Source organism: Pleurodeles waltl, chromosome 5 (genome assembly GCF_031143425.1).
Source record: "Pleurodeles waltl isolate 20211129_DDA chromosome 5, aPleWal1.hap1.20221129, whole genome shotgun sequence".
Classification (NCBI taxonomy): Eukaryota; Metazoa; Chordata; class Amphibia; order Caudata; family Salamandridae; genus Pleurodeles; species Pleurodeles waltl.
In genome coordinates, this window is record NC_090444.1 from 895,800,491 (window position 1) to 895,944,669 (window position 144,179).

Genomic DNA, 144,179 nt, shown 5'->3' on the forward strand with positions numbered 1-144,179 from the left:
CCGGCGGCGCGTACTTTCTTCAGCCTCAGATCGGAGTCTCGCCGATCTTTTCCCCGCACAGTGGTCTGTGAGTGGATTTCTTCCTCTTAGGCTGCCAGCTTCTCCTTTCAGGGTCCCAGGATCTGGATAGGCACCACGGGGCAGAGTAGGAGTCTCTCCAGAGACTCCAGGTGCTGGCAGAGAGAAGTCTTTGCTGTCCCTGAGACTTCAAACAACAGGAGGCAAGCTCTAAATTAAGCCCTTGGAGATTTCTTCTCACGATGAAAGGCACACAAAGTCCAGTCTTTGCCCTCTTACTCTAGCAGAAGCAGCAACTGCAGGATAGCTCCACAAAGCACAGTCACAGGCAGAGCAGCCCTTCTTCCTCAGCTCTTCAGCTCTTCAGCTCTTCTCCAGGCAGAGATTCCTCTTGTTTTCCAGAAGTGTTCTAAAGTCTGTGGTTTTGGGTGCCCTTCTTATACCCAATTTCTCCTTGAAGTAGGCCTACTTCAAAGTAAAGTCTCTTTTGAATGTGAAATCCTGCTTTGCCCAGGCCAGGCCTCAGACACTCACCAGGGGGTTGGAGACTGCATTGTGTGAGGACAGGCACAGCCCTTTTCAGGTGTAAGCGACCACTCCTCCCCTCCCTCCTAGCACAGATGGTTCATCAGGAAATGCAGACTACACTCCAGCTCCCTTTGTGTCACTGTCGAGTGTGAGGTACAACCAGCCCAACTGTCAAACTGACCCAGACAGGGAATCCACAAACAAGCAGAGTCACAGAAATGGTATAAGCAAGAAAATGCCCACTTTCTAAAAGTGGCATTTTCAAACACACAATCTCAAAATCAACTTTACTAAAAGATGTATTTTTAAATTGTGAGTTCAGAGACCCCAAACTCAACATGTCCATCCACTCCCAAAGGGAATCTACACTTTAATCAGATTTCAAGGTAGCCCCCATGTTAACCTATGAGAGGGACAGGCCTTGCAACAGTAAAAAACAAATTTAGAAATATTTCACTGTCAGGCCATATAAAACACATTACTATGGCCCTCATTACAACCCTGGTGGTCGGTGTTAAAGCCGCGGTAAGGCCGGCGGTAAAAAGAAATGGAATCACGACCATGGCGGAAACCACCAACAGAGATAGCCACTTTAACACTCGGTACACACAAACAGCATGGCGGTCACCGCCAACAGACAGACGGAAGACAATGTAACGCCCACACTATTATGAGAGGCCAATCCGCCACCTTTTCCGGGGCGGATTCAATGCGAACAAAAACACGGCGGGAACAGGACTTGGAAGGGGAAACACTCGCCTCGCCACAACCCACGAGGAACCAAGACGCGATGGAGCCAGAACTCCAAATCCTCCCTGCAATAGTTTTCCTGCTCCTCTACCAGGAGCAACAAAGACGGCGGCGACAACCACAGTGAGTATTGTACCTACAACACAGGGGAGGGGAGAGGGAAAAGAGAGTGACACACACACGCAACACCCCCACCCTCACCCACAACAACATACACACAAATACATGCTGCAACAATAGATTTACACCTCCCAACCCCCCCTGGAAGAATGCAATGACAAAAGGAAATGATTGTAACAATTGTAATCAATAAAAATCCATCAGTCAAAACTTTAAATACAGTATAAACAATTATGTACACCAACTATACAAGTCCGGATAGTGCACCATTCAAAGTCTGTGGACCACTGGGCCCAAAATGCATGGGCGAGGCCCACACTTGATACCAGACTGCAAATGGAGAGAACACTGCTGGAGCATCAGATCGAAATGAAACAGGCACCTCAGGGGGAAGGGAAGGTGGGGCACCTCAGCCGGATGAGTGCATGACGCCAGCTCCACGAGGGGGCTCCACGCCCATTGATGTATGCTGGGGAGTGCAAAGCCACAGTCTCTCAAGTCTTTTCAGTGGGTGGTGTGCCCACTGCTTTATCCTGGGGAGTGCAAAGCCACAGTCTCTCAAGTCTCTCCAGTGGATGGCTTGCCCACTGCTTTATCATGGGGAGTGCAAAGGCACAGTCTCTCAAGTCTTTTCAGTGGGTGGTTTGCCCACTGCTTTATCCTGGGGAGTGCAAAGCCACAGTCTCACAAGTCTTTTCAGTGGGTGGGTTGCCCACTGTTTTATCCTGGGGAGTGCATAGCAACAGTCTCTCAAGTCTTTTCAGTGGGTGGTTTGCCCACTGCTTTATCCTGGGGAGTGCAAAGCCACAGTCTCACAAGTCTTTTCAGTGGGTGGGTTGCCCACTGCTTTATCCTGGGGAGTGGAAAGCCACAGTCTCTCAAGTCTTTTAATTGGGTGGTTTGCCCACTGCTCTATCCTGGGGAGTGCAAAGCCACAGTCTCTCAAGTAGATGCCTTTCTCCACTGGTTCTGGAGGGGGCTTTGTGCCCAGAGTGCTTCATCCTGCCAAGGACTGGGGTAGTGGCTGCCTTTCTCCACTGGTTCTAGAGGGGGCCTTGTGCCCAGAGTGCTTCATCCTGCCAAGGACTGAGGTAATGGATGTGACACTCCACTGACGGTGGTACAACATGCAAGCTGGCCAGGCTCCTGGAACTGACCACCAGCCCCATACGACTGACCACTGGGGATGGCAGCCATGTCTGTGGTGGTGCCACTGGCTCAGGATGTCGGCGTACTCTGTAGCATCGGTGATGGCGGAGGGCTCTGTGGCATTGGTGCTGGCGGCGGGCTCGGTGGAAACCGTGCTGGTGGCAGTCTTTGTGGCGGCGGTGCTGGTGGCGGGCTCACTGACTGCGGTGCTGGTGGCGGGCTCACTGACTGCGGTGCTGGCGGCGGTGTCAGTAGCAGCGGTGCTGGTGGCGGGCTCACTGACTGCGGTGCTGGTGAAGGGCTCACTGACTGCGGTGCTGGTGAAGGGCTCAGTGTCTACGGTGCTGGTGAAGGGCTCAGTGTCTGCAGTGCTGGTGAAGGGCTCAGTGTCTGCCGTGCTGGCGGTGGTGTCTGTGACGGCGGTGCAGGTGGCGGTCTTGTCCACCGTGCAGGTTGGCGTCGACGTGGACCTGCCTTTGATTTTTTGGCCCTTCCCCACCATGGATGGTGGCGCAGCTGTCTTGCCACTTTCCACTTTAGTTTTGCCTGAGCCCTTTGTGGCAGTTGTTTTGGCCTTCTCCCTCCGGGATTTGGGCAACTTTTTTTGTTTTGGAGGTGGGGGAATGTCCATGCCCTCGCTCCTTGGGACACTGGCTGCCCTGTTGCTTGGCGCACTCCAAAATCCCGCTATTGCTGGCACCACTGTGCCTGGTGATGTGGTGGCTGAGGTGCTGGGTTGGGACCTGGAAAGGCGGGCCCTAGGGGACGGACGGGGGGGAGGTGTGGGGAAGAGGTCAACATTTGATAGGAAAAGCTTTTTAGACACACTGGGACGGGTAGATGGAGGGGGTTTGGGAGTGGAGGAAGAGGTACTGGATGTAGGAGGTGTACGTTTGCTGAATTTGGGTGAAGGTGCATGGGCTGGAGGCTGCTGTGAGGTGGACGGCTGTTGGGTGGGTGTATGACTACATTTGTGTACTTTGGGAGGAGGGGGCACAGACACGGTGGGAGAGGACACGGGATGTGTGAATGGTAGTGGGGGTGGTGAGTGCACATGAGCGGTGTGTGGTGATGGGCATGCTGGTGATCGACGTTGTGGCTGAAGATGTAGTGCATGCAGGTGTGAGTGGAGATGAGACAGGGACGGAGGAGAGAGAAGTGGAGGAGGGGGACACAGTGGAGGCAGTGGATGTTGGTATGTCTGCATGGGTACGGTACTTGTGTGAGTGCCTGTGGGATGTGTGGTGCTTATGTTTGCCTGTGCCACCATTGTGTGTTGAGGTGTGTGCATGCTGGTATGATGGTGTGCCTGGGATAGGCTGAGGTACAGGGGATTGGGTCTGGGTGGAGGAGGTTGGAGGGGGGAGGCTGGAAACAGGGACAATGGCTGCCATCAGTGCTGAGGCCAGAGCCTGAAATGCTTGCTGTTGGGCTGCCTGGCCAGAATGAATGCCCTCCAGGTATGCATTTGTTTGTTGCAAATGCCTCTCTACACCCTGGATGGCATTCAGAATGGTAGACTGCCCAACAGTGAGGGATCTCAGGAGGTCAATAGCCTCCTCTCTGAGGGCAGCAGGGCTGACTGGGGCAGGGCCTGAGGTGCCTGGGGCGAAGGAGATGCCCACCCTCCTGGGTGAGCGGCCACAGGACACACGCTGAGGGGCTGCTGGGAGGGCGGTGCTGGTAGGGGAGGTGGCGGCTGTACCTGTAGATGCAGTGGGCACAGAGGGGCTCGCCACCGCAAGGGAGCTCCCATCAGAGGAGGAGTTGGTGTCGCAGGTCTCTGCTCCTGTCCCCGGCATGGAGCTCCCCTCACCCTCTGTCCCACTGGTGACTTCAGACTCCGTTGTCTCGCCGTCCAGGGCCATGTGGGATACAGCTCCCTCCTGCTTCGGTGGCATTGCTCCTCCGCCTGATGATGCTAATGCACACAAGAACAGGGAGACCACAAAAAGGGGGGGGCGAAAGAAGAAAGACATTACTCAGTGCATGCAATACCGCTACAGTTGGCGGACACTACAGACACAGCAGCCCTCTGCACTACGCCATGCACTTAGAGTTCCCTAATTAATCACAGGCACATGGGGTACAAGGCCTATGCCCGATTGCTGCACACATGGAAGTCACAGGAGCCTGACTAGGTGTAGATGGCTCTTACCACTGGTAGGGTTGGGGTGCCACATACCCTGCCTCACAAAGGGTCCTTGCCTACAAAGCTCCCCATGTGTCATGACCACACAAACTTGCCAAGTCAAATCAAAGAAGTGCATGAGAAAAGCAAAGAGATATCCTCAGTGGAGACAGCAAAGCCCAAACTGGAAGAAGGTTTGCAGAGTAATCTGGCGCTTATTTCAAAGGAAGAATCAAGAAGAGAAGATCCAAGATGGCCGCTGTGAGTCCTGAAGGTTAGTTACAGTTCTAGTCTTGCAATCGGTTGGTTGCTAGGTTACGAGCTCTCCAGCTGGAAGCCTTGCACTTTAACTGAGGTCTGACAGGAATCAGATGTGTGGAGAGCGAGCGCGCTTCAGAACAGAAACTCCTGTGAGGTAAAATTACATTTGAAGATTATATTACAGAAAACGGATAAATATTGTCAAGGTTTATTTGAAGAGTTTGATAGTAGACCGTTCCCGTGGAAGTCGGCAAGGCTACAGAGTTAATGTATGAATTAACCTTATGTTTACAAGGTTCTTGTTTAAGATATTAAAGTCAAAGAAAAAACGAACTTTAAAAGAGCAAGTATCCACAAATGTCAAGGTTATAAACAAAGGCCAAGTTTAAAGGAGAAACGAACTGTTAACAAATAAGCATTAACAAATTCAATGGTAATAAACCAAAATAGAGTTTAAAAGAGAAACAAACTTAAATAAACAAGCATTTACAACTACAAGTTATCAACAGATGTCGAAGTAAGGAAGGAGAAACTAACTGTAATAAACAAGCATTTACAAATACAAGTTATCAACAAATGTCGAAGTAAGAAAGGAGAAACAAACTTTAATATACAATCATTTACAAATACAAGTATTGACAGAAGTCACAATAAGAGAGGAGAAATTAAATAACATCAGCTGATTTGAAGAACGCATTATCACCAACTATATATATATATATATAGCAACATAAAACCAATCTCTAACAAAGGTTGAGAAGTTCTTCCAGAATCAGTAATAAGCATTTTTTTAAGAAGAGCTATCATTTATAGAGAGAAGCAAGGCTACAGAGAACTCAGGGTGAGTGAAGAAATAATAGAATTAAAGAGAATTAAGTGTTGAGAGTAGAAAGTGAAAAACTGATGTTGTATGTCCCTAGTAATTGCGACTGTGACTCTTGCAGGTGCTGTATCCAATCTTAGATGTGAAGAGGCAGACTGAGTACTGGCGTTCATTATCTCTGTGGCAGTCTCTCTACCATCCCATTCCCCTTTCCCCCTCCGGGGTACTCAGCACGAAGGATTAATATTCGTTGTGAGTAGCTCGGGTCGGGACTGAGGAGTTATCTTCTGCTTCTGAGGAAATCGAATTGAAGTATCCTGACAGATTGAAGTGCCCTCACCCTAATTTTAGGGAAAAAAAACAGATTTCCTCCTGAGCAGAATGGCAGAAGGAATTGATATAAAAGCATTAGCCACCGTTTTGGAAGGGTTACAGAAACAATTAAATAACACCATAGAAGAAACAGTCCAAATAAAACAGCGAATAAATGAGTTAGGGAACACCGCTAAATCAAATGAATCTGTGTTTTCACAAATCCCTAGCCCTTCACAGTCTGCAGGTATATCCACTCAAGTAATTCATGCGGTTTCCCCTATTATTCCTTTGGCTCAACCCGAGCGCTTCGGTGGGGATCCAAATAAGGCGCAGATTTTTCTGACCCAATGCTCATTGCATTTTTTATGTAGACCAGTCATTTTTTCCGAAGACCAGTCCAAAGTGGCATTTATATTGTCTTATCTGACAGGAGATGCGGCCGCATGGTCCATGCCAATAATTTCCAGAAATGATCCTGTTTTATATAATTTCCAAAATTTCAAGGAAGAGTTCTTAAGAATATTTGATTGGCGAACTGCAGCTCAAGCCACTGACAATGAACTACTGGAAATCAGGCAAGGTAATAAAGATCTAGTAGCCTATCTGGCTCATTCCAATAAACTCATTGTAGAGACTGCCTGGCCGGAGTCAAAAAGAGCCGCCATATTTTATCGTGGACTGAGAGATGAATTGAAAGATGCCTTAGCACAAGTTCCAAATAGACCCACCGAAATTTCGGAGTTAATTGATCTTGTGTTACAGATTGACCACCGGTTAACTGAACGAAGAGCAGAAAAGAGAAGAGAGTATCGGCCATTTCCCCTGAGAATTGATCGTGTAAGAAATGATCATACGAGAGCCGGAGAAGGGATAACGATAGAAGAACCAATGCAAATTGGTTCCATCCGAGGTCCTTTATCTAAGGAAGAAAATGAGAAAAGAAGAGTGAATCAACTATGTTTATATTGCGGTGCATCTGGGCATTTTGTTAAAACTGTCCCAAGAAACCCAAAGCTCTTCAGTCGGGAAAAGGCCAGCTTCATCAGTAGAGGGAGTTGCCCTGATGAAAGCAGAACCCAAGACAACTCCTTTAGATCAACGAGTGGCGAATACCTTACAAACCGCAGCGCCACATTTGGTACAAACAGTATCAGTTAAGACCCTTGAGAAGGAAATTCAAGGGATCTCAGTTATGATAGACTCTGGAGCTACGGGCAACTTCTGTGATATCAAATACGCTCGTAAAATGGGTATTCGATTTATCAAGAAATCTACTTTGGAAGTAGTAAGAGCTGTGGATGGAACCAATCTTTCTTCAGGACCCATTTCCCATGAGACCGAACCAATTCAGATGCAAGGTTTTGGTGGACATCAGGAGCAGATAATCTTTAATTTGATAGATGCTCCACAATTTCAACTCATTTTGGTCTGCCCTGGCTTACAGAACATAATCCACAAATTGATTGGAGCAAAAGAACGATCAAGATGAATTCCTCTTACTGCAAAGAGAATTGCTTTCATGATGGAGTGGAAGTGTCCACCAAGTCCCAAGCGGCCTGTTTATCATCACACTCTTCAATGATCTGTGCACTAAAGACAGCAGAAATCCCAAAAGAATATCAGGATTTAGTCGCCGTTTTTGATGAAAAGGAGGCTGAGAAATTGCCACCACATCGACCCTACGACTGCAAAATTGAACTGGGGCCAGGTGCGATATTGCCATGTAGCAGAATATACGCATTGACCGAAGCAGAGAATCAACATTTAAAGGAGTATTTGGATCAATATCTTGCTAATGGTTTTATTCGTCCTTCTGAATCTCCAGTGTCATCCCCACTATTTTTCATACCAAAGAAGGATGGGAGTCTTCGAACTTGCATTGATTATCGAGCCCTCAATCAGGTTACCATCAAGAATCGATACCCACTGCCTTTAGTGTCAGTTTTATTAGATCAAGTAAAGAATGCTAGAATCTACACCAAATTGGACCTGCAAGGAGCATATCATTTAATTCGAGTGGCTTCAGGGGATGAATGGAAAACCGCTTTTCGGACTCGATATGGATTATTTGAACATCAAGTGATGCCTTATGGGTTATGCAATGCTCCCGCTGCCTTCCAGCATTTCGTTAATGATATATTACGAGAATTCCTCGACCGGATTGCCGTGGTTTATATAGATGACATTTTAATCTTTTCCGACAATCTACAGGAGCACATTTCCCATGTTCGATCCATCCTCACAAGGTTGCAAGAAAACCATCTCTATGTAAAATTGGAGAAGTGTGCATTAAATGTGGAACGAGTTGAGTTCTTAGGATTCATTTTGTCACCAGAAGGAGTTAGTATGGATCCTGCCAAGATAAAGACAGTGCAACATTGGCCTTCTCCTTGCAATGTCAAGGAGATCCAGAGTTTCTTGGGGTTCGCTAATTTTTATCGAAGATTCATATCCAATTTTTCTCAAACAGTTACACCCATTACTCGATTGTTGAAGAAAGGAGTGAAGTTTGAGTGGACAAAAGAAGCTGAAAATGCTTTTAATTTTTTGAAGAATTCCTTTGTCTCAGCTCCAATCTTCCTCCACCCCAATCCAGATGAGCCATATTATGTGGAGGCAGATGCTTCAGATGTTGCCATAGGAGGTATCCTTTCCCAGCGTCATAAAGATACAGGTCAATTACATCCAGTGGCCTATTTCTCTCGAAAATTAACACCACCAGAGATAAATTATTCAATTGCGGATTAGGAGCTATTGGCAGTCAAAGAAACTTTTCGTGAGTGGAGGCATTACATTTTGGGAGTTAAGCATAAAGTGACCGTTTACACGGACCACCGAAATTTACAGTTTTTAAAATCAGTTCGAACTCTAACAGCTAGACAACTGCGTTGGTCCCTATATTTTGCAGACTTTGATTTTGTTATCACTTTCAGACCAGGAAAAGTAAATGGGAAGGCAGATGCTCTATCTCGAATTGATACCGGTGCAGTTAAAGAGCCTCCAGAAAAATAATTGATTATTCCACAAGAGAAGTTCATATCTGCCATATTGTATGAAAATTTAACCAAAGAAATTCAAGAAAACTTAACATTCGAAGGAATGCTGAAGTGGTCCAAAGAAGGCCAAGGAAGAGAAATCAAAAAAGGTTTGCCATACTTTAAAGGTGCACTGTATGTTCTGACTGTGGAGCTGCAAGAAAACATTCTTCAGGCTTATCATGACGATCAATTGGCTGGACACAAAGGAATTCAAAAGACTCAAAATCTAATACAACGAGAATTTTGGTGGCCAAAAATGAAAACTCAGATAAGAAAATAAGGGGGTCATTCTGACCCCGGCTGGCGGCGGAAGCCGCCGGCCTGGCTGGGACCGCCAGAATACTGCTGCGCGGTCAAAAGACCGCCGCGGGTATTCTGGGTTTCACGCTGGGCTGGCGGGCGACCGCCAGAAGGCGGCCCGCCAGCCCAGCGGGAAACACCCTTCCATGAGGATGCCGGCTCCGAATGGAGCCGGCGGAGTGGAAGGGGTGCGATGGGCACTGCAGGGGCCCCCAGGGGCCCCACGACACCCCATACCGCCATCCTGTGCCTAGCGGCCAAAACCGCCAGGAACAGGATGGCGGTATGGGTGTCGGAATCCCCATGGCGGCGCAGCAAGCTGCGCCGCCATGGAGGATTCCCCAGGGCAGCGGAAAACCGGCGGTACACCGCCGGTTTTCCATTTCTGACCGCGGCGGTACAATGCCCAAGGGAGCACCGCCAGCCTGTTGGCGATGCTCCCGCGGTCGTTGGCCCTGGCAGATTTTACCGCCAGGGTCAGAATGACCCCCTATGTGTCAACTTGTGACAAATGTCAAAGAGGGAAATCAAATAGAACAGCTTCACAAGGTCTGTTAAGACCTTTGCCCACTGCACCCCATGCCTGGCATACTGTTACTATGGATCTTATAGTGGACCTCCCTAGTAGCCAAGGTTTTAACACTATCCTAGTTTTTGTAGACACTTTCACTAAAATGGCGCATTTCATTCCCTTGAAAGAAATCCCTCGAGCCCCACAGGTTGCACAGTTGTTTACACAACACATAGTACGCGCCCATGGTATCCCAAAAATTCTAGTTTCAGACAGGGGGTCCCAATTTGTTTCTCGCTTTTGGAAGGCCTTTAGTAAAAGATTAGGAATTGATTCTCGTTACTCTACCAGTTACCATCCTGAAACTGATGGGCAAACAGAGAGAGTGAATCAAGAGTTAGAACAGTATTTAAGACTAAATTTATTCGATAAAGAGAAGGAATGGCCCGAGTTGATGTGGGCAGCTGAATTTGCTTACAATAATGCTGCTCATTCCACCACTGGGTTCACCCCCTTTTATCTGAACCATGGTAGACATCCTAATGTAATGTTGGGTAAACAAGATGATTCAGTGCCTGCAGTAGAAGATATGGTGAGGGATTTTCAGACCACGTTAGTTAGGGCTAGAAAAAACATCATTCAAGCAAAAGACTCATATAAGACTCAGGCTGATAGAAAAAGAAGAGAGAGACCCATTTATTCGAAAAGAGACAAAGTTTGGTTATCCACTCGTCATTTACGTCTCAAAGGAAATCGCAAATTTCAGCCACGATTTATAGGCCCATTCAAAGTTGACAAGATGATCAATCCAGTGGCAGTTAAATTGCAGTTGCCAGCTCATCTAAAGATACATCCTGTTTTCCATGTCTCCTTGTTAAAGAACAGTCCTCCAAATTTACGTCAAAACTCCCCTCCAATTCCTATCCAGATTAGCTCTGCAGAAGAGTATGAGGTCAATCAAATCTTAAATTCCAAAATCCGTAATGGCCAGCTTTATTATCTAATTGATTGGAAAGGTTATGGTCCAGAGGAACGATCCTGGGAGCTGCACGAGTATGTACATGCTTCAAGGTTAGTGAGAAACTTTCATAGAACCTACCCAAGCAAACCTAAATTGGAGAACTGTTCCTTGAGGGGGAGTACTGTCATGACCACACAAACTTGCCAAGTCAAATCAAAGAAGTGCATGAGAAAAGCAAAGAGATATCCTCAGTGGAGACAGCAAAGCCCAAACTGGAAGAAGGTTTGCAGAGTAATCTTGCGCTTATTTCAAAGGAAGAATCAAGAAGAGAAGATCCAAGATGGCCACTGTGAGTCCTGAAGATTAGTTACAGTTCTAGTCTTGCAATCGGTTGGTTGCTAGGTTACGAGCTCTCCAGCTGGAAGCCTTGCACTTCAACTGAGGTCTGGCAGGAATCAGCTGTGTGGAGAGAGAGCGCTCTTCAGAACAGAAACTCCTATGAGGTAAAATTACATTTGAAGATTATATTACAGAAAACGGATAAATATTGTCAAGGTTTATTCGAAGAGTTTGATAGTAGACCGTTCCCGTGGAAGTCGGCAAGGCTACAGAGTTAATGTATGAATTAACCTTATGTTTACAAGGTTCTTGTTTAAGATATTAAAGTCAAAGAAAAAACGAACTTTAAAAGAGCAAGTATCTACAAATGTCAAGGTTATAAACAAAGGCCAAGTTTAAAGGAGAAACGAACTGTTAACAAATAAGCATTTACAAATTCAATGGTAATAAACCAAAATAGAGTTTAAAAGAGAAACGAACTTAAATAAACAAGCATTTACAACTACAAGTTATCGACAGATGTCGAAGTAAGGAAGGAGAAACTAACTATAATAAACAAGCATTAACAAATACAAGTTATCAACAAATGTCGAAGTAAGAAAGGAGAAACGAACTTTAATAAACAAGCATTTACAAATACAAGTATTGACAGGAGTCACAATAAGACAGGAGAAATTAAATAACATCAGCTGATTTGAAGAACGCATTATCACCAACTATATATATATATATATATAGCAACATAAAACCAATCTCTAACAAAGGTTGAGAAGTTCTTCCAGAATCAGTAATAAGCATTTTTTTAAGAAGAGCTATCATTTATAGAGAGAAGCAAGGCTACAGAGAACTCAGGGTGAGTGAAGAAATAATAGAATTAAAGAGAATTAAGTGTTGAGAGTAGAAAGTGAAAAACTGATGTTGTATGTCCCTAGTAATTGTGACTGTGACTCTTGCAGGTGCTGTATCCAATCTTAGATGTGAAGAGGCAGACTGAGTACTGGCGTTCATCATCTCTGTGGCAGTCTCTCTACCATCCCATTCCCCTTTCCCCCTCCGGGGTACTCGCACGAAGGATTAATATTCGTTGTGAGTAGCTCGGGTCGGGACTGAGGAGTTATCTTCTGCTTCTGAGGAAATCGAATTGAAGTATCCTGACAGATTGAAGTGCCCATACCCTAATTTTAGGGAAAAAAAACAGATTTCCTCCTGAGCAGAATGGCTGAAGGAATTGATATAAAAGCATTAGCCACCATTTTGGAAGGGTTACAGAAACAATTAAATAACACCATAGAAGAAACAGTCCAAATAAAACAGCGAATAAATGAGTTAGGGAACACCGCTAAATCAAATGAATCTGTGTTTTCACAAATCCCTAGCCCTTCACAGTCTGCAGGTATATCCACTCAAGTAATTCATGCGGTTTCCCCTATTATTCCTTTGGCTCAACCCGAGCGCTTCGGTGGGGATCCAAATAAGGCGCAAATTTTTCTGACCCAATGCTCATTGCATTTTTTATGTAGACCAGTCATTTTTTCCGAAGACCAGTCCAAAGTGGCATTTATATTGTTTTATCTGACAGGAGATGCGGCCGCATGGTCCATGCCAATAATTTCCAGAAATGATCCTGTTTTATATAATTTCCAAAATTTCAAGGAAGAGTTCTTAAGAATATTTGATCGGCGAACTGCAGCTCAAGCCACTGACAATGAACTACTGGAAATCATGCAAGGTAATAAAGATCTAGTAGCCTATCTGGCTCATTTCAATAAACTCATTGTAGAGACTGCCTGGCCGGAGTCAAAAAGAGCCGCCATATTTTATCGTGGACTGAGAGATGAATTGAAAGATGCCTTAGCACAAGTTCCAAATAGACCCACCAAAATTTCGGAGTTAATTGATCTTGTGTTACAGATTGACCACCGGTTAACTGAACGAAGAGCAGAAAAGAGAAGAGAGAATCGACCATTTCCCCTGAGAATTGATTCTGTAAGAAATTATCATACGAGAGCCGGAGAAGGGATAACGATAGAAGAACCAATGCAAATTGGTTCCATCCGAGGTCCTTTATCTAAGGAAGAAAAAGAGAAAAGAAGAGTGAATCAACTATGTTTATATTACGGTGCATCTGGGCATTTTGTTAAAAACTGTCCAAGAAACTCTTCAGTCGGGAAAAGGCCAGCTTCATCAGTAGAGGGAGTTGCCCTGATGAAAGCAGAACCCAAAACAACTCCTTTAGATCAACGAGTGGCGAATACCTTACAAACCGCAGCGCCACATTTGGTACAAACAGTATCAGTTAAGACCCTTGAGAAGGAAATTCAAGGGATCTCAGTTATGATAGACTCTGGAGCTACGGGCAACTTCTGTGATATCAAATACCCTCGTAAAATGGGTATTCAATTTATCAAGAAATCTACTTTGGAAGTAGTAAGAGCTGTGGATGGAACCAATCTTTCTTCAGGGCCCATTTCCCATGAGACCGAACCAATACAGATGCAAGGTTTTGGTGGACATCAGGAGCAGATAATCTTTAATTTGATAGATGCTCCACAATTTCAACTCATTTTGGGTCTGCCCTGGCTTACATAACATAATCCACAAATTGATTGGAGCAAAAGAACGATCAAGATGAGTTCCTCTTACTGCAAAGAGAATTGCTTTCATGATGGAGTGGAAGTGTCCACCAAGTCCCAAGCGGCCTGTTTATCATCACACTCTTCAATGATCTGTGCACTAAAGACAGCAGAAATCCCAAAAGAATATCAGGATTTAGTCGCCATTTTTGATGAAAAGGAGGCTGAGAAATCGCCACCACATCGACCCTACGACTGCAAAATTGAACTGGAGCCAGGTGCGATATTGCCTTGTAGGAGACTATACGCATTGACCGAAGCAGAGAATCAACATTTAAAGGAGTATTTGGATCAATATCTTGCTAATGGTTGTATTCGTCCTTCTGAATCTCCAGTGTCATCCCCACTATTTTTCATACCAAAGAAGGATGGGAGTCTTCAAACTTGCATTGATTATCGAGCCCTCAATCAGGTTACCATCAAGAATCGAAACCCACTTCCTTTAGTGTCAGTTTTATTAGATCAAGTAAAGAATGCTAGAATCTACACCAAATTGGACCTGCGAGGAGCATATCATTTGATTCGAGTGGCTTCAGGGGATGAATGGAAAACCGCTTTTCGGATTCGATATGGATTATTTGAATATCAAGTGATGCCTTATGGGTTATGCAATGCTCCCGCTGCCTTCCAGCATTTCGTTAATGATATATTACGAGAATTCCTCGACCGGATTGCCGTGGTTTATATAGATTACATTTTAATCTTTTCCGACAATCTACAGGAGCACATTTCCCATGTTCGATCCATCCTCACAAAGTTGCAAGAAAACCATCTCTATGTAAAATTGGAGAAGTGTCCATTTCATGTGGAACGAGTTGAGTTCTTAGGATTCATTTTGTCACCAGAAGGAGTTAGTATGGATCCTGCCAAGATAAAGACAGAGCAACATTGGCCTTCTCCTTGCAATGTCAAGGAGATCCAGAGTTTCTTGGGGTTCGCTAATTTTTATCGAAGATTCATATCCAATTTTTCTCAAACAGTTACACCCATTACTCGATTGTTGAAGAAAGGAGTGAAGTTTGAGTGGACAAAAGAAGCTGAAAATGCTTTTAATTTTTTGAAGAATTCCTTCGTCTCAGCTCCAATCTTGCTCCACCCCAATCCAGATGAGCCATATTATGTGGAGGCAGATGCTTCCGATATTGCCATAGGAGGTATCCTTTCCCAGCGTCATAAAGATACAGGTCAATTACATCCAGTGGCCTATTTGTCTCGAAAATTAACACCACCAGAGATAAATTATTCAATTGCGGATAAGGAGCTATTGGCAGTCAAAGAAACTTTTCGTGAGTGGAGGCATTACATTTTGGGAGCTAAGCATAAAGTGACCGTTTAAACGTACCACCGAAATTTACAGTTTTTAAAATCAGCTCGAACTCTAACAGCTAGACAACTGCGTTGGTCCCTATATTTTGCAGACTTTGATTTTGTTATCACTTTCAGACCAGGAAAAGTAAATGGGAAGGCAGATGCTCTATCTCGAATTGATACCGGTGCAGTTAAAGAGCCTCCAGAAAAATAATTGATTATTCCACAAGAGAAGTTCATATCTGCCATATTGTATGAAAATTTAACCAAAGAAATTCAAGAAAACTTAACATTCGAAGGAATGCTGAAGTGGTCCAAAGAAGGCCAAGGAAGAGAAATCAAAAAAGGTTTGCCATACTTTAAAGGTGCACTGTATGTTCCGACTGTGGAGCTGCAAGAAAGAATTCTTCAGGCTTATCATGACGATCAATTGGCTGGACACAAAGGAATTCAAAAGACTCAAAATCTAATACAACGAGAATTTTGGTGGCGAAAAATGAAAACTCAGATAAGACAATATGTGTCAACTTGTGACAAATGTCAAAGAGGGAAATCAAATAGAACAGCTTCACAAGGTCTGTTAAGACCTTTGCCCACTGCACCCCATGCCTGGCATACTGTTACTATGGATCTTATAGTGGACCTCCCTAGTAGCCAAGGTTTTAACACTATCCTAGTTTTTGTAGACACTTTCACTAAAATGGCGCATTTCATTCCTTTGAAAGAAATCCCTCGAGCCCCACAGGTTGCACAGTTGTTTACACAACACATAGTACGCGCCCATGGTATCCCAAAAATTCTAGTTTCAGACAGGGGGTCCCAATTTGTTTCTCGCTTTTGGAAGGCCTTTAGTAAAAGATTAGGAATTGATTCTCGTTACTCTACCAGTTACCATCCTGAAACTGATGGGCAAACAGAGAGAGTGAATCAAGAGTTAGAACAGTATTTAAGACTAAATTTATTCGATAAAGAGAAGGAATGGCCCGAGTTGATGTGGGCAGCTGAATTTGCTTACAATAATGCTGTTCATTCCACCACTGGGTTCACCCCCTTTTATCTGAACCATGGTAGACATCCTAATGTAATGTTGGGTAAAGAAGATGATTCAGTACCTGCAGTAGAAGAGATGGTGAGGGATTTGCAGACCACGTTTGTTAGGGCTAGAAAAAACATCATTCAAGCAAAAGACTCATATAAGACTCAGGCTGATAGAAAAAGAAGAGAGAGACCCATTTATTCGAAAAGAGACAAAGTTTGGTTATCCACTCGTCATTTACGTCTCAAAGGAAATCGCAAATTTCAGCCACGATTTATAGGCCCATTCAAAGTTGACAAGTTGATCAATCCAGTGGCAGTTAAATTGCAGTTGCCAGCTCATCTAAAGATACATCCTGTTTTCCATGTCTCCTTGTTAAAGAACAGTCCTCCAAATTTACGTCAAAACTCCCCTCCAATTCCTATCCAGATTAGCTCTGCAGAAGAGTATGAGGTCAATCAAATCTTAAATTCCAAAATCCGTAATGGCCAGCTTTATTATCTAATTGATTGGAAAGGTTATGGTCCAGAGGAACGATCCTGGGAGCCGCACGAGTATGTACATGCTTCAAGGTTAGTGAGAAACTTTCATAGAACCTACCCAAGCAAACCTAAATTGGAGAACTGTTCCTTGAGGGGGAGTACTGTCATGACCACACAAACTTGCCAAGTCAAATCAAAGAAGTGCATGAGAAAAGCAAAGAGATATCCTCAGTGGAGACAGCAAAGCCCAAACTGGAAGAAGGTTTGCAGAGTAATCTTGCGCTTATTTCAAAGGAAGAATCAAGAAGAGAAGATCCAAGATGGCCACTGTGAGTCCTGAAGATTAGTTACAGTTCTAGTCTTGCAATCGGTTGGTTGCTAGGTTACGAGCTCTCCAGCTGGAAGCCTTGCACTTCAACTGAGGTCTGGCAGGAATCAGCTGTGTGGAGAGAGAGCGCGCTTCAGAACAGAAACTCCTATGAGGTAAAATTACATTTGAAGATTATATTACAGAAAACGGATAAATATTGTCAAGGTTTATTCGAAGAGTTTGATAGTAGACCGTTCCCGTGGAAGTCGGCAAGGCTACAGAGTTAATGTATGAATTAACCTTATGTTTACAAGGTTCTTGTTTAAGATATTAAAGTCAAAGAAAAAACGAACTTTAAAAGAGCAAGTATCTAAAAATGTCAAGGTTGTAAACAAAGGCAAAGTTTAAAGGAGAAACGAACTGTTAACAAATAAGCATTTACAAATTCAATGGTACTAAACCAAAATAGAGTTTAAAAGAGAAACGAACTTAAATAAACAAGCATTTACAACTACAAGTTATCGACAGATGTCGAAGTAAGGAAGGAGAAACTAACTGTAATAAACAAGCATTTACAAATACAAGTTATCAACAAATGTCGAAGTAAGAAAGGAGAAACGAACTTTAATAAACAAGCATTTACAAATACAAGTATTGACAGAAGTCATAATAAGACAGGAGAAATTAAATAACATCAGCTGATTTGAAGAACGCATTATCACCAACTGTATATATAGCAACATAAAACCAATCCCTAACAAAGGTTGAGAAGTTCTTCCAGAATCAGTAATAAGCATTTTTTTAAGAAGAGCTATCATTTATAGAGAGAAGCAAGGCTACAGAGAACTCAGGGTGAGTGAAGAAATAATAGAATTAAAGAGAATTAAGTGCTGAGAGTAGAAAGTGAAAAACTGATGTTGTATGTCCCTAGTAATTGCGACTGTGACTCTTGCAGGTGCTGTATCCAATCTTAGATGTGAAGAGGCAGACTGAGTACTGGCGTTCATCATCTCTGTGGCAGTCTCTCTACCATCCCATTCCCCTTTCCTCCTCCAGGGTACTCAGCACGAAGGATTAATATTCGTTGTGAGTAGCTCGGGTCGGGACTGAGGAGTTATCTTCTGATTCTGAGGAAATCGAATTGAAGTATCCTGACACCCTGGCCAAGGGTTACCCACTGCCCACCTCCCCCACCAAGACACCTCCTAATGCGCGCAGAGTCAGATGGATGTGTCTGTACTCACCCCCTTGGGGCTGCTGTGATGCCCTCAGAAGCCCATCCAACTCCGGATACGCCACCGCCAGGATCCGGAACATCAGGGGGGTCATGGTGCGACGGGCACCCCTCCCACGTTGGGAGGCCATCCCCAGCTGGGCCTCCGCCATCTTCTTGCTCCAGCGGCGAATGTCCTCCCATCTTTTCCGGCAGTGGGTGCTCCGTCTGTGGTGGACCCCCAGAGTCCGGACATCCTTGGCGATGGCATGCCAAATATCCTTCTTTTGGTGGGCGCTGACCTAGAGGAACAGTACAGGGGAAAAGGATGATCTATAACCGTCTGGACCGTCACAGTCAGTAGCCCACATTCCCACCCTTGCCCTGATGCACATACACTCACCGTCCGCTCATGCAGGCCTCAGTCCCCCACCCCCGTATCTTCCATCCACACCGCTCCAAACAGGCATTGCCCATACACCATGCTCACAGTGTACTCACCTGTTTGTCTGGAGGACTGTAGAGTAGCGTGTACTGGGGGAGGACCCCATCCACTAACTTCTCCAACTCCTCCAAAGTGAAGGCAGGGGCCCTTTCCCCAGACACATAAGCCATCGTCGCTTCCAGACACAGGTCACAGCAGCACTTGCAGTGTAGGTCCTCTCCTGTCGAAGGTCGGGTATCAAGTGAGTGAACAGACAGAAAATGGCGGTCATGTCCGCGGCGGAGCGTACCGTCACCGCAGGCGTACATCGTCATTGGCTCCTGGGACCCATAAGGCCAATTTTAACCAATGCAGGATTGCGCCACGGTCTTCGAAAGCCTACCGCGACAGTGTACAACGCCAGCGCAGTTACCTCATATCCCCTTGTCCCACATTACAGGTCAGGCAGCCGCCATTTCAGGTGGCCACATGGCTTTATTTTTAAATGCGTCACACATATCTAGGTCTTGCATACACACAGTGACAGGCACATAGCGGATTGACAAATGTGTGCAATAAATTCTTTTTTTACTACCTCAGTGTTGGCTGACTCTGTGCTCGCTGTTCTCGTCCATAGGGCATGTCCGCTGGGGCAGGTGAGGAGATGAGGCATCCTCCGGTGTACAGACCGCTGGTGGACCTGTCGACAATGGAAGACAGACACATCATTATCACTTACAGACTTGATTGTGCCACAATCCAGGAACTGTATGCTCAGTTGGAGCCAGACCTGATTTCAGCTATCCGCCATCCCACAGGAATCCCCCATCTAGTGCAGGTCCTGTCAGTACTCCATTTCCTGGCAAGTGGGTCTTTTCAAACAACAGTGGCCATTGCATCAGGCATGTCCCAGCCTATGTTCTCAAACGTGTTGTCTAGAGTGTTGTCTGCCCTGCTGAAACACATGCGCAGCTACATCGTTTTCCCTCAGGTGGAGGATTTGCCCACAGTGAAAGGTGACATATGCCCTGGGACATATCCCCAACATCATAGGTGCCATTGATGGGACACATGTGGCCTTGGTACCCCCCCACAGGAGTGAACAGGTGTACAGAAACAGGAAGAGCTACCATTCAATGAATGTGCAGATGGTGTGTTTGGCCGACCAGTACATCTCCCATGTGAACGCCAAGTTTCCAGGCTCAGTGCATGACGCTTACAGTTTGAGGAATAGCAGCATCCCTTATGTGATGGGGCAAATCCAGAGGCACCGTTTGTGGCTAATAGGTGAGGACAAGGACCCCATACCGTGTGAATAGTTGTCTGGGTCTGGGGTTGTCCCTAACGGTTAGTGCGTCCCTCGACATTTGCAGGTGACTCTGGTTACCCCAACCTGTCATGGCTACTGACCCAAGTGAGAAATCCCAGGACAAGGGCAGAGGAACGCTACAATGAGGCACATGGGTGAACTAGGAGAGTGATAGAAAGGACCTTCGGCCTCCTGAAGGCCAGGTTCCGGTGCCTCCATATGACAGGTGGTTCTCTCTACTACTCACCAAAGAAGGTGTGCCAGATCATCATGGCCTGCTGTAAGCTGCACAACCTGGCTTTGCGACGGCAGGTGCCTTTTCTGCAGGAGGATGGTCCAGAAGGAGGTCTTGTGGCAGCTGTGGAGCCTGTGGACCATGAAGAAGAGGAGGCGAAAGAAGAGGATAATGACAACAGAAACAATGTGATCCAGAAATACTTCCAGTGAGACACAGGTAAGAAGACATCACTGCCTCCTACATCTCATACAATTGTTAGACCTGTCATATGTCTGTCACTTTCACCCAGTGTATGGAACCTGACCTGTCACTTTGCCTTTCCATTTCACAGATGTGGGTCCCACTGTGTGACCTCTGCTATGTTACCTCATGGACTAGAGCTGTGTGACATAGGTATGTTGACAATACAATGGACATTGCTATTTTCCTTAGTTAAAGCAAATACACACTTGTGAAAGCACAGACTGAATCCAGATTGTTTTGTGATTCAAGGGTGTTTATTTAAGTTCAAATTAGTGGAGGGGGTTGGAAAATGGTCAGGGGTGATGGTGGAGGAATGTCCATGGCAGAGTCCAGTTATTTGTCTCACAGGTGCATTGTCCAAAGGGGCATAGGAAGGGGAGCTGGGGCAGTTTAAGGATGTACAGGGTGACGAAGTGGGACAGAAGGATGACGTTCAGGGTGGTCTCATTTCTTGGCGGGGGTCTTGGCATTGTTCTCTGTTTTTGTCCTGGATCTCAGGGACCGTTTGCGGGGTGGTTCTCCATCTGCAGGGGGTGGGGTGCTGGTGTCGTGGTCCTGTGGCGGTGCCTCCTGTCCACTAGCGCCGGCGAAGGTGGTGGGCAGTTCATAATCGAGGCTAGTGTCAGGGGCCCCTTGTTGTGCCACAGTGTCCCTCCTAGTGTTCACAAGGTCCTTCAGCACCCCTACAATGGTGACCAGGGTGGTGTTGATGGACTTGAGTTCCTCCCTGATCCCCAAATACTGTTCCTCTTGCAGCCGCTATGGGTCTCCTGAAACTTGGCAAGTACCGTTGCCATCGTCTCCTGCGAATGATGGTACGCTCCCATGATGTTGGAGAGGGCCTCGTGGAGAGTGGGTTCCCTGGGCCTGTCCTCCCCCTGTCGCACAGCAGTCCTCCCAGTTCCCCTGTTTTCCTGTTCCTCTGTTCCCTGAACCGTGTGCCCACTGCCACTGCCCCCAGGTCCCTGATGTTCTTGGGTTGGTGGGTTTGCCTGGGTCCCCTGTAGTGGTGGACACACTGCTGCTTGACGTGTCCTGGGGACAGAGGGATGGGCCTGCTGGGTGGGTGCTGTGCTGGTGTTTCCTGAGGGGGGGCCTCTGGGGAGGCATGTGCCAGTGTGTGGGGAACCGACTGTCCCGAGGTCCCAGATGGGCCGGGCTGGTCATCTAGATCCAGTTAGACAGAGCTGCTGTCATCACTGTGGGCCTCTTCTGTGGGGGGGGGGTGGACATGTCTGGAACCTCCTGTCCGGTGACGTTGGGTAGGGATCCTGCAGGGGTGTAAAGGCATGATTATTGCATCTGTGTGTGCCATTGTGTGCAATGGGTGGGTGACAATGTACCCCAGTGCTTACATTCTTGTCTAGGACCTTGTGTGATATTTGGTTTGGGGATCTGTGTGGGTTTCTGTAGTGGACATGCTTTGGTGATGGGTGTCCATGCTTTGGTGTTGCATGCAGGGCTTAGTGTTGGGATGGGTGGTTTGTGATAGGGGGACATATGTGAGGTGTTGGAGTGATGGGGGTGAGGGTGGGGGTATGTGATAGCATGCAGGTAGGGTGGGCAATGTAATAGTTAAGATTTGACTTACCAGAGTCCATTCCTCCTGCTACTCCTGTGAGGCCCTCAGGATGCAGTATAGCCAAGACCTGCTCCTCCCATGTTGTTAGTTGTGGGGGAGGAGGTGGGAGTCCGCCGCCAGTCCTCTGTACTGCAATCTGGTGTCTTGAGATCACGGAACGCACCTTCCCCCGTAGGTCGTTCCACCTCTTCCTGATGTCATCCCGTGTTCTTGGATGCTGTCCCACTGCGTTGACCTACGATCCTGCACCATAGTTCCATCTTCCTAGCAATGGAGGTGTGCTGCACCTGTGATCTGAATAGCTGTGGCTCTACCCGGAAGATTTCCTCCACCATGACCCTGTGCTCCTCCTCAGAGAACCTGGGGTGTCTTTGCAGTGCCATGGTGTGGTGTGGGTGAAGTGTGAGGTGGTGTGTGTTGTGATGTGTGAGGGGATGTGTTTGTGTGTGTTCTGTGAGGTGCGTGGAAGTTGTGTGAGTGGTGGTGTTGTGTGCCTGTGGATGCTAGTTTGTTGATGGTGGTGTCTCTCTCTGTGCTTCGTTCTCAATTTTTGTCGTTGGGGTTTGTGGGTGATGTGGGTGTGTGTTTTATATTGTATTGAGAGTGTGGGTGTGGTGTGTGTATCAGGTGTGCGTATTTCAATTTGTCAATGTGGTTGTGTTTTGTAAATGTGTGTGTATTTTGAGTGCAGTGGTGTGTACCGCCAATGGAATACCGCGTTTGAAAGACCGCCGCGTGGATTCGTGGGTCGTGATAGTGTGGGCGTATTCCTGTTGGCGTGCCGGTGGAGGTTTTGTTATCGCCAGTTTATCACTGACCTTTGGTGTGGCAGACTTGTGTGGGTGTCTAGATTTTGGCAGATTCCGGCTTGTGGGTCGTAATAGCTGTAGCGGAATTCCGCCGCCGCAGCGGTGTGTTGGCGGTTTTCTGCACGGCGGGAAGCAGCATTTACCGCCAATGTTGTAATGGGCCTATATGTCCTACCTTAACCATACACTGCACCCTGCCCTTGGGGCTACCTAGGGCCTACCTTAGGGGTGTCTGACATGTAAGAAAAGGGAAGGTTTAGACCTGGCAAGTGGGTACACTTGCCAAGTCTAATTTACAGTTAAAACTGCACACACAGACACTGCAATGTCAGGTCTGAGACATGATTACAGAGCTACTCATGTGGGTGTCACAACCAGTGCTGCAGGCCCACTAGTAGCATTTGATTTACAGGTCCTGGGCACCTCTAGTACACTGTACTAGGGACTTACTAATAAATCAAATATGCCAATCATGGATAAGCCAATTACATACACATTTTGTAAAGGAGCACTTGCACTTTAGCACTGTTCAGCAGTGGTAAAGTGCCCAGAGTAACAAAAACAGCAAAATCAGAGTTCAGCACACATCTACAACCTGGGAAACAGAGGCAAAAAGTTAAGGGAGACCACGCCAAGGATGAAAAGTCTAACTGTGCCCCCCCCAGCTGAAAGTGGGGAGCAACTACCCAACCTCAAGGGAGTTCCCATCATTAAGGCAGAAGAACCTAGACAGACCATCAGCACTGGCGTGCTCTGTACCAGGATGGTGTTCCACCGCAAAGTCCATCCCCTGTAGGGAAATGGACCATCTCAACAGTTTTGGATTCTCACTCCTCATCTGCATTAACCATCTGAGGGGCCTGTGGTTGGTCTGAACTCGGAAGTGAGTCCCAAACAAGAACGTTCTTAGCTTCTTCAGTGCCCAGACCACAGCAAACGCTTCACGTTCTAGGGCACTCCACCTACATCACCTGGGTGGTAACCTCATGCTAATGAAGGCTACGGGTTGATCTAGGCTATCTTCATTAAGCTGTGAGAGTACTGCTCCAATACCATGCTCTGAGGCGTCTGTTTGCACAACAAACTCCTTGGAGTAGGCAGGTGCCTTCAGCACAGGTGCTGTGCACATGGCAGCCTTCAGGGCATCAAAAGCGTTCTGGAAAGCCTCTGTCCAGATCACTTTCCTGGGTTGCTTCTTCGAAGTCAACTTAGTTAAGAGGGTAACAATGGTACCATATCCCTTAACAAACCTCCTGTAGGATCCTGTGAGACCTAAAAAGGCTCTCACTTCAGTCTGGGTCTTGGTAGGCTCCAAAGCCAGAATTGTATCAGTTTTTGGCTGGCGGGGTGCCACCTGGCCACTCTCCACCTGGTGTCCTAAGTACACCACAGAACCCTGCCCTATTTGGCACTTGCTCGCCTTAATAGTGAGGCCTGCCTTCTGCAGGGCCTCTAACACTCTCCAGAGGTGTTGCAGGTGTTCCTCCCATGTGGAACTAAACACAACAATGTCATCCAGGTAGGCAGCACTGAACTCATCCAGTCCAGCCAACACCTGGTTGACCAACCTCTGAAAGGTGGCAGGGGCATTCTTCATCCCAAATGGCATCACTTTAAATTGAAAGTGTCCATCTGGGGTAGAGAATGCTGACCTCTCCTTGGCCCCCTCAGTTAAGGCAATCTGCAAGTACTCAGATGTTAAATCAAACATATTGAGGTACTTGGCAGCTCCCAACCGATCAATGAGCTCATCAGCTCGGGGTGTGCATCAGTCTTGCTGATCGCATTGAGTCCCCGGTAGTCCACGCAGAACCTGAGTTCTGGAGTGGCACCAGGTGCAGCAGCCTTTGGGACCAATACCACTGGGCTGGCCCAAGGACTGCTGGAGTGCTCAATAACCCCTAGGGTAAGCATTTTGGATACCTCATCTTTAATGCATGCCCTGACCCTGTCAGTCACCCTGTAAACTTTCTGTTTAATAGGTGTACTGTCCCCAGTGTCCACATCATGTGTGCACAAGTGTGTGACTCCTGGGATCAGGGAAAACAGTGAGGAAAACTGTCCCAACACGTGGCGACAGTCACCTTGCTGCTCCTCAGTCAGGGAGGGGGAGAGGATCACTCCCTCCACTGACCCATCTTTTTCTCCTGCAGACAGGAGGTCAGGAAGAGGCTCACTCTCCTCCTCTATGCCGTCATCTGTTGCGAGGAGCGCTGACAGCTCAGTCCGCTCAAAGTGTGGCTTGAGGCGGTTGTCATGCAGGACCCTTAAAGGGTTCATTGGAGACCGCAAGTCCACCAGGTAGGTGACTTCACTCTTGCACTCCACCACCTCAAATGGCCCAGTCCACTTATCCTGGAGCACCCTAGGCTCCACTGGTGCCATCACCCACACTTTTTGTCCAGGTTGAAACTCGATCAGAGTGGCATTCTGGTCATACCAGTGTTTCATGCCGTCCTGGCTTGATTCCAGGTTCTCCTGAGCGAGACTCCTGAAGCAGGCAGTCTGGTTTCTCACAGCCAGCATGTAACTGAATACATCCTGGGGGGCGGGTTACTAGTAGCTTTCTCCAAAGCTTCCTTAACCAGACTCAAAGGTCCCCTCACAGGGTGGCCATAAATCAGCTCAAAGGGATTAAACCCAAGTCCCTTTTGAGGCACCTCCCTGTAGGGGAATACAAGGCATGGCAAGAGGACGTCCCACTTCAGCCTCAAGGGCTCAGACAGGCCCATGATCATGCCTTTTAAGGTGCAGTTGAATCTCTCAACCAAACCATTACTTTGGAGGTGGTAAGGGGTGGTGAACTTGTAGGTTACCCCACACTCCTTCCACAGAGACTTCATATACATTGTTATGAAGTTGGTACCCCTATCAGATAACACTTCGTTGGGGAACCTCCATCAAAGCACCACCCACCACAGGGGAAGTGATTGATCTCAAAGGAATGGCATCTGGGAACCGGGTGGCATGGTCCACCAAGACCAGGATAAACCTGTTGCCCATGGCTGTCTTGGGATCCAGAGGCCCCACACTGTCAATGCCTACCCTCTCAAAGAGAGTACTGACAACAGGCAAAGGCTGGAGGGGAGCCTTACATTTCCTCCTACTCTTGCCATTTGCCTGGCAAGTCTGACAAGACCTGCAATGTGCATCTGAGTGCCTGCGCATTAGGGGCCAGTAAAAGTGGGTGACAAACCTCTCAAAGGTCTTGTCCTGCCCCAAATGTCCAACTAAAGGCACATCATGAGCCAACCCTAGTAGGAAGGCCCTGAAGCACTGGGGTACCACCAGCACACAGGCTGACCCAGGCTCAGGAACCTTAGGCTCGCTATACAGGAGGTTATCCTCCCAATAAATCAGGTGTGATCCTGCCTCCTTGCCAGACGCCTGTTCTGCAGCCTGCTGCCTCAAACCCTCCAAAGTAGGGCATGTCTTCTGTGCTGCACAGAATGCTTCCCTGGTGGGCCCCCCTTCCTGCTGCCACTGCGACAGCTCAGGGACCTCCCCCAGTTCAGCCACCTGTTCCCCTGTAGGCTCTGGGGCATCACCCTCAGGCTCCACCTCCTCCCAGACCGTGGGAACTTCTGGGGCCAGTTTTGAGCGCCCCCTGCCCTTCCTCTCCTTACCCTGATGGGCTGCCATTGACCGGGTGGATACGCATACCCACCCAAGCAGACCCAACATCTCCAAGTGAGGCCTGTGTTCCTCCTCCTTCCAAGGGGAATCCTCCAGGTCACTGCCTAGCAAACAATCAACAGGCATGGTTGGACTCACAGCTACCTTGAAGGAACCATTCAAAGGGAACCTGCGCCACTCTGCACAGGCACTCTGAGTTGTCCACTGCAACTACTTGGTGAAGTACCTGGGGATCAATCTGCTCTTCAGACACCAGCTGACTCCTCACTGTAGTCACACTGGCTCCTGTGTCTCTCAGAGCCTCCACCCTCTGTCCATTGATGGTCACCCACTGCCTGTACTTCTTAGTGTTTTCAGGCACAAGGGTTTTCTGAACCATCTCACTGTCCCCTACTGAGACAAGGGTCATCCCAGCTGGTTCCCACCCACTTGAAACCAACCCCTCCCCAAGCGCTACACTGGCCAAACCCTAGGACGGCACACCAGTGGGTGCCGGTATACTTTTGGGGCATTTGGGGTCACCCCTCACATGGCCCACCTGGTCACATGCATAACACTTACGTGGGGGACCACCTGGTCACATGCATAGCACTTACGTGGGGGACCACCTGGCACTGGCTTCCCTTTGGAGAACCATGGCTTCTTTTCACTGTGGGGTTGGGAATCCTTACTCTGGGAATCAGTTTGGGGCCCTTTAGAGAACTCCCCCTGTTTACCATTACCCCCCTTTCTTCTGAGAGGGACCCTGCCTACTCTTGGCGTAGTCTCCCCATGCCTCTGGACCCTGATGCTCTCCCAGCGGTCCGCTTCCTGCGCAAGCTTCCTGGGGTCAGTCAGCTTGCTGTCAATCAGGTGCTGGCACAGCTTTGGAAAACAAACTGTACAAGTGCTCCCAAGCTATCAGATTGTAAACCCCTCATACATAGTTACCTTACTTCCCTTCACCCAACCATCCAGTGACCTGCAATAAGAATCAACACATTCCAACCATGTTTGGGATTCCTTCTTCTTAGAGGACCTAAACTTGTCCTTATACTACTCAGGGGTGAGACCATACCTTGTGAATAGGGCATCCTTCCTGATAGTGTAGGTGAGACTCTGAGCATCCCCTAAGGCTGTCAGTGTATCCCTCCCCTCTACCTCAAAGTGCTTCCACAGAGCTGCCCCCCAATGAGCTTCAGGGACCAGATTCATGTGGAGAGCAGACTCATACCCCTTGAACCACAAGGATATGTCATCCTCCCTCTTGTAATCCTTCACAAGGTCTTTAGGAATGTGCACCCTCCTCTCAGGCTGCACTGTAGGACTGCTGCAACCATCTCTACTGGACTGGCTTCTATGATCCATCTCTCTTAAGCTAAGCTCAAGAGCCATCGCTAACTTCCTCTCCTCAATGGCCAGCCTTCTCTGCTCCAATTGGTACTCCCTTTCTGCCTGCCTGTCCTGTAACTCCTCAGGTGTCAGACCCTTAGATGATACACTGCTACCTGCCCTGGAGACCTTCTCCCTGGATATAACAGGCCCACCCACAATACCATTGTGTATGGAACACTCCTCATCTCCCTCATCTTCTGTGTACCCTTCAGTGCTTTTGGCTGTAACCCAGGCCCTCAGTGCCTTTTGGAGCTCCTCCTTCCTGGATGAGCTCTTAATGGGACAGTCAAAACTTTTACAGAACTGCTTCAACTGAGCCTTGGTATAACTCTCCAATTTCTCTAGGTCAAGGTTAGCTCCAACTGATTTATATCCAGCTTGGGACATGATGAAGATTAAAAAACAAGTGCAAAGTTCCAAAGGCAGAAAAACAAGTTCCCAAATGACGTTTCAAAGAAAGTCAATCAAGGGATCAGCGAAAAAATGGAAGTAGAACAAAAACAGCCCCAAAGAGAAAAACAAGAATCACAAGACAAGTAGTATGTGGTCACGTAGTGGTCTGCACTCAAACAGTAGTGTACACTTAATCACTGTATGTCAAGTGCAAATACAAGTCCAAATCCCAACCGCTGATCACCAATGTTAGAAATGGGGTCTTTGGTTGACAGTCAGGTTACCCCCTGTTCAAGCAAGGACCCTCACTCTAGTCAGGGTAAAAGAGAATCACCCTCAGCTGAACCCTGCCTGCCCCTTTGGTAGCTTGGCAGAGCAGCAGGCTTAACTTCAGAGTGCTAGGTGTAAAGTATGTGTACCAACACACACACAGTAACTTAAGGAAAACATCACAAAATGACACAACACAGGTTTAGTAAAATAGAGAATATTTATCTAAACAAAACAAGACCAAGACGACAAAAATCCACAATACACAAGTCAAGTTATCAATTAAAAACCAAAAGAGTCTTTCTGTAGTTTAAAACACACACTAACACTGTTAGAGTGAAAATTTACGTTGGGTGCATCAAAAATAACCCCGCATGGGCGCGTGTGCGTCAAAAAGGGCTTGCGATGAGTCAATTTCACTCACGAGCGAGACCTTGCGTTGTTTCTCCTTTTGTCGGGCGCGTCATTTCTTCTCTCAACTGGAGAGCAATGCATCGATCCGGTCAGCACTCTCGGGTCCGGGCAGGCCTTGCGCGGTTTTTACACGCCCAGCGGTACTTGCGTCGGAAATCCAGCTGCACGATGATCCGAAAACCACGCAGCACGGGTTGCGATCTCCCAGCCTCCGTCAGCGATGCTGCACATAATTTCTCCAGCTCCGTGTGTCGATTCTTCGGTCATGTCTCGGCCAAGCATTGATTTTCAGCTGCGGAGCCGGCGGCGTGTCGTTTCGTCAGCTGCAGATCGGAGTCGCATCGATCTATTCCCCACACGGCGGTCTGTGCGGGGATTTCTTCCTCTTAGGCTGCCAGCTTCTCCTTTCAGGTCCCAGGAACTGGATGGGCACCACATGGCAGAGTAGGAGTCTCTCCAGAGACTCCAGGTGCTGGCAGAGAAAAGTCTTTGCTGACCCTGAGACTTCAAACAACAGGAGGCAAGCTCTAAATCAAGCCCTTGGAGATTTCTTCTCATGATGGAAGGCACACAAAGTCCAGTCTTTACTCTCTTACGCTGGCAGAAACAGCAACTGCAGGATAGCTCCACAAAGCACAGTCACAGGCAGGGCAGCTCTTCTTCCTCAGCTCTTCTCTAGGCAGAGGTTCCTCTTGGTTTCCAGAAGTGTTCGAAAGTCTGTGGTTTTGGGTGCCCTTCTTGTACCAAATTTCTCCTTTGAAGTAGGCCTACTTCAAAGTAAAGTCTCTTTTGAATGTGAAGTCCTACCTAGCCCAGGCCAGGCCCCAGACACTCACCAGGGGATTGGAGACTGCATTGTGTGGGGATAGGCACAGCCCTTTCAGGTGTAAGTGACCACTCCTCCCCTCCCTCCTAGCACAGATGGCTCATCAGGAAATGCAGACTACACCCAGCTCTCTTTGTGTCACTGTCTACTGTGAGGCACACCAACCCAACTGTCAAACTGACCCAGACAGGGAATCCACAAACAGGCAGAGTCACAGAAATTGTATAAGCAAGAAAATGCCCACTTTCTAAAAGTGGCATTTTCAAACACACAATCTCAAAATCAACTTTACTAAAAGTTGTATTTTTAAATTGTGAGTTCAGAGACCCCAAACTCCACATGTCCATCCGCTCCTAAAGGGAATCTACACTTTAATCAGATTTAAAGGTAGCCCCCATGTTAACCTATGAGAGGGACAGGTCTTGCAAAAGGTAAAAAACGAATTTAGCAATATTTCACTGTCAGGACATATAAAACACATTACTATATGTCCTACCTTAACCATATACTGCACCTTGCCCTTGGGGCTACCTAGGGCCTACCTTATGGGTGTCTGACATGTAAGAAAAGGGAAGGTTTAGGCCTGGCAAGCGGGTACACTTGCCAAGTCAAATTTACAGTTAAAACTGCACACAGACACTGCAATGGCAGGTCTGAGACATGATTACAGAGCTACTTATGTGGGTGGCACAACCAGTGCTGCAGGGGCTCTAGTAGCGTTTGATTTACAGGCCCTGGGCACCTCTAGTGCACTGAACTAGGAACTTACTACTAAATCAATTATGCCAATCATGGATAAGCCAATTATATACACATTTTGTAAAGGAGCACTTTCACTTTAGCACTGGTCAGCAGTGGTAAAGTGCCCAGAGTAACAAAATCAGCAAGATCAGAGTCCAGCACACACCAACAACCTGGGAAACAGAGGCAAAAAGTTAAGGGAGACCACGCCAAGGATGAAAAGTCTAACAGGTTTCATGACCCATGACTGGATGCTGTAATCTTGGTCAGCTGCAAAGGAATGTGAGAACATGTGTCAATCGTGCACAATAGTTAATTAGTAGGTACCATGGTCCATATTTGTTGTAGATGTATGGTTGCATTGGTCTCTGGTGATACAGTTTCCGATCATGGGTTGTAGCTTAGGTACATGGTGATTGTAATTGGAATTCTTGTCTGACAGTTCACACGTGCCAAATGTGTGCGGTGGTTTCCATATTTGAGCCAGGGGATCAAATTTACAAGGCCCTAGAACCTCCTTGCACCACATTAGCCTCGTTTTTGTAGAAACTATTGAGTACCAACTAGGCAAATAATCACAGTGCCATGTTTACAAACTGCCACTACCCATGCAGTGCAACACTTAGTGTATCTTAGCAACACATTATGCCATGCAAAGCATCATGTATGCACAGGGTGTGTTCCCCCATTGGGCTAAAGCTAAAATGGTGCAGAGGAATATAAGAGGTTCCAAAGTATAATTTTTATCTGGTATTTTTTACACCTGCACAGAGCAGGCGTAAGTATGGGGCTCAATGAGTATATCTATTATATTTAGGTGATATGTAGATGGTGATGGACCACTCGGGTGGCAATATGTATCAGTGCTGCCTGAGACTTCTACAGCATAGTAAATGTGGGGCAGTGCCAATATGTGAGTTGTTTGACGTTTGAAAGCCCAGTGTAAATCACATAGCAGAGTGATTCCTTGGTAAGTATTATGTGTGTAGGATCTGTGTTTTGTTGTGAACCTGTGGACACATGAGTCCAGCTTTTGTATTCATTGGGGACATTGTTCCACCTGTCAGGTGGTGCCAGGGACTTGTAGATATGGGCTATATGAGGGTGATGTGCATTGCAATCAGTGTAGTGTGACATGTGGCTTCTGTGTTGTGGTCTATACATCTGTGTTTGCCTGTCCATGTATGTTTGATGTTGTGTCTGTATTGTTTGTACTACAAATTTGGTGCGTTTTGTGTGTTATGGTTTGCATGGTATCTTACCTACAAATAGGCCATTGCCATATTGTCCATCCTGGAATTGTTGGTTTATAGTTGAATGTCTGAAGATGTAAGCATCGTGGATGCTTTCTAGATATTTTGCTAGGATGTTTGTGATAATTCCACAGTGGTTCACGATGGCCAGCACATTGATGGAGTGGGTATGTTTGCGGTTCCAGTAGTGGTGTTTGGTTGCTGCGGGTGGGACATGTTGGACATGGGTGTAGTCCACTGCACCCTGCACATGCGGGAAGCCAGCAATCTGGTAGAAACCTTGCTTGGTCTCTTGCTGCAGTTCCTGGGTGTTGGGGAACCAGATGTGGTGGGGCGTGTATCTGATAATGGCATCCAGAACCTTCGTAAGGAAGGCAGAGAGGGAGGGTTGGATGATCCCACCCACTTCTCCCGCAGTCATCTGGAATGAACCTGATGCCAACAAGTGGAGGACAGCCAGGAGTTTTGTCATGGTGGAACTGCTGTGTGACTGCACACTCTTGCTGTGATGTCTGGCGCAATGTGGTGGGGCAGGCATACAATGGACTCCCACCCCAGACAGTAGAGTCTGATCACCTCTTCTTCACTGAGGACCAGGATGCTTGCACACTGGCGAAAGATCCTCTTCCTTCTAAAACACACACCCACATCACCCACAAACCCCTAGGACCACAATTGCGACAGAAGGCCAGGACAAAGACAGAGAACGATGCCAAGACCCCCGCCAAGAAATGAGACCGCCCTGAATGTCATCCTTTTGTCCCACCTTGTCACCCTGTCCAGCCTCAAACTGCCCCAGCTCCACTTCCTATGCCCCTTTGGACAATGCACCTGTGAGACTAATAGACTGGACTCTTCCAGGGAGATTCCTCCACCATCACCCCTCACCATTTTACAACCCCCTCCAATATTGAGCACTTAAATAAACACCCTTAAAGCACAAAACAATCTGGATTCTGTCTGTGATTTCGAAATAGTGTATTAGCAATTACAGTGACAAAATGCTCTTTCAATTGTAATGTCAACATACCTATGTCACACAGCTCTAGTCCATGAGGAAACAAAGCAGATGTCACACAGTGGGACACACATCTGTGAAATCGTAAGGGAAAGTGACAACTCAGTGACCATACACTGGGTGAAAAGAACAGACAGTAGAGAGGTAGTAGTGTTAAAGTACATGTAGTAGGCAGGTTTGTCTTCTTACCTGTGTCTCACTGGAAGTATTGCAGGATCACAGAGTTCCTGTTGTCGATGTCCTCTTCTTCTGCTTCCTAGTCTTTGCTGTCCACAGGCTCCACAGCTGCCACAACACCTCCATCTGGACCATCCTCCTGCAGAAAAGGCACCTGTCATCGCAAAGCTAAGTTGTGAGGCATACAGCAGGCCACGATGACCTGGCACACCTTCTTTGGTGAGTAGAATAGGGAACCACCTGCCATATGGAGGCACCGGAACCTGGCCTTCAGGAGGCCGAAGGTCCGCTCTATAATCCTCCTAGTTCACCCATGTGCCTCATTGTAGCGTCCCTCTGCCCTTGTCCTGGGATTCCTCACTGGGGTCAGTAGCCATGAGAAGTTGGGGTAGCCAGAGACACCTGCAAATGGCGAGGGACAACTGTTAGACACACACTAACCTGTAGGGATATCCCCAGACCCAGACAACTATTCCCACCGATTTGGTTCCAGGTGCTCACCTAATAACCACACACGGTGGCTCTGGAGTTGCCCCATCACATAAGGGATGCTGCTATTCCGCAGGATGTAAGCGTCATGCACTGAGCCAGGGAATTTGGCATTAACATGGGAGATGTACTGGTCTGCCAACACACCATCTGCACATTCATCGAATGGTAACTCTTACGGTTTCTGTACACCTGTTCACTCCTGCGGTGGGGACCCAGGCCAAATGTGTCCCATCAATGGCATGATGATGATGGGGAAATGTCCCGGGCATAGAAGTCACCTTTCACTGTAGGCAAATCCTCCACCTGAGGGAAAACGATGTAGCTCCGCATGTGTCTCAGCAGGGCAGACAACACTCAGGACAACACATTGGAAAACATAGGCTGGACATCCCTGATGCTATGGCCACTGTAGTTTGAAAAGACCCACTTGCAAGGAAATGGAGTACTGACAGCACCTGCACTTGAGGGGGGATTCCTGTGGGATGGCGGATAGCTGACATCAGGTCTGGCTCCAACTGGGCACACAGTTCCAGGATTGTGGCACGATCAAGCCTGTAGGTGATGATTACATGTCTTTCCTCCATTGTCAACAGGTCCACCAGCGGTCTGTACACCGGAGGATGCCGCCATCTCCTCACATGTCCCAGCGGACAGTGCCTATGAAGGACAACAGCGAGCACAGAGTCAACCAACTCAGAGGTAAGTAAAGACAGCTTACTCAGAAAACCATTCATAACCTGAATTTTGGCTGTATGAGTGTTGAGGCAAGGCCTATGTATGTGTGACACAGCTAAAAATAAAGCCATGTGGGCCCCTGAAATGGCGGCTGCCTGACCTGTAAAGTGGGAAAATGGGATGTGAGGTAACTGCGCTGGCGTTGTACACCATCGCGGTAGGCGGTCGAAGACTGTGGCGCAATTCTGCATTGGTTAACATTGGACCCTATGGGTCCCAGGAGCCAATGAAGATGTATGCCGGCGGTGACGGTACACACCGCCGTGGACGTGTCCGCCATTTTCTATCTGTTCAATCACTCCATACCTGATCTTCGACAGGAGAGGACCTACACTGCAAGTGCTGCTGTGACCTCAGTCTGGAAGAGACAATGGCTCGTGCTTCTGGGGAAAGGGCCCCTGCCTTCAGCACGGAGGAGTTGGAGAAACTCGTGGATGGGGTTCTCCCCAGTACACGCTACTCTATGATCCTCCAGACAAACAGGTAAGTACACTGTGAGCCTGCTGTATGGGCAATGACTGTGTGGGATGGATGAAAGATAGTGGGGGGGAGAATGATGCGTGCATGAAACGACGGTGAGTGCATGTGCCACATGGCAAGGATAGGGATGCGGGCCAATGACTGTGACGGTGCAGTTGGTAATAACTTCTCTTTTTCCCCTGTACAATTCATGTAGGTCAGCACCCACCAGAAGAAGGATTTTTGGCGTGCCATCGCCAAGGACGTCCGGACCCTGGGGGTCTATTACAGACGGAGCACCCACTGCCAGAAAAGATGGGAGGACATTTGCCGCTCGAGCAAGAAGACGGCAGAGGCCCAGCTGGGGATGGCCTCCCAACATGGGAGGGGTGCCCGTCGCACCATGACCCCCCTGATTTTCAGGATCCTGGAGGTGGCGTACCCGGAGTTGGATGGGCGCTTGAGGGCATCACAGCAGCAACAAGGGAGTGAGTACACTCTCATTCTGTTGATTCAGCGCGCAGTGGAGGTGTCTGGGTGGGGGAGGTGGGCTGTGGGTTTCCCTAGGCCAGGGCGAGTGTGCTTGTTAAGTCCCCTTTTTCAGGCAGACCCTGTGGCACCCCACCCCACCTGGGTACAGTGCCAACTACACCTAGTCAGGCTCCTGTGACATCCATGTGTGCAGATATCGGCCATAGCCTTGTAGGCCATGTCCCAGGGATTGAATAGTGGATCCCAAGTGCACAGCGTGGTGCAGGGGGCTTCTGTGTCTGTCGTGTCCGCCAACGGTAGCGGTAATGCATGCATTCAACATGTCTTTCTTCTGTCTCCCCCCCCCCTTTTTGTGGTCTCCCTGTACATGTGGGCATTAGCATCATCAGGCGGAGGAGCACTGGCACCGGAGCCGGAGGGAGCTACATCCAACATGGCCCCGGAGTCTGATTTCACCAGTAGGACGGAGGGCAAGGGCAGCTCCACGGCGGGGACAGGAGCTGACACCAGTGATATGGACTCGTCCTCTGATGGGAGCTCCCTTGAGGTGGCGGGCCCATCTGTGCACCCCGCATCTGCAGGTACAACCGCTACCCCCCCCCCCCCTCCAGCACCGCCCTCCCAGCAGCCCCTCAGCCTTTGCCCCGTGCCTGCTCACCCAGGAGGGTGGGCATCTCCTTCGCCTCAGGCACCTCAGCCCCTGCCCAATCACCCCTGCTGCCCTCAGTGAGCAGGCCATTGGCCTCCTCAGGTCCCTCACTGTTGGGCAGTCTACCATTTTGAGTGCCATCCAGGGTGTAGAAAGGCAGTTGCAACATCCAATGCATTCCTGGACGGCATTCATTCTGGTCAGGCATCCCTTCAGCGAGCTTTTCAGACTCTGGCCTCCGCACTGATGGCAGCCATTGTCCCTGTCCCTAGCCTCCGCCCTCCAACTTCCTCCACCCAGACCCAATCCCCTGCACCTCAGCCTACCCCAAGCACACCATCAGACCAGCATGCACACACCTCAACACACAAAGGAGGCTCAGGCAAACATAAACACCACACATCCCACAGGCACCCACGCAAGCATCACACACATGCAGACATAGCAACATCCAATGCCTCCACTGTGTCCCCCTCCTCCTCGTCTCCCTCCTCCCTCCAGTTTTGCCTCCACTCACACCTGCATGCACTACATCTACAGCCACTACTTCCATCACCAGCACACCCACCACCACACCCCGCTCACGTGCACTCACCAACCCCACTACCATTCACACATCCCCTGTGTCCTCTCCCAGTGTGTCTGTGACGCCACCTCCCAAGGTACACAAACGCAGGAACACACCCACCCAACAGCCATCCACCTCACGACAGCCTCCAGCGCATGCACCTTCACCCAAAGTCACCAAACGTACACCTCCTACAACCACAACTTCTTCCTCCACTCCCAAACCCCCTCCAGCTACCCGTCCCAGTGTTCCTAACAAACTCTTCCTGTCCACTCTTGACCTCTTTCCCTCACCTCCCCCACCCCGTCAGTCTCCTAGGGCCTGACTCTCCAGGTCCCAACCTAGCACCTCAGCCACAACATCGGCGGGACCAGTGGTGCCAGTAGTCACCGGATTCTGGAGTGCACCAGGCAGCAGGGCAGCCAGTGTGGCAAGGAGCCACAGCACGGACAGTCCCCCACCTGTCAAGCATCAAAAGTTGGCCAGTGCCCGGCGGGAGAGGGGGAAGACAACAGCCACCAAAGCCGCTCCCAGAGGTACAGGTGGCAGTGTGGAGTCAGCTGCGACACCTTCCAAGGTGGGGAAGGGGCACAATAGATCAGCACGGCGGAGAAGACCGCCATCAGCCCCGCTGCCCAGGAGGCGACCGCCAGCAGCCCTGCTGGCCCAGACAGGACAGCCAACAGCAGCCCCGCTGCCCAGGAGGCGACCGCCAGCAGCCCCGTTGGCCCAGACAGGACCGCCAGCATCAGCCCAGTTGGCCCAGCCAGGACCGCCAGCATCAGCCCGCTGCCCCAGACAGGACCGCCAGCATCAGCCCCGCTGCCCAGGAGGCGACCGCCAGCAGCCCCGTTGGTCCATACAGGACCGCCAGCATGAGCCCTGCTGCCCAGGAGGCGACCGCCAGCAGCCCCGCTGGTCCAGACAGGACCGCCAGCATCAGCCCCGCTGCCCCAGACAGGACCACCAGCATCAGCCCCGCTGCCCAGGAGGCGACCGCCAGCAGCCCCGCTGCCCCAGACAGGACCGCCAGCATCAACCCCGCTGCCCGGAGGCGACCGCCAGCAGCCTCGCTGCCCCAGACAGGACCGCCAGCATCAACCCCGCTGCCCGGAGGCGACCGCCAGCAGCCTCGCTGGCCCAGACAGGACCGCCAGCAGCAGCCCCGCTGCCCAAGAGGCGACCGCCAGCAGCCCCGCTGCCCAAGACAGGACTGCCAGCAGCTGAAGCGCTGCCAATGACACCGCTGCCACAATCACTGCTGCCTAGGACACTGCAGCCACAAGCACCGCTGCCAAGGACACCGCCGCCACAAGCACCGCTGCCAAAGACACCGCCGCCACAAGACACCGCCGCCACAAGCACCGCTGCCCAAGGCAGGACCGCCAGCAGCTGAAGCGCTGCCAAGGATACCGCCGCCACAATCACCGCTGCCAAGGACACCGCCGCCACAAGCACCGCTGCCAAGGACACCGCCGCCACAAGCACCGCTGCCAAAGACACCGCCGCCACAAGCACCGCTGCCCAAGACAGGACCATCAGCAGCTGAAGCGCTACCAAGGACACCGCTGCCAAGGACACCGCCGCCACAAGCACTGCTGCCAAGGACACCGCCGCCACAAGCACCGCTGCCAAAGACACCGCCGCCACAAGCACCGCAGGCCCATGAGCGCCAAAAGCACTGAAGCTACTGAGGCCGCCACGAGCAGGATGAAGCACTCTGGGCACCAAGCCCCCTCCAGAACCAGTGGAGATTTACATCCTCTACCTCTGTCCTTGGCAGGATGAAGCACTCTGGGCACCAAGCCCCCTCCAGAACCAGTGGAGATTTACATCCACTACCTCTGTCCTTGGCAGGATGAAGCACTCTGGGAACAAAGCCCCCTCCAGAACCAGTGGAAAGTTACACCCACTACCTCTGTCCTTGGCAGGATGAAGCACTCTGGGCACAAAGCCCCCTCCAGAACCAGTGGAGATTTACATCCACTACCTCTGTCCAAGCAGGATGAAGCATTCTGGACACCAAGCCACCTCCAGACCCAGTGGAGATTTACATCCACTACCTCTGTCCTTGGCAGGATGAAGCACTCTGGGTACCAAGCCCCCTCCAGAACCAGTGGAGACTGTTATCCACTTGAGGGACTGTGGCTTTGCACTCCCCAGGATTGAACAGTGGGCAACCCACCCACTGTAGAGACTTGAGAGACTGTGGCTTTGCACTCCCCAGGATATAGCAGTGGGCAACCCACCCACTGTAGAGACTTGTGAGACTGTGGCTTTGCACTCCCCAGGATTCAACAGTGGGCAAACCACCCACTGTAGAGACTTGTGAGACTGTGGCTTTGCACTCCCCAGGATTGAACAGTGGGCAAACCACCCACTGTAGAGACTTGTGAAACTGTGGCTTTGCACTCCCCAGGATTGAACAGTGGGCATGGGGCCGCCTCGTGGATTTGGCGTTGTGCACTCAACCGGCTGCGGTGCCCACCCTTTCCCTTCCCCCTGAGGTGCCTGTTTTATTTCTATCTGATGCCCCTGCAGTGTTCTCTCCGTCATGTTCGGGTATCTTGTGTGGGCCTCGCCCATGCAGTGTGGGCCCAGTGGTCCACGGACTTTAAGGGTGGAATACCTTGGACTAATATTCTTGGTGTATATATTTGTAAATAGTGTATGTATATTATTTGACTACTGAATTTTAATATATTACAATCGTTCACCTCATTTCCTTTTGTCTTTGCATTCTTCCTGGGGGGTTGGGGAGTGTAACTGTAATGTATCATGCTGTATTAGTGTGTGTGTTGTCGTGGGTGAGGGTGGGGGTGTTGCGTGTTGCGTGTGTGTGTCACTTTTTTTCCCTCCCCCCTCCCCTGTGTCGTAGGTGCAGTACTCACCGTGGTCTTCGCCGCCGGCATTCGTGCTCCTGGTAGAGGAGCAAGAAGATAAAGGCTGGAAAAGGGTGGAGCTCTGGTTCCATGGCGTCCTGGTTCCTCGTGGGGTGTGCAGAGGTGAGCGTTTTCCCTTCGAAGTCCTGTTTCCGCCGTGTTTTTGTTCGCAGTGAATCCGCCCTGGAAAAGGTGGCGGATTGGTAGGTTGTGATACTGTGGGCAGTACATTGTCTCCTGCCTGTCTGTTGGCGGTGACCGCCGCACTGTTTGTTTGTACCGCCATGGCGGTCGGGGTGTTAAAGTGGCTGTCTTTGTTGGCGGTTTCCGCCAGGGTTGTAATTCCATTTTTTTTCCGCCGGCCTGTTGGCGGTCTTACTGACACTTTAACACCGACCGCCAGGGTTGTAATGACCACTTTAGTGTCATTTTTTGGAGCCAGTACTGCGTGCATCGTTTTTCTGTCGGGTTCTAAATTTTGAGGTAGCAGCTTAGCGTAATTTATTAGGAGAGAACGCCTACCTTGCATATCATTGTTGCTAAGCGACACGAGGTGAGGTGGCGCTCCCAAAAAATGACAGTAAGTCAAAAAATTTGACACTGGACTGTTCTAGCTTCAAAATCTAAATATGCTGTTAAGTTAGTGCCGCTTTGCGTAACAAAAATGGGGCAAACGTGGTGCTAAATTTTCTTAAATCTGGGCCTATTTTCAGCAATTGATTAGATTAGAGCTTAGGTTCCACTGCCAAAGATATTACACTTATTTGCATGTTTGCATAGTTTGCTTATTTGCATGTTTGCTTATTTTGAATTTGAATGACTAATCAATGTCTTGAACCTTGTGTATTGGCTGGTTATTTTTTTTATAAAACTTCATGGTTTGCACTTTAAAACCCTGCCTCATCGGGATTTTCTTGAGTGGATTTTCTTTTGTCTCTGGGTAAATTCAATGATAACTGTAGGGCTGTCGTCTGAAATAGACTTGCACCTAGCCCCGATCCATCAAGCTGCCCTTTTGATGTAAAAATCTCTGCAGTGTGAGCTCCTCCCATATGGGTCCCATTGAATAAACTTCATATGATGGCTATGTTAGGAGAAGTACTTGTAAAAACTATTTTTAATCTTGTATGGGTGAATACTGTGTATGAGACACAAAGTGCTCACTATATTAGGAGTATGATAGGGAAGACTATGACTCAGAGTAATTAAAATAACCAGCAAGTAACGAACGGTCAGATGTATCAATATTAGGAATAGCGATTACCTAATTGCGATTAGCTGTGAATCACAATTAGGAAATCGCCATTCCTAATGTATGAACCTCATAGAGTTTAATTTAGCGATTTCTAGTGGGTTGCAAATCGACCTACCTCACGAATGTTAATGAGGTGGGTTGCAATTTGCAACCCATTAGGAATCAAAACCATCACAGGGATGGTGGCCTGCTGAGGTCATCAGACCACCATGTCTGTGAATGCTTTAAAGAAAGCAGTCCTTTTTTAATGCAACCTGTTTTCCTTAAAGGATGCATTTAAAAAGAAAAGTTTCTTTTTTTTTCTTTTGTTGAAGAAGACGCAGTGGTCCTGTGGACCACTGCCTTCTCTTAAACAAACTTTTTTTCACATTCAGAAATGGAATGGATTACCTAAGGGACCCCTTACCATTTGCAAATTTACTTCTTCTGTAGTCGGTAAATTAATAATGTTTGGGGACCGGAATTTTGGCGCAATACATTAATACATAACATTCTGATTTGGTACTTGGAATACCAAATCAGTTTTTGGTCGCAAAGCAAAATTGTGATTCAGTAACATGCTATAGAATCGCAGTTTGGATTTCGTTCAAACCAGAATGCTTTTCTGCAAATCAGCGCATTTGCGACTGTAAAAAAAGCTTGATACATACCTTCTAGCTTTTTCAGTTGTTGATTGAGGTCTCAAACATCCTGAGGAATTGTGATTTCACTTTTTGTAGAGTCTCAATCACAATATGCAGTAAGTGAGGGTAACTTGTCTCTCTGGACCTGATTCGTTGTCTGTAATGGTCTATTATTTAATACCACTGCTATGCAAAGTGCTTTACATAGAATATTTTTATATACAATTACTGCCCAATAGAAATTAGAACTAGATTAACTGATCTCAGACGGCTGAATCGCTGAATAGACCCTGATGAAAGGCATAGGCGACTGTATATCAGAATTTTATCCGGCGACCTGAATATCACATATAGGGCCAGATGTACGACCATTTCATTTTGCGAGTCTGTAATTGCAGTTTTTCAAGACTCAAAATTAGAGCCTCGCAAAATGAAATGTACTAATGTGTCTCAGACACATTTAGAGATTCCCAATAGGGTTGCAAATGACCAATCCCATCAATATTCAAGAGGTAGGTCCCAATTTACGAACCCATTCGGAATGGCCACACTCACAGGGATGGTGGCCTTCTGGGGACAGCAGTCCACCCTATCTGTGACTGATTTTTTTTTTTTTAAAGCATTTTTTTTAAATGCAGTCCATTTTTCTTAAAGGAAAACAGGATGCATTTCAAACAAAAAAATGAAATGTTTTCTTTTCATTTTTTCAGGTTAGACAGTGGTCCGTGGGACCAATACCTGCTCTGCAAAAATATTTTCGCTTCCATTTACAATTGTGAATGGATTACCACCAACTTGAAGTTGGTGGTAACTTCGATTGTTGTAGGACTGCATTCATGGTCGCACAACAATCTTACATACCACTGCAACTTGCTGTTTGGAAGGGACTTCCTCGGCACGCACCTTCCAAATTTCGACTCGCTGACCTATTTTGCGATTCTGTAAATAGATAACAGAATCGCAAAATAGCATTGGTACATCCCAAAATGCTATTTTCATGTCACAAAAGGCATAATTAAGTAATCTGGCGCATAGATGTAAACAGCTAGCGCTCAGCTCGCTGAGCTATTTTACCGGCAATACAAGCTAGTAAGGAGCCCAGGCTCTGGATGTAACAACAGTGGCTGGGTCAGCCTGTGTCCATGAAGTACAAGGCATATGGGTCGGCAAGGCGTTCTAGGGATGGAACAAGGAGTTTGGGTGTCTAGCAACCCAGCTTAACCAAAATGGCTGCTGGCTAAGTGCTGCTCAGGCCTAACCAGTGTCCAATCTGGGGAGGAATACATCAAAATGATTAAAGCCGCGTTCGCACCCTCTTTGCATTAATGACCGAAGGCACAGAGAAAATAAAAGAGCCTCTGTGGGAAGGAAAGGCAACACACACGGGGCTTTTAGAAAACTCAAATAAAAACCAAAATTGGCCCGACAGCAGTCTGTTAAGAATGTTGAATTAGAGGTGGGGGCGGTTCACAGGCCTCGGCTGTGTGAAATCCTTGACAGATCCATCTAAATCAACGAGGATCCAGGAGGCTACATTTGAATCCCTGCGCTGTGCAGGCGTCACTAACTTGTGTCAATGATGGGAACAGTCTTTCCGTCGACACCTCGTGTTGCTGGGAGGGTGGAGTTTATTAAATCAAGCAATTAGGCCAGGAAGCAAGAGGCGTACTGGCCTGGAAGCGAGTCCCTAAGTGTATTTCATGGTGACATGCGTGTGAAAAGCGCAAGGGGCGACGGGGCAGTGGGCAGCTGACAGGTGGCTACGTGACAAGACCAGGCGGTGGCTGGCAAAGGAAGCGAAGGGCGGCAGTGTGACTACTAACTTAATAGACGCCTATAAAGCAGCTTAGGGTGGAATTGTAGAACACAGCTTTCCCGTCCAAGATCACATTGTGCTCTGTCGGGGCGAGGTGTAGGCACAAAAATGGCAAGCAGAGATGGGAACGTCACAGCTGAGGTGTCCCCCAGGGATGTGCCTATTAAATTCCAATGGAACACCATTAATCCAAATCCAGTGACATTCATGCAAGATCGAAACCAGCCTGTCACCACAGAATACACATTTATTTGCACTGCTTATATTTCACTCTAGGGACATTTTGGTAAAAGTACATCCACATTTTTTTAAAGTCAAAGTAAGAAGTAGGAAATTGGGTGAGCCTTAGGAAATGATTTTGGTAATACGTTTTATTAAACTTCTTCCACACCACACCTGCGCAAGTTGGGGAAGCAGGGCCGTAATGCAGGCCCTGGAGCCCCGTTGGTGCAAAAAGGGGGCCCATCCCTCCAGTGGTCCCCCGCAATCCTTTAAGGGACCCCATAATCTGCTGAAGGACAATGAGTATCACTAAAGATATGAGACTCAGGGGCCTGTCATTTTTTGTGTACGGGAAGATATAGAAATTCTCCTTGGATTACCTGGTCTGTCAGGTTTGTAATGTCTCATACCCGGGATAAAAACCTGTTGGTTCAGATGTATTATATGGGAAAAATGCTGCACCATTCGGCCTGCCAATATTTTAGAGAAAGATTTACAATCATTAGTTAGCAGGATAGGGGCGGTATGAATTGGGACATAAAGGGGATTTGCCCGGCTTTGCAACCATGACCACAGTTGCCTCTGCCCAAGATTTCGGTGGCAGTAGACTATGGAAGATAATCTAGTTAAACATAAAACACATAACTGGAGCCAGAATATGAGCAAGTGATTGATAAAATTCTACTGATAGTGCATGTGGCCCGCAGCTTTTCCATTCTTTAAAGCCTTCAATTGAACCAGAACCTCCTCCTCAGTAATTTCCTGTGACAGTTCCTGGAGCTGAGAATCTGAAAACAGGGGGGTCTCTTTTCCAGCAAGCCACTTCTTTATACTTCCAGGCGCTGGAGTTAAATCCTCCTAATACATACAACGTAAATTACAAACATGCTCTTCCTTAATGTCTGCTGTTGTAAAGAGCTTTACTGCTTCTCCCACCTGCTTCATCTTGTAAATGAAATTCCTGGCATTAACATAACTCACTTTCCATGCCAGGAACTTCTCATATTTTCCCCCATAATCAAAATACTGCAATTTGCTAGCTTCCATTTACCCAGAGATTTCTTATACAGGAGTGCCTTATATTTGTCCTGTAACTGCTCTACCTCTTGTGATCCAGAGTACTAGACAGAAAGCTATCCATTTCCTGTAATGATCTAGTTTTTAAAGCCAATGTCCATATTAGTTCCTCTTCCTCTGCTCGTTCCATTCGACAAATTACTGTGGCTTCTTTTATTAGCATTCCGCGTATGTAAGCCTTATAAGCATCCCAGACAACGACCAGACTAGCTGATCCAAGATTTTCTTTCAAATAAAACTGAGTTCGTAAAGACAGGTTTCGAAGGATACCTTGATCTAATAACAATGTTCTATCCAAAGTCCATCTAGGCATATCTCTCTGCCTAGGAAAGGCAATTACAAAAGTAACTCGCCCATGGTCTGAAATTGAAGCAGGATGATGCCTAACTGCCTGCGCTATATCTAAAAAAGTGTTATCCAGCAAAACATAATCAATCTGAGAATGGAAGGCATACTTACTATAAAATGTAAAAACCTTGGGTGAGTCCAGTTGGAGAGGAGCAATATCTGTAATACCCAGCTCTTGCTGCATATGGATACATTTTGATCTTATTTTCTTCATTACAGTGCCCTTATATTTAGATTTCCTGCCCAGAGGCTCACTCAAAACCACAATAAAATCACCTCCAATTAAAACCAGAAGATTCACATCTAAGATTTGTAGCTCCATGATGTCTAAACACGTGGGGTCATCTACATTAGGCCCATAATAATCACCACATAAGAGCTATGTCCCACTAATTGCAAGCATATATGCAGCCAATAGCGATTGTTACCCTGGACGTGGCCAACGCATTTGACTGTGTCAGTTGGGCCTATATGTGGGAAGTCCTGAGATGTTTCAAATTCCCAGAATTTATGACTTTAGCTGTACAAAAGCTTTACTGCTCACCAGTAGCGAGGGTGTAAGTTAATCAGAGAGTCACTTGGCCGATTGTAATTGGTAGGGGCACCCGCCAGGTCTGCTCCTCGTCCCCAGTACTGTTTGCACTATGCATTGAGCCTTTCGCCCCCCAATTCAGGTAGATTTCACTATTTCCCTTTCTACAGTGCAGTCTCGGTCACTAAAGCTGGCATTATAGGCAGATGATATCTTTGTTTACAGCAGGAGCCCACGTACTGTCATCCTGAGGCTGTATGCGTTAGCTATGGAGTTTAGCCAACTCTCTGTATATCAAATAAATCAGGCTAAAACAAAGTTAATATCATGGACTAGGGGTGTGTGCTTTCTCAAAAGAATCAAATAAGATACTTAGGGGTCACAATAACTGAGAAGTTGGAGGAGGTAACCCCAACTAATTTAATCAGAGTGGTTAAGGAAATCAATCTCCTCTTAAGGAAATGGCAGAACCTCCCTCTAAAGTTATGTGGCAGACGGAATCTGATAAAAATGATGGTTCTACCTAAACTGGCATTTTGTTTTAACTGTATTCCATTAACATTTCCATCTAAACTAATTGCTAGATTGCAAGGGGAAGTGAATTCCTTTGTCAGGGTGTACGATACCCAGACTGTCTTGGAAAATACGTAGGTGCAAGGTAAACATAAATGGCAGCCTGGCACTGCCATATTTTCAAATCTATGCTTATACCTTTCAGTTTAAAACCTTTCGCTTGCTGTCTTCTTTCCCAAATCACTCTTCTAAGGAATATCTTTTTTCAGCCGTGCTAGCGGAGTATGGGCTAGTTTATTTCCTACTGAAATTTGTTAGTGCAAAGTTTTTCAAAAGGGTCAGGTTGAAGACTCTCACACCTGCCCTACGAGTTTGGTGTGCAGTAAGGAGATTTTTTGGGAATCCATATTATTCTAGGATATCTCGTATTTGGGACACTCCCGGTATAAAGGACAGGCTTGTTATCCCCCTTAAGACGCTGGATTTCAAAGCTGGGGAGATATTGAGTCAGGATCTCAATTATTGTCCTGGCGGGAGTTATTAAATATAACTAATAGCAGGCTTTCATGATTTAAGTATATGCAATTGGCATCTTGGTGGTCTGCCCATATATGGGAAGGCCTGGAGAGTGAGGTAACAGAACATAAGATATTCCAAAATTGCATTTCGAAAGGAAGTCTTGTTTTGGTACTGGGAGATTATTGATATTTAGAGAGCTAACGCTGGCCAGTTGTGGTCAGTGTGTGTGTGTGTGTGGGGGAGGGGGCTGTTCCATGCTCATTTTGCTGGATTATGGCTAAAATCTTATAAATTTCTGTTTGAAATGGCAGATGGTAGATTATTTTGATGCCTAAACCCATATTAGGATTCATTCTCTGCCATTTCACCCTACACTGCAACCTAGTCAGTTAATCTATTTTTAGCACTGTTTTTAAAGTTATACTTACTCCTGATCACAAAGTGAGAGTTGTACCGATGATCCTGCTACAGATACCTGAATCTCCATCTCCCTATTAGGTTTTGGGTTACACACATTTCGATAGCGTAAGTCCATGGCATACCTATTTGATAATAGAGGTAAGTCATAGTCGGAAGTGGGGTTAAATGTGGAATGGCATATGCTGCCTTCTACACTATCTTATATACTTCATAACAAAGCAACAGCAAAAAAACAGCACTAACCCTAAGTAGTATGACTTATTTTCCTGCCTTTTGTATCATTTGGAGTCAGTCAGTCTTCAAGTTACCAATAGCTTTTTCTCAACACTTACTGTCATTTGTATGTTGCAGCTAAGGCATTCAGGGCCATATGTACGAACACATTTTCCCATTGACACAGAGTGGGAAAAATCCTTTGCTACATCTGGCCCTCAGTTTCTTTGGTGCCCATCACTTTTATACATAACACATAGAACCTGGAGACCACCAGCAGGCCCTCACCCCGACACCAGCTATACGCAGACCGACAAACTCATTTGTTGGAAGAAGTTTTTATTACAAATTTTTTGTCATGATATTTTTATCACACATATCTAAACCATAAATCACTTCAAATAAACTTCAGTCATATTTACAAAACATAAATCACATTCATAACGACGAACCGTCCGCCCGTCCAGCCGCCATGATGCAAGAAGGCCGAGCTTTCCTGGGGGTGCTGATGTAGCCCCCCACCGGCATGCGACGGCTGGAACTGGAACGCTGGCTGACGCAGCCAAAACATTCCCTTTCTTTAGACTTCCGCGAGGCGTGGGGGCGGAAGTAAAAGGCCAGCCCCTCTCACAACTAGTGCGAAGGGGTTTTGGGCCATGGCGGCCCCATTTCCTAAGGGGTTGTGCCCCCCCATCTTGGGGGGGGCGCTTTTCTCGTTCACCTGCAACAACTGGCTGTGTCTTGCTGTTCCTTTGTCAACGCACTACAGGTCATCCCCTGCTTCCTCAACAGATGATCTTTACTGAGTTACTACCTATTGACCATGACCCAGCTGGCATGGTTCCTTGCTAATGTGAGGAGGATGTCAGAGTCTAGTGGCAGGGCACGACCCTGGGAATAAGGGTGGGCAAGTATGTATGTAATAAGTATTACCTTTCCTGCTTTTCCTCCACCTTTGCCTAATCATCAACCCAGTCCCCTCCCTTCCCTGTCTTCCCAGCTACCTCTTCTTCCTCCATTCAACCAGACTCTCAACCTCTGACTTCAGGGTCTGTCTGTATCTAGGAGTCTCCATCAATCTTGGCTACGGTGCCCATTGCCTTTATTATGCCATTGGACAGAAGGAGCCAATAGTGCAGGTAGAGCTTTGACATAATATTGCTTCCTATACAGAATGTATTGTAGTTGTTGGGCAGACTGCCTTTAACTGTGCTGCGGGAAAGAACCAAAAATAAGTTGCTCAGTGACCACACGTTGCGGACAATGTGGGGTTGTTTGTGCCCCAATAGTGGCATTAGTATTGTGCTTTACATGCCGTGACAGTGTAATCACTGTGCTAGAGAATGGGAAGGATTCTTACTGGAACATTGTGGATAATGCACCCTCTAAGATAATGAGAATTGTGGATACTGGCCTGGTGTAGGAACATTTGCAGGAGCCCCATGGCAGGCAGTGGTTACTGGGCTCAAATTGTGACCATCAGAGCATTCTACGCCGGGGATGGTCAACTTTGAATCACTATTGAGCTCAGAACTCTCATAAGATGTCAAAAGGAGGCCCAAAGTCCTCACCCAGTATATTCTGTGAGGTCCAGAGTTGTCTTTTCTGCACATTCAGGTCAGCCTATTGTTTGCTTCTGGGAGGTAATTCCACACCATCTTCACACCTATTCAAATGCTAATCACTAGTCACCAGAAGCTGGAGGAGAGCAAATGCAAATAACCTTCAGGAACTTCAGGCAGGGAAAATAAACTTTTTAAACATTATGGGGGTGATTCTGAGACTGGCGGGCGGTGGAGGCCGCCCGCCAGTCTTCCCCCGACAAAATACCGCTCCGCGGTCGCAAGACCGCTGAGGGTATTTTGAGATTTGCCCTGGGCTGGCGGGCGGCCGCCAAAAGGCCGCCCGCCAGCCCAGGGCAAATCTACCTTCCCACGAGGACGCCGGCTCCGAATGGAGCCGGCGTAGTGGGAAGGTGCGACGGGTGCAGTTGCACCCTGTGGGGCCCTCTTACGGGGGCCCCTGCAGTGCCCATGCCTTGTGGGCACTGCAGGGGCCCTCAGGGGCCCTGCGGCACCCCCTACCGCCATCCTGTTCCTGGCGGGAGACCCGCCAGGAACAGGATGGCGGTAGGGGGTGTCAGAATCCCCATGGCGGCGGAGCGCGCTCCGCCCCCATGGAGGATTCTCCCGAGCAGCGGAAAGTCGGCGGGAGACCGCCGACTTTCCGTTTCTGACCGTGGCTGAACCGCCGCGGTCAGAATGCTCGACGGAGCACCGCCAGCCTGTTGGCGGTGCTCCCGTGGTCGGTGGGTCAGAATGACCCCCTATGTTTCCCTAATGTTTATCAAAAATCCTACTCTACTATAGAATTGGATTCCTACTAAGTATTAGAACTAGATGTTCATTTTTGTACTAGGTAATCCCATTCCAGAGATACGGTATTAGCATTTTATTCGGTACTCTGGTTGTCTACATAGGACATCTAGGCCTGCCACAGTGAAAAACAGCTTTTGAGTGTTAGCCACTGTAAGTGTAAGGATATGCTAACATTAAATGTCTTCTATGTGGGCTACAAGGCCCACTAAGGAGAGACTTATTATCATTTAAAAGAGAGGTTTTGGCCTGTCAAAGGGCTTTATTTTGATAGGGTGAATTGCAGTCCTTGAACTACCACTGTCAAGCTGCAATGATAGGCACAAAGCCCTGTTTTATAGTCACTGTAGCGGATGTCACAATAGGTAATGCAGTCCACTTTAAGTTACAGGACTTGGATACATTTTGTACCATATAATAGGGGGTATAGGTAAGTTGTTTGTTTGTTTAAATTTTTGTTTCAGGGCAACCCCCTGTCAAACATGTATAGAATATATTATACACAATAAATATTCACAAATAATTTTTAAAAAAAGTAAAATATTATCCATAAAAGGCAACCCCGATTCCTTTACATACAAACTTTAAAACCCCATGGTTCATTAGTTGATCTAAGTCTTATTTGCCAGCCAAGATGTAGATATTTTGACAAAACAAATACAATCAGCTCCGGATTATCCAGTCTTAAAATTCTGAGTGCTTCTGCGTAGTGCCTAATGCCCAAAAACCAACAAATTGGGTTTATTCAGGCCTTCCTTAAGTGATGGTAGGCTCAACAGAAGTTTCAAGTTGTAATTTGCAAGAGTGGCAAATGTATGAGCAACTGAGTGTAGCTCACGTTTGCTGCAATCAGAATTCATTGGTAAAACCCATATATGAATTTGACAAAAAATGATCTTGCTAGGGGTGGTTCTATCTAATCCATAAACTGTTCAAACTCCAGATTACATTTGAAGTCAAGAAACGTTTCATAACTGGCAGTCCTCAACATTTTAAACAGTTGCAGCACCGAGCCTGGGATGGCACAGCACCTGGTGCGCATGCACTCAAAAACGTTTTATAGTGGTTGGCACCTGTCTGCCTAGAACATAATTAGTTTACCTCTGGCAAGGCTCCTCCAAATAACAATGATCTACTAGGGATAGCTACTTCTCAAGGAACATCAAAGAATCAACATAAACAGTAGATCTCCAACTGGCAGCAGCAGGACTTTCAATAATGGAACATCAAAGAATCAACATAAACAGTAGATCTTCAACTGGCAGCAGCAGGACTTTCAATAATGGAACATCAAAGAATCAACATAAACAGTCTATCTCCAACTGCTAGGACCAGGACTTTCAGGATGCTGGCTTGGAATATCACTTATGCAAAAATGGTGTCAGAATTGCATACTCACTAACTCTTATATCTATACACTCACCTCAGTGACTTAAGTAGCCACTCCAGATATCTGTCTGTAAGCTACATGTCACTCATTCCTTAACTGTACATAAGCTGTCAGCAATTAAAGCTAGTACCAGTGTGCCATGCCAGGTCTGCTCTGTGAGAAATAGAAGACTGCATGTATTGCCTTCTGTAAGAGAGGGAAGGTTAATATAAATGATATATAGGAGAAACAAAACTACCAACATGTCTCTTCAGTCATTAATACAACTGTCAAAGAAGCAGTTCACTAATTTGAATAAAGGCCACACAGTGCAGTGACATAGTCTAAGGTGCTAAAGTGAAACAATCCAAAATAAACTTTTTATGTTAAAGTTTGTACCTCAGCTATAACATGAAAAGTGGCAGTATGTGTCACTTCCACTAGAATAGAATTAAGTAAGAGTGGTTGTCCTCAGCCTCCACAGTGTTGCTTTTCCAGACAGGATGTAACAAAGACAGGCTGCTCAGAATTATGGGACCCAGGCATCACCACCTCACAATCACTGCCCTATTGGTGCTGGAAGCAAAGCAGGAGACGCTTTGCTGTTGGGTGCATAGTTTGCAGTCTTAAGGCCTATGCACTCTCACTTCCCACACCCAGTCAGCTGCCAACGTGGGCTTGACGTGTTTCACAGTGTAAGGTACGATTACAGTGACTTACCATGTGACACATGCTGCACGTACTGACAGCTTTGCCAATAGGACATTGCAAGGCCTCCTCAAGGAGTGGGGTTGGAGGAAATTGGCCCAATTGAGAGAGAGACAGACAGACACACACACGCACACACACCATCCCACCCCCACTGTCTGTGGCTTGTGACCTGCCCTATGAAGTAGAGACCGTTTCACTGTATTTAATGTGAGATACCTATATTCTTAGGGGAAATGCCTGACCCCACAAGGACAATACGAGCACACCAATGCACATTGATGGAAAAGAGAAAACCTTCCTTGGCCCTCCTTTTTTAAAAAATTTGTAGCAGGGTGACACCAGTAAAACACATTTTAGCTCACCCACACACAATTTGAATATAAATCTGACAGTTTAAGTATGGCAGAACATAAATTTTGACGTAAGAGACATAACCACATCCAAACTAGAGAACCCATGACTAAGAGACGTACAACCAGTACAGTGGTACTCTTGAATGCCTCCCAATGAAGAACATGGAGCCCACTATGAAACCTACCACACTAGGTAGGTAAGTGATCATGACCATATGTTAGTAAATGAATGTATGTTAATTCCATAAGCATTTTGGCTGTTTCTTCCAACAGTTTTGCACTTCTCATAGGATTATGGAAATCACACAACAGTATTTAACTCATCTCATTCCCTTTTTGGTGTGTTAACTATCTTTTTTGTACCTGACCTGTATGTGGAGAGAATCGTGTTCTGTTCCTACTGCTGGTGTCACCTGTCTTTAACTAATTACTTGTGTTATGGAAGGTTGCGCTTTTGCTATAGATGTCGTACCTTTATTGTGTTGTGAAGCTCAGTATAAAACTTTCTACTGCATATATGAAAACATGATTCACAGTGTACATTAAAGCAACCATTGGCAATGGGAGTGAAAAAGTTCACCTTCACCAAATATGCGTGCAGAGTTTACTTTTGTATTTACACATGAAACAGGCAATTTTTTAAATTTAGTATTCAAGTTTGCACAGTTTTAAAACATAGATAGATGGCAAGTGGCCAATTCTGGCATTTTAGCCAACTTCACATTGAATGCTGCGAAGTTTTGAGTCCATAAGGGAACTGTTAAAAGCAAAACTATAAGCCCCACAATGAATTATTCAATTAGTTGAAAATAATAACAGATGATGGTACCATATCCCCCAGCACCAAAGCACATAGGACTCGGAAGGCGCCAGCAGGACTTTTCCCCAACACAGGTCATACACTATCGACAAGACAATTAATTCGTTGGAAGAAGTATTTATTTATATACTTTTGTTTAAAATCAAAAATACCATTAATCAAAATTAAAACTATGCAAATCATCTTATGCAAATTACTCTATTAAACATTTCACTGCAAATCCTCAATATACATGGATATATGTAAATTTTTACATTTTTGTAACCATACATTTTTGACATGATCCCTTCCTGTCCTGAACCTCCTTTGGACCACACAGGGACTGGTCGTCACCTGTATCCCTAGGGGGGGCGGTACCCCTGCTTCCTCTGTTCCTTGCACCCATGCTCAGGGTTCCGCCCCCTCTCCAAACACCAATCAGCCAAGGGGTGTACCGGGGCGGCCCAGGGCATGAGCCCCGTGATCACCCCAGTGATCTGGGCTCCCTACCCCCAATCTGGTGTGCCCATCCGCAGGTTGGTCCAGGACTTCAGGATCCTATCTCTGTTATTATACCGGGGCCCCACCCTTGGGGTCCCCTCTGTTGCTTCAGGTTACTTCAGTCTCTCTTCTTCCGCCACGAGGGCGACCAGGGCCCCAAAGGTCCTTCGCCCTCCCCACCAGAAAAGAGACACCTAGCAAAGAACCACATATCAGCTATGAATTGGTCAGTACCAGCATCGGACAAATGAACCAGGTCCCTGTGAAACATTTCCGGTCCTTTTAATTGTCTATGAGGAATGTTCCACAAACGGCCTGGACCAGGGCAGAGTTTTGACATCTCGGCATTGAGTCTCCTAACAGACACATTGATTGTCCTTGGCTTTATTCCTGGGCTCCATTTCTTCCGTGGCACCATGTGGGACCAAGCGATGGCTGCATGTGGGAATTGTTTAGCTAGCTGCGTAATTTCTAGAAATATGGCCTCCCTGAGGGCCTTTCGACCTAAGCGTACCAGGTCGTTGCCCCCGAGGTGAATGATGATGAGGTCCGGGGACTGGAGCCCTGCACATCCACGAGCCAGGTCTATCAACTGCTGCAGCTGTTTAATTCCTGTGCCGCCAACCCCGCACTACCTGAAGGCCACGTCTAAGCTTGCCGCCGGATTCGGTTTACGAAGCTGCTGCAACCGGTATGCTGCCCGACGAATGAATGAATGCCCCAATACCCAAACCACACGAGGAGCCATCTACTGAAATAAAGGAAAATTGCGTGAGAAAAAAGAATAACTGCGAAGACATGACAAATAACCATTGCTTATACCAATTCTGGCCTAACGTAACGTTTATAGCAACTGGATGACCATATTCCAATGGCTTTCACCTCTGAGATGGGCATGCCTGCCCCTGCTGCCAAGTTGGCCGCACCAATCCTGAATGAATTGGGGGAGTAACCCCCAGGTTCCATGCCTGCTGCCAGTAGGGTAATCTTCAACACCTCTGCAAATTGGTAACGTGACAGGCAAGACCCATTAGCATGTATGAATAGGGCAGTGGAGTTCTCTATGGGGCGTACCTTCAAGTAAGCAGCTAGATTGGCTACAGGACAGATTGTTGACTCATGCGCTGCTGTAGTATAATCCTCACACCCTTGCCTAACTGATCAGTTTTGGACTTACACAGATGTATAGTGGTAGAGTTACTATCGACTATTACATCGTGCCACTGAAGACCCCCCGAGTGGTCATTCGTGGAAGCACCTATCAATTCCCCTATGCGAAAGGCCCCGTAAAAGGCCACAGTAAAGGCCGCTGTGAATAAGTTAGCCTCCAACTGTGAGAATGTAACTAGGGTGACTGAGCTCACCAATTTTTCCAATAATTGCGGGGTTATGGGCCGCCTGGAGTCTGTTCTGGGACCGTCTGCTCTAGACTGCCCCACTAGTGCCTGCTTAATAACAAAGGCATAGAGTTTAGAGTCTTGCCACCTAAGTTTGGCAAAAAAACGGATGGCTGACAAGTTGGCTTTCGTGCAAGACACCGGTTTACCTTGGGTCTTTAAATGCTGCAAAAAGGCACAGATTGCTTCAGATGAAAACCAATCTGGTATGTTCACGGATGTCAAGAACCGTCTATAATGCAAGAAAGCCCTTTCGTATGCCCCCCTAGTGCGCTTTGTCAATGATGACACTACTAAGGCTGCTAATGCGGGACACCAATCCTCCACAGTGATGTTGGGAACTCCGTCATCTTCTCCGACGCCTGTGGGTGGAATCTCTGAAATTCCTGCATCAATGATCGAGACAAGGCATCAGCTGCGTTGTTATTTACCCCTGGAACATGCTTTGCCCGGAATGTGACGTTGAGTTTCAAACACTGCAGCACCAAATGTTTAAGTAGTCTAAGTACCCATCTGCAACTAGCTTTCTGTCTATTAATAGACTCCACAACAGCCATGTTGTCTGACCAAAATACTACAGATTTGTCTCTTAATATGTCGCCCCAGACTGATACCTCGACGATGATGGGAAATAATTCTAAGAATGCAATATTTTTAGTGAGTCCTAGGTTAGCCCATTCTCCTGGCCAATCCGCACTGCACCACGTGGATCCAAGAATAGCCCCAAACCCCACGCTGCCTGCAGCGTCTGTGAATAGTCCGAAGGAGGGGCTATCTACTGCCTGGTGAAGCCAAATTACCGCCCCATTGAAGTCTTGCAGGAAAGCATCCCAGACTCTCAAATCTTCTTTTACTTCAGCAGACAGTCTGGTGTGGTGGTGTTTCTCCGTCAATCCCGCCATGGACCTAGCTATGGATCTGGAAAAAGGGCGGGCCATGGGGATGATTCTCAGGGCGAAATTCAATTGTCCGACCAGGACCTGCAGTTGGTGAAGTGTGACTTTATTGTGGGACAGGTCGGTACGGATGGACCCCTTAAAAGCCTGAAGCTTATCTAAAGAAAGGTGACACTCACCCGCCTCTGAGTCAATTTTGATACCCAGAAAAGTAATGACAGTGGAGGGGCCCTCTGTTTTGTCCTACGCAATTGGGACCCCAAATTCCTTGAACATGGTAGTTAGTGACTGTAGGGCCCATAGGCATTTTTTAGACCTAGGGGGGGCCCAAGACTAGAAAATCATCCAAGTAATGGATCACGTTTTCATGACTGGTACGCCTGGTGAATATCCACTGTAAGGCTGAACTGAACTGTTCGAAATAACTGCAGGACACACTGCACCCCATGGGCATACACTTGTCATAAAAATAGACCCCATTAAACTGAAATCCCAGGAGATGGTAATCTTCAGGGTGGACTGGCAGGAGCCGGAAGGCTGCCTCAATATCTGTTTTTGCTAGCAGTGTACCGCGCCCCAGTGCCTGGTCGACGGTAGCATAGCGAACTGAACAGAGGACCGGGTCAATAGCTTCATTTACTGAAGCACCCCTAGGGGCTGACAGGTTATGAATCAACCTGAACTGACCAGGATCTTTTTTGGGTACTACCCCTAAGGGGGAACAGACAAAGTCATTAGTAGGGGGGGACGGGAGAGGACCTGCCAATCTTCCTAATGTACGTTCCTTAGCAATTTTTCTAGCAACCACTTCAGGGTTTCTCAAGGCAGAAAACATATTCCTGCAATGCTTAAGGGGGGGGACCCTGGTGGCAGGAATTCTAAAGCCCTGGGAGAAACCTTTAATCAGTAGGTCAGCTGAAGCTTTAACTGGGTAAGCCTTCAACCAGGGAATAAGAGCGTCTAAGTCAATGGGCGAGGGCAGGGATGAATTATACATTGGGCTTACTCCCCTCCTTAACTTTATCCCTTGATCTCTTAAGGCATTTGAACTCAGGGTGGGAAGGATGCCCGCAAAATGAACAGGAGTGCCTGAATTTGCACGCCCGGGAGGGGTGTGAACATATCTTTCTGTTGAACGCCCAACATGAGCCTTTTTTGTCATTCACATACTGTGCTCGAAAGGGCTGCTTGCTAGGTAACTTGTTATTCACGCACTCTAACCAAACGTTCACTTCCGTCTGATCCCACCCTATCGCTGGGTCCTCCACCTTTGCCCACCTGAAGTCTCTGTCATATTCTAGCCAAGCGTTCCCTCCATACACATGGTGGGCCTTTAATATTTTGTTCGCATAGCATATCATAGCGATACCAGTTTCCGGATGTTTCTCTAGCATAACTGACATAAACACATTATAACCGAACAACCAATTCGTAATGTTCTCCTCAATCTTCTGTTTTTTCTCGCTAAATGAAGAGGCTTTTGCATCCCTTTCTTTTGTTTCTACCTCCCTTCTCTTAGCCCTGACAATGCTAAAAATATCTACAAAGTCCCCTTTCCATATTTTCTCTTTAATTTCAGGAGCCACATGCGCGGCTAACTTCCCTGGCCTGGACAGAAAAGTGTCAACTCCTATCCCCTCAGCAGAAGAAAGTGTTTTCGTGGCACTAACGCCTTGTTCGCTGCCCTTACCATGCTCTTTTTCCACCTGCAGATTCTGAGGGAGCGAGCCCGGTGCCAGGCTGACACAGGGGCTGGAGGTCGTCACCTGCAAAGAAGGAACAGCACGCGCCGTCGCCAAAGCTTCAACCTGTCGCTTAAGATCTTGCACTGAACTCTGAAATGAATCGCTAGCCCATGGAGTTGTAGGGGGGGAGGGGTAGGAGGCGCACTCAGCTTGGCTAACCTCCGTGAAACCGCCAATAGGGCTTGGGTTGTTGGGTCTTGAGATGCTCCTGGGGGGTTTGTCGCACTCTGCCCCTGCTCTGACCTTATGCCCCCCACTGGTGACACCCCCTGGGTACTGTGGGATGCTTGGACAGGTAACTCCTTGGTTGGTGCTGCCAGTACTGCTAAAGATTTCCGTATGTCGGCCAGCATGGAATCCACCCCTAATGCCGGTCCTGGGTTAACCATCACCTCCCTTGGGTGAGGCACTGGATTAACCCCTGTGTGTGATGTAGGCATAGGGGCTCCCAAGGGGACCGGATCAACTGTAGGAGATGGTGGGGCGGGCTGCATGTGTTGAACTTGGTTGTTGGACCGCTGCGACCTGCTTCTTACTCCTACGCTTGACTGGAGGAAAAGCTGCGCGCGGGCCACATGTGCTCTACAAGGGAGGGAAGGCCCTTCCCCACAGTCATCTCCCTCTGAAGGGACATCCCCCCCATCTGAGTCACCGTCACCCAATTTTGCTAGAACTAATTTCAATAGCTGGGCCAACTCTGGATCAGTTCCCTTCCTCTTGCCCAACCTCAGCCTAGTGGATGCCATAATTTAAAAGTAAGGTGAGAAACAAGGTGATAAACAAGGGCGCAGCAGCCGCAATACACTTGTAACAGAAAGATACCTTGCAAGTAAATTCTTTCTTAAAAACAATCACCCAAGAGCTAAATTGAAAACTTAGTCAAGTTTGTAATTATTAACAGTCCTGTAAGACCTGAAATAAAATTGTGTTAATCAACACCAGCAGAAATTAACAAACTGGCTGTTCACACTTTTTAAACATCCAATGGCAAAATCTTTGCTGTAAATAACATTCAGATTTAAAAGCATACACAATTTATCACAAATTAATGAAAGGGAACATTGATGGCGCTTTCAATCATTACTCCAATTTGAGAAAAGACGAACGCGCTGTGCAGCAGGTAAAATGTAATGCTACCACAAAGAAATGCTGTAACAATCGCGATAATCACTTCTTATCTCTGACTCACGACCTCGGCATGGCTCAATGCAATTACTTCTGTACTAGTATCACGTGCTAATAAACTGAGCCACTGAGGCTCACACACCACACAACACGCTTACGCGCCGCAATCAGCGTGTTACTGGCACCCGAAAATGCAGAAATAAAGTTTTTGGGGGAACCCCTAACAGGTGAGCGCGCGCACAGTCAAACCCCACTCCTAAGCCCGGAGCCCAGTCACCGTTCGCTCACTCACCTCTTGCCCAAACCGCAAATCGAGCCCCCGAGACCTGCCGCCTGCTCCTTGTGAAGCCTGACTCCTGGATCACCAGTTCGCCCTCTGCGACACCTGGACTGCTGGACTGCACCGCTCCTGGAACTCTCCCGTGCTTCCCCTGTAGTTCTTCTGTGTGAGCACGCGCTGTACCAAGAAATTCCTCCTCACTCCTGTTGCGTGCGCCGGTCTCCAGCCCTCGTCCAGCCCTCGTCCTGTGATGCTGAAGGTCGTCAAGATGAAGCTTCAAGATGAAGCCCGAACGTCCGGGCCGCCGCCCCAATGAGAAGAAGGCCGAGCCTTCTGTGGGGGCGCTTTTAAGCCCACCACTGGCTTGCGGCGGCCCAGACCGGTTCGGCCCGCACGTCGGCCCGACGTTCTCCTCCCAGGAGGTACTTCCGCTCCCACGCCTCGCGAGGCGTGCGAGCGGGAGCCTCGGCCAGCCGCGCACATATAGTGCGAGGGTTCGGCCCGGCGTCCCCGACCCCTAAGGGGCCGCACTCCCCCCATGTTGGGGGGGTGCTTTTCCAGAGTTTTGAAATGCAAAATAAAACTTAGTTCCTGGCTTTCTGCTTTTTGACTTGTAGAGAATTGAAGGTTAAACAGCTCAGCGGGAGACAGGGCAGAGATGGCCTTTCCTATACAAATGCTGGCACCTCTCTGCTAATGGGCTAACATTAACACTTCTTAGAAAACCTGCAAAAGGAGTCATTTACCAGAAGAATGTGAAAAGCAAAATCTAGATGTGAGTAGAGACATGCAGAATGGAACAATAATGTTCTGTCACTGCTAATCCAAAACACATCCTCAGACTAGAACTGGGTGTGATTTGGATGGGGTGATTACAACACTACTCTGAAGCACCCAGCTTTGAAGAAGTGCAGCATGGGCTGTAGGTGCTGCCCTGCGAAGGCTGCCAGTGCTTTTCAGTCAAGCTTCCTCCTGACCACATTACCATACAACTTTCATGGACATAAAGCCAATATCTTGACTTGAACTGATCCATTCTCTTGGCGGCCAACTCAGTGTTATCCTATGCTGCATGCAAATCCAATTTATACAATGAACACCTAACTTGGTAAAACCATGGTAATTCACATGACGTATCCATCCCTTTCAACAAAGTGAATGCATTTGTGTAGGGTAAAAGTGATTTATTGTACCAGAGACTTTTCCAGTACGTTAAGGGTTTGAGATTTACAACATGCACTATATTCTTAATTCCCAAATCCAGACACAGAGGTGCTAGTGGGAATTTTCTGGGAGGTTGGGGATTGACCCCATGAACCCATTTTCCACTTTTGCCAGATTTATGGTGTTATGTGTGCCCCAAATTTCAGCACCATGAAACGCAGCACCTAAACCTTTTGTGCGGTATATTTCTAGCACTGGAGGTATCTAGCGCAATGTGGATGATCTATGTTTTTTTTAAGTTAGCTGAATCTATGTACTGCAATGTAATTTGGCTTTTAATAATTTGGGTGGGGGGGTGGCACAGTATTTGGTATACGCACCCCTAAATAGTCAGTCCGTGAATCAAATAATCTTCATTCGGCTTATTGAAAGCCATAAAAGCATGCGATAAAAACAATTCACAAATGCAAAACACTTATTAGAAAGATTTAAACACAAAGGGCCTAACTTAGATTTCAAGGGACAGGCTACTCCGTCACAACGGTGGTGGATATCCCGTCCGCTGAAATATAAATTCCATTGGAAATAATGGGAGTTATTTTGGTGGACCAGATAGCCATCTCCGTTGTGACAGAGTAGCATGTCCCTCGAATTCTTATTCAGGCCCATAATCTTTAAAAAATCAGCAGCCAGCATGTATAAAGCAACGGGAATTTATTTAACATAATACATTACAATGCCCTATGTCTATTTCTAATTCTCAAAGCACATTGGACAAAATTTGCCACTGCTACACAAAGGTCGGTATTACACAGTTTTGTAAGAAAATAAACACCTCACTATGAGATCTGATCTTATGCTAATGTAAAATTTGTGTCAAAAAACATTACCGGGCATAAGAATAAAGGTGACAAAAAATAGTAAAGTGCAAAGTGTTTTGTTTAGAAGCATTATCACGGGATAACTTAGAAATGTACTCCAGTCAACATCCTTAGGAAATACCACTAATAACTGTAATTCGTGGTAAAAATCAATAACAAGTAAACTTTACAATCCAACAATGTTTTGATTAAAATGTAGTTGAGGCCACAGCAGAGTTTATCAAAATTTACCTGGTGCAGTCTACCCTGCCTTTGCTTAAATACCTCTTTCACCTGAGACACAACATTTTTCTTTATATTGTCAGGATTAAAAAATAGCCCTGGTAAACCTAAATCTATAAATCCCACTTTGAAATAATTAATCCAAGGGATCGCCAAAGCATTATCCAGGGAAAGGCAGTCTTTCAGCACAACTTTTGAGAGGTGAATTCCCTTATTTTTCCAGATTTTAAGCCAAAGTAACTGGGGTTCCAGCTTGATCTTATCCTCCATGGAGGTCAAACACACCTCGGTTTGACACATATATAAAGGAATAGATTGGGGAACTACCAGGAGTCTCTGCAAAGATTTGTTATTGACCCTCTGTAATGGACCGGCACCCTTATACCCCCAGACACTCGCTCCACATGTCGCCACAGCAATGCACCTTCTTTTTTAAATATTAGTAATTTCTTGCACATGTCTATACCCAAGAAGGCAAGCAAAGGTGAAAACCGACTCCACAGCTCTTTGGCATTGAGTCACCATCTTAGTATAAAGGCAGTGACAATTTAGGTAATGGTCCAGAGGAATACCAAGATAATTAAAAGTCTTAACTCTACATATCTCTTACCCGCCCAGATAAAATGCTCAGGTTTTAACATTTTTAGGTCCAATGTTCATTGCAAAAGATTTGCTAAGATTAGATTTGAGATATAACTCACCCATAAAACTATAAAAGGCGTCTAGGAGGAGTTGTAATCCATTTGTGGTTCTTGACATTAGGACTGCATTGTCGGCATACAATAAAACTGGTAGGACACTATAGACTTCATTTTGGGTATATCTTTCCCTGCTTTACTCAAATAAAGCTCGGAGACATCGATATATAATATATACATACCCACAACCGGGGGCATTACACAACCTTGTCTGACCCACAAAGAAGAGTTAATGACAGGGGGACATTTCGCCTGGGGTTCCATATCTGACCCTAACCATATAATCCCAGTGCATCCTCTGTACCAAACCAATTTTAGCCTGGTCAATTGCCATCCTCGCCATGCTGTCCTAGAGCTTCACTCTATTAACCATGTCAAAGGCAGACAAGAGGTCCATAAATGCAAGATGAATGGAACCCCTTTTTATCCTTGACATATTTACCAGTAATCAGCTTGCAATTCAGGCATTGCTCAACTGTGTCCACCCCTTGACAGAGCCTGGGTTCCTTCCATTCAATTCTCAAGTTCAGTTGCAATAACTGTACTAAGTATTTTAAGGGAGCTATCAAGAAAGGAGATTGAGTGGTAACAGGATGGAGAATGTCTGTTCCTTTTTTTAAAAATGGGGACAACTACCACTTCCATTCAAGATGATACAACAGGTGAGTACAGGAGGGGTGGGAACTTAGATGATGAGCAGTCGTCATGGTGCAGCACGTCGCCTCAAAGGCTGGGGGCTCCACCCTTAAAGGCTGTGTACTCCACCCTTAAAGGCTATGCCTCCACCTTTAAAGGGGCCACACAGTGCGATGCGAGCGGCACATCTGACACAAGACACCTCTGCAGCTGAGCCCCACGAGCCAGGTAAAATTGGTCTGACTGTCACAGCTTGATCCTGGGACCCTCACAACCTTAACTACAAGTGGGTTCCTCTGAACTTACCCCGCGAGTGACCAAGTGTCACTAGTGATTTCCCCATTGACCGCAATGGGAAAAGTTAGACAGCTTGAACTGTGTTGATTTATTGTTACTTTGAAAATCCATAACTCTGGATATACATATCTGATTTACTTTGTTTCGCTCTCTAAATTAAGATAACAGTCTGCTTTATTTTTATAAATTGGTGTTGGATTTCTTTTGAGTCGTGTCAATTACTTATCTTCCTATTGGTACTCTGAAATGCTTAACACATGTTTCTCTAGTAAAGCCTGACTGTTCTTTGCCACACTAGTAGAACTGAGTTGAGGATTTATTATTGTGACTCCAAAGGATGATCTTTGGGGTATTGAAAGAGTTTTACATAGTAAAGCCTAACCAGCATCACTGCCTAATAGTCCACTTTCCTACAACCTTTGAATGCAATGATGATGTGCTAGGTAGGTCAGTAGGCTCTGATGGGGGAAGGCAAACAGCTGGATTTACTGACTCCAGCAGATAAGACAATAGGAGGCACTACTGCCATCGGCTGTGCAGTCAGAGAAAAGTTCAACCTAGATAGTCTGTGCTCGGTTTTCTCTAAACAGTCCAAAATTGGGTCAAGCTTGTCCTTGAATAGCTCCAGGAGTTTGCTATAGAGAACATTCATTACATATATGGATTTGTCCTTTTCTACAACTCTATTACCCATAGAGATAGAAGAAGTAGACAGACATGACCTCTTTGGTTCTGTCCCACCTTCATCTCTCTTCCTTTTGCGCACTTTACCCCTTGTTTTAGCTCCACGTCAATGAACTTGGGATTTCCCTCCCTCTGGATCTTCGTTGAGGGCTTGTGCCGGGGCACTAAGCGGGCAGACTATAGGCCTTAACTCTCAAGTTTAGGTATCCACATCATGACTCAGAACAATTTTAGGAACATCATTTGTAGCTTTCAGATTGCTAGGTGATGTAGAAGACAGTGAAGAAAGAGTCAGGCGGTGTTCAGCCAACTCAGTCTCCTTGTGGATGACACAAGCTGCCCTCTGCTAAACGCCCTATAGTGTGGTTCTAGGAGCAGATTTAGGGGGAATGTCATCCACCTTTCTCTTCCCCATTTCGAGGGCCCAGGAAAATTCCACAGGAATACCACAGGGAGATCAGGAGAGGAGGTAAGAAAAATTAACTTCCATCCGTACCTTATTACTGATGAAGTAGGGGTGGCCGCGCCCAGCCTCCTCCAGGCGAAGACCAACCCACTCTTCACCTGATCTTCGCCAGGGCCTGCGCCCAAGCGCATCCCATGCCGTGGTGTTTTGATGCGCTTAAAAGTATTGCAAAATGTCCTAACCCTGCTCCTTGGTTCACTGGCGGGTGCTGGGGCTTGTAGTCCCCCCACTAGCACTGGCAATCAAAGATGCGGGTGGAAGCACCCCTTGCCAATGTTTTGACATGCTTAAAGGCACTGCAACATTTCCTGCCTCTCCTCCTGGGCTTTGAGGCTGGGTCATTTGTGGCCACAGCCCACTAGCAATCTTGCTGGAGGAGGTCACATCTCCTCCCACCAATAGTACTTTTGTTCGCTGTCAAACACCTCCTGGCAGGAGGGCAGAAGGCTGTCTGAGGTGACAACTGCTGTAGTTATTCAGAAATGGATACCATAACTTTGGGGCAAGAAAGTGGTGATTTTCTAATGTCACCTTTGTATTAAAGTTACTTTAAATTAAATTTTCACAAAAAGTTGAGTTTAATGTAACAATTCATTTGATACCTTGATGTATTATATTCAGTGACCCCAAATGAAAGTTAGCTCTTGGGCTTGTGAGCTAGTGAAATTCCATGTTAGCCGATGGGACTTCCGGCCTTACTACAGTGAAAACAGGACATGTAAAGTTTAAATTGGACATGTTCTTCTTTTTAATATCTGGCACCCTGCCTTATTGGCTTCTAAGGCCTGCCTTAGGGGTGACTTACAAATAATAAAAAGGAAGGTTTGGACATGGCAAAACAGTTATGCCATGTCAACTTTGGCAGTTTTAAAGCCGCCCGACTAGGCTGCAATGGCAGACATAGAGCCATGTTTTCACTTTGTCACAACAGTGATGGCAAGGTGAGTGCTGCAGTCCAGTGGTGACATTTAACTTACTAGTCCTGAGTGTACTTTGTACCATATACTGGGGACTTATATGTTAGTTAAATACGCCAATCAGGGATTAGCCAACTGCACATACCCTTTTAAGGGATCGACCCAAAAGAGGCCTTGTCAGCAGGGCTCACTGCCCTTCAGAGTAAAAAAAACAGCAGCGTCTAGCCTAAAAAGGGCAAAAAGTGAGGGAGTTCCTGACAAATGGGCAATTTTGTTAGGTGTGGGTGATCACAACCCTTGTCAAGGTGAACTCTGAAAGTCACTAAATTAACTGGAGCTTAGCTCCCTGGTAGCTATGGCATAGAGCAGACAGGCTTAACCTAGGGCAATGTGTAAAGTATTTATGCTATACCAAAACATTAATAAAGTAAAAATGATAAATGTCTCAGACCAAATTCCAAAACTAGAATAAAATGTAATTAACACAACACCAAAATGAAAACAAATCCAATCAGGAGAACCTGAGATATGAATGTTTGAAGTTTTAAGTAGGAATAGTGCAAAGAAGCACAATGTGACAATGATAGTCAGCGGTCGTAGTAGAACGGGACTAAGGTGCAATTTGCGGTTGACTCTGATGGACAGTGGGTCAGATACACCAACCAGATTCACCCTGGTTAAAGATTTTACCTTCTGAATGTAGTCCTTTAAGCCCCAATCCACCACAGGAGAACACTTCTAAAGCCCCTCAGGACCTCTGATGAGGGACTTACAGACTCACAGGGGGTCAGGCGGAGGCCAACAGCTGGGTCCAGTCCTGGTCTAGATTCCAGTGTTTATCTGAGTAGTTGCTGGAAAACACCTCTTGTAGCTTGTTCTATTCAAGCTACAGTGACAGTTCAAGCTTATGACCCTTGTAGTCTACTTCTTTGTTCTTTGTACAAGAGGGAGCAGGACCAGTCACCAGGGCTCTTCACTTGTCAAAGACAGCAAGTCCAGTCTTCTTCTGTTCTTCCTCCTCGCAGGAGTGTTCTAGAGTAGGTGCTTAGAGATGCCACATAAATCTCGGAGACCGGCAGCAGGCCCTCACCCCAACACCAGTCATACTCAGACCGACACCTTATTTCGTTGGAAAAAGTTTTTATTTTATTTTCTTTGATAATAACAAAACACACATATTTATCATAAAATCACTTCAAGAAACTTTTCACAGCAAATCTAACATAGTATCACTGCATTTGTAAATTTCTATCTGTAACCATAAATCAATTGTGACAGGATCCCTTCCTGTCCTGAACCTCCTTTGGACCACACAGGTGAACTGAACCTCACCTGTATCCATAGGGGGGGAGTACCCATGCTTTCACCATTCCTTGCCCACACGCTTAGGGTTCCGACCCCTCTCTAAACACCAATCAGCCAAGGGGTGTAACGGGGCGGTCAGGAGCAGGAGCCCCGTGGCCACCCCAGTGATCTGGGCTCCCTACCCCCAATCTGGTGTGTACATCCACAGGTTGGTCCAGGACTTCAGGATCCTATCTCTGGTGTTATATCGGGGCCAAAGCCTTGGAGACCCCTCTGTTGCTTCAGGTTACTTTAGTTCTTCTTCTCCAACCTAAAAAAGAGGGAGAGGGTGGGTGGGACAACACTCCGCCATCCGGTCAAACCCTCTGTTGCGCCACGACGAAGGCCGAGCCTTTCTGGGGGGGCGCTTATGTAGCCCCCCACTGGCGCGCGGCGGTTCCAACCGGATCGGCTAACGCAGCCCCCATGTTCATTCCTCATGGGCTACTTCCGCCCCCACATCTCGCTAGGTGTGAGGGCGGAAGTACCTGGCCAGTCCGACGCACAACTAGTGCAGAGGGTCTGGCCCCCGGCAGCCCTGACCTCTAAGGGGCCACGCTCCCCCCATATTGGGGGGGGGGCGCTTTTCCATTTGTGCCCTGCCTGAGCTAGAGGGGAGAAAACACTCTTGGACACTCCCTAACCAATGGTGTAAAAGCTCTTAGGGCCAAGCCACCCACTTTGGTCATTTTCAAGATGACAAAAGTCTTCAGGCTCACTAAACTTGGGATCTGAGGGCTGTATGTATGTATGTATGTGTGGGTGGAGTGTAGTATGATAATCCTAGTGTTCTCCCACATCAGACACAAAAATCCAGTTTACAGCTGTTGCTGTTCCCACAATAACCCAAGGACAAATGTCTGAAATGAAAAAGGCAGGGTTCTCAGCAATCAGAGTGAAGAATATATAATAATTGTCTTAGCATCCTGTTATCTCCCTTTCGAGTGTTACATGTGGCTCAACAAACTCGTCAAGCAGGATTTAACACTTTGCTGTCAAATAGGTCAGCCTATTGTTTGCTCCTGGGAGGCATCTCACACCTTCTTCACAACTTTTTAAATGATAATCACTGACTGGGAGAAGCTGGAGAGCAAATTCAAACTGGCATCCAGGAACTTCAGGCAGTGAACACGTAACTTTCTAAGAGTTACTTTTCCTCAATATTTATTAAAATCCAACTACACCTTAATAACTATTGAAATCATTTTTTAGCTTTTTTGTCTAGTTAGTCCCATTCCTGATATACTTAGTATTTTAATGTGTACTCTGGACAACAAGGCCTACATAGGGGTGACACTAATATTTAAAAATCAGGTTTTGCCTGTCAAATGGGTTTATTTTGACAGTGTGAATTTCAGTCTTTAAACTGCATTAGTCAGGAAAGCCTTAAGACACATTTTACAGTGCCATTGTAGTGGAAGGCACAATATGTGCTGCAGTCCATTAGTGAACTTTTACTTACAGGCCCTGTATACATTTTGTACCATATGCTATGGGCTATAGAAAAGTTAAATATATGAATTAAGAATATGCCACTTCAACCATGTTTAAAAGAGGAACACAGGCACTTTACAACTGGTTAGCAGGGTTAAAGTGCACAGTGTTCTAACACCAGCACAAATATAGGATCCAGCAAAAGGTGAAAAATACGGGATGAGCTTGCAGAAAAGGCAGATCTCCTATACCACCTTACTCCATAGCCATAAGTCAGCACTCGTTCGGCCATCAAGAACCAGTCAGTCCGTTCCAAAAAGTTCCAGTCACGATTTAGCTGCAGTCAGTACACAAGCTACAATTTGTTTCTCTGGAAGATGAAAAGAAGAAATAATGACTTGACTACAAGCCTGAAGCTACAAATCACTCACACCAACATGAGGTCTTGGAAACGAGTGTCATCCTTACTTTCCAGGAGCCTTTTAATACCTGACTCCTCTGAATGCCTACACTGTCTTCCTCACAAAAGTCTGCAACTGTCCAAAAGCCCAGAAATAACTTCTTAATGGGACTACTAAAGTTGGTACTTCAAAGTATCAAAATATTTGTTACATTAAACCGACACTTGATGCCAAAGTTGAATTTAAAGTAACTTTTTAAGAAATGCAACTTTTACAAAGTTGCCATTCTGTTGCCCAATATTTCCAGTGGCCATTCACAGATGCTGGCCACGAGACAACCTTCTGCCCTCCTACAGAGAAGCATGAACTCCCAGAAGTGGGAACAACAAGGGCATGCCATTGGAAAAGGTGTTACCACTCTCTGGTAGGAAGCCACACATGGTGTGAGCCCTAACGATGAGCTTCAAAGGGGAAGCCACCTTTAAAGGGCAAACTGTGGACACACATGAGAGGGGCTGCTCTTTTACTCAGGCAGAAGGGTTGGCATTGGGGGGTAGTCATTGGAGACAAAGAGGGGAGACCAGTTGCTAAACCACTTTTTCTGTGGGTGGGTGGCTCTAAGGTACCCGCATCTCTAGCATAGTTTACCATCTCCTCACATCAAGTTCAGCCATCTTGGAAGTGGGCAGAATATTGCACTTTGGGATACCTAGGTGCCTCACATTGCAGGAAGTCATCATCAAGTGAGAAACATCCTAGTAACCCTTTGGCTAGTAACTGCTACCTTCCAAGAGAGCACTTACTTGGTAGAAATATGGCACCCCTTGCACCCAAACCTCAGATCCCTTCTGTACCTCAGAGAGGACCACCCTGCTGTTCCCTGGACCTTGCAAGAGAGGCTGCAGCAACCACTGGACTGCACCTGCTGATCCTTGAGCTAGCAAACAAAGGACTGTGCCTGTGGTGCCTGGCTCAACAAAAAGTCATCCTGAGCTAGAGACAGAAGAAATTAACTCAATTGGCTGACTTCTTGTTACAGCACGAGGGCCACAAAAATTGAGGAAGCCCATCCTGTTTGGTCACTAGCCACAATTGCCTGCATGCCACTGATCACCAAGGAGATCAAGGAGACCCAGTGCCAGTGCTCAAAAGTTGCATCTGAGTCTGTGTGAACTGAAAGAGTCGCCGGAATGAAGTTTGGTTACTCAACATGGACACTAGCCTTCACCAAAGGGGACCACTTGTTTCACTGTGACCAGAGACCAGAAGTCCATTGGCAACTGGACTTTTGGTGGGCTCAATGGGGCTTTCAGGAACATCAACCCCTGTGGTCAAAGTCACCTAATCAAGACCGTGGACCAAGTAGTAGCCTCAGGAAGCTCTCTCAGAATTTTACACAATTTTTAGCATCCTGTATCCCTTGTATCAGGACCACTCCGTCATAGTCTATGGTGGTTTGTCCAGAAAGCTTGAAACTGGTCTGGAGGCTGCTTTGGTGACAAGGTAACTGTGCTCCAGAAATCCTTACTGGTCCCCCTAACCTCCTATCTGTCGGAGTTGGTCACCCAAAGTGTACAGGAGTATCCGAACACAACTCTAAAAGTTTTACAAAGTTTCCTGTTGTGAGTAGGGGAGATGCAGTGTTGAAAAAGGTTGCTGTCAGATAGGACATATTTGAGGAGATACGTGTGGGTGTCTTCATCATTCCCCAATTGAAGTAGAGATCTTCAAAGAAAATCTGCTTGCAAGAGGAAATGAGTTGATTCATGCTGTAGTCAAGGAAGTCCTCAGCTAAGCTATTTTCCTAGCCCGTGGGTGCTTTAGGATGCTTAGCTTTAGAGGTATTGTGTTCTGTTGGAAATCTCCACAGTGAGGACTAGTAAAACAGAAGACTTAAACAAGTTGATCATTTTGTTTTTGATGGACTCCTTGTGTATAAAGGCACCTCCCGGCATGAGCTCTTATTTCTATTGAGGTGGAGAATTTTGTATTTCGGAGGCAAGATCACATCAAATAGAATTATGGAGGATTGGTTGAATAAGATTTCTATAGCATCAAGGTTATCAAGGTCATATTTCTGAATAAAAGCAGATATGGACATGGCATTGGAAACTACAGACCTGCAGTTTAGGAGAGCAGATTAGATGTCCTGGGGGGAAACAAAGTGCTAGTACAAAAAGAGGTGCTGCTTTTGATGGTACTTTGGAAATGTTGTGTTTGAATTTCTACATCATTATAATTTTTGGCTTTGAATTTTCCTCATATACTAGCAGCTGTCTGATTTCTCTTGGCAGTACAGATATAAGGCCATATTTATGGCAAAGCGGCACCTTGCTGTGCTACACCCTCGTCACTGTGAAAGGGTAGGTATGTGCTGCATTTAAGGCATACAGCACATTCCTATCCGTTCCTTCTGCACTGCCGCACATTGAGCTGCCTAGCGCCAATGCAGGCACCCTTGCACCATGTTGCAAGGGTGCCTGCATTGCATGCAGGATTTTTGTGTGCAGGAAGGAACACCTTCCTGCACAAAAATAATCCTTAGAGACATAGGGCCTGATTATGATGTTGGTGGATGGAATACTCTGTCACAAACGTGGCAGATATCCCGCCCGCCATTTTCCAAGTTTCATAGGATATAATGGAACTTGTAATACGATGGGTGGGATATCCGCCATGTTTGCGACAGAGTATCCCATCCGTCAAGGTCATAATCAGGCTCATATTCCTCTATTTATGTGTGCTGAAAAATGCAGCACACATAGAAAGAAAAAGTAACAATGAGAAATAAAGACATCCCTCCTCATTACACCTCTCCTGGGGAGGTGTATCTTTTTGGCATATTCCCAGGTTTACCAGGTTTGGTAACCAGATTTACCAGGTTTGGTAAATCTGGGAATGAGTCAAAAAGCATGGGAGTTTCATGGGAACATCCGCGCAATGCTCATGGAACGCCTCCCTTGTGCAGAGTAATGTAACACAGTGGTTTGCGCTGCTTTGCGTTTCTCCACATTTTAAGCCATTCAAAGCCACGGAAAGTGGCTTTGTGTGGCTTCAAAAATCTGACTTAGAGGTTTGCGTCACACAAGTAAAATGTTGCTTGGTGCAAGCATGATGCAAAGCTCTCATAAACATGCCCCATAGTTTCTCTTTCTCTCTCTTTGTTGTATTGGTGTCTGCAACATCCGTACGATAGCGTTATACATTTAAAAAAATAAAATAGCAACAGGACTCAACTAATTAATGACACCTGATATAGTCATTATGTTTTTTAAGAATTTTAGTGTCCATGGACCAGAACAAAAAAGCAAGGACATAGCTTCAAGGGGTGTTTGAGGTGTTACACCCCCAATAAATGTATTTTGTGATAAATAGTTGGGTAGTTACTTTCAGTCGGGTATAGTGAGGTGTCTGTGGGATTTCACCAGGAAGTTTTACACACACAGACAAAAACGCACACAGACTCAGACAAAAACGCACACACACTCTCTACCGCTTCCTATCCGGAAATATTTCAAATAATTTGCTTATTTCACAAACTATTGTGCTTTCTCTCACTTAGTACTGCTACCAATTCACATTCCTTTCCCTTCCCGCTGCCCCATGAAGCCCCTCTCGCCCCGCTTTGTCCCATAAAGTATTTTAACATTATGTGCCTGCGCGATTGTTGGGAAAACTGTAGCTTACACCCCACCAAACTTACTGAACAAGCTACGGCCCTGGCAAAAAGACGAAGACATTTGTGTTTCTGAAAGGGGAAATGTTTTGTCTTTTCGTCCTGCAACTGTATGAATTTATGTAATGAAGAAACTATAAAAAGAAAATGTGCTCTGGTAGGTGAATCACGTTTTAATGGTATTAGCCCCTCTCCTCCTCTCCGTACGGAGAGGTGTTACTGTTAAGCAGAATTAGCGCCTCTGTGAGAACACCCACAAAGAAACCCGCCTTGGATGCAAACACACCAGAGAATTCCAGCGGCTAATTAAGTCATGGCTGCTTGGTGTCAGCAGCCTGAACCGCTCTTCTTGACAGCACTATGTTTCCTGTCCGCTCAGTCAAATGGGAAAACGATTTGGAAACCAACAACGCCTTGCTGCTGAATTAGAACTCTACAACTTTTTTTGCTGTGCCGGTTCTCGTTCTTAAATTACTCCTGTTTGAAAACGGGAACACCTGCGGATCAAAGCTGCGTCTGACCTGGGACGGGCCCTGGGGTGAATTAACACCTGTGTGAAAGTTGGAGGCTGACCTCCAATGGTAGGGATCCTAGCACTCACACAAAAGAACCCCTGGCCGGGGTACAGAGAGGAAGCCCGGTCTCACACAAAATCACGGAAAGGTGAGAAGTAAAAAGAGGACTGGTTACTTCCTCCCCTGTAAGTGAGCTGTGAGAGGTCGTTACGCTCTAACACATTGTCTTTTCACTGACCTGACACCGCTCGCCTTCTTATTGCTGGGATAATCGTCCATATAACTATCTCGTCAACATTGCCTTGTCAGCTAATGGAACACAGTCCCCACCTCCAGAGCCAATTTGCAGCGAGAACATGTAATTAGCACATTGGGAGATAAGGCACAGCAAATACAGAAACCTCTCAAAGTGTAAAAGGCCTCTTTATTAGGACAGGCTAATGGGCCACAATGAATAGAAGTACATCAATGAGTTACGGCCAGAGCTGCTAACGTGAAAATCAAGTTCGAGTCTTTTCCTCAGCTCTCCATTCTGTGATTCCGGACAATTCACTAACAGGAAAATTTAACAATATTTCATTCTACACAACGCAGCAAGACACCGTGTAGCTTTGCGTGAACGGGAGAGGACAGGAATATGCCATATTTAACATTATGTGGCCAACCCTGTCCTCTCTGTGCTGCCACACTTTTGGCTGCGTAGTGTCAACACATGCACCCTTGTGTCATGGTGCAATGTGCAATGGTGCCTGTGTTGCAGGCAGGATTGTATTTGTGCAAAAAGGGACACCTTCCTCCCCAGAAACAACCCTCTGATATTTTTTCCTCTTTCTGTGAGTGCTGCAGAATGCAGTATGCGTAAAAAGAGGACAAAATGAGGAGAAATCAATATATATTTCTCTTTGTGACACCTCCCCTGCCCAGGCATAGCATTTTGACTCATTCACAGGTCTTCCACTCATGGTAAATCTGTAAATGCACCAACATCCATGTTAATGCGTGTGAACACCCACGCTCCACGCATGGAGCATCTCCCTGGGGCAGAGTAACGCAAGGCACTGACTTGTGCTGCCTTGCATTATTCCAGATTTGCAGATCTGCAGTGCTACTCAATGTGGCCTTGTGCGGCTTGGTAAATCTGACTTTGGTGTTGTGTTGCGCAGCTTGTGCAGCTTGTGAAGGTCAGTAATCATGGTGGTAGGGTCTATCTGATATATAACTTTGTACACATATGGTGCTCCCAGGTAGCACTTCGGGTTTGGTTGGGTGTGGGCAAGACAATGCAACACTTTGAGGAGTCTGGCCCTTACTCTCCATCTGCCTTAAAAATGAATGTGACTTTATGTTATGTAACTGGTGCTCATGCAAAGTCCTCCAATACCTTTGAGCGGAGTTTGCTCTATCTAAAACTGCAAAAAAACAAATATATGATCTAGCACACCATTACCACCAGTAATCCAGTGAGTTGCCCAAATAAGGTGAAGAAGAGCTACCATTCACATTCACAAACCCAAACTCATAATAAACATCGCCCAATACTCAATTCTTGCTTTCCAACAACTGTTGCCATGAACCCTTGTACCTACTTCTTTACCCTGAGGCTTCCCAGTCCTAATCGGATACACCCACCCACGACACTCCAACCCTTTCTAAACTAATGCCTCATCACCTTCTTGTCTTGCACCAAACCTGTCCAAAAGCAGCAATATACAAGAACATGAAATGCCACTACCCAACAAAGAGATCAATCACCATGAAAAAGTGGGCCCAAACCGTAGCTTTCCAAACAAACCCACCAAGCCCAAGAAAATAGAATACCCACAAAAACTTTTACGGGCAAATTTATGGAAAGTGGGGCTGCACCGAGTGCAGCCCCACTTTACCTGCGCCCCTTAGCACCCCCCTACTGCAACCATGTGTGTGCCGTATTTAAAATACGGCGCACCATGGTGCAGGGTAGGGGGCAATAGCGTCTTTTCACATGATGCTATTGATGTACTCTGCAGGAGTAGCGCCAAACTATTGGCGCTACTCCTGAAGCATACACAGAGCTCCATTTTAAAGAATGGAAGCCCCCTTTGAAAGCCTGCTCTTGAGCAGGCATTTAAAAGTGCCATAAAAAATGATGCAAGGAAATCTTACGGATTTTTCTGGCTCCCCTAAAGGAGGAACGTCCCCTTCGCATACATTATGCCTGGCGCAGGCATAATGTAGCGCATAGGGTTACATGGTGGCGTAATGCATGCATTGTACCACCCTGTAAATACGGCGCAGAGATTTCGGCCTTGGTGTGCCACATTAACATCATAAATAATGACGTTAATGTGGCAGAAGGTGGTGCTAGGGGACTATAAAAATCTCCTTTAGGGTGCTTTGGTGTGTTTTTGGCTGAATAACACAATTTTAGAGTGCTTTTAGTGCAGTTTGGCTGAGATTGTCCTGTGAGTCAGAGTTTCTTGCTTGGTTGATAAGAGCTGCTCTAGAAATTTCTTTCTTGTGCATTTAGAAGAGCTTCTTTTCCAAGGGATTTACCCTCAGTTAGGATTTGAGATCCAGGTGAATTGCAGGGTGATCTGATTTTGAGCAGTGCTCTGGGCTGAATTTTGGACACTTTTCTCAGAGTTTTGTGAGTAAGGTCATAGATCCTTAAAATTGACTGAGAGTTTGTGGTGTTTTGCCTTGCAAGTGAGGTTGTTAGAGGCAAAAATTTGCCCTCAGTTAACTGGATTAAGAGAGCAAAGTTATTTTGTTTACTGCGAGGATGCATGATGTATGCGATGGATGAGATTCTGGCAGTCTTGCACCTACGGGGCCCAAAAGAGGGGCACACTGCAGAACCAGCAGTGCCAGTAGAGAGACCTAGAAGGCCAAGGGTTGCTTCATGGTTGGTATTCCCCCAGTGAAGAAGCGTAGTAGGGGACAAAGGACAAGTAACAAAGGGAGTCACTCCTGAGGTTCTGCCTGTGGGCAGTGTAAACGGTGGTGAAGGTTGGGACAGCTCTCCTTAGAACTTGGAGACCACCAGCAGGCCCTCCCCCAACACCGGCCATACACAGTCCGACAAATTTGTCTTTCGTTGGAAGAAGGTTTTATTTAACTTTTCCTTGTAAAATTAATAAGACACATTTTTAGCCATAAATCACTTCAAGAGAACTTCAAAGCATATTTACAATAACTTAACTGTCTTTGTACCATTGAATATGTAACAATAAATCATAGTGACAGGATCCCTTCCTGTCCTGAACCTCCCTTGGACCACACAGGTAAACTGTCCAACACCTGTATCCGTAGGAGGGGCGGCCCCCCTGACTTCACCGTTCCTTGCCCACACGCTCAGGGTTCCGCCCCCTCTTCAAACACCAATCTGCCAAGGGGTGTAACGGGGCGGCCGGGGGCAGGAGCCCCGTGCCCGCCCCAGCGATCTGGGCTCCCTACTCCTTAATCTGGTGTGTACATCTGCAGGTTGGTCCAGGACTTCAGGATCCTATCTCTGGTGTTATCCCAGGGCCCCAGCCTTGGGGACCCCTCTGTTGCTTCAGGTTACTTTAGTACCTCTTCTCCCGCCACGAGGGTGACCAGGGCCCGAAGGGACTTCGCCCTCCCCACCAGAAAACAGACTGCGAGAGAAGAACCACATGTCGGAGATAAATTGGTCTGTACCTGCATCTGACAAGTGCACCATATCCCTGTGAAACATCCCCGGACCCTTCAAAAGTTTGTGCGGAATGTTCCATAATCGTCCAGGCCCTGGGCATAACTTGGGCATCTCTGCATTGAGCCTCCTAACCGACACGTTGAGAGTTCTTGATTTAATGCCAGGGCCCCATTTCCGATGGGGCACCGAATGGGACCAAGCTATGGCTGCGTTCGGGAATTGTTTAGACAACTTAGTGATCTCTAGAAAGATTGTTTCCCTGAGTGTCTTCCTGCCCATGCGCACCAAGTCATTACCTCCAAGGTGGATAATAATAAGATCCGGGAACTGGAGTCCCTCGTATCCTTTAGCCAATGCGACAAGTTGCTGAAGCTGTGAGATTCCCATTTCGCCAGCCCCGCACCATCGAAAGGCCACATCTTGGCTTGCTGCCGGATTAGGCTCACGGAGCTGAAGCAACCTGTAAGCTGCACGCCAAACAAACGAATGCCCCAAGACCCACACCACATGTGGCGCCATTGAACTGCAAATGAAAGAAGAGTGAGTGAGAAAACAACACCCAAATCGTGGTCTTTCATAAATGTACACTGATCATATCAACTGAAGTCTAATGTAACGCTTGTAGCAATCCGATGACCACCTCCTGATGACTTCACATCTGCTACAGACAACCCAGCTCCAGCTGCTACTGTAGCTGCACCGATTCTAAATGAATGGGGTGAATAACCTCGCGGGTCAACCCCAGCTGCCCTCAGTGTAATTTTCAATACTTCTGAGAATTGGTAGTGTGAGAGGCACTCTCCATTCGTATGCAGAAAAAGTGTGGGAGACCCTGTGACCGGGCGAACCGATAAGTTAGCTTCTAAGTGACTCACCGGGCGTAAAGGGAACCCCGGGCCGTGCTAAGTTTAATGCGAGTACCCCTGCAAAGCTGATCCGTCTTGGACTTACGCAGTTGTATAGATACAGACTCTGGACTGAGATGCACCCCTTCCCTCTGGAGTCCTCCTAAGTGGTCCCCCTTACAGGCGCCTACCAGTTCACCAATGCGAAATGCGCCATAAAATGCAACTGAGAAGGCTGCTGTGAATAATGCAGTCTCCAAAGGAGAAAAAGTCACTGAGGGGATTGTACCCAATAGTTTCTCTAGTAAGGGTACCATTATGGGACGCCTAAGATCTAACTTGGGACCCTCTACTCTAGCCCACCCCGCAACTGCCCTTTTTATAACAAAGGTATTTAGCTGAGACTCTTGATTCAGGAGATGCGCAAAAAAACGGATGGTGGCCAAGTTAGCTTTTGCGCAGGAAACTGGTCTGCCCTTGTCTTTCAAATGTTGCAAAAATGTACAAATAGCCCCTTCCGAAAACCAGTCTGAAATCTGCTGGGATTTTAAGAAATGTCTGTATTGGTAAAAGGCCCTTTCATACGCCTCCCTCGTACGGGTGGCCAGGGATGTTGCTACTAAAGCTGGGAGGGCGGGACACCAATCTTCCACAGAAATGATGGGAACTCTGTCATCTTCTCTGCTGCCTGGGTGTGGAACCTCAGAAAATCATGCATTAATGAGCGAGACAAGGCGTCATCTACATTGTTATGAACCCCTGGCACATGCTTCGCACGAAAGTTAACATTTAACTTCAAACAGGACAGCCCCAAGTGTTTAAGGAGGTGGAGATTCATTCTACATGTAGCCTTTTGTCTATTGATCGTCTCCACTACAGCCATATTGTCAGACCAAAAGACCACTGATCTGTCCTTGAATATTTAGTCCCAAATGGTTACAGCAACAATAATGGGGAACAATTCCAAAAAAGCTATATTCTTAGTTAATCCCTTGCTGACCCAATCTGGTGGCCAGTCAGCTCTGCACCAAGACTGACCCAGGATGGCTCCGAAGCCTACGCTGCCTGCAGCATCTGTGAATAAACCCAGCGTGGGGCTCGAAACTGGAGGGAGAGGCCAGATTACCACCTGTTAAACTCCCGTAAAAATATGTCCCAGATTCTTAAATCCTCCCTCACTTCCAGCGATAGTCTGGTGTGATGATGTTTTTTGGTCAAACCAGCCATGGACCTAGCAATGGACCTGGAGAAGGGGCGGGCCATGGGAATAATCCTCAAAGCGAAATTAAGCTGACCTACTAGGACCTGTAACTGGTGCAAGGTAACTTTTCTTTGTGCCAACAAAAACCTTATGGACTCCTTAAAAACCTGTAACTTGTCTGCAGGGAGACAACACTCCCTGGCCACTGAATCAATCTCAATCCCTAGGAAGGTAATACAAGTAGAAGGGCTTTCTGTTTTGTCTGTGGCCAAAGGTACCCCAAACTCAATGAACATGGCTGTTAAGGCCTGAAGGGCCCACAAGCACCTCGCCGACCGCGGAGGGCCCAGTACCAAGAAGTCGTCCAAGTAATGTATCACCTCTTTGTGCCCATTACATCTGGTAAAGATCCATTGCAGTGCCGAGCTGAACTGTTCAAAATAACTGCAGGACACACTACAGCCCATTGGCATGCATTTGTCATAGAAGTAAGCACCATTAAATTGGAATCCTAGTAAATGGTAGTCATCAGGGTGGACTGGGAGAAGCCGAAAAGCAGATTCAACATCTGTTTTCAATAGCAAAGCACCATGCCCTAAAGCCCTCAGCTTCAGCAGGGCCTGGTCAACCGTCGCATAGCGAACTGAGCAGAACTGAGGGTTGATAGCCTCATTTACAGATGAACCTCGAGGAGCTGATAGGTTATGGATCAGCATGAACTGGCCTGGCTCCTTTTTGGGTACTACTCCCAAAGGGGAACACACATAATCTGGGGTCAGGGAGGAAAGCAAAGGGCCGGCTAACCTCCCCAGAGCCCTCTCCTTGTCAATCTTTTTTGCCACCACCCCTGGGTACCTTAAGGCAGACACAAGATTCCTGCAATGTTCTAGAGGGGGGACACCGGTCTGGGATCCTAAAGCCCTGTGAAAACCCCTTAACTAGTAAGGCAGCTGATTCTTTGATTGGATAATTTTGTAGCCATGGAAATAATGTGTACATTTTTATGGGTGAAGGCAGAGCTGATTTAATTACCGGGCTTACTCCCCTCTTTAACTTTTTCTCTGGATTTCTTAAGGCATTTAAACTCAGGGTGGGAGGGATGACCGCAGAAAGAGCAGGTGTGCCTGAATTTGCAAGAGCCGGGGAGGAGGGGGTGCGAGCATATCTTTCTATTAAATGGCCAACATGACCCTTTCTTATCGCTGGAGAATTGTGAACGAAAGGGCTGCTTCCCGGGTAGTTTATTGTTCACCCACTCCAAGCAAACGTTCACTTCTGTCTGATCCCAACGAATTGAGGGGTCCTCCACCTTTGCCCACCTGAAATCCCTGTCATATTCCAACCATGTATTCCCTCCATACATGTGGTGGGCTCTTAATATTTTGTTGGCATAACAAATCATAGCAATACCCAACTCTGTTTTTTCTCAAGCATTACCGACATAAATACATTGAAACCAAATAACCAATTCGTAATATTTTCTTCCACCGTAGGTTTCCTATCACTAGTAGGAGACGCCTTCACCTCCCTATCCTTGGTTTTAATGTCCCTTCTTTTTGCCCTGATCAGGGTGAAAATGTCAACGAATTCCCCCTTCCAAATTTTTTCTTTAACTTCGGCACCAACATGTGCAGCGAGCTTACCTGGTCTAGACAATAATGTCTCTTGTCCTGGCCCTTCCACTGGTGTGTCAATTTTAGCTGAATCATTGTTTGCATCAGCTACTTTACCTTTATCCTTTACCAGTGGGGTAGTGGGAGGCAGGGTACCGGGTGCCGGGGTGACACCCGGGCCCTCAACTGTTGCCTGTAATGGGGGAATGCTACGCGCTGCCAATGCCTCCACCTGGCATTTAAGCTCTAACACCGAATTCTGTAAAGAATCATTCGCCCAAGGAGCCGTAGGAGTTGCTGAGGTAGTAATATTGGCTAATAATTGTGCCACCGCCCCCAATGCTTGCGCTGTTGGGTCCTGCGTGGTTAACTGCGAGTTAGGACCAGCCTGTGCATGCACAATGGGGGGAGGTGCTGCTGGTGCTGCAGCCTGGGCCTGGGGGAGTTGAACCGCTGCCACAGCAGGCGGTGCTACTAGGGTTGCCAATGACTTTCTGATGTAGCTTAACATAGCTTACACCCCTAGCCCTTGTGCCGGAACTGCATCCCCCCCAGATAGAGGCTCAGGAACAGAGCCCCCAGCTGTTAGTGAAGAGGCAAGGATCGTGAGCTGCTCAGGGGGGGGTAGTTGTCGCTAAAGAGGGCAAAGGCTGCTGGCCGCCAGGAGCCTGTCTTTTATTTCTGCGTTTCACTGGGGGGAAAGCCACGCGTTGGGCTACATGTGACCTACGTGGGCGACTGGGCCCAGCATCCATATCCTCAATTTCAGAAGCAGTGTCCCCACTGTCTGAGTCACTATTGCCCAATTTTGCCAAAACAAGCTTTAACAGTTGTGACAATTCAGGGTCACCCCTTTTTCCTTTACCAGCCCTAACACGTTTGGACGCCATGTCTTAACGCTACTTGGGAGCACAACAGGCCGCACTAGTTCAAGACAATTGTAAAACAATTCAGCGTGCCTGTCACGATTTAACTCAAATCGTACCGTGCTCCTGGGAGTGCAGCAGTACAGATCTCAGTGCAATAGATATAAATAAACATTTAAATATAGCATGCCCTTCCCAATGCAGGCTCCCCATTTTATTTTATTTTTATTCCAGGAGACACAATAACCGTTTAAATACAATCTCAACAGGAATATATCATTACTGTGTAGTACAGGAGAGAACACAGTTATACACTAACATTCAATAGTAACGGCATGAGCGTCGCAGCTGTAAAGGCCTGTGAGTATTACAAGCAGACTTAACTAGCCAATTGAAATGACGAGCTAACGTGAAGAAAAATAGGTAATAACCTTGCTGACTCTGCTGTGCCGGCCACACGTAATTGTTTTTTGTTTTTTTAGTTCAATGAATTAGTTTAAATAAATCACACAGTATCGATCAAACAAACAGAAAGAGGCGCGCCTGTGCCCCACTCACTTCAAAAAAGGGATTCCAACTCTGGGGAAACCCCGATGCAGGAGAATGCAGGAGCACCAGACACGGAATGCAAATTAGCTCTGCACTTTATCACAACTTAATGGCCGCAGATGCATGCGCCTTTGAGCAAACAGTCGCTGCCCGCGCCCCTCGGACTCCTTCCACCGGGGTCGCAAGGAAAAAACAGCTGCGCCACACGAGGAGCACAAAATTATTACCACTAACGTGCGCGATGACTCTGGCTTATCTCTAAATCAAGCCTCGACCGCCTGCCCAGCCACCTACGTGGAACCCCCAAAACCTGTCCGACGCGGGAGGAGACAGGCCTTCTACTACTCCGCCGGAGCTCCTTTCACGAACAAGGACTCCACTTCACGATCCGCTCTACAACGACGAGGGTCCAAAACGAAGAGAGTCCACATGATAACCGCGACGATCCACTCGACCAACGATGCAACATCCAGCCGATTCCCGCCGCACCACAACAGGGCCGAGCCTTTCTAGGGGGGCGCTTATGTAGTCCCCCACTGGCGTGCTGCTGTTCCAGCCGGATCAGCCATCGTAGCCGCAACATATATCTCCCCTAGGTATTTCCGACCACACACCTCGCGAGGCGTGAGGGCGGAAATACAAGGCCAGCCCATTGCACAACTAGTGCGGGGGGTCGGCCCCCGGCGGCCCGACCTCTAAGGGGCCGCGCTCCCCCCCATACTGGGGGGGCACTTTTCCAGAAGAGGTAGTCCTGGCAGCCAACAGCAACATTGTACAGAACCTTAATAGCTGCATGGCAATTGGGGTCATGCCAGCAAGCAGCACCAGGCAGACGGAGATTGTAGTAAATCTAGGCTAGTGTTTAGCCTAGGCTTTCAAAGGCTTTTAATGGGAGTGCATTGGCAGGTGTAGGGACAGGCATCTTTCTTCAAAACTCATCTTCTTTTTTTCGCTATATATTCTTTTGAACATCTTCCTTCTTAAACGCACCTTTTGTAAGTTGTTAATTTCTCTTGTCTAACATCAAAACAAAATATTTTTCTTGTGAGTTCATTAAGCAGGTTATGTTTCTCTCATGTGCTTTAACAGTGTTCACAGGAAGGAATGGTCTATAGTAAGTCCATGCGGTTTCCATCTCTCTCTAGTGTGTGGGTATAAATGCATGGTTTTCATTAGTGGAACTTTTGAAAGAACCATGTCAAAGTGTGAATAGTAGTATTCAGAATGTCTTTGCCTATATGCTAAGCTAAGAAATATACTGCATGAAATGCCATAGGAAAGTACAATATGGTGATATGTAACCTGATCATTAGCTGAAGATGGCATGTGTGAACAAACATAACAGTCCTTAGCATCAATAGCTTTAGTATATTCTTGAATACTCGGCAGCCCCGAGTACTAAAGGGCCACGCTCCCCCCATTTTGGGGGGGGCGCTCTATCATAGAACCCAGAGGCCACCATAGAGCCCTCACCAAAACACCTGTCACACGCAGACTGATAAAACGCATTTGTTGGAAGGAATTTTATTTATATATTTTACCAATTATCTCATAAAACACAAACAGTAATAAATCACCTGCAAAACAATATTCAAAACATATTTACAAAAAAACATTTATAAAAAACCAGAATTATTCATCAACCATAAATCAGTGGGACAGGATCCCTTCCTGTCCTGAACCTCCTTTGGACCACACAGGTGAACCATACCTCACCTGTATCCCTGGGGGGGGGGGCTCTCCCGACTTCACCGTTCCTTGTCCCCATGCTCTGGATTCCACCCCCTCCCCAAACACCAGTCTGCCAAGGGGGTGTAACGGGGCAGCCAGGAGCAGGAGCCCCATGTCCACCCCAGCGATCTGGGCTCCCTACTCCCAAAGCTGGTGTGTACATCCGCAGGTTGGTTCAGGACTTCAGGATCCTACCTCTGGTGTTATCCAGGGGGCCCAGCCTTGGGGACCCCTCTGTTGGTTATGGTGACTTTAGTACTTCCGTTCAGCCACGCCGCAACAAAAGCAGAGCCTTTTTGGGGGGCGCTTAAATAGCACCTCCTCCAGTGTGCTGCAGCTGGGCCCGGAAGTGACGTGGTCCCAGCATGCCCCTCCAAGTATTACTTCTGCCCCCACACCTCACGAGGTGTGTGGGCGGAAGTGCCTACGGTGAGCCCGACGCACAACTAGTGCGCGAGGTTTGGGCCACGGCGGCCCCGAGTACTAAGGGGCAGCGCTCCCCCCATTTTGGGGGGGTGCTCTACCAAACGATGAGTGTAGGTAAAATCCCAAAAAATATTTTGCATCTAGTTATATTATTACTACATGTTTCTTAGAATTACATTTACTACCAATACTTGTATTTAACAGCAAGTTATGTCTCTGGTTAAAGTTAGACATTATCAATACCTTCTTTTTAAGGTTAGTTTTCTTCTCAAGTTAGTATTTTTGTTTTACGTTAGTGTTTGTTACTAATATCTTCGTATAGGCAATCCGTAGGTGTACTCTGTGTTCTTCTAAAATATTATCCCTACTCTTCAGCTGCTCACTTGGACCTGGGTGCTTTTCTTCTGATTATTTTATTTAGTAGTCTTTTCATGTCATAAAATAGTATATAACTTCTATCAGTCTTTATTTTCCATTTCCCACAACAGTATGTAAATCCTTCTCAAGGGGATTCAGGCAGTTCTTCATTTAAATCCAGGAAATTGGAAAGTTCAAGATTTGACTGACGTAACAGGTCCATTCAGGTGACAAATACCTTCAACAAGGTACTCTAGATCTTTTAGATCTCATGTGTTTAATTCTTCTTCTGTGTCACTTATACCATTTGATTCTGCTTCTTCTTTCTTTCAACTGACACAATCTTAATTTCTTTTGACTGTAAGCTTTTGGGCATTTGGCATTATGTGGGTAATATCTTGTATCTATTCTAGAACGCATTCCTTCTCCAGGGTCTTCAAGAATTTCTTCTTTTATATAACTGATTGCCAAAAGCTCTAATGCCACTTTTTGAGATGTCCAGCGATTGGACTTCTTCACCTGTCAGAGATTCTTCACCCCTTACTCCTTCTTGTTGTCTTTGATCACGGTCTTTTCTGCCATGTGTTTGATTTCATACAAATTGCAGAGGTACATTCACCAGTGTTCTTGCTCATAGAACACTATTTCTTCATATGGATCTCTTGTTCTTTGAGTGTGTGAAGCGCATACCCAATTTGGAATTCCAGCACACTTAACTGATGTATTCTTGAACAGAAGTACTTGATAGGAGCCTTTCCAATGTGGCTCTAGACGGAACTTCCTCACGTTTCTTAACTAAGACCCAGTCAAATCAAACTACAACACCTTTGACATTTTGACACATCTCTCAGCTTGTGTGTACCACTGCATAGGACTTTCTCTCAGCTTTGGAAAATTGTTAGTAAATTATGCAAGGTCATCCTTACTCCAAAGGACATGTAGATACCCTCCACCTGGTGTCTCTCTTAAAGGAAAGTCACTAGTTTCCTCTTTCCTTCACAAACGTGTGGCTTTTTTTCTTTTCCCCTCAGCCTTGACTGCTTGTTTCTTTTTCTTTTCATGTTTTCGTGATCATTTACTTTAAAATCTGTCAAATTCACTCCATTTGCTTACACATTTTATTAATTCAGTGAGATGAATTCGCATTCCTGAAGAATGTATGTTTTCAATTGAATAATCATCCGATTTCACCCTAAAACTTCTCTGTAAAAGTATGCTTTTAGAAACCTCAACCTCATATTTGTTTTCAAATTCAGTTAATTTACCATGAAAAGTTTCCACTTTTCTCGTAATTTCTTTACACAGGTAAATCAGTTCTTTCTCTTGATACTGATTTAAGTGTTCAAGGTCCATACATCCTTTAATGATTTCTTCTAATTCGATTTTTAATTTTGCCACATTTAATGGTCTTTCCTTTTCTGAAACTCGCCTAGTATTTGAACTTGAACTGGTGCTCAGTCTTTCTGGAGCCTAAACTTTCATACAGTTTCTGGAAGCCTCTTCAAACCCAGGAGGAAATGTACCACCTCCAACAAATTACTTTCACTTGTCCTGGTTTGTGTTGTGAAGACAAATCGCCTTCCTCCTCCTAATGCTTGAATGGTTTGTGGGGGTGTCGACACCACAATCTGAGAATTGTGGGCTATTGTGGTAAACCCATTTACTAGTAAATCTCCAGTTGCTTCCTGAACTACTGTAGCTGGCGTATGAACAACCTGAGGAGGCACTGTCTGTGTTGTAGTAAATTCAATAATTCGTGCTTTTGTGCTGGAGTTGTAGTTACAGAAGCTGTAGCATCTGGAACTACTACAGTTTGAGAAGTAGCTATTGGTGCTGGAGCACTTGTAACTGCTTGCTGAGTTACAGGCTATGTAGTAACAGGCTGTGCAACAATCAGTTGAGTTATTACAAGCAGTGGCACAATTGACTGAGTCAATACAGGTTATGCATTTGCAGGCGGTATTGCTTGCATCAGACTAGTAACTTGTGAAACAGCTAGATCTATAGGAGCTGTGATATAGTCACATTATTTGTTCATTGAGGTCCATTATTTGGTACAGGTCCCGCATAAGGTGGCAGACGTGTAACCACAAGTTATTCTAAAATATCATCACTGGAATCAGTTTCAGTATCTGATTTAGTTCCATCTTTAGTTTCTTTATCCCCCTTAATTCCTTTCCTTTTGGGTTTTTCAGATTCTCCAGCTTTTGTGTTTTTCCCATTTGTAAGCACACAATATAATCTAGTACCCCCTACAACACTCTTTTTCCATCTCTGAGACTGATCACCCCAAATTGCACCTGCATAATTCCTCATTGCCCTCTTGGTTCATTTTAGTACCCCTCTTTCTCTTTATTTGGAGCTATCTTCTCCCATTTTCTCCCATGCACTAAGTGCTTCAAATTGTGTAGGTCCAGGAGGTGGCTTCATTTCAAAGTCAAACACATGTATGTAACCCTTCACCAATCATCATATGGTATGCAGGCGCACCCTCAGGAGGTGCTTCCTCACACTTCCTTATTGGAACCATTACTTCACCTCTCATTAGGATTAGTAGAATCACATCATAAATCATAAACAAATGGTCAAAAAAACCTCACACCCTGTAAATCAAAGTAATTATTCAATATTTGAACCAAGGATCCGGCCGCATCCTGAACCACCGTTGGACCACACAGGTGAACCATACTTCACCTGTATCCCTGGGGGGCGGTGTCTGCGCCAAAACATCACTGTATCTTATCCTCGTGCTCCAGGTTCCGCCCCCCCCCAAACACCAATCTGCTGTGGGGGCGCAACGGGGTGGTCAGGAGCAGGAGCCCCATGCCCACCCCAACGACCTGGGCACCCTAGCACCCAAGCTGGTGTGTACATCCGTCAGTTGGTTCCCACCTGCAGCAATCTACCCTCATTGTTATCTTCATTGTTAACCTCAGTACCCTGCTTTGAGTACCCCTCATTTGTTTAAGGTGCATTTAGTATCTCCTGTCACGCAAACTACACTCGTATTACAGCCTATATCAAAGGATGAGAGGGTGGGTGAATGCACTAGTCGGTGCACTACTGCCAGCGCCGCATCAACCAGAGTGGAGGAATCTACTCTGTAAATAAATACCCCCCCCAGGGATGCGGCGCAGGCCGGAAGTGACGCGCTCCGTGCACGCCAACCCCCAGATTCCTGTGACAAATGCTTCCGCCCCTCCCGTGTCGCGAGACGGGCGGGCGGAAGTCACCTCTCAGCAATGCTGGATGGGTGTTTGAGGCCAGGGGCCCCGGTGGCCCCAGGTCCTAAACGCCGCACCTCCCCAACTGGGGAGGCGCTCTGTCATATGACGAAATAACTCACTCCTTGCAGCGGCTCACCCTCCTTTACAATATCCTCTGTACAATGCAAAAGACAAACTTATAATTAAACAGCATAGAATAACATCACTATTTGTCTGCTTCTTTTAAAGAAAAAACAATAGTTCAGTCAACAATCAAAATTTGGTTTCACACCTTCTGAATTTTTAACCAAACAGTATTTTCAATTTTTAACCAAACAGTGGGAAAATCATCTAGTGTTGTCACCTTGCGCATCAGGTTTCATAAGCACTAATCAAAAGTTAGAACAATCCCAACAGTTTATTACTTCCCTATCCAACATCCCAACATCCCATGACTTACACTTCTCTTAGCAGACAAGAATACCTCTATTTCTTATATCTCTATCTCTATTAATCTCTATCCCGGGATCTTAGACTACTTCTTAGTCCAATAACCTCTTATCTTCTTCAACAAAGCACATATAAATCATAGACAATAGCAGTGCACTTCAAAACAATTCTAGATAAATTTCAATACAATTCACACTTATAAATCATCACAATTTTGAAACATCACCCTACTGACACTCGAAACTCCTCAATTTGACCTGTTCCTCAACCACAATCTTCAACCGCTTCAGAAACTTCACTTAATCAGTCTCCACAATGGGGTTCTGAGCAATTGGGTTTTATTTAACTTTGGCACTTCATAATTATTGCAGATTTTTCCCCTCGCCATTTAAGCCATAACTCTCCTACAATCAATCAGTCAATCTGAGTTTGTAAAGTGCAACTACTCACCTGTAAGGGTCTCAAGGTGCTAAGGGAGTTTGTCCTCTGAGCTTCAGCCGAAGAGCCAGGTTTTAAGGTCCTTCCTGAATTGGGGTAGCGATGGTGACTGCCGGAGGTGCAGGGACAGGGTGTGCCAGCTCTTTACTGCGAGGTAGACAAATGATCTCCAACCAGCCAAGGTCTTCCGTAAGCAAGGTACGGTGGCTAGTGCTTGTTGAGCGGGCGTAGAGGTCTGGTGGGGGAGTAGAAGATGATGCAGTGGTTGAGGTAGGTGGGTCATAGGTAATGGAGAGCCCTGTAAGTGTGAATGAGGAGCTTGAAGTTAATTCATTTCTCGATAGGGAGCCAGAGGAGGTTTCTTAGGTGATTGGAGATATGTTTGCAGCAGGGAATGTCCAGATTGAGTCTGGCGGAGGCATTTTGAATGTGCTGTCATTTCTTGAGGTTCTTCTGGGTGGTACATAGACGGCATTGCCATAGTCGAGTCTGCTGGCAACCAGGGCATGGGTTATGGTTGCAGCAGTGTGTTTCACATAAGCTTTATTCGGCCAACAGACCATCAAAGCAATACAATACAATACAATATAATATAATAATATAAACCATAATGTCATAGAAAAATTTAAAAAAAGAATGATCCATGTTTGCCCGTCTTAAAACAATTTCAACTCATTGTAAACAAAAAGTGCGTATGCGCCATGCTGTTGCTAAAAACTTACTTACTGCGTAAATTGTCACATTTGAATTGTGGCTTTTTAAGATCCGCAAAGCTAAAAAACATTTCCTTAAATTCAATTCCCTACAGATTTTATATATCCATTTAAACCTTGGGATTGAATAGGCGGGACAAAAAAACATAAAATGTTCTACTGTTTCGGAAGGAATGCCACATACAGGACAGGTATCAGAGCTTGACTTAGGTCCCCATCTGCTCGTTAAGGCCTTCAGGGGTAATGTTCCAAATCGAAATCTGGCATACAAACTTTTGCCTAACAAATCAGGTATTGTATCTAAGTATGGTTCAAACTCAGGGTACCATTTAAAATCAATAAACGAGTTAGTTAAATGACCATTCGATTTCTGAGAAATGTAATTATTACATATGTGGGACCAGTAAGCTCTCTTCAATACTTTTACATGGGGCTTCACAAGTTGCTGGGGATTCTCCCAGAAGTTCCTCAGTCCTAGCATGCAAAACCAACTAGATACGTGTTTGATCCATGGTATGGACATGGAGTTAGAGGTTTTTAACAATTCTAATAGGGAAGACTTATATATAGCCAGTTCAGGAACTACCCAAAGCCTCACCCAATATAGTAGGGGCCGTAAGATAATCAAATCGGCTATACGTTTAAGCCCTAGATCTAAAAAAAGGGGGGTTAATGGGGTGCTAGTGGGACAAGCACATAGAGCCCGAGCAAAGCTATTCTCAATTTTAGTTATCCTACTGCTATCTGTCATGCCCCAAATCTCTGCACCATAAACAGCAGCACCCTGTGCCTTGGCCACATAGATCTTTACTGCTGGAGACACAACTTTAGCGATCGTATTCCTGTAAAGGCGTAATATGGATGCTGCCCGATGTTGCAAAAGCCCGCCACTCTTACCGACTTGTTCGTCCCAGAGGAGTGAGTCTGTAAGCCTCACACCCAAGTAGTCGATAGAGCTAACCTGGTCCAAAATAGCTCCATCTAACCTGATCGTACACTTCTTACGAGAGCCAGAGCGAAGCACCATCAATTTTGTTTTCTTCGAGTTCAGCTCTAAACCAAAATTCCAGCAGAATGATTTAAATCTATCCACAAGAATTTGCAGCCCCATAGGGGTCTTTGAGATCAATAGAGAGTCATCCGCAAAAAGAAGAATTGGGATTTTCTGATTGCCTAAGCTGGGAGCATCATTCTGGCATGTCATGAGTTCTTGGACCACCTCGTTAATGAATAAAGAAAACAAAAGTGGCGCTAGGACACATCCCTGACGAACACCTCTTTTAATGGGAAACTTGTTAGTCAGTTCGCCTTGGTTACCCCATCTTACTTGAGCGTATGTGCCTTCATGCATACGTGTTAATAAATGAATGATATCAGATGGTGCCCCTCTTTTGTGTAGCACTCCCCAAAGCTTTTCTCTAGGGACCAGGTCAAAGGCAGAGCGCAGGTCTACAAAAGTGACATATAGTGTTTGCTTTGCCAAGACTACATATTTCCAGTGTAGCACGGTCAGCCTAAATACCTGGTCAACCGTGCTAACTCTAGAGCGGAACCCTGCCTGAAGTGGTGATAGGATCTGCTGCTCCGTCACCCAACTCGTCAGTCTAACTAACAATTGTTTTGCAAAAATGTTTTGTAGGTTGTCAATTAAACTGACCGGTCTGTAGTTAATTGGAAGATTTACGTTGCCCTTTTTATATATTGGAATAATTTCTGCACCCTTCCACGTCTCAGGGATCTGTCCTCCTTTTGCGATTTTGTTTGACAGCATATTAATATACCAGGTCCAGATGGGTAACTCTGATTTATAAAGGTCACCTGGAATTTTATCAGGACCTGGGGCTTTACCTGTCTTTAGAGATTTAATGGCGTCTGCAGTTTCTTCTAGAGAAAAGCAAATATAGCTTTCAGAGTTAAATAGATTCCCACTGGACGGAGAAGTGGCAAGGTTAGCATTGGGTGAAATTGGGGGGTATAATCCCACTTTCTCACAATCGACAGTCCCAGTGGAGGCAGTTCCTTCGTACAAGAGAGAGAAATGATCCACCCAGGTACCAGGTTGAATATGGTTCCTTTGTATAAACCTACCCCCTCTCTCGTGCTTAGTCAGCAGTTCCCAAAAAAGCATATTGTTGTTTGTTTTAGTAGCATCTAGCAAGTCCTGCCAAATAGCATCTTCCCAAGCTTTCTTTGATTGTAGGATTATCTTTTTATACGTGAATCTTGCTTGTTTGATTGCCCCAGTATACCCGGCCAGTATAGCCTTCCTTAACTCAGTCTTAGCCCTCATGCATGCATCATTAAACCAACTGCTGTTAGGTGAACCCCCATATTGCCGGTTTGCCGTGGCTACCTTTTTATAAAAGACACTTTGAAGTTTAACCATCATTTCTTCGTGAATATCAAGAAGTGGAATGGCTTCTGGTTCGAAGTCTTCATAGGCTGACAGATTATCTAAGAACACTTGGTAGATCTTACATAGCAAATAGGGGTTTGACATGACTTTTGGCCACCTCACCTTTGTATAAGCATTGTTTAAAATAGGGGGAGGGGCCATTGATGTTTGCATATTCAAGGTTCTACCAAAGATATTCCCAGCAAGGGTGAGCAACAATGGAAAGTGATCACTCTCGCATCTTGAATCTACCCTCATATCTAGCAGCAATGGCCAAAGACGCACATCCACCAGAAAATAATCAATTACGCTGGCCACAGAACCTCGTAGGAATGTCGGTGCCAAGTTTAAATCAGAAAGAGTTCGACCATTACAGGCCCTTAGGCCAAACTTTAAGCATAGTGTAGCAAGCTGAGTTGCTACACGAGAGCGTGGAGGATAACTATCACCATCCAATTGTGCAATACCCCATAATTCGTCCTCATCCGCATTTAAATCACTAAGAAACGCTGAGGGTTCGAAAGTGCAATTTACATCCCCTGCAATAATTAAATAGGAATTAGTTTGTAGCGTGTCTAAAAAGTCAAAGAGTAAAGTTAAAATGTGTGATTCTGTACCACGTGCAACAGAACGGGCGTAAACATTAATTAAGATTATGTAAAAATTTTGATTAAAAGAAATTTGTAAACCCATCAAATCGGGACAATCAAATTCTAAAACCTTATAGTCACATTGGAGCTTTGAATTTAAAAGGATTAAAAGACCCCCTTTTGCGCGACCAGTTGCTTTCTCTGAAGGCAGTGCAGGGATATTAAATGAAAGAAACCCATCCATGCTTGGTTGGCCCTCGGCCCAAGTTTCTTGAAAGAGACACACATCTTGTGACTTTATATAGGCAACCCAGTCCACATCATCCAATTTCCTAGCAAGGCCCGCAAGATTCCAAGTCATAATGGATAACCCATTAGTTCCCAATGAAGCCCCATGTTTAGGGGATGGAACATCCTTATAGTTCGACTCGATAGCAAGGTACTTCTCTAATTTGTCTATTGAAGGTGCCACTAGATTATCCTGATAGGCGGCTTCCTGGGCAGACAGTCATACATGCCCCGGATGCAGAAAGACGCCTTCTTCCCTAGAGCCTCTCTCATTGGTATTAGCAATTGGGACAAACACAGGAGTCTGTTTTGGGTCAATTAAATTAGCGGCCAGCCTGATGCCTCCTCCTTTTAGCTCTTTGTGTTGTCCCTTGCGTTCAACAGAGTCAATAAGTTGGTCTGCCAAGAATTTATCGTGGAACACAATCATGATTACATCGAGGTTTGACCCAGGGGGACTCCATCTTTCTGTTTTTTGAATGTCCGAACGTATAATTGAAAGGCAACCCTGTCGATTGCGTATCCAGTAAATAACCTTATTAAGTCTAGACTCTTGGTCCTCAACAGACCTGGGTGGCAACTTTGGGACATTGCTTAGGAAAAGAGTGTTGGCTCTGTGTCTGGGACCAATACTATTAGGAGTCCCGCCTAAAGCACTATTTGTTCTTCGAGAAGGAAAAATGCAAGCTGGATCCTTAATTTGATGGTTGTCAAATAACTTCCTATTGGTTGACAGAGGGCTATCCCTATTTATCGGTAAATTGGAAGTAGGATTTTGCCTTGAAGCAGACTGACGGTTCAATGGGGCAAAGAGGCTTCCAATAGGATCTTCCCCGTTCCTTGTCTTGTCTCCACCGAGGGGGATACTATTGCACCCAGTGAGTATATTTCTAGGGTTCATAATATAGGAAGGTATACTACCTTCAGCGACCCTCCTATGGGATCCAGCTCTCTGGGCGTGATTAATTAGCCCCTCACGTGCTTTAGTATTAAATGTAGCAGAATCAGCTGCCAAAGTCCCACCTGCCCCTTCTGCCTCTGTCTTCTGGCAAATGCATCCCGATAGTTTGGCCATATTCCCCTGTAGCAGTTTAGTTAGCTGCAAGACTAGATTCTTAATTTCGTCTACTCTCTGGAGAATTAAGGGCAATTTAGCTGCATTGTCAGACACATCAGAACACATGTCAGTAGTAATAGGCAGGGAAGAGGCAGCTTCAATAGCCCTAGCAGCTGTAAGAGGGTCGTGGACCTCAATCACAGCGCTTCCCTCAGACAGAAGCTCGAAACGATTTTTGCATGGAATATTAGGGACCAGCCTTATCTCCGGACTCAATGGTAGGGGTGTGCGTTCCATTTCCTCCATGTGCAAAATCTCCTGGGTTTGAAAGTGATTGGAGATACTGCTACCAGTCACGATACCCTGCAGGAAAGAGGGAGCAGTGGCATTAACAGCGGATGATTTCCCTGCACAATCTGTTGAACCCCCAGTATTTACTGGTCGAGCTTCCCTATTCTTGATAAAAAACTCCTGAATCGTTTTAGGTTGGAGTGGAGGCTTCTTCAAGGGCAAAAGGCCATGAGTGCCTAGTTCGCTGTTAAGTATAGCCTCTACCTCCTCGAAAAGTTGATCAATCTCATCGAGTGATTTCGATTCCCCTTGGGCAGGTTTAATAGTTGTTTTCCTAGGTCGTTTTTTCTGCTTTTTAATACCTTCCAGTGGAGCCGGCGGGCCAACAGCCTTCCTTTTCCCCATAATTCTAAATAAAAACAGCAGATACAAATAATTAGAGCTGAGGTTGTTACCGGACTCTTGGCAGCAAAACGATCCTTCTAGCAGGTATGTTGTGGTTTGTGTCAAATCAGGTCCCAGAATCTGAGTAGCAGAATAGAGAGACGGAGCCCAGCCCGGCCTCAGACGATCAAAGACAGGCGTAGACGGGCCCTATGTTTGAGAAGGTGTCCGGGTGGGTAGATAGTTATCAACCACTGCCCAGGGGCCTTGGGAGTCGGGATAAGAATGATATAATTCAGGCCGACCTCCTTTGGCCACACGATGTGGGTTGACAAGGCTCCTTCTTTTCAACAACTCCTTGGCAACAACGTGCTTCCTGTGTACGAAAGGGGGGTGGCCCAGCCCGGCCTCTTCCGGGCAATGACGGGCAAGGACGGGCCCGCCCGCGCGCGTCCCGCGACGGCGGGAGCGCTCTTCCAATTTAAAGGGCTCCTGCCCTGCCTCTCGTCACTTCCCCCGGACTCCTGGCCAATCAGCGCGTCCCGCGACGGCGGGAGCGCTCTTCCAATTTAAAGGGCTCCTGCCCTGCCTCTCGTCACTTCCCCCGGACTCCTGGCCAATCAGCGCGTCCCGCGACGGCGGGAGCGCTCTTCCAATTTAAAGGGCTCCTGCCCTGCCTCTCGTCACTTCCCCCGGACTCCTGGCCAATCAGCGCGTCCCCCCTGGCCAATCAGCGCGTGGTTGCAGCAGTCTTTTGGGATCTATTTGTAGATCTTCCGGAGAAGTTGGAGTGTGTGAAAGCAGGAGGATGTGACTGATTTGACTTGGCGGGTCATGGTGAGCGATAAATCCAGGATGACGCTGAGGTTGCATGCGTGGTTTGCTGGGGTGGGGTGCCCAGGATCGATGGCCACCAGGAGTTGTCCCAGGCTGATATGGATGGTCCCAGGAGGAGGACCTTGGCCTTGTCAGACTTGAGCTTAAGGCAGCTATCCTTCATCCAGGTGGCGACGGCTTCCTTCCCATTGTGGAAATTCTTCTTGGCAGTAGTGGGGTTTTCAGTCAGTGAGATGATTAGCTGGCTGCCAACTCTTTGGGAGCGCAGAGGGTCCTACATTTTCTTAAATCTTGGCAGCTTTTCAGGCACACAATTGGGGACCTTTGAAAGGAGTGGGGAAAGGGAAACTGCAACTCATAACTTCAAAACTTTTTGCATTTAATCAAATCTCATTTATTGGGAGTAAATAATGAGTTGTAGTTAAATTTGAAAGGTTTTATTAATCATTAGATCTTAACTCATTCTCTTTTATGATCAAGCATATGTTACAGAACATAGCATAAAGCATGTCCCATAAATCAAATCCCTATTCTATATATTCTAAGCCAGGTAAGTCCATTAAAGTCCAGTAGTTCCTAAAGAGTGCTCAAAGCTCAGCAATAGAAATCACTTGAATTGGAGAATATCAAGTATTGTAATATAAAATAGCAAAAAGGAACACGCATCTGAGAGTCTGTCTAGCCAGTAAAGCTATGAGGACTCATAAAGAGTAAATACGTCAGCCTCTGCAGAGAGAGAGATATAGAATGATCTGTGGCTTCTCAAAGCTCTAATCTCTAAGGTTCCCACTATTTTATTTCCTGGGACACATTATACAGGGTACAATGATACTAAGGTATAACAATTTGTCAGATAGTATGCAGGAACATTCAGTCAGAATGTGAGAACATTGTGAGACAGGAACAGTTTCTGCCTAGATGGCAATTTCTCATAAAGGGTGCTCTAAATACATGAGACAATTTGTACAAATTTCAACTACGGTGAAACATTGCTTTAATTTCCCAGCTGCCTGGGGTTCTGAAAAAAAGAATATTCATGTACGTTTCTAGGTTGATCACATTAAGTCATCTCCCTTCTTACACATCTTTACACTAGAAGCCTATTCATAAAGAAGCAAGTTTAAAATCTGTTTGGCAAATTTGAAATTCCAATACAGGTCAAGAGGTTAATATAGCCTTAGAACCCGCCGTAGCGGGCTCTACCGGCTATTAAAGGCCCGCTCCCCGCGTTAAATGCCCGAGCCGAAGGCGAGGGCATTTAACAAGGGAGAGGGACTTTAATAGCCAGTAGAGCCCGCTACGGCGGGTTCTAAGGCTATTAGAACATTCTGCCACACAGGGCAGAATGTTCTATTAAAAAAAAAATGTTCACGGAGCCCGAGGGGATTTAAATCCCCTCGGGCTCCGTGAGGCTTTGTTCACAGCTGTTGCTGTGAACAAAGCGAACATTGGAATGTTGGCGCTGCGGGCTTTTACCGGCCTGTAAAAGCCCGCAGCACTCCATTGTCTTCAATGGACATGCCAACATTCCAATGTTCTAATAATGAATAGAAAATATAACTTTCTTTGTTAGCATAAGAAGTTTGTGTTATAGGAAGTCATGCAAAAGTCACAGTAGGAACATTTCCTCTGAGCTACAGCAGTTTGGAATTTGTTAAGGTTAGCAAACCGAGCAAGTCAATGAAGTGCAGGTCATGCAGAGTTCAGAAAGGAAAATGCACAGTTAAAATGCAGTATTTGGTTAGGCCTACAATTCACTTGTGCAGGTTGTTAATTACATGGAATTGTTTATTGAAATCTCTAGCAACGGGTTCAGGAAGGAAAGGGGGTGGGCGAATAGTTTTCGACAAGTCAGTAATTGCATTCCTGGTGGCCGTGATAGGAGAGGGACAATCTGTGTCCTATGCCAAGCGACATAAGGTGACAATATCCTTTTTTGCAAAGATGCTAGTGTGCACAGATGGGACAAAAGCTTTCCTGGTTTAAAGGGTGCTGAAGGACTGGCAGCAATTGAAGGGGTGTGGGTAAGACTCCAGGTTCCTCTATAGTTGCATTGAAACTGGCAACTATCATGGCCAGCCTTGACAGTTTGTGCAGGTCACCAGATGAGGTTCGCCTCTGTAGGGCAGCTTTCTCCTTGGCATTCTATGGGGCAGTAAGGGTGGGGAAGCTGGTAGCGAAGAACAAAAAGGACGTGAGTGTTGGTATGCAGCTAACAGATATTCAATGACCAATTGGCTCCCTGGTGGTCTAAGACCAACCAAATGGGTTGGGGGACCACATAATGATTCACTGGGCCCCTAGGAATGAGTGCTGACTACTGTGGAATATGAAAGCCTTTATGGACCACCGGGTACAATGGACTTTAGGTCCCCTTTTTGTACTCAAGGTTGGGACTCCACTCACATGTTTTCAATTTGCCACAGTGCTCAGCCGGGCCCTTGTGTCAGCAGGTTTGGACCCTGCAGACTTTAATTCCCGTTCATTTTGGATTGATGCAGCCACCACTGCAGTAGGCATGGGACTGGCAGAATAGGCAGTTCAAAGGATAGGCAGGTGGAAGTCTTATAGCTACAAGCGCTATGTGTGATTAGGCATGTTGTAAATGTTCTGTTATTATAATTTTTCCATCCTTTACTGTATGCTCCTTTCAATGCAGGCGGAGGACATGAGAAGGTGATGCAGCAGCTGGATATTTCATTGGCTTTTGTCAATGCACGAACATGTGGTGTTACAGATGTGCTTGCGTTGGGCCACTCGTATGTGAGGTGCGCATAGGTCTATTATTCTGCAGGTAACTACACATCACGAGCAAAGAAAGTCAAATATCAGACTTTCCATGGACAAGGGGGCTACGCTTGGCCCACTGGAGAACTGCATTGGACAGAATGTTGCCCCACAGGCTTCCCTTTCTAGGGATTGTACATGTGCATCTGGGAGGAAATGATTTGACGGAGCTAGGTCAGAAGGTCTTATTTGAGTTTGCTTTCAAAGTGGCCCCCGGAGGCCATTATTGCGTGATTCAACATTGTCCCAAGGTTAAGTTGTAGAGGTGGTAAGCTGGTCAGGGCTCGCAACGAGTCAGTGAAACGGTTGAACCAAAGATGGGTAAGTTGTTTAGGACAGTTTGTTTTTCATCCATACATCATGGGTGCATCGAGGGTAAGCGGTGTTTCTGACAGAATTGGGTACTCTTGTCGAAAGAAGGTAATGCGATGTTTCTTGAGAATTTGCTGGCCTGGCTGGGCCAATGTGCACTGTGCATGGGGTGGGGAGCAGATAGTAGGAGAACTATGCTGGCCTGTGGTGAGTGAGTTTCAAACACAAAGTGTGTGGGGGATGTCGAGGACAGGTCTCTTGTAGCCTATTCAGGCTTGCCAGTTAGGCGATCGCCTTAATGAAAATAGGAAGTGAAGGCGGCAGTTAGGTGTGTGAGGGAGTTCCCTTTACAAACTAGGTGGTCTCACACACATTATAGTGTCATCCTTCATCATATGACCACCTAGCCCCACCCAGGTAAGATAATACTACCGGGGCGGACTCATCCTCGTTGTTAAAAGAACTCTGAGGGAGTGCTGAAATTTTATCTTCCTGGATAAATCAAGGAATCCAGTTGAAAGGTGACATAGATAATAAAATTACCTTGCAAATCACCTATTAGATATAATAATGTAATGTAGGTGTTTGTAGGTACGATTAAAGAACAGTGGGGACACCTTTGAGTTTAATGATTCAAAGTGTCTGAGAAAAGTGGGGACCAATATGTTTCTGCCCTCCCTAAGAGCCTAAGCGGTCCTGGGCATTCTTCAGGGTCAAGGATCCCTAATACGTGAGGGGCTAGATAGATATGCTAGACAGTGAGCAAGTAAATATTCAAATGCACACGGGACGTACCTGGTTAAACTGTAGAGGTATGGCCTGAAAGAGAGAAAATAGATAAGAGTTCAGACAGTGAAATATATGTGCCACATTACTCCACATCACTGCACACACAAGTGTAAACATCATGCCGTGGGTTGTACACACTTTCATGCAAATATTACTAGAGCTTTAACATGGACTGTTGGTCCATGTGTTTCTCACCCTATGTAGACAAGGCAGATAGCTTCTAGTCTGGGAAGATGCGGAGGGGAGTTGCCCCTTATAGTCACACTCTACGAAGGAATAGCGGTTCAAGGTCATCAGAAGGTAATATAACAAGAAGAGGGGATTTATATTTGCAAGGTCGCAAACAATCCATTTATGTAGTTGAGCTAAAATATTATGGGATTGATCTGAACATACTTATAGATTCTATGCCATCCTTTCTACTTGAAAATTGCTTTGAAAGGAGCTTAGAGACAGCACAACACAAAATATATATAGGACAGATGAACACAGAAGGTTACTTATATTTTAGGTGGGCCTAGGGTGCTCCCGCTAGGTGGTGGGTGAGGTCATGATTGGTGGGAACACTTCGTGTTCCTTTATGGCATCCTTTTTATACTAAATTAACATCAGCGTCAGTGGACCCTCCAAGGTGTGCTGGCAGCAAATCGAAAGGAAGCTGCAGTGGGAGGTTTGGGGGTAAGGACGGTCACTGACATGCAGTCCTTGCCTATCAACCACCCATTCAGGCACAGTTGGCACGAGCTAGCAGAGGCCCTTGAGAAAAGAGGAACTTTGGTGTAGGGGGTGCCCATGGTAGGTGTCCAGAGGGCAGCTGGGTCCCCTGCACAAGAGCTCCTGAGGCGGGAGAGCTTACGGTACAGAGGAGGGAAGGTGGGACCCTGTCTGAGGAGGGTCCCGGATGGGGTTGTAAAAAAATCATTTGTAACGGTTAGGTTTTTTGTTGGTTGCAGAGTAATAGACTAGTTATGGTTGGGTGACTCCCATGTTCTATAGTCTCTGTTACAGCTAGGTCTCACGTAGAAACAAGTTGTAAATGTGGTTACTGTGCAAATACTGTGCACGTTTTGATGGCAAAAATGTTTTTGTATGTATAAAAATGTGTACTTCCTCTTTTTCAGCGGGCGCTGCAAATTCAAATTAGCTGTAGAATGTACCCTTTAAATCGCCAAATGATCTGAGTGATGATGTCCAGCCTTTCCCTATTCACCAGAAGAAAATGTAGTTTCTTAGACCCACCTTCTCCCATTGCAATCATGTAGCACAAGTGGCTTCTGGATTCTTCTTACATATATTTATTTTTTTATACTGCAAGAAGGAATTAGCTAAGAAATCTATCAGTCGTGTGTAGCAACAGAACTGTGGTACAAAAGTTCAGGTGCACTTTGGGTAGCAACAAAAAGATTTTGTAGGGTGGACACAGTGGCATAGCAAGGATGCCATGGCCATAGATCTTTTAGTCTGTATTCAAAAGGGAGATTGGTCTATATTACTCAAATAGCCTGGGATAATTGTTTGGTTTTAAAGCTAATGATGGCCTCATCCCAAGAACTTGGTGCATCTTGACCTTTTACAAATGCCACATTTAGTACTTCTACTAAAACTGGAACCAACTCTTCTTTCAATGTGATATATATAGTTCTTTTGGTAAGCTATCAGGACCAGCTATATTTCCTCATTTTAATCTTTTGATTGTATGTTGGTGCTAATCGCTGCATTCGATTCTTGCCATAATTTGTCTTATGCAAACAGGATAGCAATTCCACCAAGTTAGTTCATGATCTGCTCACTTGTCACCACTAAATCCTTTGTATACATTTTTTTAAAACAATGGGTGAAGGCCTGCCTTATTTCCCCGTCTTCGGTGTAAATACTACCAGTATATTCTTTCTGAATAGCCTTGATGATGTTTCTGGTCTGCTCCACCTTTCTTTTCCAGGCTAATAGCTTGCCACAACCCTCATCGTACTCATAATAGGACAGCTTACTTGTTTCCTAATTTTTGTCTCTAAGTCATTTGCAAGATTGGCCCTTACACCCTTTATCTGCTTCTCTATCTCTGCCAGTTTTTGAGCATTGAGGGTCAGGTCACCTTCCTCAGTAGATTCTGAATCATAGATTCAGGATTCCTTACTTTTTTCTCTTCCTTACAACAATAAGTGGCTAAGCTAATTAGTCTCCCTCTGATAAAAGCCTTATAAGTATCCCAAACAATATGTGTGGTGGCAGAACTGCAGTTTAATTGGAAGAAATCCCTAGTTTTTGCTTCAAATAATCTATGACTTGCTGGTTGTATGGGGCTTGCAGTGGGGCAGGATCATCTATATTTGGTCCATAATAGCCCACAAATGAGAACCAGGAACCGTGAACATTCACTTTAATAATCCGGTCATCTCCCTTTAAGGGCTGTTATCAATTCTCCCATTATGACCTTAATAGAGTTCTTGAATAGATTGCTATCCCCTTAACACAACATGGCTGGCTAGTGATGGCATACTTATCTACATGTTTTTGTTTCTTTATTATGCCCTCCTACTCTGCTCCTAAGAGGTGAGTCTCCAGAAGAACTATCACTTCTTCATCCCCAAGTCTCAAATACTCAAGACCTCTTTGCCTTCTACTTTCAACTCCAAGTCCATTGATGTTCCAAGATAACACTTTTAATGGAACCAGTGACATCCCTGATATGTTAGTCTGGTGGCAGAGCCCTGGATTGTAACTGCAGAGCTCCGTAATAAACCTACCAATTTTGAAATTACAAATGAGCCCTAATTTGTTATTTCTTTTTCTCCCACATGCTACCCCATCCAGTGTCTAAAAATAGTGCAAAAAACCTGATGTGTCCATGACCCTCCCTCCCTACCCTGGGGAATACTCCCTATAGCCACTGGGTAAATCTAAAAGATTTATCCTAAATGAGCTCTCCTTTCCCTGGACAACTTTTAAGAAAGATTCTAATGTGCCTTGATCTGTTCCACTAAGATTCCAACTTCTTTTGGGTCCCTTATATTGTGCATTTTATTATTCCACATGATCTTAGCATGGCGGGAAATCGCATCTGGACTGTAGCTCCCAAAGATCTGAGTTCCTGAATATATTTCCCTAGTCTCCACTGCCTGTCCTGCGTAGCACTAGAAATATTTGATCTTGTGCGAAAAGACCAATCCCCTTTGGAGAAGCTTCTAACTTTTAGGGCCTAGAAAAAGGACTTTTTCTTTAATCGAGTAGGACTTGAAGTTGATCAACATATTTATTGGGATTTTCTTGACTCTGTTTTTTTTAGTGGGTTGCAATGAACTCTCTGAATATGTTCCTCCAGGACTGTATGGACTACAGAGGGGATAAACTACTTTATTAGGCCTAACACAAAACTTTTGATGTTATCCCCTTCTAACCCTTACGGAACATGCAGAGCTCTGATATTGTTCCTTCACGGTTAGCGTCCACCACTCTGTTTAGCTCCTCTATTGAAGCTTCCATTGCTATCCATCAAAGCATTCATTTTACTTCCAGAGCCTCACATGCCTCTTTAATCTTTTCCTGATTTTTCTGGGATATCACACATTTTCCTCTTATTTTCTCTGCTGGTGTTACCAGCCGATTCTCTATACTTGGCTGACCTGCGCTCTCCTGAAGCGGCAAGATGGGAGTCTGTGTGAGAGGACTGTGTAAGTCAGACTGAAACTCTGGTGCATCTTTGGTTATTACTTGAAATTTATTGCTGGATTCTTGCATCTCAAAAATGTTCCCTCTAACCCCGTCTCTGATAGAGCTAATCATACTATTATCCTGCATAGCAGGATCTACTGTGCCGGGATGAAGTGGCTTGGTAACTAAAAGAGCACAATCCTCTTCCTTCCTTGACTGAACTTTTAAAAAGGAGCGTAATGATGGCATAATTTTTGTATGTTCTGAGGTTCTAACACCTTTTCCCTCACGCCTTAAAGTTACTCCCTTCCACCAATCGATTTTTAGGTCCGGTTTGAGGGACGTCTCTAGTATCTCCCCTTGACTTTCACCTCATTCATGTGGGACAGAAACCCTCTTTGATTTCCCTTGGGTAGAGATAAACACAGTGTCATCATCCTTAGTGTACTTATTCTTTAGAGTATCTTACATTATTAGCCGGTTCATGAGCCTCCTGATCCATGGCCCCTACCCCTTGCCCAGGCCCAGTGAGAGGTTTCCCTTTTCCTGCAGTCTTTATCCTGTGAGTGGATGAGTTGAGAGATGTGAGTGGCTTTATCCTTCCACGTCCCGACCTCCTACTGGTGTCATATGCTGGGTCCGAAGTGCCTCTCTGGCGCTGTGACCATTCACTGCTTGGGCAGCAGCTTTCTTGTAACTTCGGTACTGCGTGGGATACTCCGAATTCAAATGTGGGCCGAGGCATACCGATCCCGGCAAATTCTCAATGCACTCTCTGCCCACGGCCTTGCACCGTAACACCAGTCTTCCCGATCAATGTTGGTCAAGAGTCATCACAAGCCCTCAACTTCACCATGAACAAATCCCAGGGAGAAAACACCACAATAGCCTAAGGTAAACAGGAAATACGCTTATTTCATCCAATCACCACATGCCCATAGAGCATAACACACCGTCCTCCAGTGATCCAACAGCTCCAGATCAGCACTCTCAGCCAGCCACCATCTTCCCCCAAAATCCTAATGAAGGGGGTGGAGAAGATTATGGGTTTGTTAATACATGAAGATCAAAAAGGGTAGTTTAAGGGAGGCATCTTGATGAACTGACACATGACTTGATTGGAGCCATAGATTTGGCCATCGAAGATAAATCTCCCTTTGATGATGCTCACTTTTGATGCCTTTGACAGAGTAAGCTGGTCTTTCTTGCAATGTGTGATCAAGCACCATGATCTGCTTGGGTCCCTGTATAAAAATCCGGTTGCAAAGACATTGATAAACGGCAACCCCTCTGAGCAGATGAAGATTAGAAGAGGGACTCATTAGGGTTGTCAACGCTCACCCCTATTTTTTAAACCTTACATCAAGCCTTTGGCAAATAAAATCAGGGCAAACCAAAGTATCATCCCCTTTGAATTTATAAGAAGAAGAAAGTGGCATTGTATGCTGATGATTTAATTGTCTACACAAGAGATCTGGCTGGCTCACTCCCAATGATTTTGAGTACTCTGGAAGACTTCAGAAAGATCTCCGGCTATTGTGTTAACCAGCAAAAAACAGAAATCATGCAATGAAACACCTCTTGTAACAGCCTGCTGGTAAAGCAGGAGAGAAGGTATTTAGGGGTCCAGGTGATGATTCACTTAGACAAAACATCCCTGGTCAATTTCAGCAACAGTAACAGCAATTAGGAAATGACTAAAGGTGGGAACCCCTGAACATCTCCAGGATAAGCTGTCAACCCCTCTGAGAGAAGGGGGAATCAATAAATGGTCATACATTCTAGAGGGCAGCTCATTGTTTTCCTGGGCTTTCACTCTCAAAAACTTTAAGAATTATCAGCTTGCAGCCTACGTAAGGGACCCAGTTAAAGACGGGAAAGGAAATAGCACTTGGGAGGAGAAATTGCAAGGAAGATTTCCCCAACGTAAGGAGGTATCCAAGTGGTACTGGATGCTAGTGGATGCCGGGGAAGAAGCTTTCAACTTGCCATCAGAGATCTTGGGAAGGGACCTGCCATCGCTAGATGTCAAAACCTTATGGCAAGTACCGATGTCTGCTTCGGATGTCAATCAAATCTGCACTTCTAAGGAAAAACAATTTGTTTACAGTACACAGGGCATATCGGACACCGGAAAAATGACTAATTTTGGGTGGTCAAGAGGGGATGAAGGCCCCTAAGTGTGATGAAGAAACCGCAGATGACATCCATATGTTTTTGGCAGTGCCCCATGACCCAGTTCTACTGGCAAGAAGTGGGTAAGGTACTCATCGAGGCTAAGGGCCTAGAAGTTAAGGTAAGCCTGGTTTTGGTACTCTTTAAGACTTCTGGATGGTGGAGGGCTCCCCTCAAAATAGCACAAGAATCAAAGGGCTAGATGTATCAAGCTCCCGGTTTGCATTTCTTAAATAGCGAATTTTAAGAAATTGCTATTTTAGAAATGCAAAATGGGATGTATCAAAATTGCGAGTCCATAATAGCGATTTCTTGAAATTCGCAAACGCTATTTGCAATCAGCAAATACTGAATCGCAAATAAATAGTGATTCGGTATTTGAAAATCGCAAATTGCGAAAACAGCAAACCGGAACAGCCTGATGACATCACAACCTGGAAGTGAGTCAGCCCATGCTGTTTCCACGAGCCACACCCACAGGAGCAGGCAGAGAGACAGAGCCCAGCACCAGGGAGACTGCTTTGTGACCCAGCCAGGACCAAACTGCAACATGGCCAATGATTGGAATGTGAAGGAGAAAGGAGACAGGAAGCGCAAGCTCAAATTCATTGAGCAGGATTTGGAGCTGCTCACAGAGGACGTGGTCAGGAACCATGACAAACTGTTTGGGGAGCACTCACTCCAGGTACCTGAAAGTGAGAAGAGGAAACTGTGGTCAAAAATCCAGACCAAAATATGCACAGTGGGTGTTGCGCAGCGCTCTGTTGAGGAGATACGCAAGCGATGGTATGACTTGCGTTCCCATGCCAAAGAGAGGGTAGCGAGCAGGCTAAAGGAGGCAAGGAGCACCAAAGGAGGACCACCCACCCAGACACTGTCCACACCAATGGAAGACATGGTGGAGTCCACTCTGCTTCCTGAAGCTGTCAGTGGTGTCACTGACATTGACACCTCAGGGACACCAAGCACCAGCAAAGGTAAGGCCAGCAATGAAGTGTATCCCCATATGTGCATGTACAAATGCCCCTTAGATGATAGTTATTAGTTAGATGCATTGTGATAAGTAGTCCATGCCACATCTTACATACTACACAACTATGCCTTATGGGAGTGGTAGTCCACAACCCTAAAGTCAAAATACCACATAAATAGCAAGTTAGTGTTCAGCCACATAGAGAAACAAAACACACAACTCACAGTTATACGATATCAGTGTACATTTATTACTATTGTGCAACCTCTTGTGATATATTAATAAATGCAGGCTGCACATTGTTGTTACAGATGTACTGGGCCCTGCTGCAGCAGAATGTGGAAATGTGGGGGATGTCGAAACACAGCCACAGTCTGACGCAACCACCAGTGAATCTTGCAGTATTGCACCAACTAGATGCAGGGCAATGGTGTTACCTCTCCCAGAGTATAACCTGGACTTAGATGAAATGCCGGATAAAGTCCCCACACCACCCCCAGAGGCTAGACCCACAGGAAGACAGCTGTCCCTTCCCCAGCATCAGTCAACTCCCCTCAGGAGGCATCACAAACCAGGCAGACAGTGCACAGATGAAGAAGCGGGCCCATCAATCTTTGGCGGCCTTGAAGCATCCATGCTGAAAGGGCAGCGCCTGCAATGCAAACACCTGAGATCAATGCACAGGCAGTTGGTGTCAATCGATCATAACATGGGTGTAATGCACAGGCAGTTTGAGTCTAACAATGACAATATGGGAGTACTGCACAAGCAGATGGATGAACTCAATGAAAACATTGGATCAATGCAGAAGCAGTTGGAGCCTCTGAATGAGGGACAGCAAACAGCAGCAGAAAACACAAAGGAATTGACAAACACCATTAGGAACCTCTGCACTGAGATTCAGCAGGAGCGTGTCAGCCACCGTAGGCGCCATCACCAATTTATAGGAAGGGTTTGATGGGTTCTGCAGATCGGTCAATCGGCTTGCTAGCTCAACTGCCTTGATTTCACGACGTGCTTTGGGCATACAGGTGGAGATGGCACATTGCAGTCAGGACGTTGCATAGGGATTGGTGGATTGGTGCAAATAACCAATGTTCTGGATGCAATGCAGACAGCACGTAGTGCTACAAATAGCGAACTGGCTGGTGGGGATAGGGAGGAGTTCTCTAGCATCAGCAGTCTTAGAGCCTCTGTGATGGATCCTAGGTGTTGCAGTACCAGACACAGTACTGCCTGTGAACCCGCTACAAGAGGTGCCAGTGAGGCCACTGAGCACTCAAGTGGAGTGCGTGGACGTAGGAAGTATTGTTGAGGGCTACAGGGGACTACTGTATCATGTAGCTATACAGTTATACTATGATGCCAATACTGTGGCACTGTTAGTCACACATGTTTGCCTATAGTGCATGAGTATGTCCTATTGACACATACTTTACCTGAAGTCAAGGTAATAAAGTTGCTCACTAAAGAAATACATAATATTGAAGTGGTGTTGTAATTACTTACATCAGAAATGGTTGTGTGTGATGTCAGCATGTCTTTGCCTGCCCTCTGCTGCACTGGTCCTGTCTACTGGGTGATGGGGTGGTAAGGGATCACCATCTTCATCTGAGTCTGGCTCCTTTGGTCCAACTGGTATGCCCCTTCTCGTTGCAATAATGTGCAGCATTGCATATGTAGCCACAATTTTGCAGGTTGTCTCTGGGTTATACTGTAGTGCACCTCCACTCTTATGGATACACCTGAAGCAGCTCTTCAGCAGTCCGAAGGTCCGCTCCACCACACTGCAGGTTGCCCTGTGTGCAGCATTGTACCTCGTCTCTGCTGGCGTTGCAAGGCTCAGGTAGGGCGTCAGTATATAGGTCCGCACTGCATAGGCACTGTCTCCTGGAATGAACAGAGAGTAAAATGAGTACTGTTGATATCTGACATTACAATAACATCAATGCAACATTGTTAACTATTACCTTACCCAGTAGGTATCCTTCGCCAAACTCCCCAGCTAGCAGTCTTGTGTGAGTCCCGCTGTGGCGAAAGATGTAGGAGTCAGGTGTGCTACCTGGGTATCTGGCCACGAGATCGGTTATGATGTTGGAGGCATTGCTAATCACCTGTATGTCCATCGATTTATGGTTCCTATGGTTACGATACACATACTCAGTGGCCGATGGTGGACAGATTGCTACATGTGTCCCATCTATGGCACCTATGACATGTGGGAATTGTGCAATCTGATAGAAATTTATTTTTGTCTGTAGTAATTCCTTTGGGGTGTTGGGGAATCTTATGTGCTCTTGTATTTTGCTCAGCATGGCATTGAGAAATGCATTGAAGAAGCGTGAGAGAGCACTCTGTGAGACCCCTCCTGCTGCTGCTATGACCCCTTGATACCTCCCTGAGGCTAATAGATGCAGGGACAATAATACCTGCACATGGGTGGGTTTACTATTGGTCCTGTGTGTGGTGTGCTGCAGTATGGGATATAGATCAGATATCAGGTCAAGTATCATGGCTGAACTTAACCTGTACTTCTCATACATTTCCTCCTCTGTCCGGTCAAAAAGAGTTATGCACACTCTGAAAATGCGCTCCTTTCTCCTCCTCCATCTCCTCAAACCTGCCAAGATCCTCATTCTCCTCGCCATCATGTAGAGTGCAGCCATTGTGGAACAGTGGCTAAGTCATTCTGGGCCTCTTTATATAGGTTGCACCTGGTTACCACCTGATTTCAATTCGTGGTAAATTGCATGTGCAAAAGGCCATTCTGCGAATATTCGCTATTTGCAATTTTTTGCTGCATCGCATTGTGACATGGTTTTGCGTGTTGCAGTCAGTGTATCGCAAATTGCGTCAGGAATTTGCGGATCGCTATCTACGATTTGGAAATCTTTGTCGCAGTTTGCGTCACGCAAATAGCAATTCGGTAATTCATGTCGCTATTTGCGATACGCTGTTTGTGACACCCAAAACCATTCCACAGTCACAAAAATTCGCTATTTTAGCTAATCCTTATTTTGACACTGCGAATGCCTTTCATACATCGTGAAAGGCATTTTTGCATTCACAAACGGCCGAATTTTGCGATTCGCACCATTTGCAAATGCAAAAAAGTTTGATACATCTGGCCCAAAAACTTTTTATTAGTGTTTTTGGCTCGCCGAGAAAGTTTTTGAAGTGGGTGCTCCCCTCTTCCCCCGACTTCATGGGAATGGTTAACTTCTGTTTTTAGGATTAATAGATTAGATTAGAATGGTCCCCTATTGGACCTGGCCCTTTTTACAGGATCATCCCTTAACTTTTTGCTTTCCTCCTATTTTTTCTGATCTTTTTTTGTTGGCTCTAGGACTCTGAGCACTTTATCACTGCTGATCAGTGCTAAAGTACATGTACTCTCCCTTCTAAATTTGTTATAATTGGCTTACACCTAATTGGTACATTTAATTTGCCTGTACGTCCCGTGTACAGTGATATCCCTAAACCCAGGGCCTGTAAATTAAATGCTATTAGTGGGCCTGGAGCACAGCTTGCACCACCCATAGAAGTAGCCTTTCAAACCTGTCTCAGGCCTGTACAGCAGGACCTACATGTGCAGTTTACTGCCACAGGGACCTGGCATCTAAATTTACTTGCCATGCCTGGAACTCCCCTTTTACTATATATCTGTCACCTAGGCCATAGCTAGCCCTATGGGCAGGGTGCTGTGTGAGTAAAAGGCAAGACATGTGCCTGGTTGTGTGGCATGTCCTGGTAGTGACAAACAGCGTATTTGGTTCCTCACCAGTGTGAGTGCTGCCCCTCTCACAGAATTGCATTGGAAATGCTCTAACTTATGTCTAAGTGGTATTGTCTAATCTGTGAGTGGCAGCGTAGGCATGTTTGGTGTGGTTGTAATGGTAGTGAGAAATGCTCCTTACTGGTGTAGGTAGATTTTTTATTACTAATATAGAAACTTTTAGAAAGTGGGCATTTCTCTGTGCTTATGACTCTGGTGATTTGCAGCTTGACTCCAATCCACGTCTGGGGCAGAGTGACAGGTGGGCTTTCCATCCTTTTCAACAGCCTGTACACAGAGAGGGTGGAGGTATCACAAGAGTGCATCTGCATATTGAATGGTCTTCCTGGGCTGGGAGAGGCGGGGCACACCTGCATTTGTTAAGGCTATGCCCTGACCTTACACAAAGGGTTTGTTTAGCCCGCACTGATTTCTGGAGCCAGTGCTGGAGGAGAAAGAGGACACTCCTGGAACTGGTTAGCACTGGTTAGAACCCCTTCTCCCCCTTTTCTCGAGGCTGCACAAAATGAGTATAAGTACAGAGGGTCTTCCCCCACATTTTTAGACACTGGTGGACACTGAAATAGACACAGGATGCTGCTGGAAGGACTCGCCAGTAATCGCCTTGGGACTGCTGCTGTTGTGCTGACCTGAGAAGTTCAAGGGTGGGTTGATAACAGTTAGCTGTAACCACTTTCATGCATAAAAAGGTCAGTCGTTATGGAATTTTTAAAGCTGGACGAGAGGAAATAGAGCACAGTTCAGCAGAGAACAAGTTCCAGTGATATGATCCTAATAGTTCCACTAAGCAGAATCTTGAACATCACATTTATGTTTGGAGGTGAGGGGATGAGAGTGTCTTCAGGAAACAGAGCACAAGCCAGAATTGTGGGTTCTGATTTAAGAGGGAAATAATTTCGATGTTAGAAGCATTTAGCATATGGGAATAGACAGCTTTATACAGTCAAATGGCTGTGAGGCAGTTAAAGATTTTGGGCTTAGGGGTAAGTGCAGACTAGAAGAAGAAAATCTGTGCTTCACTCGTAAGAAATGCTGTGGGGTGGCTACAAAGAAGGCTTTCCAGGTGGCAGATCCGAGATGGCAGCGGAATCACAGGTCCAGCCGCTGATCCTTGGGAACAGTGTATATCCTGGTGTAATGATGGCCATTACATCACACTGAATAGAGAGAAAACTGGAAATCTGCAACGTGGGTTCTTGAGAGCCCAGGAGACGGGAGGAGTAAAGAATCAGCTTAGACTCACCCAAAAAATACACCATAACAAAATGGCTCAATAACCATTTTCATAGCCTGAACTTGGCCACAAAAGGACAATGGAAGTGCAGCCCACCTGTGTCAAAGTTGCTATGGGTTTGGGTTTGTATGGTTATTACGTTATCTTCCACCATATGTTAGGAAGGGTCCACAGATACATCTGAACCCTTTCAGAACCCAATGAAAGTGAACACTCTCAATGTACACACTTTTTTTAACCATATTTTATTGATTTGTAACTTTACCAAGGAAAGATCTGCATACTTTGGGTGCAGCACCCTTACAGCATTGTCATTTCATAACAATTATTTGCACACTCATAGATTGCTGTATCCATAACCACAGTACAATGATAGCCACAGTTCATGCAGTCTAGAGTCATACTCAACAGCGTTCTTGTCGCCTATAGGCCACAACTCCTGCTTATGGTCTAGTGGTGCCTGGTTCCTAGGAGCTCATCTCTTAAGGGTGGGTCTCCCATGTAGACAGTGAATCCCTCCTCCCACCCCCTCCCTCTTGTATGCCTAGCTATTTCTGGAAATCTTGGAATTCAGAGTGTATGTTGCTGTGATGAGCGTCCCCTGATCAGGTGTCGCCCTCTACCCACTCTGCTCTTACCATCGTATCTACGGTAATTAAGTGCTGGGGAATTAGTCGCTAGACTCTTGTAGGAAAAGTAGATATCTCTTCCTTAAGGGGGCAGTGTCTCATCTTGGGGTGCTTCTCGGTCCCAATCATTTACGAGAGTACCCCAGGCTCTTGCCCCCTCTGCCATCCTCTGACCTCTTCTAGCCTCCCGGTACCGGATCATATCCTCTGCTCCTACCCATTTCAGCACCTCCCCTCTCCACTTCTCCCCCCGGGGTCTGTGAGGCGTCTTCCAATTCATTGCTATTTCTTTTTTAGCCAGCAACCGAGCTAACTCTTCGAACTGGTCAGTCACTCTATTGCGGGTTGTGTGCCTATATCCCCAGTGTAAACAATGTCTGGGGTCATTGGGAACCTCTTGTTCTAGTACCTCAGTTAATGAATTGATAATAGCTCCCCAAAACCCCTTCACATTTGGGCAAGTCCAAAATGTGAAGGAATTCTGCTTCTACCTCCCCGCATCTTGGGCATTTGGCCTCTTCCACCCGAAGTGTTTCCGAAGTCTCCCCGGTGTCAGGTTGGCCCTATGTAAGACATATATGTTTATAAGCTTAAAGCGGGCATTCCATGAGACCCTTGGGGTCCAGGCCAAGATCTCCTCCCAGTCTTCATTTGTGATTGCAGTGCCTAGGTCTGCTTCCCACTTCTGTTTAAGAAGTGTAAGCGGAGCACATAATGTTTTCCGTATTTTCTTGTAAAGGCAGGTCACTGCTTTATATGTGCACGTGGCAGATGTCAGATATTGGCACACCTCAGACGGGGGGAGGGGGTTATGCGCGTCCTACCTGCCAATGCCCTACACTCGCCTCGGTGACCGCTCTATAACGTAAAAAGTGGCCTGCTTATTAAAAAACATCACTGTCTAAAATAGAAAAAAATTGCCGTATGTTAGTAGCTGTGTGGGGCCCAGGGCTAAACCCAGCCTGATCTGTATGGACCAAATGCGGCATATGCTTTAAGAGGCGCATAACTAATATTTTACCTAAGATCTTATAGTCTACTGATAACATCGACAAGGGCCGATAAGACGTAACACCTGTGGATAATTTCCTTGGTTTTAGTAATGGGATAATTAGGGCTTCTCGGGCCGACGCAGGAAGTGTGCCACATTTCCTGGCCTCCTAAATCATCTCGACCAGTTTTGGGCCGAGCTTGGTTATATATGTTAAATAAAACTCCACCGGAAGCCGATCCGGTCCCGGAGTTTCATTTTGCGCCATGCTAGCAACAGCCTCTTTCACTTCTGCAAGTGTAATTGCGGCCCCCAGATCTTTCGCCTCCTGCACTGATATAGTCGGGAGGGCCAGGGTGATAGCAAATCTTTAATATCCCTCTCAGCTGGCCTCACTTTACTTGTTTAGAGGTCAGCGTAATAATTATAGAATTCCTTGTTAATAGCAGCCTGGGTAGTTATAGTATCACCTGTAAGGTCTGTCAGTTCCACTATAGTCGAGCCCCTGTGTGCTGGGTTTGCCACCCAAGCCAGGAGGGAACTGGCCCGGTCTTCTTATGAGTGTGTACGTGCTTTATAGGCTTTGTGGTCATAACAGCGAAGGCTCTTGATTGCTACAAGTGCATTTCCCGAAGCGCTTTCTGCAGGTCTGAGTCCTCTGGTTTCTTTTGTTCAAGTAAGCGTAGCTCACGTTCTGCTTGTGCTATGTCGTGTAGCAGAGCCTGGAGCTCTCCCTTGGTTGTGGAGATGCACTGCTCCCGGATCACTGCCTTGAATGCGTCCCATTCTATCAGTTTTGAATGCGTCAACCCCTTATTTGTCTCAAAGTACTCGTTGATAGCAATAGCTATGGTGTTTGCAAAAGCCTGATCCTCCAACCGTGCAGGCTGGAAGCGCCACGTGGGTATCGGTGTCGGGATGTGGACCCATCCCATTGTCAGAAGGAGGGGGTTATCATCTGAGATCGTCCGGGTCAGATATTCAGACAGTTGTATTGTCTCATGTACGTCTGGTGAGAAAAGGAATGGGTCCAATCGTACATGAAGATCATATAATGGGGAATAAAAAGAGTAGTCTCTGAGCCCCGGGTGATGAGCCCACCAGGAGTCAATCAGGCCCCATTCCCTCTGCCAGTTGTGGTACAGATTTGCCGTCCGATGAGTCGGGGAAGATGGATGCGGAGGGTGCGATCTATGTAATGTTGTGCCTGATATGCAGTTAAAGTCCCCTACCAGCAATATGGAACCCATTAAGTGTAGGCCAGCTACTCAGAAAGGGATGCTAGGAAACTTGATTAGTCTGTATTAGGACCATATATGCTCCCCAGGGCTATTTCCCGCCCATCCAATTTACCTATGGTTATAGTGTATCGCCCCAGGGGATCAATAAGGGATGTGACATGCTAATATGGGACCCATGCTTGATCCATTCTTATGTCCCTCTGGCATATGCCGAATAGATAGCATAGTAGACCTGGCCCCTCCATCGCCGCCTGAGAGCCTTCCCCTCAACCGCATCTAAGTGTGTCTCCTGCAGCAGAGCTCTGTGGACTCCTCCAAAGGTGTGAAAAAAGTTTATGTAATTTAGCCATGGACCGCATTCCCCTAAAATTCCAGGTTAAGACCTTAATCTTCGGTCGCGCGACCATTGGTAGGATAATGCATAATATGTTAGCCAACATGGGGGTTTCCTACCTCTCTTGGCGGTAACAGCAATCACAGCAGTGTACGTATATGAGAAAGCTAGGCAACACTCCATAGGGTTTTCAGTAAACAAATAACATTGTCCCCAACTCCCAGTCCCCAGGGCAAAAGGTGTGACATTTTTGCCCAAACAGTTAAACAACCAGAAATCAAACTTGTTCATGCTGTCTGTCGTTCAGGCTACGAATTATGAAGGGGTGGTAGCTCCGTTGTTGTTCAGCGGTGGAATCCAGGGAATTCTAGCCCCGTCTCACCCCCCACTTCTTATGGCTGCAATGCGGGTATCGCATGTAAACAAGTGCTATCAACTCCTGCGCAGATGGCATGGGGGCAAAGCACATCAGTCCTCTCGGCGGCTAGCAGCAATAGCTTACTGAAGGAGTGCAATGGTTCATTAAATGAATACATCTGCAGCAGATGGGTGTTTGTTTAAATAAGTTCATCTGCAGTGCCTGGGGTGACTACCCAGAGGATGACACTCGAGTGGGTCGAAGCCGCAGATTCATTGGCCAAATCTGTCTGTTCCCTGCTCGTCTCTCTGGATGGTGACATGTTACTCAGCGAGGAATCCCCCATCAAAGCAACTGCAGCCACCACTCTCTGCCATTCCTCCTGTACTTCCTCAGCGGTGGGTGGACCAGCCCCAACTGTTGGTCGTCTCTGGTGGGATCGAGGACGCCTCTTCCTTTTCCGCCTCTGGGATGATTCGGCTGGGTCCAGGTCAGGCATACACTCCAGCCAAGACCAAGCTTCCTGTGGAGTGGCAAAAAATTCCATTCCTGTTGTGGTAACCACCAGGAGCCGGGCGGGAAACTGCATCGAATAAGAGATCCCCAATTCCCTACGTTTCCACTTGACTGTCACAAAAGCTGCTCTCTGGCGCTGGACCTCTTTAGAGAAGTCGGGGAATAAGGACACTGCTGTTTTCCACCATTAAGTTCTCATGTAGCCTCACTTGCTGCAGTAGGTAGTCGTGATCCTTGAAGTGGAGCAGTTGTGCTACCACCATCCTCGGCGGAGCCCCCGGGGGCAGCGATTTAGTGGGCACCCCATGGGCTCTTTCCAGTACAAAATATGGGGAGAGCCCCTCCGGAACCACTACAGAACTGAGCCAGGCCTCCAGATAGCATACCATGTCTGTGCCCTCAACTTTTTCGGGGAGCCCCACCACTCTGATATTGTTATGACGTGCTCTATTCTCTGCATCTTCTGCTTTATTTTCTAATGTTTTTAAGCGAGCTTCAATGGATGTCAGGTGGCCATCCACAAGGGCCAAGGCAGGAGTTGTCACTGATATTTCTCGTTCCGTTGCGGTAACCCACTCTGCCAGGCGGCAATGATCGTCTCGGAGGAGGCCCAAGTCTATGCTTAAAGTGTCAATTTTGACCTCCAGTGCTGTGCGAGATGCTGCTATGGCCTGTAGGACATCCTGCAGTGTCGGAGCTGTAGCTGACATTGTCGATGGCCCTGGCAGTGCCTCTTCTGTTTTGAAATTCCCAGCACCTCACCTCTTTTCTTGAGGGCCTATATATATATATATATATTACCTAATGGTGGTCGCCACTAGGTGTTGGGGCACGGCCACTCACTTGAAAACCAGGCTGTCTGCAGGGGCAATGACTGTTCTCCCAAAGAGGATTCAGAAAAAGAGAGAAAGAAACACTACACTCCTTTTTACCAGGTCCAGCCGGGTGTGATTCTTCGGGTTATGGAGGACTGTCAGTGGAGCCCCTGGAAGTTGCCTTTCTGTGATGAATTACGGTATTGGTGAAGCTATGTGCTATTAAGAGACTATTTCACAACATTCAATAAAGCATGCACTGCTCTCATTAAAGAGCATTCAAAAAGGCATGCACTGATCTCATTATGTTCGTCTAATTTGGTTATCACACCACATTCACCTGGTAATATCAGCAACTTGGCCCTCTCTCTCTTCTCACAGATTAATATATACAAAATGTGATGAAATCTGAATGTCTCTAAACAAATTAGGAAGTTCTGCAAGTCTTTTTTTGGATCTGCACTTTCACATCAGGTTTTCTATGGTAAAACTGCAACATCAAACGAGTTGCAATACCAAAAGTAAGAAAACTCACATATAGATTATTCCTAGCACTGAATTGCATAATCACTATTAACAGAAATGAATTGCAATACCAAAAGCAAGTAAACTCATACATAAAGTAATCCTAGCACTGAATTGCTTAATCACTATCAGTACAAAAATAAACAAGTGGAGGATAGTGAAGTTATGTTACAGTTCTCAGTTACAAAACGAAAGTTGTCAAAGCCCGCACGCTAAATCTGATATTCAACCCTCATCAAGGCGCCACTCATAAATCATGTCCGGGTCCTTAGAAGAGGCCTTTCAAAGTGCCAAGAAGGTTACAGTGTAATCAGTCTCAGTTTTCAGCTTTCACCAAAAAACAAAGCGACCATAATAAAATTCTACACAAACAGATTCCAGATCGCATGCTCCACTAGGCTGACAGAAGTGTGTTCTTTCCAGAAGATCTCTGCTGAGGCTCTTTGCTGCCAGCCAAGTCAAGAGGGCAGTGGGTGGGGCTGGAGGGTATTCCAGAGTGCAGAGGGCTTTCCTTGCCAGACAGGAAGAAAGTCAAGCAGAGTCATGTGCACAGCAAGAGTATTTATAGCCAGCATGACTCATATCTTTAAAAACACTAGGCAGCTGCTTCCTGGAGTACTTGTGGGCATGGTGGTTGCCTGGCAACCAATAAACAAGTGAACCTGACCCATGTAGAAGTACAAGGAGTTGACACAGTCACATGTGTTCAACAAGCATTGGTGAGAACAACTATATAGTGGAACAAACATTGGTAACATCAAGTACATATCAAGCATTGGCAAAATGTATCCTGAAATGGAGACAGTACAATGATGTTACGAACAACCTAGTGGTGCGACACACACACACATGATTAAAACAATGCCCCTGAGGATCTTGACAAATTAGGCAGAGTTGTTGGGTCCTGACAGTCCCCACCACCAAAGCTCTCCAAATGGGATGAGGTTTGTTTGGATAATGGAGATGGTACAAGCTAACCAGGCGTGGAGCATGGATGGCAGAAGTAGGTTCCCATGAATTGTCTATGAGCCCACAACCTTTCTAGGCAAGTAGATAATGTAAAACCCTCCAAATGCGTTTAGAATCCAGGACTTTTGCAACTTCAATCTCCCAGTGGCCATGAGCCTTGACCGGGGACAGGGATGGCAGTGGGCGTGTGGTAGAGGCATAAGGGCGAAGAAGGGAAATGTGGAAAACTGGATGTATTTTCAGGTCACCAGGTAGTGTAAGTTGCACAGCTACAGGATTTATTATCCTGGGAATGGTAAAAGGGCCAAGGAAGTGTGGACTGAGTTTTTTTAGATTCTGCTAAATGGAGGTTCTTAGTGGATAACCAGACCTGATCCCCTAGTTGGTAAGTAAGAGCTGGTGTTCTATGTTTATCTGCTTGCTTTTTAACTTGTGCCTGGTACGTTTCTAGATTACGCTGTGCATGGAGTTGGATGTTGTAAATCTTGGTATGATGTTCCTGTACTGATGGGACTTTTACTGTTATTCATGTGTCCATTATTGGAAGCATTCATGGGTGGAAACCAAATAGGCAGTAGAAGGGTGATATGCCGGTGGCAGCATGAATGCCATTATTATACAAACATTCCACAAGGGGCAAGGCCTTATCCCATTCTGTGGACCAAGTGGAGATTAAACACCTCAGGATCTGTTCTAGTGACTGGTTGGTATGCTCAGACTGACCGTTCGTCTGTGGGTGATAGGCAGAGGACAAACAGATGTCTATCCCTAACGAGGAGCGGAAACTGCATCAGAAACAAGAAACAAATTGGAGACCACGGTCGGATACTATTGAGAAAGGTAGGCCATGTAATAGAATGATCTGTTACATAGACAGATCTGAGAGTTCTGAAGGAAGAGTTTTCAGGGGTATGAAATGGCCCATTTTGGTCAGGTAGTCTACTACTACCCAGATAACTGAATGCCCATTTGAAAGTGGGAGATCTGTAATGAAATCCATGATAATAGCATACCGTGGGGCTGGTGGGATTAGCATAGGTTTCAAAAGACCTGTTGGGGGGGGTATGTGGAGTTTTCGCTTGAATGCAGATAGGGCAATCATGGACATAACCTTTGACATCTTGTGGCAAGGTAGGCCACCAAAAATGTAGTTGGCATAAGTCTAAGGTCTTTTTCTCCCCGAGATGGTCAGCTAGAACAGAATTATGTCCCCAATGTAATAACAGTATCCCGTAATTCTTGTGTGGGAAGAAAAAGTTGGTCTAAGTGGTAAGGTAATCTCTTGTATGCAGTGATTTCTGGGAGGGTAAGACCCAGTGTCTTTTGCAGCACGTATTGGAGTAAGAAACTCATGGGAAGAATATAGCACTATAATTTTGTTGGGAGAAATGATAGGCTTAGCATGTTCACTGTTTTGGTCAGCTGAAGAGATCCCCCATCTTGAAAGGGTGTCTGCTTTTTGTTGGGCACTCCCTGGTCTATATGTGATAATAAAACCAATAACTTAAAAAACAGTATCCAGCAGAGCTGTCGTGGAGGTTAAGGACTTTGTGGCTTGAAAAAATTGGAGGTTGCAGTGATCGGTGTAGGAGGCTGGCCTGGGTACCAAGTGTACTTACACTCTGTACCAGGCCCAGTTATCCCTTATTAGTGTAGAAGAGGTGTTTCTAGCAGCTTAGGCTGATAGAAGGTAGCCATAGCAGAGCAGCTTAGACTGAACTAGGAGACATGCAAAGCTCCTACTATACCACTGGTGTCATATGCACAATATCATAAGAAAACACAATACACAGATATATTAAAAATAAAGTTACTTTATTTTTATGACAATATGCCAAAAGTATCTCAGTGAGTACCCTCAGTATGAGGATGCCAAATATACACAAGATATATGTACACAATACCAAAAATAATAGTAATAGCAAAAGGAAGTAATGCAAGCAGTGTAAAGTTACAATAGATTGCAAACCATATACTCCAAAAGTGGAATGCAAACCACGAATGGACCCACCTATCTGAGCTTGTAGAGGGTCGCTGGGACTGTAAGAAAACAGTGAGGGTTAGAAAAATGGCCCACCCCAAGACCCTGTAAGGTAGGTGTGAAGTGCACCTACAACCCCCAGAGAGCACAGAAGTCGTGATAGGGGGATTCTGCAAGGAAAACCAACACCAGCAATGCAACAACAGTGGATTTCCGGACCTGAGTACCTGTAAGACAAGGGGACCAAGTCCAAGAGTCGCGACAGTGTAGAGAGTGGGCAGGAGCCCAGGAAATGCCAGCTGAGGGTGCAAGGAAGCTGCCACTGGATGGAAGAAGCTTGGTGTTTTGCAAGAACGAAGAGGACTAGGAACTTCCCCTTTGGAGGATGTATGTCCCACGTTGTGAAGAAGCTTTCAGAGGTGTTCTCACGCAGAAAGACCACAAACAAGCCTTGTTAGCTGCAAGGGGCGCGGTTAGGGTTTTTGGATGCAGCTGTGGCCCAGAAGGGACCAGGATGTCGCCACTTCAATGAGGAGACAGAGGGGGCGCCCAGCAAGTCAGGGAGCCCTCACAGAAGCAGGCAGCACCTGCAGAAGTACCAGAACAGGCACTTAGAAGAGGAGTGAACCAGAGTCCACCCGCAGTCACAAAAGGGAGTCCCACGACATCGGAGGACAACTCAGAAGGTTGTGCACTGCAGGTTAGAGTGTCGGGGACCCTGGCTTGGCTGTGCACAAAGGAAATCCTGGAAGAGTGCACAGGAGACAGAGCAGATGCAAATCACGTGGTACCCAGCAATGCAGTCTAGCGTGGAGAGGCAAGGACTTACCTCCACCAAACTTGGACTGAAGAGTCACTGGACTGTGGGAGTCACTTGGACAGAGTTGCTGAGTTCCAGCGACCACGCTCGTCATGCAGTCTTTTGTTGCCTGCAGTTGCAGGGGGAAGATTCAGTCGACCCACGGGAGATTTCTTCAGAGCTCCTGGTGCAAGAAGGAGGCAGGCTACCCCCAGAGCTTGCACCACCAGGATACAGGCGAGAAAGCCAGCAGGATGAAGCGATACAAGGTTGCAGTAGTCGTCTTTGCTACTTTGTTGCCGTTTTGCAGGAGTCCTGAGCAGTCAGCGGTCGATCCTTTGGCAGAAGGTGAAGAGGGAGATGCAGAGGAACTCTGGTGAGCTCTTGCATTCGGTATCTGAAGAATTCCCCAAAGCAGAGACCCTAAATAGCCAGAAAAGGAAGTTTGGCTACCTAGGAAGGAGGATAGGCTAGTAAGAAAGCTAAGAGCCTATCAGAAGGAGTCTCTGACATCACCTGATGGCACTGGCCACTCAGAGCAGTCCAGTGTGCCAGCAACACCTCTGTTTCCAAGATGGCAGAGGTCTGGGGCACACTGGAGGAGCTCTGGGCACCTCCCCAGGGGAGGTGCAGGTCAGGGGAGTGGTCACTCCCCTTTCCTTTGTCCAGTTTCACACCAGAGCAGGGCTGGGGATCCCTAAACCGGTGTAGACTGGCTTATGCAGAGATGGGCACCATCTGTGCCCATCAAAGCATTTCCAGAGGCTGGGGAAGGCTACTCCTCCCCAGCCATCACACCTATTTCCAAAGGGAGAGGGTGTCATACCCTCTCTCAGAGGAAATCCTTTGTTCTGCCTTACTGGGCCAGGGATGCCTGGACTCCAGGAGGGCAGAAACCTGTCTGAGGGGTTGGCAGCAGCAGCAGCTGCAGTGGAGACCCCGGAAAGGCAGTTTGGCAGTACCCGGGTTCTGTGCTAGAGACTCGGGGGATCATGAAATTGTCTCCCCAATGCCAGAATGGCATTGGGGTGACAATTCCATGATCTTAGACATGTTACATGGCCATGTTCGGAGTTACCATTGTGAGCTATACAGAGGTAGTGACCTATGTATAGTGCACGCGTGAAATGGTGTCCCCGCACTCACAAAGTCTGGGGAATTTGCCCTGAACAATGTGGGGGCACCTTGGCTAGTGCCAGGGTGCCCACACACTAAGTAACTTTGCACCCAACCTTCACAAGGTGAAGGTTAGACATATAGGTGACTTATATGTCACTTAAGTGTAGTGGTAAATGGCTGTGAAATAACGTGGACATTATTTCACTCAGGCTGCACTGGCAGGCCTGTGTAAGAATTGTCAGATCTCCCTATGGGTGGCAAAAGAAATGCTGCAGCCCATAGGGATCTCCTGGAACCCCAATACACTGGGTACCTCAATACCATATACTAGGGAATTATAAGGGTGTTCCAGTATGCCAATGTGAATTGGTGAAATTGGTCACTAGCCTGTTAGTGACAATTTGGAAAGCAGAGAGAGCATAACCACTGAGGTTCTGGTTAGCAGAGCCTCAGTGAGACAGTTAGTCATCACACAGGGAACACATACAGGGCACACTTATGAGCACTGGGGCCCTGTCTGGCAGGGTCCCAGTGACACATAGACTAAAACAACATATATACAGTGAAATATGGGGGTAACATGCCAGGCAAGATGGTACTTTCCTACACAACCCCCCCCCCCCCCCAAACGAAGGACAATAAGACTAGCCATGACCTGATGAGTCTTCATTGTCTAAGTGGAAATATCTGGAGAGTCCATCTGCATTGGAGTGGGTACTCCCAGGTCTATGTTCCACTGTATAGTCCATTCCCTGTAGAGATATGGACCACCTCAACAATTTAGGGTTTTCACCTTTCATTTGTTTTAGTCAAAGTAGAGGTTTGTGGTCTGTCTGAACAATGAAGTGAGTGCCAAACAGGTATGGCCTCAACTTCTTCAGTGCCCAGACCACAGCAAAGGCCTCCCTCTCTAAGGCAGACCAATGCTTTTCTCTAGGGGTCAACTTCCTGCTGATAAAAGCAACAGGTGGATCCTGGCCCTCAGAATTGACTTGTGATAAGACTGCCCCTACCCCTAATTCAGATGCATCAGTCTGAACAATGAATTTCTTGGAGTAACATGGGCTTTTTAGGACAGGTGCAGTGCACATGGCCTGTTTGAGCTCCCGAAAAAGCTTTCTGAGAGCTAGCTGTCCACAGTACCTTTTTAGGCATCTTCTTGCTAGTGAGATCATTAAGTGGGGCTGCAATGGAGCCATAGTTTTTAATGAATCTCCTCTAATACCCAGTGAGGCCTAGGAAGGCTCTCACCTGGGTCTGAGTTGTAGGGGGAACCCACTCCATGATTGTCTGGATTTTCCCCTGAAGTGGTGCAATCTGTTCTCCACCTACCAGGAGTCCCAGATAAACCACTTTCCCCTGCCCTATCTGGCACTTTGCAACCTTGATGGTGAGGCCTGCTTTTTGCAGGGCATCCAAAACTTTCCACAGGTAGACCAGGTGATCATCCCAGGTGGAGCTAAAGACAGCTATATCGTCCAGATATGCTGCACTAAAAGCCTCCAACCCTTGCAGAACTGTATTCACCAACCTCTGAAAAGTGGCAGGTGCATTTTTCAAACCAAAGGGCATTACTTTGAATTGGTAGTGCCCTCCAATAGTCGAAAATGCAGTTTTTGCTTTAGCATCCTCTGAAAATTTGATCTGCCAATACCCTGCAGTCAAATCAAAGGTGCTTAGATACTTGGCAGATGTCAGTGTATCTATGAGCTCATCTGCCCTGGGTATAGGGTGAGCATCAGTTTTTGTTACCTGGTTGAGACCTCTGTAATCTACACAAAACCCCATCTCCCTTTTTCCATCTTTTGAGTGAGTCTTTGGTACAAGCACCACAGGAGAGGCCCATGGGCTTTCAGAATGTTCAACCACTCCTAGTTCAAGCATTTTCTGAACCTCTTGCTTTATGCAGTCCCTGACATAGTCAGGCTACCTATAGATTTTACTTTTGACAGGCAGGCTGTCTCCAGTATCAATTGTGTGTTCACACCAAGATGTGGTGCCTGGCACAGTTGAAAAGAGTTCAGAAAACTGACCTAGGAGATTTATGCAGTTGTCTTTCTGCTCAGCAGTAAGACAGTCTGCCAAAACTACACCTTCCACTAAAGCATCATTTTCAGTGGAAGAGAAGAGATCAGGGAGAGGGTCACTCTCTTCTTCCTGTCATTCATCTGTTGCTATGAGCAGGGTGAGATCAGCCCTGTCATAGAAGAGTTTTAGGCGATTGACATGAATCACCCTAAGGGGACTCCTGGCAGTGCCTAGGTCAACCAAGTAGGTGACCTCGCCCTTCTTTTCAACAATGAGGTGGGGTCCACTCCATTTGTCTTGGAAGGCTCTTGGGGCCACATGCTCCAATACCCACACCTTCTGTCCTGGTTGGTACTAAATCAGAACAGCCTTCTGGTCATGCCATTGCTTTGGAGCTCTTGGCTGGCCTGAAGGTTTTTACTGGCCTTTTTCATGTACTCCGCCATTCTGGATCTTAGGCCAAGTACATAGTCCACTATATCTTGCTTAGGAGCTTTTAAAGGTTGTTCCCAACCCTCCTTCACAAGTGTTAGAGGACCTCTTACAGGGTGCCCAAATAGGAGTTCAAAGGGGCTGAAGCCCAATCCTTTCTGGGGTACCTCCCTGTAAGCAAAAATGAGGCAAGGTAACAGGACATCCCATCTCCTCCTGAGTTTTTCAGGGAGTCCCATTATCATTCCTTTGAGAGTTTGATTAAACTTGAATTTGTATGTTACACCACATTCCTTCCACATAGCCTTCAAGTATGCAGACATAAAGTTGCTACCCCTGTCTGATACAACCTCTTTTAGGAAACCGACCCTGGAAAAGATTCCCAGGAGGGCTTTTGCCACTGCAGGTCTGTAGTGGTCCTTAGAGGAATAGCTTCAGGATATCTTGTGGCATGGTCCACTACCACCAAGATAAACCTATTGCCTGAAGCAGTAGGATGGTCAAGGGGGCCAACTATGTCAACCCCTACCCTTTCAAAGGGAACCCCAACCACAGGTAGTGGAATAAGGGGAGCCTTTGGAGTGCCACCAGTCTTGCCACTGGCTTGGCAGGTCACGCAAGATTTACAGAATTCCTTTGTGTCCTCTGACATCCTAGGCCAGTGAAACAGGGGGACAAGCCTTTCCCATGTTTTAATCTGACCCAAATGTCCAGCCAAAGGAATGTCATGTGCCAGAGTTAGGAGGAACTCTCTGTACTACAGGGGAATGACCAATCTCCTGGCTGCTCCAGGTTTTGGGTCCCTTGCCTCTGTATACAAGAGGTTGTCCTCCCAGTAAACTCTACGTGAGTCACTGACATCCCCATTTTGCTGCTGGACAGCTTGCTGTCTGAGACCCTCTAATGTGGGACAGGATTGCTGTGCCACACTCAGCTCCTCCCTGGCAGGCCCCCCTCCACCCAAAAGCTCAGCAGTGTCTGGTGCCAGCTCCTCTGGTGAAGGTTCTGCACAGGGTGGAAATTCTTCTTCCTCAGAAGTTGAATCATCTGTAGAGGGAGGGATAGTGGGTAGGGATTTACCCTTGCTACCCCTAGCTTTAGGGAGCACTTGGTCCATTGTTCCAGGATCCAAGTCACCCTGTCCTTTTTGCTTTTTGGCCTGAGCCCTGGTTAAAGCAAAAATATGCCCTGGAATGCCCAGCATTGCTACATGAGCCTCCAACTCCACTTCTGCCCAAGCTGATGTCTCCAAATCATTTCCTAGTAGACAGTCTACAGGTAAATCTGAAGCAACCACACCTTTCTCTGGACCAGTAACCCCCCACAGTTGAGATTCACAACAGCCATGGGGTGGCTAAGAGTGTTGTTATGAGCGTCTGTCACTTGGTACTGGTGACCAAGTAGGTGTTGCTCAGGGTGTATCAGTTTCTCTATCACCATGGTAACACTGGCTCCTGTGTCCCTGTAGGCCTGAACCTCAACACCATTTATTAGGGGAAGTTGCTTGTACTTATCCATATTAAGGAGACAAGCAACCAAGGTGGCCAAATCAATGGCACCTTCAGAGACTAACACAGCCTCTGTGTTCTCCCTAACAAGACCAACCCCAACTAAATTACCAAACATGAGCCCAGCTACTCCCTTGGATTGGCTATTAGTAGTTTTGCTCCCACCACCACTGCTATTACTAGGGGCACTAGAGGTTGCAGTAGGGGTTGTGGTAGTGGGAGGTTTGGTGTTTTTCTTTGGACAACTGGCATCAGTTGTCCAATGGCCTTTTACTTTACGTAAATAACACCAAGGCTTTTTGATTTGATTTGAAGAGGATTTGGACCCATCACCCCCACCAGAGTGTTTTTGTGGGCCTGATGAAGACTCATTTTTAGATTTGTCCCCACCCTTGTCAGAAGACTTACCATCCTTCTTCGTGCCATCCTTGTCACCCCCTGTATGAACTTTTCTGTTCACTCTTGTTCTGACCCATTTGTCTGCCTTCTTTCCCAATTCTTGGGGAGAGGTCAGATCTGAGTCCACTAGATATTGGTGTAACAAGTCAGACACACAGTTATTCAGAATATGCTCTCTCAGAATTAGATTGTACAGGCTTTCATAGTCAGAAACTTTACTGCCATGTAACCACCCCTCCAAGGCCTTCACTGAACAGTCAACACCGTCTATCCAGTCTTGTGAGGACTCTTTTCTGGTGTCTCTGAACTTAATCCTGTATTGTTCAGTGGTTAAGCCAAATCCATCCAAGAGTGCATCCTTCAAAACTGCAAAATTATTGGCATCACTTTCTCTCACAGTAAGGAGTCTATCCCTACCCTTTCCATTGAAAGATAGCCATAGAATAGCAGCCCACTGTCTTTGAGGGACCCCCTGTGCCATACAGGCCCTCTCAATTGCAGCAAACCACTTGTTAATGTCATCCCCCTCCTTGTAAGGGGGAACTATCTTGTGCAGATTCCTGGAATCATGCTCTCTCACAGGATTGCTATCAGGAATACTGCTGCTGCCACCAATGGGTCCAAACCCCAATCTCTGTCTCTCCTTCTCCAGGTCTAGGGATTCCCTGTCTAGAGCCAGCTGTTGCTGTTTAAGCTTCAGCCTGGTCTCTTCCACTCTCAACTTTTTGAGTTCCCTTTCTAACATGTTGTCTTCAGGGTGGGTGGGTTGGGAATGCTTGAACACAGAAGATATATTGGAATTAACAGAGGAAGACCTGTTCCTAACAGCTTGCACTCTAACAACCTGGGCTTCAGGAACAAAAACATCCCTACTATGATGGGAGCTTCTATTACTACCAGCATTGCTATGTGGTCTGCTAAGGGCAGATTTGGAAGAGAACCCTGTTTACCTCCCTCAAGTGGCTCCCCTGAGTCAGAGTGTGAGCTATCTACTGACTTCTCAGATGAAGGGCCACCTAGGGACTTATCATTCTCAATGAGCATGTTAAACAGAAATTCTCTAGAAGGGTTCTTTCCTACTACTAAACCTCTATCAATGCAGAGACTCCTTAGGCTCTTAAAGTTAAGATTGTCATATGTTGTAGTGACCATTTTAAGAGAAGTTCCTACATCAGACATGATAGAAGAAGGTTTATAGACAGTGAGAATAGAGAAAAAGTTTCAGGACTTTTTAAAGAACAGGGAAAAAAACTTTTTCAAACTTTTTGAAACTCTTAGAAAGTTTAGGAGTACTTTTCAGCACTTAGCAGAAAGTGTAAGAGAAGAAAAGCAAAACTTTTTGGTTAGGTGTACATACACTGAACTTGTTTTGTATGTTTTTCTCTTATGAAAAGTACAAAATGACAAAGTGGTAAGTGTAGGAAAGTACCATCTTGCCTGGCATGTTACCCCCATATCTCACTGTATATATGTTGTTTTAGTTGTATGTGTCACTGGGACCCTGCCAGCCAGGGCCCCAGTGCTCATAAGTGTGCCCTGTATGTGTTACCTGTGTTATGACTAACTGTCTCACTGAGGCTCTGCTAATCAGAACATCAGTGGTTACGCTCTCTCATTTCTTTCCAAATTGTCACTAACAGGCTAGTGACCAATTTTACCAATTTACATTGGCATACTGGAACACCCTTATAATTCCCTAATATATGGTACTGAGGTACCCAGGGTATTGGGGTTCCAGGAGATCCCTATGGGCTGCAGCATTTCTTTTGCCACCCATAGGGAGCTCTGACAATTCTTACACAGGCCTGCCACTGCAGCCTGAGTGAAATAACATCCACGTTATTTCACAGCCATTTTACACTGCACTTAAGTAACTTATAAGTCACCTATATGTCTAACCTTTACCTGGTAAAGGTTGGGTGCTAAGTTACTTAGTGTGTGGGCACCCTGGCACTAGCCAAGGTGCCCCCACATTGTTCAGGGTCAATTCACCGGACTTTGTGAGTGCGGGGACACCATTACACGTGTGCACTACATATAGGTCACTACCTATGTGTAGCTTCACAATGGTAACTCCGAATATGGCCATGTAACATGTCTAAGATCATGGAATTGCCCCACCAATGCCATCTTGGTATTGGGGAGACAATCCCATGATTCCCCGGGTCTCTAGCACAGACCTGGGTACTGCCAAACTGCCTTTCCCGGGGTTTGACTGCAGCTGCTGCTGCTGCCAACCCCTCAGACAGGTTTCTGCCCTCCTGGGGTCCAGCCAGGCTTGGCCCAGGAAGGCAGAACAAAGGACTTCCTCAGAGAGAGGGTGTTACACCCTCTCCCTTTGGAATAAGGTGTCAGGGCTGGGGAGGAGTAGCCTTCCCCAGCCTCTGGAAATGCTATGATGGGCACAGATGGTGCCCATCTCTGCATAAGCCAGTCTACACCGGTTCAGGGATCCCCCAGCCCTGCTCTGGCGTGAAACTGGACAAAGGAAAGGGGAGTGACCACTCCCCTGACTTGCACCTCCCCTGGGAGGTGCCCAGAGCTCCTCCAGTGTGCTCCAGACCTCTGCCATCTTGGAAACAGAGGTGCTGCTGGCACACTGGACTGCTCTGAGTGGCCAGGGCCAGCAGGTGACATCAGAGACTCCTTCTGATAGGCTCCTTCAGGTGTTGCTAGCCTATCCTCTCTCCTAAGTAGCCAAACCCTCTTTTCTGGCTATTTAGGGTCTCTGCTTTGGGGAATTCTTTAGATAACGAATGCAAGAGCTCATCAGAGTTCCTCTGCATCTCTCTCTTCACCTTCTGCCAAGGAATCGACTGCTGACCGCGCTGGAAGCCTGCAAAACTGCAACAAAGTAGCAACGACAACTACTGCGACACTGTAACGCTGATCCAGCCGCCTTCTCGACTGTTTTCCTGGTGGTGCATGCTGTGGTGGTAGTCTGCCTCCTCTCTGCACTAGAAGCTCCGAAGAAATCTCCTGTGGTTCGACGGAATCTTCCCCCTGCAACCGCAGGCACCAAAGAACTGCATCACTGGTCCTCTGGGTCTCCTCTCAGCACGATGAGCGAGGTCCCTTGAACTCAGCAACTCTGTCCAAGTGACTCCCACAGTCCAGTGACTCTTCAGTCCAAGTTTGGTGGAGGTAAGTCCTTGCCTCCCCACGCCAGACTGCATTGCTGGGTACCGCGTGTTTTGCAGCTACTCCGGCTCCTGTGCACTCCACGAAGATTTCCTTTGTGCACAGCCAAGCCTGGGTCCACAGCACTCTAACCTGCATTGCACGACCTCCTGAGTTGTCCTCCGGCGGCGTGGGACTCTCTTGTGCAACTTCGGGTGAGCACCGTTTCACTCCACTTTGTAGTGCCTGTTCTGGCACTTCTGCGGGTGCTGCCTGCTTCTGAGAGGGCTCCTTGTCTTGCTGGACGCCCCCCTCTGTCCCCTCATGCAATTGGCGACATCCTGGTCCCTCCTGGGCCACAGCAGCACCCAAAAACCTTAACCACAATCTTTGCAGCTAGCAAGGCTTGTTTGTGGTCTTTCTGTGGGGAAAACACTTCTGCACGACTCTTCACGATGTGGGACACCTATCCTCCAAAGGGGAAGTTTCTAGCCCTTGTCGTTCTTGCAGAATCTTCAGCTTCTACTGTCCAGTAGCAGCTTCTTTGCACCCACAGCTGGCATTTCCTGGGCATCTGCCCACTCTCGACTTGATCGTGACTTTTGGACTTGGTCCCCTTGTTCCACAGGTACCCTCGTCTGGAAATCCATTGTTGTTGCATTGCTGGTTTTGGTCTTTCCTGCAGAATTCCCCTATCACGACTTCTGTGCTCTTTGGGGAAGTTTAGTGCACTTTGCACTCACTTTTCAGGATCTTGGGGTGGGCTATTTTTCTAACCCTCACTGTTTTCTTACAGTCCCAGCGACCCTCTACAAGGTCACATAGGTTTTGGGTCCATTTGTGGTTCGCATTCCACTTTTGGAGTATATGGTTTGTGTTGCCCCTATCCCTATGTGTCCCCATTGCATCCTATTGTAACTATACATTGTTTGCACTGTTTTCTATTGCTATACTGCATATTTTTGGTATTGTGTACATATATCTTGTGTATATTTGCTATCCTCATACTGAGGGTACTCACTGAGATACTTTGGCATATTGTCATAAAAATAAAGTTCCTTTATTTTTAGTATATCTGTGTATTGTGTTTTCTTATGATATTTCTGCATATGACACTAGTGGTACTGTAGGAGCTTCACTCGTCTCCTAGTTCAGCCTAAGCTGCTCTGCTAAGCTACCTTTTTTATCAGCATAAGCTGCTAGACACCACTATACACTAATAAGGGATACCTGGGCCTGGTACAAGGTGTAAGTACCCCTTGGTACTCACTACAAGCCAGTCCAGCCTCCTACATTGGTTGTGCAGCGGTGGGATAAGTTCTTTGCAACTACTTACCACTTTTGTCATTGTACTTTTCATAAGAGAAAAATATACAAAGCAAGTTCAGTGTATGTACACCTAACCAAAAAATTTTGCTTTTCTTCTCTCACTTCTTTTCTAAGTGCTGAAAAGTACCTCTAAACTTTCTAAAAAAGTTCTTAAAAAGTTTTAAAAGTTTTTTTTTCTGTTCTTTAAAAAGTTCTAAAAACCTTTTCTTTCTTTTTCTATCCCTTAAACACTTTCTAAAATGTCTGGCACAGGCCAAACTGTTGATCTGTCCAAACTTGCTTATGATCACCTTAGCTGGAAAGGAGCAAGGAGTCTCTGCATTGAAAGAGGTTTAGGGGTAGGGAAGAATCACCGTAGAGAACTGTTGGTTAATATGCTCATTGAACAAGATAAGACCAGAGTTGGCACTTCTGTTGAGAAATTAGCTGATGGTTCCCAATCTGACCCTGGGGCACCCCTAGCAAAAGATTTAGAAGGGAAACTTCCTAGCCTGCCCATTAGCAGACCACCTAGCATAGCTGGTACTGATGTAGAGTCACATCACAGTAATAGTGTTGCCTCACATCACAGTAAGAGTATTCCTTCTCATCATAGTAGAAGTGCTGTTTCTGTTAGCCAGGCTGTTAGAGTGCCATCTGTTAGGGACAGGTCTCCTTCTGTTCATTCTCACCATACTTCTGTTTCAAGGCATGCCCCACCCACCCACCCTGATGACAGAGTGTTAGAAAGGGAGCTCAATAGATTGAGAGTGGAACAATCCAGACTGAAGCTCAAGAAGCAACAGCTGGATTTAGATAGGCAGTCCTTAGAAATAGAATGAGAAAGACAGAAAATAGGGTTAGAAACCCTTGGTGGCAGCAGCAGTATTCCCGATAGTCATCCTGCAAGAGAGCATGATTCTAGGAATCTGCATAAGATAGTTCCCCCTTATAAGGAGGGGGATGACATTAACAAGTGGTTTGCTGCACTTGAGAGGGCCTGTGTTGTACAGGTTGTCCCTCAAAGGCAGTGGGCTGCTATCCTATGGCTATCATTTAGTGGAAAGGGTAGGGATAGGCTCCTTACTGTAAAAGAAAGTGATGCCAATGATTTCAAAGTTCTTAAGAATGCACTCCTAGATGGTTATGGCTTAACCACTGAACAGTACAGGATGAAGTTCAGAGAAACCAAAAAGGAGTCGTCACAAGACTGGGTAGACTTTGTTGACCATTCAGTGAAGGCCTTGGAGGGGTGGTTACATGGCAGTAAAGTTACTGATTATGAGAGCCTGTATAACTTAATCCTGAGAGAGCATATTCTTAATAATTGTGTGTCTGATTTGTTGCACCAGTACCTGGTGGACTCTGATCTGACCTCTCCCCAAGAATTGGGAAAGAAGGCAGACAAATGGGTCAGAACAAGGGTGAACAGAAAAGTTCATACAGGGGGTGACAAAGATGGCAAGAAGAAGGATGGTAAGTCTTCTGACAAGGGTGGGGACAAATCTAAAAATGAGTCTTCATCAGGCCCACAAAAACACTCTGGTGGGGGTGGTGGGCCCAAATCCTCTTCAAATCAAAACAAAGAAAAGAAACCATGGTGCTATTTATGTAAAATAAAAGGCCATTGGACAACAGATCCCAGTTGTCCAAAGAAAAGCACCAAGCCTCCTACCACTACAACCCCTGCTGCTACACCTAGTGCCCCTAGTAATAGCAGTGGTGGTGGGAGCAAACCTACTAATAGCCAATCTAAGGGAGTAGCTGGGCTCACTTTTGGTAACTTAGTTGGGGTTGGTCTTGTTAGGGAGACCACAGAGGCTGTGTTAGTCTCTGAGGGGGCTATTGATTTAGCCACCTTAGTTGCTTGTCCCCTTAACAAAGATAAGTACAAGCAACTACCCCTAATAAATGGTGTTGAGGTTCAGGCCTACAGGGACACAGGTGCCAGTGTTACAATGGTAATAGAGAAACTGGTCCACCCTGAACAACACCTACTTGGTCACCAGTACCAAGTAACCGATGCTCATAATAACACACTTAGCCACCCCATGGCTGTTGTAAATCTCAACTGGGGGGGGGGGTTACTGGTCCAAAGAAAGTTGTGGTTGCCTCAGATTTACCTGTAGACTGTCTACTAGGGAATGATTTAGAGACATCAGCTTGGTCAGATGTGGAGTTGGAGGCCCATGCAGCAATGCTGGGCATTCCAGGGCATATTTTTGCTTTAACCAGGGCTCAGGCCAAAAAGCAAAAAGGACAGGGTGACTTGGATCCTGGAAGAATGGACCAAGTGCTCCCTAAAGCTAGGGTTAGTAAAGGTAAATCCCTACCTACTATCCCTCCCTCTACAGTGGATTCTACTTCTGAGGAAGAAGAACTTCCACCCTGTGCAGAACCTACACCAGAGGAGCTGGAAGCAGACACTGCTGAGCTTTTGGGTGAAGGGGGGCCTGCCAGGGAGGAGCTGAGTGTGGCACAGCATACCTGTCCCACACTAGAGGGTCTAAGGCAGCAAGCTGTCAAACAAGCAAATGGGGATGTCAGTGACTCTCACAGAGTTTACTGGGAGGACAACCTCTTGTACACTGAAGCAAGGGATCCAAAACCTGGAACTGCCAGGAGATTGGTGATTCCTCAGGAGTACAGAAAGTTCCTCCTAACTCTAGCCCACGACATTCCCTTAGCTGGACATTTGGGGCAAATGAAAACTTGGGACAGACTTGTCGCCTTGTTTCAGTGGCCTAGAATGTCAGAGGACACAAAGGAATTTTGTAAGTCCTGTGAAATCTGTCAAGCCAGTGGCAAGACAGGTGGCACTCCAAAGGCACCCCTTATCCCACTGCCTGTGGTTGGGGCTCCCTTTGAAAGGGTAGGGGTTGACATAGTTGGCCCCCTTGACCCTCCTACTGCTTCAGGCAATAGGTTTATCTTGGTGATAGTGGACCATGCCACCAGATATCCTGAAGCAATTCCTATAAGGACCACTACAGCTCCTGCAGTGGCAAAGGCCCTCCTTGGAATCTTTTCCAGGGTGGGCTTCGCAAAAGAGGTAGTATCAGACACAGGAAGCAATTTCATGTCTTCTTACTTAAAGGCCATGTGGAAGGAGTGTGGTGTTACATACAAGTTCACCACACCCTATCATCCACAAACAAATGGACTGGTGGAGAGATTTAACAAAACTCTCAAAGGCATGATTATGGGACTCCCTGAAAAACTCCGCAGGAGATGGGATATCCTGTTACCTTGCCTCCTTTTTGCTTACAGGGAGGTACCCCAAAAAGGAGTGGGCTTCAGCCCCTTTGAACTCCTATTTGGACACCCTGTGAGAGGTCCTCTAACACTTGTTAAGGAGGGTTGGGAACAACCTTTAAAAGCTCCAAAGCAAGACATAGTGGACTATGTACTTGGCCTTAGATCTAGGATGGCTGAGTACATGAAAAAGGCCAGTAAAAACCTTCAGGCCAGCCAAGAGCTCCAAAAGCAATCGCATGACCAGAAGGCTGTTTTGGTTCAGTACCAACCAGGGCAGAAAGTGTGGGTCTTGGAGCCTGTGGCACCAAGAGCACTCCAAGACAAATGGAGTGGACCCCACATAATTGTTGAAAAGAAGGGTGAAGTCACCTACTTAGTTGACTTAGGCACTGCCAGGAGTCCCCTTAGGGTGCTCCATGTCAATCGCCTGAAACCCTACTATGACAGGGCTGATCTCACCCTGCTCATGGCAACAGATGAGGGACAGGAAGAAGAGGGTGACCCTCTCCCTGATCTCTTCTCTTCCACAGAACAAGATGCTCTAGTGGAAGGTGTAGTTTTGGCAGATTGTCTTACTGCTGAGCAGAAAGACCACTGCATAAATCTCCTGGGTCAGTTTTCTGAACTCTTCTCTACTGTGCCAGGCACCACTTCTTGGTGTGAGCACACTATAGATACTGGAGACAGCTTGCCTGTCAAAAGTAAGATCTATAGGCAGCCTGACCATGTCAGAGACTGCATAAAGCAAGAAGTACAGAAAATGCTTGAACTGGGAGTGGTTAAGCACTCTGAAAGTCCATGGGCCTCTCCTGTGGTACTTGTACCAAAACCTCATTCCAAGGATGGAAAGAAGGAAATGCGGTTTTGTGTAGACTATAGAGGTCTCAACCAGGTAACCAAAACTGATGCTCACCCTATACCCAGGGCAGATGAGCTAATAGATACACAGGCATCTGCCAAGTATCTAAGCACTTTTGATTTGACTGCAGGGTATTGGCAGATCAAGTTATCAGAAGATGCAAAAGCAAAAACTGCATTTTCAACCATTGGAGGCCATTACCAATTCACAGTAATGCCTTTTGGATTGAAAAATGCACCTGCCACTTTTCAAAGGTTGGTGAATACAGTCCTGCAAGGGCTGGAAGCTTTTAGTGCAGCATATCTAGACGATATAGCTGTCTTTAGCTCCAGCTGGGATGATCACCTGGTCCACCTATGGAAAGTTTTGGAGGCCTTGCACAAGGCAGGCCTCACTATCAAGGCTTCAAAGTGCCAGATAGGGCAGGGGAAGGTGGTTTATCTGGGACACCTGGTAGGTGGAGAACAGATTGCACCACTTCAGGGGAAAATCCAAACTATTATAGATTGGGTTCCCCCTACAACTCAGACCCAGGTGAGAGCCTTCTTATGCCTCACTGGGTATTACAGGAGGTTCATAAAGAACTATGGCTCCATTGCAGCCCCTCTTAATGACCTCACATCTAAGAAAATGCCTAAAAAGGTATTGTGGACAGCTAGCTGTCAGAAAGCTTTTGAGGAGCTGAAGCAGGCCATGTGCTCTGCACCTGTCCTGAAAAGCCCCTGTTACTCAAACAAAATCGTTGTCCAAACTGATGCATCTGAATTAGGGGTAGGGGTAGGGGCAGTCTTATCACAACTTAATTCTGAGGGCCAGGATCAACCTGTTGCTTTTATCAGCAGGAGGTTGACCCCTAGAGAAAAGCGTTGGTCTGCCATAGAAAGGGAGGCCTTTGCTGTGGTCTGGGAACTGAAGAAGTTGAGGCCATACCTGTTTGGCACTCACTTCATTGTTCAGACAGACCACAAACCTCTACTTCCGCTAAAACAAATGAAAGGTGAAAACCCTAAATTATTGAGGTGGTCCATATCCCTACAGGGAATGGATTATACAGTGGAACATAGACCTGGGAGTACCCACTCCAATGCAGATGGACTCTCCAGATATTTCCACTTAGACAATGAAGACTCATCAGGTCATGGCTAGTCTTATTGTCCTTCGTTTGGGGGGGGGTTGTGTAGGAAAGTACCATCTTGCCTGGCATGTTACCCCCATATCTCACTGTATATATGTTGTTTTAGTTGTATGTGTCACTGGGACCCTGCCAGCCAGGGCCCCAGTGCTCATAAGTGTGCCCTGTATGTGTTACCTGTGTTATGACTAACTGTCTCACTGAGGCTCTGCTAATCAGAACCTCAGTGGTTATGCTCTCTCATTTCTTTCCAAATTGTCACTAACAGGCTAGTGAACAATTTTACCAATTTACATTGGCATACTGGAACACCCTTATAATTCCCTAGTATATGGTACTGAGGTACCCAGGGTATTGGGGTTCCAGGAGATCCCTATGGGCTGCAGCATTTCTTTTGCCACCCATAGGGAGCTCTGACAATTCTTACACAGTCCTGCCACTGCAGCCTGAGTGAAATAACGTCCACGTTATTTCACAGCCATTTTACACTGCACTTAAGTAACTTATAAGTCACCTATATGTCTAACCTTTACCTGGTAAAGGTTGGGTGCTAAGTTACTTAGTGTGTGGGCACCCTGGCACTAGCCAAGGTGCCCCCACATTGTTCAGGGCCAATTCCCCGGACTTTGTGAGTGCAGGGACACCATTACATGCGTGCACTACATGTAGGTCACTACCTATGTGTAGCTTCACAATGGTAACTCCGAATATGGCCATGTAACATGTCTAAGATCATGGAATTGCCCCACCAATGCCATCCTGGTATTGGGGAGACAATCCCATGATTCCCCGGGTCTCTAGCACAGACCGGGTACTGACAAACTGCCTTTCCCGGGGTTTGACTGCAGCTGCTGCTGCTGCCAACCCCTCAGACAGGTTTCTGCCCTCCTGGGGTCCAGCCAGGCTTGGCCCAGGAAGGCAGAACAAAGGACTTCCTCAGAGAGAGGGTGTTACACCCTCTCCCTTTGGAATAAGGTGTCAGGGCTGGGGAGGAGTAGCCTCCCCCAGCCTTCGGAAATGCTTTGATGGGCACAGATGGTGCCCATCTCTGCATAAGCCAGTCTACACCGGTTCAGGGATCCCCCAGCCCTGCTCTGGCGCGAAACTGGACAAAGGAAAGGGGAGTGACCACTCCCCTGACCTGCACCTCCCCTGGGAGGTGCCCAGAGCTCCTCCAGTGTGCTCCAGACCTCTGCCATCTTGGAAACAGAGGTGCTGCTGGCACACTGGACTGCTCTGAGTGGCCAGGGCCAGCAGGTGACGTCAGAGACTCCTTCTGATAGGCTCCTTCAGGTGTTGCTAGCCTATCCTCTCTCCTAAGTAGCCAAACCCTCTTTTCTGGCTATTTAGGGTCTCTGCTTTGGGGAATTCTTTAGATAACGAATGCAAGAGCTCATCAGAGTTCCTCTGCATCTCTCTCTTCACCTTCTGCCAAGGAATCGACTGCTGAAGCCTGCAAAATTGCAACAAAGTAGCAACGACGACTACTGCGACACTGTAACGCTGATCCAGCCGCCTTCTCAACTGTTTTCCTGGTGGTGCATGCTGTGGGGGTAGTCTGCCTCCTCTCTGCACTAGAAGCTCCGAAGAAATCTCCCGTGGGTCGACGGAATCTTCCCCCTGCAACCGCAGGCACCAAAGAACTGCATCACCGGTCCCCTGGGTCTCCTCTCAGCACGACGAGTGAGGTCCCTTGAACTCAGCAACTCTGTCCAAGTGACTCCCACAGTCCAGTGACTCTTCAGTCCAAGTTTGGTGGATGTAAGTCCTTGCCTCCCCACGCCAGACTGCATTGCTAAGAACCGCGTGTTTTGCAGCTACTCCGGCTCCTGTGCACTCCACGAAGATTTCCTTTGTGCACAGCCAAGCCTGGGTCCACGGCTCTCTAACCTGCATTGCACGACCTCCTGAGTTGTCCTCCGGCGGCGTGGGACTCTCTTGTGCAACTTCGGGTGAGCACTGTTTCACTCCACTTTGTAGTGCCTGTTCTGGCACTTCTGCGGGTGCTGCCTGCTTCTGAGAGGGCTCCTTGTCTTGCTGGACGCCCCCCTCGGTCCCCTCACGCAATTGGCGACCTCCTGGTCCCTCCTGGGCCACAGCAGCACCCAAAAACCCTAACTGCGAGCTTTGCAAATAGCAAGGCTTGTTTGCAGTCTTTCTGTGGGAAAACACTTCTGCACGACTCTTCACGACGTGGGACACCTATCCTCCAAAGGGGAAGTTTCTAGCCCTTGTCGTTCTTGCAGAATCTTCAGCTTCTACTGTCCAGTAGCAGCTTCTTTGCACCCACAGCTGGCATTTCCTGGGCATCTGCCCACTCTCGACTTGATCGTGACTTTTGGACTTGGTCCCCTTGTTCCACAGGTACCCTCGTCTGGAAATCCATTGTTGTTGCATTGCTGGTTTTGGTCTTTCCTGCAGAATTCCCCTATCACGACTTCTGTGCTCTTTGGGGAACTTTAATGCACTTTGCACTCACTTTTCAGGGTCTTGGGGTGGGCTATTTTTCTAACCCTCACTGTTTTCTTACAGTCCCAGCGACCCTGTACAAGGTCACATAGGTTTGGGGTCCATTCGTGGTTCGCATTCCACTTTTGGAGTATATGGTTTGTGTTGCCCCTATCCCTATGTGTCCCCATTGCATCCTATTGTAACTATACATTGTTTGCACTGTTTTCTATTGCTATACTGCATATTTTTGGTATTGTGTACATATATCTTGTGTATATTTGCTATCCTCATACTGAGGGTACTCACTGAGATACTTTGGCATATTGTCATAAAAATAAAGTACCTTTATTTTTAGTATATCTGTGTATTGTGTTTTCTTATGATATTGTGCATATGACACTAGTGGTACTGTAGGAGCTTCACTCTTCTCCTAGTTCAGCCTAAGCTGCTCTGCTAAGCTACCTTTTCTATCAGCCTAAGCTGCTAGACACCACTATACACTAATAAGGGATACCTGGGCCTGGTACAAGGTGTAAGTACCCCTTGGTACTCACTACAAGCCAGTCCAGCCTCCTACAGTAAGTAGTTACAAGTACTTTTCCCACCGCTGCACAACCAATGTAGGAGGCTGGCCTGGCTTGTAGTGGGTACCAAGGGGTACTTACACTCTGTACCAGGTCCAGTTATTCCTCATTAGTGTAGAAGAGGTGTTTCTAGCAGCTTAGGGTGATAGACGGTAGCTATAGCAGAGCAGCTTAGGCTGAACTAGGAGACATGCAAAGCTCCTACTATACCACTGGTGTCATATGCACAATATCATAAGAAAACACAATACACAGATATACTAAAAATAAAGGTACTTTATTTTTATGACAATATGCCAAAAGTATGTCAGTGAGTACCCTCAGTATGAGGATGCCAAATATACACAAGATATATGTACACAATACAAACATATGCAGTAAGAGCTAAAGGAAGTAATGCAAGCAGTGTAAAGTTACAATAGATTGCAATAGGAGCACATAGGTATAGGGGCAACACAAACCATACACTCCAAAAGTGGAATGCGAACCACGAATGGACCCCAAACCTATGTGAGCTTGTAGAGGGTCGCTGGGACTGTAAGAAAACAGTAAGGTTTAGAAAAATAGCCCACCCCAAGACCCTGTAAGGTAGGTGTAAAGTGAACCTACAACCCCCAGAGAGCACAGAAGTCATGATAGGGGGATTCTGCAAGGAAAACCAACACCAGCAATGCAATAACAGTGGATTTCTGGACCTGAGTACCTGTAAAACAAGGGGACCAAGTCCAAGAGTCACGACAGTGTCGAGATTGGGCAGGACCCCAGGAAATGCCAGCAGAGGGCGCAAGGAAGCTGCCACCGGATGGAAGAAGCTTGGTGTTTTGCAAGAACGAAGAGGACTAGGAATTTCCTCTTTGAAGGATGGATGTCCCACATCGTGAAGAAGTTTGCAGAGGTGTTCCCACGCAGAAACACCGCAAACAAGCCTTGCTAGCTGCAAGGGTCGGGGTTAGGGTTTTTGGATGCTGCTGTGGCCCAGGAGGGACCAGGATGTCGCCACTTGGATGAGGAGACAGAGGGGGTGCCCAGCAAGTCAGGGAGCCCTTACAGAAGCAGGCAGCACCCGCAGAAGTACCAGAACAGGCACTTAGAAGAGGAGTGAACCAGAGTCCACCCGAAGTCACAAAAGGGAGTCCCACGACGCCGGAGGACAACTCAGAAGGTTGTGCACTGCAGGTTAGAGTGTCGGGGACCCAGGCTTGGCTGTGCACGAAGGAAATCCTCTAAGAGTGCACAGGAGCCAGAGCAGCTGCAAATCACGCGGTACCCAGCAATGCAGTCTAGCGTGGGGAGGCAAGGACTTACCTCCACCAAACTTGGACTGAAGAGTCACTGTACTGTGGGAGTCACTTGGACAGAGTTGCTGAGTTCCAGGGACCACGCTCGTCGTGCTGAGAGGGGACCCAGAGGACCGGTTATGCAGTCTTTTGTTGCCTGCAGTTGCAGGGGGAAGATTCCGTCGACCCACGGGAGATTTCTTCAGAGCTTCTGGTGCAAGAAGGAGGCAGGCCACCACTAGAGCATGCACCACCAGGAAACAGGCGAGAAAGCCGGCAGGATGAAGCAATACAAGGTTGCAGTAGTCGTCTTTGCTACTTTGTTGCAGTCTTGCAGGCATCCTGAGCAGTCAGCGGTCGATCCTTTGGCAGAAGGTGAAGAGGGAGATGCAGAGGAACTCTGGTGAGCTCTTGCATTCGGTATCTGAAGAATTCCCCAAAGCAGAGACCCTAAATAGCCAGAAAAGGAGGTTTGGCTACCTAGGAAGGAGGATAGGCTAGTAAGAAAGGTAAGAGCCTATCAGAAGGAGTCTCTGACGTCACCTGATGGCACTGGCCACTCAGAGCAGTCCAGTGTGCCAGCAACACCTCTGTTTCCAAGATGGCAGAGGTCTGGGGCACGCTGGAGGACCTCTGGGCACCTCCCCAGGGGAGGTGCAGGTCAGGGGAGTGGTCACTCCCCTTTCCTTTGTCCAGTTTCGTGCCAGAGCAGGGCTGGGGGATCCCTAAACCGGTGTAGACTGGCTTATGCAGAGATGGGAAGCTACTCCTCCCCAGCCATCACACCTATTTCAAAAGGAAGAGGGTGTCACACCCTCTCTCAGAGGAAATCCTTTGTTCTGCCTTCCTGGGCCAGGGCTGCCTGGACCCCAGGAGGGCAGAAACCTGTCTGAGGGGTTGGCAGCAGCAGCAGCTGCAGTGGAGACCCCGGAAAGGCAGTTTGGCAGTACCCGGGTTCTGTGCTAGAGACTCGGGGGATCATGGAATTGTCTCCCCAATGCCAGAATGGCATTGGGGTGACAATTCCATGATCTTACACATGTTACATGGCCATGTTCGGAGTTACCATTGTGACGCTATACATAGGTAGTGACCTATGTATAGTGCACGCGTGAAATGGTGTCCCCGCACTCACAAAGTCTGGGGAATTTGCCCTGAACAATGTGGGGGCACCTTGGCTAGTGCCAGGGTGCCCACACACTAAGTAACTTTGCACCCAACCTTTACCAGGTAAAGGTTAGACATATAGGTGACTTATAAGTTACTTATTACAGTGGTAAATGGCTTTGAAATAACGTGGATGTTATTTCACTCATGCTGCACTGGCAGGCCTGTGTAAGAATTGTCAGATCTCCCTATGGGTGGCAAAAGAAATGCTGCAGCCCATAGGGATCTCCTGGAACCCCAATACCCTGGGTACCTCAGTACTATATACTAGGGAATTATAAGGGTGTTCCAGTATGCCAATGTGAATTGGTGAAATTGGTCACTAGCCTGTTAGTGACAATATGGAAAGCAGAGAGAGCATAACCACTGAGGTTCTGGTTAGCAGAGCCTCAGTGAGACAGTTAGTCATCACACAGGGAACACATACAGGGCACACTTATGAGCACTGGGGCCCTGCCTGGCAGGGTCCCAGTGACACATAGAGTAAAACAACATATATACAGTGAAATATGGGGGTAACATGCCAGTCAAGATGATACTTTCCTACAATCGGTGTAAATGGTAACAGTGTGCCTGGCTCTAAGAGGTGATGGTGCCATTCTTGAAAAGCTAGCTTGATCGCTAAGAGCTCCTGCTCTGCCACAGTGTAATTTTGTTCAGCTGGTAGCAGCTTCTTAGAGAAGTATGCCACCAGATGAAAATGCCCAGACTCAGCATCTCGTTGGGAGAGAACACCACCCACCACTACCTGGGACACGTCAGCTTCAACAAAAAATGGCTGGGACGGATCAGAGTGATGGAGAATGGGGGCTTCATTAAAGGCCTTTTTAGTGATTAAAAGGCTTTCTCAGCTTGAGAATCCCCAAAAAAAGGAACACCTTTCTTCAGCAAGCGTGTGATTGGTGACACTACCATGGAAAATTGTGGGATAAAGCGCCTGCAAAAATTGGCAAAGCCAAGAAAGTGCTGATTTTCCTTACTTGATTGTGGAGCTTCCCAGTTCAGAAAGGCCTGTATCTTGTATTTGTCCATAGCAATCCCATCCGGAGATATGACATATCCCAAAAACTCTATTGTTCTGGCATGAATCACACACTTCTCTAATTTGGCAAATAAGTGGTGTTTGCGTAATTTCTGAAGAACTGCCTGTACATGTCCTGTATGTTCCTCTGGGGTAGATGAATGAATCAGAATGTTGTCTATGTAAATTATTACACAGACGTCCAGGAACTCTTGTAACACTTCATTTTTTTTAAATTTGGAAGGCAGCAGGGGTATTACCCAGGTGAAAGGGCATCACTGTATATTCAAAGAGCCCAAACTTGGTCCGATATGCTGTCTTCCATTCATCACCCTCTAAAACACAGATCAAATGATAGGCCCACCTCAAGTCAAGTTTGGTGTAGATGGTGGAGTTAAACGCTTGATCTAAAGGAACCGGTATTAGAGGAAGGGGGTTTTTGATTGTCACCTTGTTAACTGCACAGTAATCTACACGGGTGCGCAAATCGTTATCCTTCTTATGTACGTGAAAAGAAAAAGGCGAAGATACTTGTGATGTAGAGTGGCGGATAAAACCTTTGTCCAGTAACTCGTCAAGGTAAGTGCGAAGGTATCGAGTTTCTTGCTCAGACAGAGCGTATAATCTGCTGAATGGTAGTGTAGCTTCAGGGATCAAGTCAAAACGACAATCGTAAGATCGGTGTGGTGGTAATTGGGTGGCTTGTTCACTGAAGACATCATGAAAGCCCCGCTAAGGACCAGAAGCAGCAAGAGTGGATGCGCAATTCAAGGGTGTCATCAGTTGAGGTAGTTACTGATAGCAGGAATGCCAGCAGTGCTTCGAGTCCAAAGTGACGGTCCCGGCTACCCAATCTATTTTTCGGTTGTGTACCTGGAGCCATGGAATACCTAAAAATGCCACCAAAAACTGGTGAATCAATGAGATCAAATTGAATCTCCTCAAAGTGTTTATTGGCACAGATCATGGTTAAAGGGCTAGTCTGATGGTCGATCAGTCTGGAGGATAATTCCGAACCATCAACAGCTCTTACTGGCTCTGGAGTGTCTTCCTTAATCATAGTGATCCCCAAGGTCTCAGCAAGACCTATATCCAAGAAATTCCCAGTGGTGCCTGAGTCAAGTAATACCGGAAGGGCCTTTCGTACTTGGGCAGACAAAATCAAGGTGACTATTAGGGTAAGGTGACGAGGTACCTGAGTCATGGTATTATCTAGGAAATGTGAGACCTTACTCATAGGGTTGTTCGATAAAACTGTGCCAGGTTTTACCAAGCCTGGTAGTTTTCCACCTGCTCAGAAGTTCCTAAATCTAACATAGTTACTGCGCCCACTGCTTTCTTATGAGTAGTGGATTTATTTGTACATTCTCTAACAAAATGCCCAGGTTCCTTGGACAAGGGTCCTCTCAGTCCTCCAATTTGCACGGGTTCTGAGGAGTCGTGATTAGAAGTAGTTTGTTCTTTCCTTTCTGGCTTAACCACCACTATTCAAGTTTCACTTCGTGATTTCTCACTTCTTCTTTCTGCCAAACGATTATCTAAATGAACCACCAGGTCAATAAACTGTGAGCACTCCCTGGGAGGGTTGGCTATCTGGGCTAGAACATCCTTAAGTTTGTCACGAATGCCTTGATAGAAGATAGAGGTGTGTTATTCTTGAGGCCACTCAGTCTCAGCAATCAGACAATTAAAAAGGTGATATAAGTTAACAAACCTTTATTTCCCTCATGTAGACTCAGCAACTCATTGTCGCTGGCTTGAATAAACAAATGTTTCGTGAAAAGCCTACGCATGAATTAAAGCGAGCAAAGTCATAGAGCAATGGGTATTCCGTTCCACTAGGGGAACAGACTAGGTTGTGGGGTTTCCTCCTAGATAAGAGATTATAGATGCACCTTGGAGGCATCATCTGGGAAGGCCATTGGAGGGCACAGAAACTGTAAGTGATGTTGATTCATAAAGGTTTGGTATTTAGCACTGTCACCAAATAAATGCTCAGAGGGAGCTAAGGGAACTGGGGTAGGTGTGGTGACGGTGACCGGCATGGGTTGTGTAGGGGAAAATAAACTTGGGTTAGTAGTATGGTCGAAGGCGGTATATTGAAAATAAGGTTAATGTACAATGAGGGTTCTTGTCTTGTATCAAGTATCTTTCCATGAAAAATCCTGGAGTTTTTGCTTATGTAACTTGTAACACAATTCAGTATTTTGAAGTCGAAGGGCCGACACCTCCTTCTGTAAGTCCTGGAGGGTCCTTGTGATATCTGTCAAAGAAGGAGAGTCCTCGTCAGGTGGCAACGCATGCTTAAAGACTTCGGAAGACTCATCCATGGATTCCATCGCCCAGGCAGCCCCGAATGTTGTGGCTTGGCTTTTATGTTGGGGCACGGCCTCTCACCTGAAGACCAGGCTGTCTGCAGGGGTGATGACTGGTCTCCCGACCTCCGGAGGCACCTCTTGGTGCTGCTGATTGTACCAGGAGCCCCGGCAGGTGTCCCAAAAGGGGTGGGGATTTGGAAAAAGAGAGAAAGAACCACTGCACTCCTTTTCACCAGGTCCAGCTGGGTGCGGTTCTTGGGTTATGGAGGACTGTCAGTGGAGCCCCTGGAAGTTGCCTTTCTGTGATGAATGACGGTATTGTTGAAGCTATGTGCTATTAAGATACTTTTTCATAATATTCAATAAAGCATTCACTGGTCTCAATAAACAGCATTCAAAAAGTCATGGACTGCTCTCATTAAATTCGTCTAATTTGGTTATCACAGCACATTTGCCTGGTAATATCAGCAACTTGGCCCTCTCTCTCTTCTCACGGATTAATATATACAAAAGATGACGAAATATGAATGTCTAAAAAATTAGGGAGTTCTGAAAGTCTCTTTCATGGATCTGCACTTTCACATTAGGTTTTCTATGGTAAACCTACACCATAAGTTGCAATATCAAAAGCAAGAAAACTCACATACAGAATATTCCTAGCACTGAATTGCATAATAACTGTTAACATAAAATGAATTGCAATACCAAAAGCAAGTAAACTCACATATAAAGTATTTCTTTAACTGAATTGTGTAATCACTATTAGAACAAACATAAACAAGTGGAGGATAGTGAAGTTTTGTCACAGTTCTCTGTTACAAAACGAAAGTTTTCAAGGCCACCACGCTAAATCTGTTATTCAACCCGCATCAAGGCCCCACTCATAAATCATGTCTGGGTCCTTAGAAGAGGCCTTTCAAAGTCTTAAGAAGGCAATCAGTTTTAGTTTTCAGCTTTCACCAAAAAATAAAGCAACCATAATCAAATTTTACACAAATTCCAGACAGCATGCTCCACTTAGCTGACAGAAGTGTGGGTCTTTCCTCAAGATCTCTGCTGAGGCTTTTTGCTGCCAGCTGAGTCAAGAGAGCAGTGGGTGGGGCCTGGAGGGAATTCAAGAGTGCAGAGGGCTTTCCTTGCCAGACAGGAAGAAAGCCAAGCAGAGTCATGTGCACAGCAAGAGTATTTATAACCAGCATGACTCATGTCTTTGAAAACACCAGGCAGTTGCTCCCTGGAGACCATGGGGGCATTGGGGTTGCCTGGCAACCAATAAACAAGTGAACCTGACCCATGTAGAAGAAGAGGGCTCGACACAGTCACATGTGTTCAACAAGCATTGGTGAATTCAACTATATAGTGGAACAAGCATTGGTAACATCAAGTACATATCAAACATTGGCAATATCTGTCCTGAAATGCAGACAGTACAATGACATTACACGCAACCCAGTGGTGCTACACACGCATGATTAAAACAACGCCCCTGAGGATGTTGACAGATTAGGCAGAGTTGTTGGGTCCTGACACTAGATAGTTATAGATAGGACCTAGTTTCTATATAAAAAGTGTAAAGTGTTTTTTTATTTGCCTATATCTTTAGTACCGCTTGACGAATCTTCACAAAACGTTAGAAAAAAAATTGCCACTCCTGTCGCCTGCTCCTCGGAATGTTTTGGGGTGATCCGTCTGGGGGGTAGGGGTGAGAAAACATGGCGGGCAGGAGGAATGTGGTAGGGACATGGACTTGGATAACTGAGGGGAAACGGGAGATGGGCAGGAGCACCATACTGAACTTAC